This window comes from Oryctolagus cuniculus, chromosome 5 (assembly GCF_964237555.1).
Source record: "Oryctolagus cuniculus chromosome 5, mOryCun1.1, whole genome shotgun sequence".
Taxonomy (NCBI): Eukaryota; Metazoa; Chordata; class Mammalia; order Lagomorpha; family Leporidae; genus Oryctolagus; species Oryctolagus cuniculus.
This window is the reverse complement of record NC_091436.1, coordinates 114,560,462-114,704,640: the sequence shown is the minus strand read 5'-3', so window position 1 is coordinate 114,704,640 and position 144,179 is coordinate 114,560,462. Positions and strand designations below refer to the sequence as shown.

General features: G+C 37.5%; 1 protein-coding gene across 2 annotated transcripts; it reads left to right on the top strand.

Moving 5' to 3' along the window:
* The first annotated feature begins 38,472 nt into the window (after window positions 1-38,472).
* On the top strand, window positions 38,473-128,735 carry FAM83B (family with sequence similarity 83 member B). Of its 2 annotated transcripts, XM_051854627.2 has the most exons (5): window positions 38,473-38,611; window positions 59,437-59,940; window positions 108,574-108,738; window positions 109,708-109,832; window positions 125,952-128,735. In XM_051854627.2, exons 2-5 carry the CDS (start codon window positions 59,485-59,487, stop codon window positions 128,248-128,250), a joined length of 3,045 nt encoding a protein of 1,014 aa, XP_051710587.2. In that variant the 5' UTR covers window positions 38,473-38,611; window positions 59,437-59,484; the 3' UTR covers window positions 128,251-128,735. The 2 variants fall into 2 exon arrangements, with proteins under 2 accessions (XP_051710587.2, XP_051710588.2); XM_051854628.2 differs by lacking the exons at window positions 38,473-38,611; window positions 59,437-59,940 and adding an exon at window positions 65,728-66,723.
* The last annotated feature ends 15,444 nt before the right edge of the window (window positions 128,736-144,179 follow it).

Below are 144,179 nucleotides of genomic sequence, written 5' to 3'. Positions count from 1 at the left end.
TTTCAAAATGTCCATTTAACTCCAAATATATTACATTTTAGGTACTCTATTAGTTACCTCAGATCAGAGAAAACGTATGATATCTGTCTTTTTATTCCATTAAGTATAATGGTTAATTCTATATTATATGGCAACACACAAGTCCTGAAGTTCCTTTATGCGTGTGATAAAAAAATATTTTTCTTGTTTAAGCTGCTCTTAGTATTGGTTTTCTCCCATTTTCAACTTAACCTAAACCTAAAAAAATAAGATTCCTACTTTTGGGAACACATTAAAAAAGACTATTCAGACATTAAGATGAGGTAACCAAATGGAAAGATAACCACAATTTGTTGAGTGTTAAAATCAGATTACAGAATAGCCTTTACAGAATGATCTCATTCTTATAAAAACATTAACTGAAAGCACAGAAATCATTGTATTAGCTATTGACAAAATTACCCGTCAAAATAAGGAAAACCCAAAATTCAGTAGCTTAAACAATAATGAGTTATTCATGTTCCTGTGGCTGTTGGTTTTCTGGAGGTTGGCGAATCTATAATAGACTCTGTAGGACTTGGTTCCAAGACATGGACTGAATCCAGGTCCTCTTTAAGAATGCTTATTCTGGCCGGCGCTGCGGCTCAATAGACTAATCCTCCACCTAGCAGCACCGGCACACCGGGTTCTAGTCCTGGTCCGGGCACCGGATTCTAACCCGGTTGCCCCTCTTCCAGGCCAGCTCTCTGCTGTGGCCAGGGAGTGCAGTGGAGGCTGGCCCAAGTACTTGGGCCCTGCACCTGCATGGGAGACCAGGAGAAGCACCTGGCTTCTGCCTTTGGATCAGCGCAGTGCACCGGCCGCACTGTGCCAGCCGTGGTGGCCATTGGAGGGTGAACCAACAGCAAAGGAAGACCTTTCTGTCTCTCTCTCTCTCACTATTCACTCTGCATGTCAAAAAAAAAAAAAAAAAAAAAAAGAATGCTTATCCTGGGGCTGGCGCTGTGGTTCACTAGGTTAATCCTCCACCTATGGCACCATCATGGACTCCAGTTCTAGTCCCAGCTGCTCCTCTTCCAATCCAGTCTCTGCTATGGCCTGGAAAAGTAGCTTGGGCCCCTGCACCCGTGTGGGAGACCTGGAAGAAGCTCCTGGCTCCTGGCTCCTGGCTCCTGGCTCCTGGCTCCTGGCTTCAGATTGACGCAGTTCCAGCCGTTGCAGCCATTTGGAGAGTGAACCAGCAGACGGAAGACCTTTCTCTCTGTCTCTCCTTCTAACTGTCTGTAACTCTACCTCTAAAATAAATACATAAAATCTTTCAAAAACAAAAAAAGAACGCTTACCCTCTTTGGTTGAGCAATCTTAGCCATACAGCTTGCAAATATCTTCTACCATTTTTTTTTTTTTTTTTTTTTTTGGACAGGCAGAGTTAGACAGTGAGAGAGAGAGAGACAGAGAGAAAGGTCTTCCTTCCCTTGGTTCACCCCCCAAATGGCCGCTAAGGCCGGCACGCTGCGCCAATTGGAATCTAGGAGCCAGGTGATTCCTCCTGGTCTCCTATGGGTGCAGGGCCCAAGGACCTGGGCCATCCTCCACTGCACTCTCTGGCCACAGCAGAGAGCTGGACTGGAAGAGAAGCAACTGGGACAGAATCTGGTTTCCCATCCAGGACTAGAACCCGGTGTGCTGGCGCCGCAGGCGGAGGATTAGCCAAGTGAGCCGCGGTGCCAGCCCTTCTACCATTTCATCAGCTACTTTTTAATTGTGCAGATAATTTTCTTTGTTGTGCATACATTTTTAAAGTTGATCTTGTCCCACTTGTCTATTTTGCTTCTTTTGCCTGTGCTTTTGGTGTCACATCGAAGAATTGGTTTTGACCATCAATGTCATAAAATGTTTCCCATATGTATGCTTCTAGTAGTTTCACAGATTCAGATATTGTGTTCAATTCTTTTAACAATTTTAGGTGTCTTTTTAAAGATATGGGTCTAATTTCATTATTTTCACATTTGGATATCCTAACACCATTTTTTTTGAAGGGACTATTCTTGTCCATATTCTTGACACATTTTTAAAAGATCAGTTGACTTTACATAAATGAGATTTTTTTTTGTTAAGCTGACTATTCTGTTCATTAGTTCTTCATTTCTGTTATTATGTCAATACTAGACAGTTTCAATTACTTTTGCTTTGTAAAACTTTGCAAAATCAGAAAACATGATGTCTCCAGCTTTTTTGTTCTTTCTCAATTGATTTGTATTCAGTCTGTGGTTTCATATAAACTTTAGCATTAATTTTTACATTTATATATAAAAGATGACATTGAAATTTTAATAGAGATTGTATTGAGTAGGTTATTTTAACAGTATTAAATATCTCAATCCATGAACACAGGATGCCTCCTCATTTGTGTCTTCTTTCTTTATCAGTGTATTCTAGCTTTCATTATAGAAGTCTTTGACCTTTTTAAGTTTATTCCTGAGTATTATATTATTTTTGATGCTATGCAAGTGGCATTGTTCTCCTAACTTAATTTTAATATAGTTTTCCATTAACATATAACATTGAAATTGATTTTTGTGTGTTGATTTTTCAATTTTATTTAGTTTATTTATAATTATAAACAGTGTATGTGTGTGCCCATATGTATGTTTGTACACTGAGGTTTTCTTCATATAAGATTGTGTCATCTGCAAACAGATACGTCATCCATTCTGATTTGGATGCTTTTTATTTCTTATTCTTGTGCATTTGATTTATAAAGCTGAATTCAACAGCATGCTTAAAGGATAATACACCATGTCCTAATTTGGATTTATTTCTGGGATCAAATGATGGTTCAATATAGTAAAATCAATTATTATGATATACTACATTAACAGAATGAGGGATAAAAGACAAATGATCATTTCAATTGATGCAGAAAAGGCACTTCACAAAATTCAACACCATCTCATGATTTAAAAAAAAAATGCTCAGGGCTGGGCACTGATGCTTAGCTAGTAAAGCCACTGCCTGCAGTGCCAGCATCCGGTTCAAGTTCTTGATGCTCCACTTCTGATCTGGCTCTCTGCTGTAGCCTGGGAAAGCAGTAGAAGATGGCCCAAGTCCTTGGGCCCCTGCATCCACGTGGGAGACCTGGAAGAAGCTCCTGGCACCTGGCTTCTGATCAGCACAGCTCCAGCTCTTGTGGTCATCTGGGAAGTAAACCAGCGGATAGAAGACCTCTCTCTCTCTGCCTCTCCTTCTCTCTCTGTGTAACTCTTTAAAACAAATAAATAAATCTTTTTTTAAAAAATACTCAAAGAAATCTATCAATTTACCTAAACAGAATAAAGGTCATATGTGAAAAACTACAAGCTAATGTCATACTCAATGATAAAACACTTAAAGTTTTTCTGTTATAATCAGAATAAGATAAGAGTCCACTTCGGACACTTCTGTTCAACAAAGTAGTGAAATTCCTAGTCATTGCAACTAGATAAGACAAAGAAATAAATTTGACACTATTATTGTGGCTGAGTATGATATGATGGGTTAAATGATATCTATTGAACTAAAAATTTGTCCATTTCAGCAGTAATTCAGGATATTTATATTTAATATATTGCCCAGAAATGGTTAAATTTTTATTTAAAAATAGTTCCTAATAACATTGATTTAGAATCAAAATAACAAAACACATAATTAGATTATGATATAGAAATTTTAGCAGTTCAGTTTGGCAATGGAATTTACACCACAGATGTTATAATACGTATTAGAGTAGGATATCTGAGATTTTTGCTTTATAAAAAGCCATTGTGGCTGGTGCCGCGGCTCACTAGGTTAATCCTCCGCCTTGCGGCGCCGGCACACCAGGTTCTAGTCCCGGTCCGGGCACCGGATTCTGTCCCAGTTGCCCCTCTTCCAGGCCAGCTCTCTGCTGTGGCCAGGGCGTGCAGTGGAGGATGGCCCAAGTCCTTGGGCCCTGCACCCCATGGGAGACCAGGAGAAGCACCTGGCTCCTGCCATCGGATCAGCGCGGTACACCGGCGCGCCGGCAGTGGCCGCCATTGGAGGGTAAACCAGCGGCAAAGGAAGATCTTTCTCTCTGTCTCTCTCTCTCACTGTCCACTCTGCCTGTCAAAAAAAAAAAAATGATAAAAATTTAAAAAAAAACATTGTAATCCATAAGCTGTACTTTGGAAATTTATATTCATTAAATAAAAGTTTAAAAAAAAGAAATAATTACTTAATGTCAGGTTGCATCACAATATTCTTATAATGAACTAATTTCTATTCCTTTTATGTTGACATATTATGAAGTTATTGGAAGTAGGACAGATGTAGAGATAGAAAATATTATGTGCCTCACTGAATAAGTGTTTATTTTCAAAGTTTTATGGCTCTGCAAAAATTATATTAAAATCTCCCATTTATTAGTCCCATTGTTGTAGTGGTTTTATATTCCACCCTGCCCTTATCCCCATGAAAGATACTGAAAGTGATTCTTCTTAATTAAAAAAAATACATATCTGTTAATTAGACATTGATCTCTCTTTGCTGTTTAGAATTCATAACACGTGTCTGTCTAAAGTTACAACTTACTGACTTAATTATCAATTTGGTCTAGAAACAGCTTTATGCAGGATCCCTCAAGTCTTAATTATTAGAAATATTTAGATGAAGATTCAATTGCTATAAATAATCCACACATTGTCTACTGCTAGACTTTGGCCAAGCTAATGTGACTAATGACCAAATATTGCATGCCATTTTCTTTTTTAAAAAAAAAACTTTTAATTAATGAATATAAATTTCCAAAGTACAGCTTATGGATTACAATGGCTTCCCCCCATAACGTCCCTCCCAGCCATTTTATCTTTATGATAAGCTTAGGTCTTAGAGCAATAAGCCTAGAAATGTCCCAGACATAAGTAAGCCTCACTATCTCATGCAAAACACAGGCTGTGCTCTCTTGAAATGTTTTTTGAGTTTTAGAACTTGGGATATTGATTGTATTGGAAATGTCTAGTGGTATAAAATAGATGTAAAAATGCTAGGAAGCAGCAAACACAGCCCTGAGAATCTGAGCCATCGGTGGTAATTCATAGATTTTTCTAATCTAGGCAATCCCTTATGTCTTTCTTCTGCTTGTGAAATTGAGATAATGAATCCAACTAATATGTATACGCCGTACTTTGTCATAATCAAATGAAAGATGTTATTTGATTCATGGAATATTTTACAGACCTAACCTAATTAACCAGGCGTACTGTAATTTTCTGGCATAATCTGAATAACTTCACTTCTTGGATGAAGTGTCTCTAAGTATTTCTTTGTGAGTGTGGAATCTAAGAAGCTAAGAGATTAAGTGATGTGTTGAATGTTGTATTTTAAATTGAGAACGGTGCTAGAAATATAGCCTAATGATTATGAACTTACTGGTTTAGATATGAATAGAATCAAAAACTTTCACAGCCTATTTGTTTAAGGTACTTTCATGATTGGTTTGGGAATTTTTAATAAGAAAGTAATATAATAGTTTCCCTTCTGAAGTTCTTATACTTTATATCTACTGTTATAGTTATGTCAATCTATGAAAATTCTAGAGACAGCATGAGCTAATGACCGGAGAATGGAATTAAAATGAAAACACCATAGATGCCAATAATTCCTTTGGTGAGAAATCTTACACTATAAATTTTATAAATACCTAATTGAAACATTTGCTCTCAATTATTTTCAATTCTTAAACTTCTTGTGTGCATAACTACTTTATAAGAGAGAGTAAGAGAGGAAAGAGGAGAAAGGATGGGAGAGTGGGCAGGAGGGAGGGTAGGGTGGGAAATATCACTACGTTCCTACACACGTGAAATACATGAAATTTGGATACCTTAAATATCTTGTACATTTTTTGGAACATCTCTTTTAGATATCCTACTAGTTTTCTATGGCTGCTATAACAAATGGCCACACATTTAGTGGTTTAAAAGAACACAGGTTTAATACCTTACATTTCTGGCACAGGAGTCAAATCTGTCGACTCTGGGGTTCATGGAATGTGTAGGCAAGGTTGTAATCCTCTAGAATCTCTAGAGGAGAATCTTTTCTCGCTTTCTCCAACTTCTAGAGGCTGCCTACATCATTGGGCACATGTACCCCATCTGTCTTCTAATCAAACAATGGTGAATGCCATCTTTTTCACATTAGCATCTCCCTGGTTCGTTCTTTTTTTTTCCTTTTCTTCCCTCTTATACTTATGATAACCTTCGTGACTATATTCTCCTCACCACCCAGGTAATGTAGGATAAGCTCATCTCAAGATCAAATGATATCTAAATGCACTCCATCTACCACCTTATTATTTTTTGCCATGTAACCATGTATTGTGACAGATAGTCAAGTTATTATGATTAGGGCATAGGTGCCCACGAGGAATATTACTGTACTGACCACAGAAGCCAAGAAAGAAAATCCCTCAGATGAATAGTAAGCATATAAAATGCATTTCATACATAATCTTGTTAATCCCAAAAGTTTTAAAATATTTTTATTATGTCTAAATATCATCTTAAAATCTTACACAAGCTTTTTTTTAAAGCTTTTACTTAATGAATGCAAATTTCATAGGTACAACTTTCAGAACATAGTGGTTCTTTCCCCCAGACCCACCCTCCCACCCCCACTCCCATCCCACCTCCTATTCCCTCTGCCATCTCATTCTTCATTAAGGCTCATTTTTAGTTTAACTTTATATACAGAGGACCAACTCTATGCTAAGTAAAGATTTCAACAGTTTGCACCCATACACACACACACACACACATATAAAGTAGAGCTTGAGAACAACTTTTGCAGTTAATTCTCATATACACAAGCTTTTTTTAAAAAAAAATCAATGCTTCTGTATCTTAAAATATTTTTATCATTAATGAACATGAGTATATTCGTGGCTGGCTGGCAATTATTTGAAAACACAAAATGAGTCTTCAATAAGTTCATGGAAATATGAATTATCTTTTAATTCATCACCTAACTCCACATAATAATTTTATGTGATAGTAACAATTTCATTCAGCTAGCATAAATATACGAAATTTTGAATATCCATGGCTGTGAAAATAGCAACTCAATCAAGAGAAATTCTTTCAGACATTCTGAATAGAAAACATACCCTTATAATAAAGGTAAGTAATTTCATTCTTAGAAACATACGTCAAAGTGATCACACAAAGTTTGTACTCTGATGATTTTCTTCTTTTTTTCTATTTTTGACTAATCATCTTCATTAAAGTCAGAAACTGTTTTATAACAAGAATTATTAAGTTATAAATGTAATTTATATCCAAGTATTTTCCAAAATTACTAATTAAAATAAATATATTTTCAAAGGAATTTGTCAATTTAATCTTCTAGAAATGAAGATTATTTTTCCCCATTTTCTCCTTATTAAGAACGATCACTATTCAAGTATTTCAGTGTTTTCATTTAATCTTGTGTTTCCTTTAAACAGATATGAAATTCTGGTATCTCAGATGAATGATTTCTCATTATTGCCTACTCTAAACTCTAATCAATTAGTATCAGGATTACTATAAGAACATATTTTAAGGATTAGTCTAAATTGATTGCTTTAATTTGAAAGATAATCAGAAGAAATCAACACATATTTACTGAACAACTTAGGATATCCTAGTACAATTCCAAGGACTTTATAATTTAAAACTCATTTTGTTCTCATGTTTAGTTTAGTTTAGTGTTATCATATTAATACTCATATTGTTTCACAGATGAGGAGACTGAACTGCAGAGAAGTTAAATAATTTGCACAAGGATCAAACACAAGTAGTGAAGCCAGTATTCAAATCTACCACTGCCTGAATTTACATTTCTCTGATAAGTTTATATCAAACTGCTCTCTATGGTGTTTTTGTTTGTTTGTTTGTTTTTTTGTTGTTGTTGTTGTTGTTGTTTTTTGAAAATTTTATAGGAGGCATAGGAAGTTCATTTGTGTGTTCTGGGGTTTGTGTGGCCCATCACACTAAAGTCCAATAATCTCTCACTCAGACAGTTTCCATAAGGAACTGGATGCGTATCTGATAGGGAGAAGGGGCCACAGAATAAGAAGGAAAGAGGAGGAACAAGTCCTAACACCCTCGAATGGAAACTAGAATAGACCTGTTTCCTGACTCTTGCCTTGTCATCCTTCTTTCAGGTCAGCTAAACAAAGCTGCCAATTTGTCCAGGAGTACCTCTTACATCATGTTTTTCTCCTACCAGAGAACCTCAAGTGACTTTGGAATGCTTGCAGGAGCAAGTTCAAACTGCTCCGTCTGGCACCGAAGGTTCTTTTAATTTGGCTTCATTGTATTTATTTAATTTTCCAATCCTTCCAAACACAAATCTTCGATTCCAAAACCTTGGAGTTATTCTAATGTCTCACAGCCAGTGTGCCAGAAAATCTTACTAACTTCAAACATATCCCAGATCCAACCATTTCTCATCACCTTCACTGCTACCACCCTAGACCATGTAACTGTCACCCCTTTTGTGGGCCATTGATATAGCCGCCTAACTAGTTCAACTGCTTCCACTCTTACTCTTATTTCTTTAAATAAAATGTTTATTTATTTACTTCCATTGTATTTGATAGATAGAAACGAGATCATCCACCTGCTGGTTTACTCCACAAATGTCTGCAACCACCAGAGCTGGGCCAAGATAAATCAAGGGCCAGATTCTCCATCTAAGTTTCCCAGGTGGGTGGCAGGAACCCAAGTCCTCATGCCATTGTCTGCTGCCTGCTGATGAATTAGCACGAAGTTGGATTGGAAGCACTTTGTTTATCCATTCATTAGTCAATGGGCACATGAATTATTTCTGTTTTTTGGCTATCATGAATAATACTTCTGTGAACATTAGTACACAAATGTTTGTAAGAGTCCCTGCTTTTAATTCATTTGTGTGTGCCTAAAAGTGGAATCGTTGGATCATGTGGAATTGAACCAGCTACTCTAGTATGGGATGGCAGTGTCACAAATGCTGTTAACTGCTGCGCCAAACACCCACTCCTGCTTTTACTCTTCTGAAGAATCTTCCAAACTATGCAGGCAAAGCATGGTGTAATATAAATGATTCCTCCTCTAAAATCCCTCGAGAACCTCCCTGTACCAAGCAGATAAAAGTCTAAAAGCCTTACCACAGCCTCAAAAGTATTATATAATTTGACTCCAATGATCTCTCTGATTTTATCTCTTTCCACTCTATATGGCACTTTGTACTAGATATTTTTTATTATTCATACTAATTACATAATCAGGAATAATTTTTAAAATTATAAATGATTTATAATTTTTACAATTTGTAAATTATAAATTATTTCCATATGTCACTGCCTGAAACATTAAGATGGAAACATCAAGTTTTACAAAAAATATTACTTTGAATTCCTAAGAGTAAAGAAAACAGTCATTATGCTTGAAATCATAGTTTCTGTAGAAATGTACTTTTTGATCTACTTTTGCTATTGAACAAAAGTAAGGATTAAAGATCACCTCAAATTCTCTTAAGGGTTCTAAAAAATTAACTTAGGTAAACACAAGAACATAACACTACAGATATCAAAGACCTGATATTTTCTAAGGGATAAGTGCTTATGAACACAAGAATCTCATCTTGACTTATATTTTAATAAGATTATCCAGTATAAATTTTAGCAATAAAAGTGAGCCTGAAAAAAGTAAGTCCTTCCTTTTCCCTCCTTGAAATAAAATCACAATGAAAACTAATAAAAGCTGATTTTAGTTCATCTTCTCTTTAAATATGCACCTTATAAAGGTCTCCATAATGGGTTTTCTTAATCCTTTCAAAAAGTAATTCCGTTTTAATGTTAAACTAACTAACTAATATAAAGCTGAGTAATAAATGTCTTTAGATAAACTTTTCTTATTTAAAATAGGCCCATTTTTGTTTCAGTTAGTCAATGGACCCAATAATGGAATTGATTAAAGAAACTATGAAAGTACTAGATAATATCATGGAATAATTCTGTCATTGTAAAATATGGAAAAATATACATAAATTTATGGTCTTGATTATTTTTATGAGTATAAATCAGTTACATTAAGTACATTCACATGATTGTAAGACCTTTACCACTATCCATCTTCAGAAGTTTTCTTTTTTTAATAGAAAAAAATTTATTTAATAAATATAAATTTCAAAAGTACAACTTTTGGATTATAGCAGTTCTTCCCCCCATAACCACCCTCCCACCCACAAACCATCCCATCTCCTACTCCCTCTCCCATCCCATTCTTCATTAAGATTCATTTTTACTTATCTTTATATACAGAAGATCAACTCTACACTGAGGAAAGATTTCAACAGTTTGCAGCCACACAGACACACAAAGTATAAAGTACTGTTTGAAGATTAGCTTTACCCTTAATTCTCATAGTACAACACATTAAGGACAGAGGTCCTACATGGGGAGCTTTTCAATCACTCCTAACCAAAATTCTGTGCCACTCACTGCTGAATAACTCCTCAGTCCCCATCCAGATAACTCCTGATAAGCCCTGTTCTACTTACTTTCTCTATGACTCTATTCTAGGTTCCTCATTTAAATGGGCTATGCTATATTTTCCTTTGCTTATTTCACTTGGCATAATGTTTTCAAGGCTCATTTATATTGTAACAGAATTTCATTGCTATTTAATATCAATATTCTCTTATGTGCATATACAGCACTGTGTTTATCCATTCATCAGTCAATGGGCACATGAATTATTTCTGTTTTTTGGCTATCATGAATAATACTGCTATGAACATTAGTACACAAATGTCTGTAAGAGTCCCTGTTTTAATTCATTTGTGAGCACACCTAAAAGTGGAATTGTTGGATCCTGTGGGAATTCTGTTTTGGCTTTTGAAGAACTGCCATAGGGTTGCACATTTTTCATCCCCACCAGTAACAGTTAATGGGCCAACTTTTGCTACATTTCTACAATATTTGCTACTTTCTGGTTCTCATTTTGAGAACTCACATATAGTGGATTTTCCTGTGTTCAAGGTTATTGACTGAAGCATTATTTATCATAATAAACACAAATATTTATAAATGGGGGATTACTTAAATAAGTAACAAGAATGTGTTTCACAGATAATGTGATTGTAGATGTGATGAATTGACAGTGATAATGTTGGACATGGGGAAAGTATCAAAAGTAAAAATGAAATTGTTTCTCAAATCATCTTAAACTAATGACAGAAACAAAAAATATACATCAATTATACATCTCTACAGTGATGTATAACAACATCGTCGCACTGATGAGGGCATATTGAGTAAGTCATATGAGTATTTGAGGGAAAGGCATTCCAAGTATAAGAAATTACATGTGCAAAGGCACTGAGATGTGATTTAAGTGCATTAGTAAAGCAAGAGATATGTGTATGTAGAACAGTTAGTGAGTACGGCTTGAAGAGAGGGAAGTTGGGACAAAAAAAATAAGAGAAGTAGGGGGCTGGCGCTGTGGCTCACTTGGTTAATCCTCCATCTGCCGCACCTACATCCCATATGGGTGTGCGGTTCTAGTCTCAGTTGCTCCTCTTCCAGTCCAGCTCTCTGCTGTGGCCCGGGAGGGCAGTGGAAGATGGCCCAGGTGCTTGGGCCCTGCACCCGCATGGGAGTCTAGGAGGAGCACCCGGCTCCTGGCTTCAGATCGGCACAGCACCAGCCAGAGAAGCCATTTGGGGGATGAACCAATGGAGAGAAGACCTTTCTCTCTCTCTCTCTCTCTCTCTCTCTCTCTCTAATTCTGTCAAATAAAAATAAAATAAAATAAAAAAAAAAAAGAGATGTAATCAAAGGCAAATTTTCATAGGACTTTGTAGGCTATCATAAGTACATAAAATGTCACTCTGAGTAGAATGAAATACCTTTAAAGTTTTTATGATGCCAGCAGGGATACCTTCCTACCATATCGCAGTGCCTGCATTCAATGTCTGGCTCCGACTGCTGACTCCATCTTTGTGCTGGTGAGGATCATGGAAGGCAGCAGTGATTGTTCAAGTAATTGTTACAGCTGCTCATGTGGTAGATCCATATTGGGTTCAGGGCTTCTGACTTCAGCCACATGAGGGGTCCATTGCAAGTGTCTTGGAAATAAGCCAGAGGATAGAAGCTCTGTCTCTCTCCCTTTTCTCTCTCTTTCTCTCTTCCCTCCCTGTCTCTCTGTCTCTCAATCTCTCAATAAATAAATAATTTTTTAAAAAAATTTGTGATGACTAATAATATGAGCAGATGTATTTTTTTAGCTTTCACCATTTTTAACTTTTATTTAATAAATAAAATTTCCAAAGTACAGCTTTTGGATTACAGTGGATTTTCCCCCTCATAACCTCCCTCCCACTCACAACCCTCCCATCTCCTGTTCCTCTTCCATTCCATTCACATCAAGATTCATTTTCAATTATCTTTATATACAGAAGATCAATTTAGTATATATTAAGTAAAGATTTCATCAGTTTGTACCCACACAGAAACACAAAGTGTAAAATACTGTTTCAGTACTAGTTATTGCATTAAATCACATTGAACAACATATTAAGGACAGAGATCCTACATGAAGAGTAAGTGCACAGTGACTCCTGTTGTTGACTTAACAAATTGACACTCTTGTTTATGGCATCAGTAATCACCCTAGGTTCTTGTCATGAGTTGCCAAGGCTATGGAAGCCTTTTGAGTTCGCCAACTCCAATCTTATTTAGACAAGGCCATAGTCAAAGTGGAAGTTCTCTCCTCCCTTCAGAGAAAGGTACCTCCTTCTTTGATGGCCCATTCTTTCCACTCACTGGGATCTCACTAGCAGAGATCTTTCATTGAGGGTTGTTTTTTGTTTGTTTGTTTGTTTGTTTTGTTTTATTTTGTTTTTGGCCAGAGTGTCTTGGCTTTCCATGCCTAAAATACTCTCGTGGGCTCTTCAGCCAGATCCAAATGCCTTAAGGGCTGATTCTGAGGCCAGAGGAGCAGATGTATTTTTAAAATTTCTCTCTGGCTGCTCTGTGAATATAGAAAAGAGCAAGTTGACCAGCTAAGAGGATTTACAATAATTAAGGCGTTGATTTCTTTTCATTTATACAGAGAATAGGTTTGCGGATGGTTGTTCTTCCTGAAAACAAATAGACATCCTGAAGAATACACTATAACAAAGTGTGGTAGAAACTGCTACACTCTCTCAATGTCTTCTCTTTCCTTGTTCGCTGGAAACAGAACCCTGACATTTAGCTTGACACATTGCTGGGAAGATTTTCATACTTATTCACTTCACTTATAGTCAGGTATAGTCAAATGACAAGGTTCTGGGCCAAGCAAGATTTAAATAGAAAATTTATACAAGAATTTCTGGAAATATTTCTTTTTTTTTTTTTTTTTTTTTTGGACAGGCAGAGAGGACAGTGAGAGAGAGAGAGACAGAGAGAAAGGTCTTCCTTTTTCCTTTTGTTCACCCCTAAATGGCCGCTGTGGCACGCTGTGGCACGCCCACTGCACCAATTCGAAGCCAGGAGCCAGGTGCTTCTCCTGGTCTCCCATGGGGTGCAGGGCCCAAGCACTTGGGCCATCCTCCACTGCACTCCTGGGCCACAGCAGAGAGCTGGCCTGGAAGCGGAGCAACCGGGACAGAATCCAGCACCCCGACCGGGACTAGAACTTGGGGTGCCGGCTCCACAGGCAGAGGATTAGCCTATTGAGCCGCGGCGCCGGCCATGGAAATATTTCTTATAGGTTGAGGTAACCCTTTTTTTGGATTTTCTTCCCTCTTTGTTCTTCAAAATGCAGATTGGCACTTAGATAAAGTACCCACATTAGTTAGTAAAGCAATTCTCTAACATGATTAAATAATGAAATAGTAGGAAACTTGGTCTCTGAGATATGTGGTTGTTTTGTTTTGAATTTCTGTCTTCTTCATAGCACTACTGTGCATTTTTATTATGTATTATGGTGGAATATGAGCTTCATTTCATATGAACAAATTTGAAGGCAGGCTGACCAATCATTGGCTTTTGCAGTTGTATAAGTGGCCAGGATTTAGAAGTAGCATAATTATTGTTAAGTGATGTGATTCAAGACTTTACTTTGATATGTTAGTTTTACATGCGACTATATTTTCAAGTAGAACTATGATGGAGGCTTGTGACAAATGATTTTTCAGTTCAAGGGCAAGAACTGTTCTGGAAATACAATTACAGACTTGAAACAGATGATTTAGGGAATAGCACAGATAAAGAAGAGGTCAAGACTGAGCTGAGGAACTCTGATGTTTGCAAGTCCAGAGGATGATAAAAATTAGCTACAGAGGCTTGTACGTTATAGGGTCATGTTTCCAAGAGGAACAGAATAGGGTCACCATTGTGGCCACCACTTGTAGCATCGCATATAGGAGTGCTAACTCCAGTCCCAGATGCTCTGTTTCCAACCCAGCTTCATGCTAATGGGTTTGGAAAAACAGCAAAGGGTGGTCCAAGTGCTTGGGCCCCTGCCACTCATGAGTGAGATCCAGCTGATCTCCTGGTTTCAGTCTGGCTCAGCCCTGTTGTTGTGGCTGTTTGGGTAATGACGATTCTCTCTTTCTCTCTCTTTGTTTCTGTCTCTCTCTCTCTCTATCACTGTGCCTTTCAAACAGATAAATAATTTTTTTATAAAAAGAGACTAGATTAATCTAAATGCTACTGATAGATCCAGCTAAGTAAAAATCAGGAGCTGACCATAGGATTTGGCAATATAAATGATATCAATAGGCTTATCAAGATCTGTTATGAAGTGTAGTGTCAAAAGGAGAAGGTTGGAACTAGAGAATTCTGATAAAGACAGTGCTTTTTTTGAAACTTTGTTTGAAATAGGAGGAGTTTCATGAGATAGATTTGTAAATTTTCTTATAGATGAGAAATATTATAACACTTCTAAATGTTCATGTGAGAGATTCAGTAGGGAGGATCTGTTGAAGTGATGTAGCTGGAAATAGAGGAAACCAAATCCTATCTGAGGGATTAAACTGAATGAACATGAGTTGGAGCTGACCTTTGTCATGAGTGAGAACAGTCATGTAAAACATAGAGCGATATTTGTTTAATGTATTTGTTTAGTACTTGTTTCTGATTTCTGGAATGTTGGGCATTTTCTTTTTATATCATTGATCTTTCAGTAAAATAATCACCAAAGTCATCAGCTAAGAATGAAAGAGATACTACTAGAGTTTTAGGGCAAGGTGAAAAGAAGGGAAACAGGAAAAAGTAGGGAGATTAAATTGCACCAAGAAAGTGTAGTGGAGGAAAGTTGTATTAAGAGTTGTTGGAGTTGGCTGGCACCGCGGCTCAATAGGCTAATCCTCTGTCTGTGGCGCTGGCACCCCAGGTTCTAGTCCTGGTCGGGGCACCGGATTCTGTCCCAGTTGCCCTTCTTCCAGTCCAGCTCTCTGCTGTGGCCCGGGAGTGCAGTGGAGGATGGCCCAAGTGCTTGGGTCCTGCACCTGCATGGGAGACCAGGAGGAAGCACGTGGCTCCTGGCTTCGGATCAGCGCGGTGCGCCGGCCACAGCGTGCTAGCCAGAGTGGCCGTTGAGGGGTGAACCAATGGAAAAGAAAGACATTTCTCTCTGTCTCTCTCTCTCACTGTCCACTCTGCCTGTCAAAAAAAAAAAAAAAAAAAAAAAAAAAGAGTTGCTGGAGTTGGTAATCGGGTAATCGTACATGTAAACTGAGACCAGTCCAAATGTGGTAGATTTTTCTCTAGTTGTATTCTCCCCTTGAGTGTAGCTACAGAATAGAGAATTATATTTACCCAGGATTGGGCATTTGGCCAGGAGAATACAATGGAAGAGAGAAGAAATAGAGAGTATATAAAAAGAAAGGATTGTAATAATGGACCTGGGATCTATACAAGATAGGACATTGGTGAGAAATAAGAGAAGGCGTGAAAGAGGAGTGTTAGACTCAATGAAATGAAGGTCTTCTGGGGTTTAAATTTTAGGCATCTGAAGTCTAGTGGGAAGACTCTAATTATAATGAAAATAGTGATTAGAGACCATAATGCTTAGAATTAACACTATGGGGGCCAGAGCTGTGGCATAGTGGGTAAAGCCACCATATGCAGAACCTGCATCCCATATGGGCACCTGTTTATGCCTCAGCTACTCCACTTCTGATCCAGCTCCCTGCTAATGTGCCTGGGAAAGCATCAGAGGATGTAACAAGTTCTTGGGTCCCTGCACACACATGGGAGATCCAGAAGAAGCTCCTGGCTCCTGGCTTTGGATCACCTTAGCTCCAGCTATTGTAGCCATTTGGGGAATGAACCAGCAAATGGATAATCTTTCTATTCTCACTCTCTCTCTGTCTCTGTCTCTCTGTCTCTCTCTCTCTCTCTTTCTCTTTCTGTATCTGTGCCTTTAATAAATAAATCAATCTTTTAAAAAAGAATTAATGTTATGAAGATGGCATCATTATTAGTAATGGCGAAGTATAGGATATGGTCATGGGAGTGGTTATGTGATCATGGGAGGAGTAACCTGGGGTAGGTTGAAGATTATTAGAGAAAAAGTAAAACCAAGCAACAACAAAAAATCCTATTTACCAGGGTCTTGAAAAGATGGTGTATGGATATTGTTCCTCACCAAGAATTAGAGAGCAAACCAGTTGCTAGAACCAAGAGATCTGAGAGAATAATGAAGTCAGTATATGACAACAGGAGTAAGAGACAACAGATGGCCAATGTCTTCATGGCCTTCTTAAAACTGTAGTCTTAGGTATGTGAACACACCAGAAACTTAAGATTATCCTTAGTTTGATATAACATTAATTTACATGTTTTTATGAAGTGCTCACAATATACCAAGTACCAAAGGAAAAATAAAGGTGAATAAGATGTTACAGTTGCTGATACCAGAAAATCAATCTAAAAGAGGAGACAAACATGATCAATCTAGAGAAGACAAACATGAAAAAAAAGGTAATTCATTTTAGCAGTGTGTCAACATTAACAACATGATTGCATATTTGTGATAAATTGTTCAAATGAAAATTTTCTTTTTTTTTCTATTTGACAGGCAGAGTTAGACAATGAGATAGAGAGACAGAGAAAGGTCTTCCTTCCATTGGTTCACCCCCCAAATGGCCGCCACAGCTGGCGTGCTGCACCAATCCGAAGCCAGGAGCCAGGTGCTTCCTCCTGGTCTGCCATGCAGGTGCAGGGTTCAAGCACTTGGGCCATCCTCCACTGCCTTCCCAAGTCACAGCAGAGAGCTGGACTGGAGGAGGAGCAACCGGGACTAGAATCCGGCGCCCATATGGGATGCCGGCACCCCACGCAGAGGATTAGCCAAGTGAGCCACGGTGCCAGCCCAGAAAGTTTTCTGGATCACATATGAGGCACACCAGGTTGAAAATTAAAGTTATACCCCCCTTACATTGATTTCTATCCAAAATATGTAGTCAGTATTACTTAAAAGTGTACAAAGTGCAATGGAAGAGACAATGATTTATTAGATTATAGCCCTATTAAATTACATTATGGTAGGTCATGCCATAGTTAAGATTCTCCAGGGTTAATTTTTTCCCAGACTTTTTATTTAGGCTCTCAAGTGAGTTCTGTTCAGCTAGGGGCAAAGTTGTTCTTTCATGTTACATCAAATTGTCTGAGTCATGTAAGCGTTTGTTTAACGTTTAAAGTCAGAGCGTCAGCTAAAAAAATATCAGGGGAAAACAAAACTACATACTGAAGACAGCATAAACTTTTATCTCTTTGAACATATTTACAAGGTGTTTTCTGAGAACTTAAAAACATGCTCAGCGTAAGCAAGACAATGAATTTTTTTATTTCTGTTGTTTTTTTTTAATCAAATAATAGTACATGTTCGAATAACTCATAATACTACTTGATGGCTGGTATTTACATCCCAGTAACAGCCATGCCATGCTAATGAGTAACTGATTCAAAGAAGAGAATTGTTACCTTCCTGGGATTTTCCTCATCTTTTTGGTTGGAAGTTTATTGTGATATCACAGTTTACTTACAGGAACTCAATATCTATTGATTATTTAATTTGATGTAATAACTTCCCTAAATAAAATTTTCAGATAAATATGAACTATGTTAGTAACAATATTTATCATCTTATATTAGGTGTAGTAATAGTATCTATTTTATAAGGTTATAGTGAATATTAAATGATTCAGAAAAACCTATGAAAGTGTTCACTTACATGTTAGCTAACATTGTTATTATTGCTATGGTAATCATCATTGCAACTATTCAACTGTTTTATTTTGAAATATCTAGTTGCAAGTTTACAGAATCTAAATAGTATTTCAGGCCCAGAATGAAACTTGTTTACATTTACAAAGACAGAGGATGAACATAAGGCCAAGAATGGAATTGTGCCTCAAAAGGCAAGGAAATTGGAACTGGGAAAGCCAGAAAAATTCTACTTCCCTTTCTTGTTTATTTTTGTATACTGTGTCCATTTTTCTATTGCCTAGAATAACTTTCTCTGATTCTCTTCTGTAAGATGGAACTAATGGCACTGCCATGGCTCCTGAATTTCTGTTTTGTGCTTTCTGTCACACGTCATGATCGACCAGTTGATTCTGAATCCCATTTCTATATAGGAGAGAAAATGGTGTCAGTTAAACCTTGTTCAGTAATCCCCTGACCTTCCTAGGACTGAGAAAGGGCTGATATCATTTTAAAATGATGCCAAACTCATTCTTCTGATGTTTGGTATCATTTCCACAGAAAGGAGCATTCTTGTTAATAGTGCAAAGAAGACCTGATACATCCTGCTCTTGATTGCTCAGCATAGAATCCATGCATCATTTTTACATAATATTCACTTTCAATTAACTTTGAAGTATTCTATGTGTTTCTTTCCATATATCCAGTGATAGTCTATTCATAATTCCAATAACTTATGCACAGCAGAAGACTCAATTACTCCATAACTGAATGAACCTGAATTTGTTTTGGTCATAGGCCTACACAGAGTCACTTGTTATATTAAGAAAATGTAATTCTATCTGTGGTCAAGTCTATGCAATGTATTTACCTCTGATGCTGGGGTATATTGAAGGGGACAAAGACATACTCTGTGGCTGACAACCCCAATGGAACCATACAAATCAGGAAAGACTGACTCCACAAAGGTAGAAGTGCTGGGGTGGGCATCAGGGCACTGTGAATTAAGCAGCTGCTTGCAACACCTGCAATGGTTTGAGTCCCATGCCTCCTCATCCAATCCAGCTACCTGGTAATATGTCTGGGAATGCAGTAGATGATAGCTCAAGTGCTTGGATTCCTGCCAGGCAGATGGAGTTCCGGGCTTCTGACTTCAGCCTGAACTAGTATTTGGTGGCATTTCAAGAATGAACTAGTGGATAGATGATCTTTGTCTCTCCCTTTCTCTCTCTCTCTCTCTCTCTCCTTGTCTCTCTCTCTCTCTCTTTTTTTTTTTTTTTTGAAAGGCAGAGTGGGTAGTGAGAGAGAGAGAGACAGAGAGAAAGGTCTTCCTTTGCCGTTGGTTCACCCCTCAATGGCCGCTGCGGCCATCCTCCACTGCACTCCCAGGCCACAGCAGAGAGCTGGACTGGAAGAGGGGCAACCGGGACAGAATCCAGCGCCCCGACCAGGACTAGAACCTGGTGTGCCGGCGCCGTAGGCGGAGGATTAGCCTATTGAGCCGTGGTGCTGGCCTCATTGTTTTTTAATACATAAACAAACAAAACTTTTTAAAATAAAAGATAGAAATACTGATAAAATATTTTGACTCATTGCTATATTCCAATCCCATCTGAACATTATTAATGTTCACCTGAACATTATTAATGTTTCCATCTAGCAAAGCATAATAATTACAATTACTACCAAATTTACAAAAGCCCTTCTCCAAAAAGTTAATAAATTAATAGAAACTCCAGATAACACATCTGTGGATGTGCATTCCCCTTGATTAAGTGCAAATGTGGTTCTCCACGTTGTATCTAACCATCCACCATCTAACAATCCCCCATGAGGATTGCAGGGAAGAAAATGGCAACTGCAACAGCCAGCTATGAGTCTTAGTATAAATCATTTTATAGGAAGGTGTTGTAAGGACCCCAGGCTTGTTCATGGAGAAAATTCTAGTCTGTCTTTGCTTTGACTGTTAGGGAGGTTGTGAGAGTCCGTTTTCTTCCATAGACATATTGGAAAGCAGCATATGGTTGAATTTTTCAATGTACAAATATAATTTCTTTGGCCACCCATTTTTAATTTATGATTATAATGGACTTTGTGTTGAATTAATACTGGAAGAATAACAAATCTCTGTGTTCTGGGTTTGAGGATTCTCTGACTGTTAAATTTTCTAAAATACCAACTCTTTGTTGGTTGATTATTGCTAAAATCTCAACAGTGTATCAATCAGCATTAGAAATCCTGCATTAACAGCAATGAATCTAATCCCACTGATGTATCTTCCAATAACTACCCTTAGTGCTCTACTGGTTTCTTGAGGCCACTGTTTAAAGGTTTCCACTGAGCCCAAAGCTTGTGGTGATTTAGACAAGCCTATCTCTGCCCTATCCTTCTTCTTACTGTTTCCATGGTATATAGTGTTTGATAGAGCTATATAGATGATAGATAGATAGATAGATAGATAGATATAGAATGATAAACAGATAGATATATGATAAAGAGGGATTTAAGAGCAAAGATTAAAGGGTGTAGGAAATACATATTCAATGATTCAAGCTATTCTTGTATACCAAACTTATTTTCCCACCTACTTGCTTTTTCTTCTTCTGCATTTGTGCTTTAACAAGTAATTCATTTAATAATTTGCAATGGACTTGTTTTCTATCTCTTAGCCACACACTGTATTGTACTTTATTGACAAAGCTTAATGGTGTTCACTTTCTGCAGATACCTGGCTTAAAAATCTAACCGTATTTCTTTCTCCCAAGATCTTACTGGAGGTTGCTAAAAGTGAACAATATTTACCAATATTGTTAGCAATTTCTTCTAGGTCATGGGAAAGGCAGAAGATTTCGCTTCATTAAAAAAAAAAAAAGACAACTGAAGCACTTCTACCTTCCTGTCAAAAGGTACAGAAATCATGCTTGCTTACAGTGACATTTGTACTCAGATCCTTTACCACTTCAGATATTTGTTTCCTGAGATATTCCCTCTCAAGATAATCATTTAGGTAGCAGAACTGAGGGTTATAGATACAAAACCCAACTCATTTCAGACTTGGGAACTGGATTGATGGTTTTAGATTTAGCTGTGTCCAGAACTCCACAGATTTAGTAAAATTTCCTCTTTCTCCCTGCTTCTCCCTCCAGTTTATTTTCTATCATAAATTGGCTTCATTTCTTCATGCTTAAAATATCATTCCTCCATGCAGTTAGGAAAGGTGGAGGCCAACACTCCAGGCTATCTTTTCCCAGTTTAACATTACATTATTTCTTACATATTTTAGTATGGTCAAATATTTTATCTATAAAAGTAAAAGTAATTGATATTAATATTGGGATTTGGGTTCCAGACACAATTTCTGATTGGTCTTGTTTGCAAAGTTTGAGTATCCTAGCTTCTTTTAATATATATATATAATATATATAATTATTATATTATATAATTATTATATATAAGTTTGAGTAGCCTAGCTTCTCTTTTATATATATTATATAGAATTATTATTATTGTCATTTTAATTTTAGTATTATTTTATGTATATTATACATACATAAGTTTATTATGTATGTATATATATATTTTAACAACATGTGAGAGGCTTGTCATGTGCTGATCACTGTAACTATGGATAGGGTAAGGAAGTACTTTGGTTCCCAATTACATTGCATTCAAAAGAAATAGAGAGCATATGGCTTTCCAAAGAAAGGGGTATGAACCAGACAGATAAGTGAGTTATGACCATTCCCACTCTACTTTATTCTAACTCTGTCCAGATATAGATTTTCACCATCTTATATAACATATCCTAAAACATCTTATATACCACATCCTAAAAATATAAATTTAACTATGGACAACACACATGAACAACAATAGTGAGAAATAAAAAAATAAATTTTAAGGTAATAAATTGTAATCTTTTCCTTATTCAGTGTTGTTCAATGCCACCAACAAGGGGAGCGTGAGGAAGGTTCCTTGTGTGGGTGTGTGTGCTTGCACGTACCCGTAAGTATGCACTGCTTACTTCCTAGTGATGTTTGGATTTGAGATTCACCCAAGTTGCTAATATCCACCCCATTATGTTTTATGTTGGGTCACAGTCTCTAGAGTTTCGTACTGTCTTGAAAGTCAGGGGCTGGTTTCTGATATTATTTTGAGGGACTTAGTTTGCTAAAACAATTTCTGGGAGACACTACTCGTAAAGACATTCCTCACACCCTATTTTACATAAAAGCTTCCTGCCTATGAAAAATGTCACCCGAGTGCAACAGTCAATTTTTCTCTTCTGATTGAACTCAAGCACAGACCATGAATAGGTAACAGTGGGAGGGGAAGGAGCCTTTCTTACCATGATCCTGCCCTGGCCCTTCCTCTTGACAAGGCAGTGATGTCATGAGCTTTGCAATGTAATGAGGAAATAATTATTACTGAGAATGAATGTTATAAGACTGTTTTAAAGACACTAGGAGAAGAGAGCATGGTCATGTTTGATATACACTCAACATTAAGGTTCTTTAGTGTTTCAAGAAACATCAATCTTATCCATGTGACTTCACCTGCTGTAATTCATTTGATTCATGATTAAATTTTTGCCTGGATCTCAAGTATTTAAAATCAGTGATCCAGTTATTTTTCATTTTTTCTGTAATTTCTTTGCTATTGAGCATAGGCAAGGTGTGTCTGGTGCTAAAATTAAAAATCTCCAGGTACAAACAACACACTCCTACATATGCAGTTATTTGCTATTATTTTCACTAAAGTTTCTTCATTGGTTAGCACTCAATCTAAGTCCAAAAAGACAATAGATAACAGCTTTATCAAATACCTCTCTGTGGTTTGCTACAGAATTTCCCCCCTTGGAATGAGAGGACCCTCCCTGGATCACAACCTTATTGACTTAGCCAGTTCCACATTATTTGAGAATCTGCTGTTCTAGTCCCTACACCTGATACTAAAATAAGTTGCTACTTATAATTCTTTAGGTTACAAATAACAAAAACTAGCTTTGGTTAAAAATGTGGGAATGAGAAATATATTATGAGGGTGTATGCATATCTTCCAGAGCTTATGATAGGATCATGTTCAAGTTCTCAAAAAAATCTGGACCTGGACGTGGAAAACATTTAAGACTCAATGTCAGGTTTGTCTTATTTTGCCAAGTGCCTTTATGTACTCATCTTCTTTGCAGACCAACTTTCTTTGTTTCTCTATTTATATAATGAAATACTGCAACTCCATATGTTGATTTTATAACTCTAGACACATGCTAAAGTTGTCTCTAAATTCAAAGAAAAATATTGTTGTATTGTTCCAATGAAAATGGCTTCCTACAGTTTCTAGGTTCTGCTAGGTAAAAACTTAATTTTTGGTGGAGTGAGGGCCATGTTTTGAAACATTAACTAATAACTTTGGAAAATGATCATCCAAGGTAAAGCACCAGAATGGAATTTTGCCATGTAGAGAATAAAACTCCTTTTCCGTTCTAACTCATCTTAGAGCTTGTCTCAGCTTTGATGTCTGAAATACATATGAAATGTCTGCAGCAATCATAACCATAATAACATCAGACTTTTGTGTGATAATTGCAGGTTTCCTAAGCTGCTCAACATCTCTTTGAGGTCGGTTAGCATTGTTATAATTATACTAGATTTAGGGCCATAGATTTTAAGTCATATGAATTTAAGCTGCTGTGCTAAGGAGTCATGACAAATGCATAATAAACTAGGATTTGAAATAAAACCACTGGTTCTAAAACTTCGGCCCAACTTTAGTAATGTTATTTGGTTTCAAGATCTATTTCATTTGGACTTCTGTTTTCTTTTCATCATTTCTCCTTGCAGATGCTCCAAAGTCCCAACCACTTTTCATAATTTCTTTTATTAAAAAAGTTTGTTGTTCTTTATACAATAACAAATAGCAATGCAATCTGACCATCTACAGCAATAGTATTCCCTATGTCTCTGTAAATATTTTAGGCTAAATATGTTTAATTAGTTTTTTTCAGTTTTTAAATTTCTTTATTATTTTAATTAATTTATAATAGATTCAATCATTTATATACACACGTCTAACAACATAATATTCTTTTCCTTCTGCCTTTTCTTTCTTCTACCTTTCTTTCTGGCTTTTTTTCACTTTTTGAGACAACATATTTAATGATCATAGTGATTATTATGACATTGGACTTTAAAATCACAGTGGTTTTATTTTGCCTGCATTTTTAAGTGGAACTGGTGCTTTATAGAGCATCTGCTTAAATTTAATATTTCAGTGGGGGCTCCTATTTAATCCTCACAAAAAGATTATAGCTATGTTGGGAATATCAGTGACAATGAAGGCAGAAAGGAGCATTGTTCAACAATGTGTCTTGGAGTGAGCATTTTCTCTACACAATTGAGACACCTGGGTTCCATATCAGAGTGCCTGAGTTTGATATCTGTTTTTGTTTCTGACTTCCGTTTCCTGGTAATGTTCACCCTGGAGGCAGTAGGTGATGACTCAAATAGTTGAATCTCTGTTAGAGACTCAGACTGAGTTCCTGGTTCCTAGCTTCAGCCTGATCTGTCTCTGGCTGCCTGGGATATTTGGATTGATGGGAGATCTTGATCTCTGTTTCTCTCTCTGTCTCTTTCTGTGTCTGCCAAATTTTAAAAAGTGGGGCCGGCATTGTGGTGTACTGTGATGCCAGCATCCCACATGGGTGCCAGTTTATGACCAGAGTGTTTCGTGTCCTAGCTGTTCGAATTCTGACCCAGCTCCTGGCTAATAGCCTGGGTAAAGCAGCGGAAGGTGATCCAAGTAGTTGGGCCCCTGCTACCCACACAGGAGATCTGGAAGAAGCTCCTGGCTTTAGCCTGGCCCAGTGCTGTACACAGACCATCTAGGGAGTAAATCAGTGGATGGAAAGATTTCTCTTTCTCTAACTCAAAATTAAAGCCTGTCTGTCTGAGGTTTAAATGTAAATAATTGCATCATAGTCAATAAAGCAATGATTAGGAAGTACATTTTGATATTAGTAGTTTGATATTGAGGAATGTAGATGTTAAATTATTTGAAACTCAGGCTTACATTTAATTTTTAATCATTTTCAATTATCTTTATATACAGAAGATCAATTTAGTATATACTATGTAAAGATATCAACAGTTTGCACCCACACAGAAACACAAAGTATAAAGTACTGTTTGAGTACTAGTTACACCGTTAATTCACATAGTACAACACATTAAGGACAGAGATCCTACATGGGGAGTAAGTGCACAGTGACTCCTGTTGTTGATTTAACAATTGACACTCTTATTTATGACGTCAGTAATCACCCGAGACTCTTGTCAGGAGCTGCCAAGGCTATGGAAGCCTCTTGAGTTCACCAACTCCAATCTTATTTAGACAAGGCCATAGTCAAAGTGGAAGTTTTCTCCTCCCTTCAGAGAAAGGTACCTCCTTCTTTGATGGCCCATTCTTTCCGCTGGAATCTCACTCACAGAAATCTTTCATTTAGGTGTTTTGTTTTTGTTTTTTTTTTTTTTTTTTTTTTTTTTTTTGCCAGAGTGCCTTGGCTTTCATGCCTGAAACACTCACATTGGCTTTTTAGCCAGATCTGAATGCCTTAACGACTGATTCTGAGGCCAGAGTGCTGTTTAGGACATCTGCCATTCTATGAGTCTACTGTGTATCCCGCTTCCCATGTTGGATTGTTCTCTCCTTTTTAATTCTATCAGTTATATTAGCAGACACTAGTCTTGTTTATGTGATCCCTTTGACACTTAATCCTATCATCATGATAAATTATGAACTTAAACTGATCACTTGGACTAGTGAGATGGTATTGATACATGCCACCTTGATGGGACTGAATTAGAATCCCCTGGCACATTTCTAATTCTACCATTAGAGGTAAGTCCGATTGAGCATGTACCAAACTGTACATCTCCTCCCTTATTCCCACTCTTATATTTAACAGGGATAAGTTTTCAGTTATATTTAAACACCTAAGAATAATTGTGTTAATTAAAGCATTCAATCAATGGTATTAAGTAGAACAAAACAAAATACTAAATACTAAATACTAAATACTAAAAGGAATAAAGTAGTAAGTTGTTCCTCCACAGTCAGGACAAGGGCTGATCAAGTCATTGTTTCTCATAGTGTCCGTTTCACTTCAACAGTTTTCCTTTTAGTTTCTCAGTTAGTTGTCATTGATCAGGGAGAACATATGATATTTTTCTCTTTCGGACTGGCTTATTTCACTCAGCATGATGTTTTCCAGATTCCTCCATTTAAATTTTAATTAATTTATTTGATGTTTGTGTGTGTGTGTGTGTGTGTGTGTGTGAAACAGAGAGAGAGAGAGAGAGAAAGAAAGGGAGGGAGGGAGGGAGGGAGGGAAACAGAAAGCTCCCATCCATAGGTTCACTCCCCAGATGCCCCAAAGGTGGGAGCCAGGAACTCATATGGATCGTCCAGGGATCCACACTACTTGACCCATCACCTTTGCCTCCAAGAGTTTGCATTAGCAAGAGGGCAGAGTCAGGAGGCAGAGCAGGAGATCAAATCCAGACACTGATTTATGATTCAGGCTTCCTAACCAGCATCTGAGCTGTTGGGCTAAATGCCTGATTCCCTCTTCTTGGTTTTTAAGCAAATATTTTGTAATGTCCTCATATTACACTCAACCTTAGTGAGATTTATTGATAATATAATTTAACCTACCCCGTATAGTTTTAGAAGTAACATCATGCTCTAATTATAATTTAAATAAAAGCAATTTACAGCAATGCTGTTTATTTTGATATGTAAATATTCACATGCAACTATAAGAGAAGAGATGAAAATTGTCAGACTCTTGGCCTATGGATGCTGAAGGAGACTCATGCATTTTCTTGATGTTCTGAAGTAGTTGTTAGTGTTGCCATTGACAAAATTATGAACAATTCTTTGTTAAATATATAAATTAAGCAAAATGTATTATAATCAGATTCCTTGAATTCAGTGTATATTAAGCTATGCCAAAATTCTCTTGTATTTGTATGTAAAACACAGAGAAGTTGTAGATGTAGGTAATTATCTCTGACAAGATTGTTGTTATTTGCTCAAAACAAACAATTATCTATTGTGTTGAACACTTTAGAGGACAGTCAGTTACTGCCCCCAAATACCAGCAGGACCTTCAATAATTAGTATTTTTCAAATGTCTCCTCTTGACTGGTCTGTTGAGAATTATGGAAGATATGACGCTGGTAAAGTTAAATTATAGCAGAAAAACAACAAAGGGGATATTAAAAAATTATATATTGTTGGTAGAGAAGTGGTAAAGGGATTAAGTATTTTGCATTATACAAAGTCCACACTAGTTAAAGCTAGAATTACATAGGGTAGGAACGGAACGGAAATGAATTTTGAAGAAAGGTAGAGGAGGAATAAGGAGGCAACACAGACGAGAGATACATGGATCAGAGGTGGACAAAAGTGTGATGGGCACCAAAGTTGTGATTGCAAATCCACACTATTTGAGAGCCAGGGATCCAGAGTTGCTGACAATCTCAAATCAGGTCTTCCAGAATTCATACAACACAGGGTAGCAATGGATGTCTGCAATTATGTTAATAACTTTGATGACAATGGCCTTTAGGTTTTGCTATGTTAAAATATCAGTGTGACAATGATAAATAGCCAATGACTTTCACAAATTAGGTTTAATGTCCTAAAAGACATTTAAGGAGGACAGTTTTCATATACCTGAACAAATACTAATAACAAAGGACTAATGGGTATTTTGAAAACAGAAGAATTAAAATAACAGGCATTTCATTTCAAATATCTTTTCTTAGCTCATTCTATGTCCTGCCTCACAACCTAATTGCATTGTTGTGTATTTTCCAGTAAATATGAGCAAGATTTTTTAAATTATTTATGAGTATTAAAAAAACCTCAGCAGCCTAACATTTTCATGAGTTTGATCCCCCCCCCAAAGAAGAGTAAATGCATTCACAAAGGGGTAGGATCTAATGAGATTAGCTATTTAAAAATAAAGGACCATGATTTTCTGCTCTTTTATAATTAAGTCATTTTATTTCTCTCTACCTGAGTCCCCCAAGATAGTTTGTTACAGTTACCTAATCTTTTACAGATGTACAGATTGTAAAGTGCATCATAATTTTGAAGAGTAAAGGAAATACAAAGGATAATATGTTTCCAATCTTTCTTTAGATTCCTTTAGGAGCTTAGTAATTAAAAAAAAAGACAAAATTTTCCTCATCTACACATCTAGCTAATTCTATTAAATTTTTGTTTACACATATCTTTTTTTTAACTTTTATCTAATGAATATAAATTTCCAAACTACGATTTATGGATTACAATGGCTTCCCCCCCATACCGTCCCTCCCACCCACAACCCTCCCCTCTCCCACTCCCTCTCCCCTTCCATTCACATCAAGATTCACTTTCGATTATCTTAATATACAGAAGATCAGCTTAGTATACATTAAGTAAGGATTTCAACAGTTTGCTCCCACACAGAAACATAAAGTGAAAAATAATAGATGATTTTTTTTAAATGATGATGAAATCAGATCAGACCTAATGTCATGTTTAATCCCAGTGAGAGTCAAGTTGGGAGTTGATAATTTCTTTTTTTTCTTTTTTTCTTTTTTACAGAGGATCAGTTTAGTATGCATTAAGTAAAGATTTCAACAGTTTGCACCCCGATAGAAACACAAAGTGAAATATATTGTTTGAGTACTCGTTATAGCATTAAATCTCAATGCACAGCACTTTAAGGACAGAGATCCTACATGAGGAGTAAGTGCACAGTGACTTGGTAAAGTTGTTGACTTTACCAATTGACACTCCTGTCTATGGCATCAGTAATCTCCCTCTGCTCCAGTCATGAGTTTCCAAGGCTATGGAAGCCCTCTGAGTTCTCCGATTCTTATCTTGTTTAGACAAGGTCATAGTCAAAGTGGAGGTTCTCTCCTCCCTTCAGAGAAAGGTACCTCCTTCTTTGAAGACCTGTTCTTTCCACTGGGATCTCACTCACAGAGATCTTTTGCCAGAGTGTCTTGGCTTTCCATGCCTGAAATACTCTCATGGGCTTTTCAGCCAGATCCGAATGCCTTTAGGGCTGATTCTGAGGCCAGAGTGCTATTTAGGACATCTGCCATTCTGAGTCTGCTGAGTATCTCACTTCCCATGTTGGATCACTCTCCCCTTTATTTATTCTATCGGTTAGTGTTAGCAGGTACTAGACTTGTTTATGTGCTCCCTTTGACTCTTAGTCCTTTCATTATGATCAATTGTGAACTGAAATTGATCACTTGGAATAGTGAGATGGCATTGGTACATGCCACCTTGATGGGATTGAATTGGAATCCCCTGGTATGTTTCTAACTCTACCATTTGGGGCAAGTCAGCTTGAGCATGTCCCAAATTATTCATCTCTTCCCTCTCTTATTCCCACTCCCATGTTCAACAGGGATCACATTTCAGTTAATTTTCAACACTTAAGAATAACTGTGTATTAATTACAGAATTAAACCAGTCATATTAAGTAGAACAGACAAAAAAACTACTAAGAGGGATAATGTATTAAGTTGTTCATTAACAGTCAGGGCTATGCTGATCAAGTCACCATTTCCCATAGTGTCCATTTCACTTCAACAGGTTTCCTTTTTGGTGTACAGTCAGTTGTCACCAATCAGGGAGAACATATGGTATTTGTCCCTTTGGGACTGGCTTATTTCACACAGCATGATGTGTTCCAGATTCCTCCATTTTGTTGCAAATGACTGGATTTCGTTGTTTCTTACTGCGGTATAGTATTCTAAAGAGTACATATTCCATAATTTCTTTATCCAGTCTACCGTTGATGGGCATTTAGGTTGGTTCCAGGTCTTGGCTATTGTGAATTGAGCTGCAATAAACATTAGGGTGCAGACCGCTTTTTTATTTGCCAATTTAAATTCCTTTGGGTAAATTCCAAGGAGTGGGATGGCTGGGTCGAACGGTAGGGTTATCTTCAGGTTTCTGAGGAATCTCCAGAGTGACTTCCATAGTGGCTTGACCAGTTTGCATTCCCACCAACAGTGGGTTAGTGTCCCTTTTTCCCCACATCCTCGCCAGCATCTGTTGTTGGTAGATTTCTGCATGTGAGCCATTCTAAGCGGGGTGAGGTGAAACCTCATTGTGGTTTTGATTTGCATTTCCCTGATTGCTAATGACCTTGAACATTTTTTCATGTGCCTGTTGGCCATTTGGATTTCCTCTTTTGAAAAATGTCTATTGAGGTCCTTGGCCCATCTCTTAAGTGGGTTGTTGGTTTTGTTTTTGTGGAGTTTCTTGATCTCTTTGTAGAGTCTGGTTATTAACCCTTTATCTGTTGCATAGTTTGCAAATATTTTTTCCCATTCTGTCGGTTGTCTCTTCACTCTCCTGACTGTTTCTTTTGCAGTACAGAAACTTCTCAATTTGTTGCAATCCCAATAGTTGATTTTGTCTTTGACTGCCTGTGCCTCCCGGGTCTTTTCCAGAAATTCTTTGCCTGTGCCAATATCTTGAAGGGTTTCTCCAATGTTCTCTAGTAACTTGATGGTGTCAGGTCGTAGATTTAGGTCTTTAATCCATGTTGAGTGGATTTTTGTGTAAGGTGTAAGGTAGGGGTCTTGCTTCATGATTCTGCACGTGGAAATCCAATTTTCCCAGCACCATTTAGACTTAGACCCCAATACAATAGTACTGGGGGACTTCAATACTCCACTCTCAGAAAAAGACAGATCAATAGGACAGAAGATCAACAAGGATACAGTAGATTTAAACGACACTATAGCCCAAATGGATCTAACAGATATATACAGAACTTTCAATCCTACAGCTAAAGATTTTACATTCTTCTCAGCAGTACATGGAACCTTCTCTAGGATTGACCACATACTAGGCCATAAAGCAAGTCTCAGCAAATTCAAAAGAATTAGAGTCATACCATGCAGCTTCTCAGACCATAAAGGAATGAAGTTGGAAATTAGCAACTCAGGAATCCCTAGAGCATATGCAAACACATGGAGATTGAACAACAAGCTCCTGAATGAAAAATGGGTCATAAAAGAAATCAAAAGAGAAATAAAAACTTTCTGGAAGTAAATGAGGATAACAGCACAACATACCAAAACTTATGGGACGCAGCAAAAGCAGTGTTAAGAGGAAAGTTTATAGCAATAGGTGCCTACATCAAGAAATTGGAAAGGCACCAAATAGATGAGCTTTCAATTCACCTCAAGGATCTAGAAAATCTACAGCAAACCAGACCCAAATCTAGTAGGAGAAGAGAAATAATTAAAATCAGAGAAGAAATCAACAGGATTGAATCAAGAAAAACATTCCAAAAAATCAGCCAAACGAGGAGCTGGTTTTTTGAAAAAATAAACAAAATTGACACCCCATTGGCCCAACTAACTAAAAAAAGAAGAGAAAAGACCCAAATCAATAAAATCAGAGATGAAAAAGGAAATGTAACAACAGACACCACAGAAATAAAAAGAATCATCAGAAATTACTACAAGGACTTGTATGCCAGCAAACAGGGAAACCTATCAGAAATGGATAGATTCCTGGACACATGCAACCTACCTAAATTGAACCAGGAAGACATAGAAAACCTAAACAGACCCATAACTGAGACAGAAATTGAAACAGTAATAAAGGCCCTCCCAACAAAGAAAAGCCCAGGACCAGATGGATTCACTGCTGAATTCTACCAGACATTTAAAGAAGAACTAACTCCAATTCTTCTCATCAAACTATTCAGAACAATCGAAGAAGAGGGAATCCTCCCAAATTCTTTCTATGAAGCCAGCATCACCTTAATTCCTAAGCTGGAAAAAGATGCAGCACTGAAAGAGAATTACAGACCAATATCCCTGATGAACATAGATGCAAAAATCCTCAATAAAATTCTGGCCAATAGAATGCAACAACAAATCAGAAAGATCATCCACCCAGACCAAGTGGGATTTATCCCTGGTATGCAGGGATGGTTTAATGTGCGCAAGACAATCAATGTGATACACCACATTAACAGACTGCAGAAGAAAAACCATATGATTATCTCAATAGATGCCGAGAAAGCATTTGATAAAATACAACACCCGTTCATGATGAAAACTCTAAGCAAACTGGGTTTGGAAGGAACATTCCTCAATACAATCAAAGCAATCTATGAAAAACCCACAGCCAACATCCCATTGAATGGGGAAAAGTTGGAAGCATTTCCACTGAGATCTGGTACCATACAGGGATGCCCACTCTCACCACTGCTATTCAATATAGTTCTGGAGGTTCTAGCCAGAACTATTAGGCAAGAAAAAGAAATTAAAGGGATACAAATTGGGAAGGAAGAACTCAAAATATCCCTCTTTGCAGATGACATGATTCTTTACTTAGGGGACCCAAAGAACTCTACTAAGAGACTATTGGAACTCATAGAAGATTTTGGCAAAGTAGCAGGGTATAAAATCAATGCACAAAAAACAACAGCCTTTGTATACACAGGCAATGCCATGGCTGAGGAAGAACTTCTAAGATCAGTCCCATTCACAATAGCTACAAAAACAATCAAATACCTTGGAATAAACTTAACCAAGGACGTTAAAGATCTCTATGATGAAAATTACAAAACCTTAAAGAAAGAAATAGAAGAGGATACCAAGAAATGGAAAAATCTTCCATGCTCATGGATTGGAAGAATCAATATCATCAAAATGTCCATTCTCCCAAAAGCAATTTATAAATTCAATGCAATACCAATCAAGATACCGAAGACCTTCTTCTCAGATCTGGAAAAAATGGTGCTGAAATTTATATGGAGGCACAAGAGACCTCGAATAGCTAAAGCAATCTTGTACAACAAAAACAAAGCCGGAGGCATCACAATACCAGATTTCAGGACATACTACAGGGCAGTTGTAATCAAAACAGCATGGTACTGGTACAGAAACAGATGGATAGACCAATGGAACATAATTGAAACACCAGAAATCAACCCAAACATCTACAGCCAACTTATATTTGATCAAGGATCTAAAACTAATTCCTGGAGCAAGGACAGTCTACACATATCTTTTTACAAATTTTCACATTTTCTTTGTGGCCCTAAAATAATATTTATGTTTTTTTCATCTTTACACATATATGTACAAACATAAGGCATAAGGTTGGATAAACAAAGATTCATAGTTACGTTATTTACTATGCTTTAATAATCTTTCCACCCTCTGTCCCAACCGGTGCCTAACTATATTACCCATAGGAAATTTCCAACAAATGTATGCAATGAAAGACGAATGACACATAATAATTTATATAACAATTTAAATATGACAGCTATAAACTGATTATGATATTCATTTCAATAATTTTTAGAGTAGTTTTAGGTGAAATGTCTAAGCCTATTAAACTAATGTGATGATTCATACAGTGGTAGGGGTTTCCAATGCTAATAGGAATTTTGCCTGTTAACTTCTACAAACTACTTTGGGGAAAAAATGCTTTTGGACAAATGCCTCTATTTTCTTGTTAGATGTGGCATTCTTTTGGAATTAATAACTTTGTTAGCCTGGAAGTTATTGTCCTGCATTAAAGCATATCTACTTTAAGGCTCCTGAAGCAATTAGAATCTTAGGGCTCCTTTTGTGTACAAGTAATGACTGAGACTTGATATCCAATTGGAATACCCACTTATCATATTTCTATGAATTTTTGAAGGATCACGTGCTTGTTATTAGCAATATAAAATGATTGAAAAAGAAAAAGGTCATCCAAAATATAATTTAGTGGTTTTTCTCTCTTCAACAATTTCTATTTATTTTTATCTGTATTTTAAATCATTATATCTGTATATTTTAGATATTTTGCATATATTATTCTCAGAATTATTCCGTTTTATATATATTCTATTTCAGTTAATTTATACAAGTACCTTGAGGGCAAGGAAAAAACCCTGATGCAGTTTCAGAAACCTGTTATGTATTTGAACTTAATATAGGAGGTAATCTGATGAATGCAATCTAATATTTCCACTAATTTGTTCTTGGACTTCTGGTTGGATAAGGTGAAGGTGTAATAAAGATTGAATTGTTTTGTCTTGGGAGCATGTTATCATGACTTGTATATTTGTATTTATCTAATTAGTTCCTTTTTAAAAAAGAGATTTATTTATTTGAAAGGCAGAGTTAAAGAGAGGCAGAGGCAGAAGGAGAGAGAGAGAGAGAAAGAGAGGGAGAGAGAGAGAGGTCTTCCATCTGCTGGTTCACTCCCTAGATGGCCACAGTGGCCTAAACTGAGCCAATCCAAAGCCAGGAGCCAGGAGTTTCTTCCAGGTATCCTATGCTGGTATAGGGACCCAAGAACTTGGGTCATCTTCTACTGCTTTCCCAGCCCATGACATAGAGCTAGATCTCAAGTGCAGCAGGTGGGACTCGAGCTCGCGGCCATATGGGCTGCTTGCCCTGCGAGTAGTGGCTTTACCCAGTATGCCACAGCTCCAGCCCCTAATTAATGCCTTTTAAAATATTAATTGTAAAATTCTAGTTTTAACTGCTTCCTTCAATATAACATATGCATTTAAAAACATTATAGAGTTGAGAACTTAATTAAGCATATTTTTTATGTGGAGAGTCTTAAGGTTTTGTTTTGTTTTGTTTTGTTTAAAGATGAATTTTTTTATTTATTTGAAAGGCAGAACGATAGAGGGAAATGGAAAAACAGGGAAGAAAGAGATTTTCCATGTGCTGGTTCACTCTCCAAATACCCATAACAGCCAGTGCTAGGCAAGCCTGAAGCCAGGAGCCAGGAATTTCATCTATGTCTCCCACATGGGTAATAGGACCCAATCACTTGTGCCATCACCTGCTGTCTCCCAGGTGCATTAGTAGGGAGCTGGATCAGAAGCAGAGCAGCTGGGACTTGATAATGGCATTCTGATATAGGATGCAGGTATCCCAAGCTGCAACATGACTTACTGTGCCACATCACCTGCCCCTGAAACTGAGATTTTATGCCTCCCTTTCAGTACCATATGGACCTTGTTTCTGTACCATGTGGACCAAGATGTCAGAAGTCCCGACATCTTGAAAATAACCTTGCACATGCCCCCTCTTCTACCTTTTCCTATTTTTCTCATGCATAGCCATTTTCTATCTTTTCTCTACACCCATTGATTATTTTTAACTGCTTGAAAACCACTGTATGTTTTATTTCTTTCCTTTTAATGGATACTTTCCATCTAACTCAAATTAAATTACTCTTCAATGTCACTGGTTCTCAAATTGATCTCCTCCTTTCCATCTTCACTACTTTCCTCACCATGCTTCTCATGCCAAAGTTAAACATTACTGTTGTTCCTGACTCCATAGTTATACTGAAGGCCATCAACTTTGAGATTAGTTATCATATCCTCATTAACAGACGTTAAGTCCATATTTCTCAGCTTGTAGTCAGTGTTTTTCACAATCTGCTCCCAATTTAATAGTAGGAGTCACTTATTATAAGTAAACTATGTATCAGAAGCTATAAGATTATACATACATAATTTGCAACTCACACGCTTGCAACATTCTTAGATTACAAATAATACTGTGAATGGGAAAATTACTCCAAACTTTATTTCAATTCTTACTTTCCACAACTATGTTATGTTCATGGCCAAATCTGAAAAATGGTTTGTATGAACCTGGAACTGAGTTTCCGTTCTCACCTTTAGCATTTACTCAGCTCTTCCAGCATCTAATCACATACCAACCACCTTTATTCCCCTCTAAGGTCTGCTCTTCAGTTGGGAATCAACTCAGATTGTACCAGTTCCATGAAGTCCTGTAGGCATTCCTTTCCTTCCTTGCAGGTTCCTTAAGGGGTAGGATCAGTTTTCACTCACATTTGCCTCTCATTTACTTGCTTTTAGGAGGCCAAAGCCTTATCCATTAGGCAACTGGGGCTTCTTTACTTGGTTTTAACAATTAACTCTCTAATATATATCCTTCTTATTCATAAGTACATTTATATCTTAAAATTAGACTTCCTAGGGGCCCATTGTGTTTGGTCTAAATAGTCCAGCTTTTAAAAAAAAAAACAGGTTGAATGTATATTTATAAATGCAGTCTCAAAATGCTCATGATACTGTACCTTTAAGAAGCAGCCATGGGCACGCATTGTGACATAGAGGGTAAAGCCGCTACCTGTGATGCCAGCATCCCGTATTGGTGCCTTCTTGTGTCCTGGCTACTCTACTTTTTATCCAGCTCTAGGCTAGTGGCCTGGGAAAAGGAGTGGAGGATGGCACAAATGTTTGGACCCTTGCCACCCTGGATGAATCTTCTGGCACCTGGCTTCGGCCTGACGCAACACTGGCAATTGTGGCCATCGAGGGAATGAACCAGCAGATGAAAGATTCTCTCTCTCTCTCTCTCTCTCTCTCTCTGCGTGTGTGTGTGTGTCTGTGTGTGCCCTTCTCTGTGTGTAATCTTTCAAAATATATATTTAAAAAAAAGAAACATCCAGCTTTAATATTTTTAAAGATTTTATTTACTTATTTGAAAGGCAGAGTAGGGGTGTGTGTGTGGTGGGGAGAATAGTGCTTCTATCCACTGATTCACTGCCTCTGATTCACTGCCTAAATGCCTGCAACAGCTAGGCTAGGCCAGGCTGAAGGTAGAATCCAGGAACTCCATGTGGGTCTTCCATGTGGATGGCAGGAACCCAAGTACTTGGACCATCATCTTGGTGGCTCCAAGTGCATTTGCAGAGATCTGGATTGGAAGCACAGGCACTGAGTTGCAGAGCCTTCCAGGCCCTGATAGGCGATGCAGACCTCTCAAAGCAGCAGCTTAACCTGCTGTGCCACAATGCCCATGCCCAGAACTAATTTTGAAGGCTGTGGAAGCATACCAGTAAATGAGGTACCACACAGAGTACAAAAATTAAATGCGTCAAATAATTGCATGTCAAAAATGAAGGCCAGATTTGTGAGAAAACTGAAAGTGAGATAGGGAGACTAGCAGAAACAGAAGAAAAAAATTAAATGTGTCCAACCAGACAGTGTTCTAAATTCTTTTGAAGAAAACAAACCATAGATCCCAGATTCCTCTGTCTGGAAGCTGAGCTTTGTATTATCTTAACACTCACTTTCACTTCTCTGCCTGTGGCTGTTGCTGCAATGTTTCGGCATCTAGACTTTACGTTTTACTATCCTGTCTAAATCAGCTCATTCCTCAGGCCTAACTCAAATCCCAGCAGCTTAGCATTTCCCCCAAGTGTTTTATTCAGGGCTAAGTAGCCATAAAAGTCATTTTTAAGGGTCAATTCCACTTCATGGTAATTTAAATATCATGCTTGAAGCTTTAAATATTCCATTATCCTAAATTTCATTCTTCTTGTACCAGGCTGCATTTTTAACATTTGCTGAAAATGACCCTATCTCGAAGACTAGTGATTGTACAAGTTACTAAGATGTATGAAAAAAATGAAAAAAATATTTTAATTACTGTGCTTTCTGATAAAACCAAAATATGTCTACTTCCGTAATATTGTTCTACATTCCCGCCTAGACTGAACTACTTTTCCCACTTACATCCCTATTTTAAACAGGGTCTTTTCCTCCCAAATAGACAACTGGTAGCCAATCTTTGGTGATATTTGAAATTCTTCTTTTACGTAAAAATGGTTACTACACAAGCACGTTTTCTTCCATTTTTTTCCACACTCCCGTCTTTTCTAAGCCTGAGAACACTCAGGCTGTTGGGCTGGGATTTGCACTGTGACCTGCTGGTTGAAATGACCTACCCTGGGCTGAATCCGCCCCTCTCCCGAGGGTGGTCCGAGCTTTGTTGTCACCCTCGAGCCCAGAGCCCAGGGAGGACGGCCCCCTGGACCACCACCCCGCTCCGTCTCAGTCCCTCAGCTTCCCAGGTGAGCGTCGCTGTCCTGCGTGTCTCTGCACACCCCAACCCGGGTGCCGGGACTCGAAATTGCCCCGTAGCCCTGTGGTCGGGCAGGAGAGTGTATTTTTTTTTTTTTTGTTGGTGGTGTTTTTTGTGTTTGTTTTTAAAATACACTTCGCTGGGAGAGGCTTAGGGTTTTTGAGTTGAGACAGGTTCCTAGGCGCTTTCCGGCTGCGCGGGCTCCGGAGTGACAAGACTTGAGACTTGCTGCAACTCGTCCCCACGCCCGCCCTCTCCCAGGCCCGCACCTAGTCGCCAGGAGGCGCGGTCCCGACAGGAGTCAGCTTCCCGCCGCGGCCCTGACGCGCCGCAGGTAACTCCCTCCGCGGCCTCGCCCCGCCGCTTCCTGGGAGGCGAACCGTGGGCGCGGGCGCGGCGCAGCGCGGTGCGGTGCGGCGCGGCGCGGCGCGGGACTCCGGCGCTGCTGGCTGTAAGTGGGCTGCGGCTCGCGGGCCGGGGCCGAGGGGCTGGGGAGCTTCCGCCGGGTGGGCGCGGGGTTAGGGCTCTTCTCCGTGGTTTGTACTTTTTTGCTTCGCGTAGGCGCGAGTTGGAAGTTTAAGTTGGGAAGTTTGAAGGAAACTCTTAGGCGGGGCGCGTTCAGATTCCCGAGGACTAGCGCCGCCCACCGAGGACGTTGGATTTGTTTCCGAGAGGGGCGGGAGGAAGCGGGAAGAGAGGGTCTGGGAAGAACCCGTCGGGGAGGAAGTAGGGGGTTGGAAGTGGGTTTGTGCGTGGAGGGGAGGCGAAGAGCAAGGGTGACAGTACGTGGAAGAGACAGGGAAAAAGTGGAGGAGTTTCGGCTGCAGACGGACGTGATTCTTGGGGTCTGGATTGGGGAGCAGAAACTGAAAAACAAAGTTTTTCCACCTCAAACCACTTGTTGAAACAGAATCCTGTTTCTGAGCGGCTCTGTTTCCCCCTCTCTCCAGGAGGTTCTGGCACGGACAACATTTTGAGAATTGGTGTCTCCCCGGGAGGCTGCTCCTGGAGAGGAACCTGGAGACTTTAAAGCCTATTGTATGGGGGTGTTTGGAGGACTTAGTAGCTGCAGCAGGTGGGTGAGGAGGCAGAAGCTGTGCATGCGTTAGTGGCTGGAATCCTGGGAATGAAATGAGACAACAGTGCTTTGTAAAGGAGACTGGGAGGTTGTGGGAACACAGCATCTTGGTTATGCTTGAACAGGTGGGGTAATAGGGGGATAGGGGCTCCTATCTAAAAGTGGAAATAAGAAGTAAGGCAGCCAGAACACTAGGAAGCAGACATGCTGGTGGACAGCAGTTAAGGCTAGATTATAGTGCCCGACAGCTCATGTGCTCATTTCCAAATTCTCCTTGCTAAACTCCTTGCCAGGTTACTGGCAGGCAACTCCCTTCTTTCCCTTTCTCATACCAACAAGTGCAAGAGCCCCAAGGAAACCTGTGAGTGAGGCTGAATCAGTGCTGACTGGCAGTAGGACAGGGATGGTGTTGAAAGGGACTTGGAAGAGAAAGCTTGTCTTTTGGTTTTTCCAGATCACAAAAGAATGGGAATGGTGTGAGAAACAGGATGAAGGAAAAGGTGTAGGTCTTTATTTTGTTTGTCTTTACCTATCTTCTTTTACTTCTCAGAGTGGTAGACATCCCCACACCTTCTAATTGCTTTTGGGGCAAGGGCACACATGGTGTATACACCTATTAAAGGCACTGGCTGCACCCTGCAGAGCCTGCCTGAGGGGCTGGGTGGATCCCGCCTGTAAAACTGGCAGGCAGTAGCCCACAGATGGGCAGAATTTATTGTGGGAAGCCTCCCCAATTGAACAGTTGCTGAAAGGGATTGCGTAGATGAGCCACCACACCTCTGGTGCTGACTCAGTGATGTCTTTGTGATTAGGCTCTTGAGGTTATTATTTTATAACTGATTAAACTACTGAGATGAATTAATTAATTGTATTATTCTTTCCATTATATCCCCTCCTGTTACCACGTCACCTTCACAGATTATAGTGGAAATTCATTCACTGAGTATTTTTTTGACCTTGACTTTTTCAGCACATAGTTTACCTATTCGTTTCTCATTCACTTACATCATATGGTATGGGGCTTCCAAGATGTCATATTGTCGTATTTCCAAATCTGCACAGAGTATCGTGGTAAAACTGATTTCAGTAAAGAAGGCCTCTTCTAAAACCCAAATCTACTTGGAGAAGATCTTTGGAAAAGGCCCCACTTAGTTGAACTGATTATTTATAAAATTACAAGTTGTCCTTGTTTAGCTAGTTGGGTAAGTTTGCATGTCTGTCGCTTTGCAGCTTGCAAAGTCGTGTCCCACGGATGTTTCACAATTCAGTCTGTTAAACACAGTGTATCTGTTACTTCTGAAATGTGCTTTCATTTATTTAATATCTAATCTGGAAGTGAGGTATATTTTAGAACTTTGTTGGTGAATTTTTCCTTTGAAAATCAGAAAATCCCCACCACCCATGGAAACAGTTTTAAATGGTTATTTGTAGCCCATAGATGAAATTTTGTATAAATAGTTGAATTGTATTTAAATTTATATACATAAATATAAATTTGTATAAATTGTTAAATTCAGTCAAGTATCAAAATCACCAACATTTCTCTGTGAAAATATGTTAGAACCTTCAGAAGGAGTTCCTTCCTATTGAGATGGGCAGGGAGGCACGGCCACCATCTTGAGGGCTCCCAGCCCACAAAGGATAAAGCAGGAATCCTAGGGCAGGTGGACACTGCTGTTCCTTGGCAGGGTAAGTGCTGTGGGCTACCGATATAGGAGCTGGGGGAAGGAGTTGGCTCCAGTGTACAGGATCTGTTTGCCATGTCCGGATTTGTTGGGGATGGTGGCAGTGGCAGAAGTCACATTAGGGAGTCAGGGTGCTAACATGTACAGGGCTCAGGAAGCAAACGATGTCTTCAGTGACTGTGTGCTGCTATGAGGAAGATGAACCTGGGTGGGGAGATGATACAAGTGATATTCCTGGGGCACATCTGTGTTGGGAAGTGCTTGCATGACGTGATCATGAGCGATATAGGGAACCTTTCCTTCTGAGGACATCTGATTACTCAGTTTACGTTTTGTGGGGCCAGATGTCTCCTAAAGGCACATGACATTTATCTTTTGAGCTGTGTGTTGAATAATTTGTAGATTACCCATCCTCAGGGAAGGTAGAATGGTAATGGTCAGGTCAGCCTCTCTTGAATACAGGCATAGGCTCAGCTGTCATCACCATATCACTGTCAGGGGCCTGTATTAAAGAGTTTATGCAAAATTTCCATGGTAATGATGATATCTCATGACTGCAGCTTTCACACCATCCACTCATTAAACATATGTTTTTTGAACATTATCCACAAAGCAATGTGTTCTTCTCTGAGGAGAGGAAAAACTACAAGTTACTCTTCCTGGATCTAAAGAGGCTCTTAGTTTACAAACCCAATAAAAAGTATAAATACCAACAGAACTGAAAGAATCAGACCCATTGATTTAGTATTCCCTTCGTATTCTCTGTAAGTACCTGCAGGTACTGTACAAGTTCATTTATCGTTTGTGATTTTGAACGTTAGCTGATCTGGGTTAGTCGTGATTCGGGGCAAGTACTTAAATTCTGTTGGCTTCTCAGATTTTTCACTAACTTTGTGAAAGATAAGGTCTCCCCAGAGTATCACTGAGAAGCTCATTATTTCCACTTCTTTTGTCAAATTTTCATTTTGCAGGGTTTTAGTTCTCCACTTAAAATCAAGTTGCTTCTCTAATTGTATAAACATTACTCACTTGGGGAAGAAAAGACTGTTTTTAAAACAACGTAGCGGCCTCTTCCACCTCCATACCAGGATCATTCAACATGGCATGTTTGGGCTATCATTTATATACATGCACAAGCAATGACAGCTTTAATTCTTCACAGCATGTTGCTCCAAATACTTAATCTCATCTGACTCATTCAACAGCTGTTTCCTCATTTAAAAAATATTTTTCTGCCCTCAAATAAATACAACTTCTGAGTTATTTTTTGGAGGAAGGTGCAACACAGCAGTTATTTTCAGAGTAACTGTTGACTGTGTTCCCCTCATGTTTTTTTTTTTTTTTTCCTAGTCTCAAACCTTTCTTTTGCTTTTCATCTTTTTTTTGTCCCACATACTCCTCTTTGTCTCTACTCTTCCATCTCTCCCTCTGCTTTTTCATGCTTCTCTTTCTTTCCTTTCCTCTATTTGTTTTCCTTTCTCTTCACTTCCTTCCTTTATCATCTCTTCTTTTCTTTTCAACCCTATTTCATCTTGTTCCTTCTGTTCCATTCCCTACTCCAGGGCTTTTTGCCATCTGTACACATATTTATTTTTTATTTATAACTTTTCTATCTGTCATCTCTGATACTGCAGTTTTCTACTTTGGTACATTATATTTCTAAAAATCTACAAAAGTAAAATTATTTGATAATAAAATAATAAATAGGGGCCAGTATTATGGCTAAGCTGCCACTTGTGACACCGGCATTCAATATTGAGTGCTGATTTAAATCTTGGCTGGTTCACTGTGTGTCCAGCTGCCTGCTCATGCATCTGGGAAAGCAGCAGAGGACAATCCAAGTACCTGGGCCCCTGCCACTCATGTGGGAGACAGAGATGGAGTTCCTGACTCTTGGCTTCAGCCTGGCCCAGCCCCGTCTGTTGTGGCCATTTGGGGGAGTGAATCAGCATATGGAATCCATCTCTCTCACGCTCACTCTCTCTGTTTTGGTGTCACCCTCTCTCTCTCATTCTGACTTTTAAATAATTAAATAAATCCTTAAAAATCATACATAATACCCTGGGGATATTGTTCCCTATAGATAAAATACATTATAAATAAAATCAGCAATTAGTTTCAGTGTTGGGTAAGGTATTTAACACTACATTTCTAGCAGTTTATACATTCAAAAAGTTGTTTCTTCACAGTGGAACAAGTGTATACAATGTCATCTGATTACAGCTAAATATTTGCTTTTTCTGGCATGTCCAGTGATTTCTATCTGTGCTTCAATTATACCCAACATGAGATAAACCTCTTATCACTAAAATCAAGAATTTCATTTTTTCCATTTTCAAAGTTCATTGCTTTAAAATATTCAAATACATGTGCAAATAAGACAATAAAATAATGAAAAAAGTGAAAGAAGAGTATTATCAGAATTATATGATATTCTGACAGCCCTACTGTTCGGTAATTTGAAATATTTGATAATTGATGGGTGAAGAATGTTATTATCAAAGGAAGGTTATTTTCAGTGTCAGTGTTGGATGCAGAGAAGTTTAAGCTGTTCAAAGGTCAAAAGAAGTAAGTGGGAAACCAGTGATGAATAGAGTTGAACTTAAAAAAAAATACTCAATAGGAATATGACCCTGAAGAAAGTTAAAATTATAGTGTAAGTCTACAATTTCCATATTAATGTCAGGCAGAAAATAACAGTTCCCATGCATTGAAATAATACAAAAATATTTTATTGATAAAGCACTTATAGTGTGATATTAGTCCAATTCATGCATACCCAGATTAAATATATTCTTTGGGAAATCAGCCACTTTTGATTCCTGCTGAAAGCCATGACTCAGAGTTCTGGTAATAGAGGGACATCAAACAATTTGAAATTCATATTTTGTTTAGAGGGTAGATTCACCCCTTTTCAACATAAGTCTTGTATGTAAAAGAGTTAGATTAAGACATTTTCAAGGAAAAGAGAATAAAACATCCCTAGGAACATTGGAAAGAAGATAATATTTCCCAGCATGTTGAGACAGGAATTCTTAAATATCTCAGGTAGGTGTGTAGGGGTATCGCGCATGGATAAATGACTTGATAAAATCACGAATTATTTGAGTTAAGGAAACTAATCGTTATCTTTGATTTTAATATAGCAACATAGTGATGCTAGTCTCCCCAAAATAATTTAGTTTATTTTGTATACATTTTGTCTGAATAATATCTTGATTTATATAGAGGATGGTTAGAACTGAAGCAAAGACAAGACAGTATTGGATAATGTAATCTGATGATACCATGGTCAGCTACGAGGGTCTTAATACCTGATGATTTAGGAAGTGGTAAAGATCAGCTGCATCTCTTCAGGAAAATGTAAATTGAGATACTAAGAGAGGAGTTCTGCTTTAAAAATCCTGACTTCGAGCTTCAGAGGATTGGAAAAAGCAAGATTTACAGACCTGCATGTATGTGAGTACACACACACACACACACACACACACACGTGTCATGGAGGGAAGCTAACCAGTGATAGTCACAGCACTCTGTGGCCATGCCCCTTATTGTTACACTGGAGTGGGCCTTAAGGACAAATGAAAGTAAAACCAAGGAGCTACCAGGTGTATTTCCGGGTTCAGGTGTGGTGTAAGCAACTGTGACACTGTTCTGTAAACATAGTTTTATGTCACCACTACCACAGTTCAGGCTAGCCTTCTGTCAAAGGAGTTGAACACAGTTATGAAGAGAGACAACACAGACCAAGGTTGCTGTTCAACCTCATTTTCACAAGAACTAGAGAGCCATTTATATAAATCCAGGAGCATTTTATATATTGCAAAGATGGGTCTCTTATTTGTCACTTACTTATTAAACTCAATATGTTCGAGTGCTGCCTAAACAAGTGAGAGGAGCCAGTCAAGAAGGTTATTTAGAAAAGGATAAAAGGATGGGCTCATTTTCTGATCAGATTTTATTGCTAGTTCCAGGGGGAAAAATGAAAAACACGTTATTCCATTGTTAGGTAGATGTCTAGTCAGGCTTGATTAAAAATTAATCCTCTGATATGGGACATAGATATCTTAACTGTTAGAGCAAATACTTGGCCAATGCTTTAACTTTTTATAGCTGTGCCCAACTTTTTTTAAAGATATATTTTATTTATTTGATAGAGTTGCAGAGAGAAGTAGAGACAGAAGGCGGGGGACTGTCTTCATCTGCCAGTCCACTCCCCAAAAGTCTGCAATGGCCGGAACTGAGCCAATCCAAAGCCAGGTCTCCCATGTGAGTTCAGTAGACCAAGGACTTGGGCCATCCTCTGCTGCTTTCCCAGGTGCATCAACAGGGAGCTGGGTTGGAAGTGGAGCAGCCTTGACTTAAACCAGCACTCATATGGGATGCTGGTGCTGCAGGCTGGGGTTTTAACCTGCTGTGCCACAGCACCGGCTCCCCAACATTTTTTAGAAGATATTTTATGTGTAGTGTTTTGCCTTTTGATAGATGAGATACTGCTTTTGTTAACGGTATTTGAGAAGCCATTTTAATAGTTAATAGTTCATATTGGAGCATGTATTTCATTTTAAAATAATTATTTATTTGAAAGGCAGAGAAGCAGAGACAGACAGACAGACAGTGATAGAGATTTTCCATTCACTGGTAAACTCCACCAAATGCCTATTACAGCCTGGGATGGGCCAGGCCAGAACCAGAAGCCATTAACTCAATCCGGGTCTCCCACATGGGTGGCAGGGACCCAAGCAATTGAGCCATCATCTGCTGCTTCCCAGGGGCAACATTAGCAGGAAGCTGGGATAGGAAGCAGAGTTAGGACACGAAACCAGATACTGTGGTATGAGATACTTCCTGAGCCAATCAGTGTCTTAACTATTGTGCCAAATGCCCATGCTGGAGCACATATTTATTATGTTTACCTGAGTCATTCACTCTGTAAATGTCAGTGTACCAAGAATGGCTTTTATTGTCTTAAGTAGAATCAAAAGGTGCAACTAGAGTGTACATGACAAGTTCAGCGTTTCAGTCCATAGGGCTCTTGTTGATGCCAGGGTTTTTCTAGATATATCTTTGTTATAAATGACAGTAGGTACTGAAACTGAGTTTGAAAGGCCTTGATTCCCACCTGCTGTAGAATTAAGGGAATTGGGGATGGATATTGAGTGGTGAGAGAAGGAAAAGCAGGTCAAACAAGCAAGGAGTAGGTTATAGATCCCTATGTATTTTTCTTTTATAATTACATAGTGAGGGAGGAACTGAACACACTTGTACTGTGAGAGAATAGGCTTTTTCTAAGATAGCAATGCTACTAAAAATTTGGAGTCATCAATACAATAGGGTACAAATAAATTAGAATATACCCCTTCAGTGGCCTGTTCTAGGGAGAAGGATGCAGACAATGGCAAGTAAAGAAATAAATGCCTTAATTATTTCACATTGTAATTTCTTGGCAGAGAGGGCTTGTTCTATTTAAAATGGGTGCTCTGGAAAAGCTCTTTAAGGAGATGACATATAAGTAAGGAGTGAAAAAAGGAACATTCCAGGCAAATGGGATAATGAGTATAAAAACACTAGGGTGTAGATTAACTCAGGTTGTTAAGTGGAAAGAAAGAAACTCAGAGCTGTTACATACCAGTTGGATATGGTGTCTAGAGCTTAGGGGAACAGTCAAGTGCAGAGAGGTGTGAGTCATCCTGGTTCTAAGATTGGACCTTAACCTGGGTGGAGAAATGAGATGGAAGATTCAAACAGAGATAAGCAGAGCACCCAAATCTAAACTCTGACAACAGGAAAACAAGTAACTGATGACATTCAGGAGCAGTTCTTAGCTTTTTCTAGAACCCAACATTCAGCATATATCAGCAATGATTTTCATATACCATTGGTGCTAACGATGGACATTATTTAAAAATAATTTCTTCTACTATCTAGTATTTTCAAGAAGAGTTTTTCTTTTTCCTTTTTTTAAAGATTTATTTATTTATTTGAAAGGAAGAGTTAAAGAAAGGCAGAGACTGGCAGAGAGAGAGAGAGAGAGAGAGAGAGAGAAGTCTTCCATCTGCCCTATTCACTCCCCAAATGGCCACAATAGTTGGAGCTGCACCCATCTGAAGTCAGGAGCTAGGAGCTTCCTCCAGGTCTTCCATGCAGATAAAAAAGCTCAAGCACTTGGGCCATCTTCCACTGCTTTCCCAGGCCATAGCAGAGAGCTGGATTGGAAGTGGAGCAGCCAAGTCTTAAACCAGTGACTATATGGGATGCTGGCACTACAGATGATGGCTTTACCAACTATGGCACAGTGCAGACCCCGAGAAGAGATTTTCATGTTGCATGTTTTGTCTTCCTTTTGAGACATATGTCTTTGATAACAAAATCTGTGTTCATATGTGTATGATTTATTTGACAAATAGAAGTCTGATGCTGCTCTGTTGTATCAAGTAATAAAATATAGGTTTTTCAAGTTCCCAGGGGCTTCTCTGGAATAGTGTTTCCTCCATTTCTACTTTAATGATATACCAAGCATTCATAATCATGATTCGTTTAAACACCCAATTAATCATTTCTTCCCACTGAAATAAATTTCTGTAAAAATGAAACTGATATCAGAAACGCAAGAAAAATGAGTCTTGCTTTACGGCTAATTTGTATCACTGTTTGTGTTGAAAAACCCAAGCATTAAAAGTTTCATTATGATTAATTTAAATGCACAGCAAGTAACAGTTTGCAAAATGACTTTAACATAATTAAATGATGAAAAATGCAAACTTTAGGAACAATCCCCAAGACACTTGATATCATATCTATTCTGAAAAAGTACTCATTTGAAATTAATACTTAGGTTTTTTGATATAGACCTATCAGTTTATGTAATTACTTTGACAATAATCAATGGAGTTCTGATTATTATTGGGGCCACCATTGTGACATAGTGCATAAAGCTGCTGTCCTTAATGCCAGCATCCCCTTATGGGCACGGGTTCCAGTCCCAGCTGCCACACTCCCAATCCAGCTTCTTGTTAATATGCCTTGGAAAGCAGTGGAGGATGATCCAAGAACTTGGGCCCCTGCCACCCATGTAGGAGGCCCAGATGAAGCTCCTGCCTGCAGCCTGGCCCTGTCCCAGTCATTGTTGCCATCTGAGGAGTGAATCAGCAGATGGAAAATCTGTTTCTCTCTTTCTTTCTCTCTATAATTCAGACTTTCAAATAAATCTTAAAAAAATATAGTTACATACTGAGCATTAAGAATGGTGCTAATTAGATGCATTATTTCCTCACAGTGCTAGTAATCCAGTGGGAAGGGTAGAGAAAAATTCACTTAAATAATGTTGGAGAAGTGATAACATGTACATAGGATTGCTGTGGGAGCTCCTCGCAGTGGCTCTAGCAATAGCTCTTCGAAGTTTGTAATGATGCTGTGTCAGTGAGTTGCTTGCTGAGCCCTGATTACGTGTATTTGGTTATTTTATTTTTTCCTTTATGATCCCTGTTCTCAAACACCTTTAGTTTTTGACTATTCTGTACTTGTTCATATGTTGCTCTGTAAGAATTATTAAACTGCTTTATATGTAGGGCTTTGTGGCACCAGTTGCAATCTCTTAAGTATATGAATGAGAAGACATGAGGCTATTCTAAAGTCAAAAATAATTGTTGAAATGCATTTATTACATATGGAAAAATGAAAAGAAGTTTTAAAAAATCATCCATAGAGCTACCAAAGAAAACCAACTTTGTTGTGTGTGTTTCCTTTTGTTTTTGTGTTTTCTCATTCATAATTTTACCAATTTAGTTTTATAACCTGTTTGTTATTCACATAACACCATGATAAGAATTTCCACATGCTATAAAAACCACCAGAAGAAACTTTCTATATCCTTGTTTTGTGCACTGGGACACACAGGTATATAATGTTGTCTGGTTAACTTAAAAAAAAATGAAATGAGAACTACTGAGTTGGTGAACATGCTGACTTTTTGCAAGGCTGATATTCCATAGAGAGAGCTTGGAAACTTGCTATTTTCCCTATTCCGTATTCTGTGTCTTATGTGTCTTTTCTGTTTGGCTATTCCTGTGTTATATCCTGATTAAAAAAAAAAAAAAACAAAACAGAAAACACATTGTGAAGCTGAGTCTAAAATGTTTTTGGAAATGAGAAAGGTCTAGAATATCTTAAGCAATGTTGAAAGAGAAGAGCAAAGTAGAGAGCATGTACTATTTCAAGACCAATTATTAAGCTAAAGTAATAAAAACTGTGTAGTATTTGGCTCATGGGATAGATGTAGAGATCCCTGGAACAGAAGAAAGAACCAAGAAATAGGGCCTCAATTATGTAGGGATGTAATGTCGAACAAATGTATGAAGACATTCTACGAGGGAATAGACATTTCATGTGTATGAAAAAACACTCAAATATTACCTCATCCCATACACAGAACTTAATTTGACATGAATCATATACCTTCAGTGTAAAAGCTTCCATCATAAAGGTACTTGAAGAATGTTCTATGAAAACAGAACTGTTCTGAACATGTTTGCTGCATGTCCACTGCAGAACTTCCTGAGCCTCAACTCCTTGCTCTTGTTCTTGACATTCTCTAGGAGTGTGTGAGAATATCATGGTGATTTACATTATTGGGAAATTTTTTGTAAGGTGAGAATTTAATGTTAAATTCACTAAGTTGCTGCAAAATGCCCCAATGTGCAAAAGACCTTATCAAAATATCTATTACTCATAGAATGAAGGACTAGTCTACAATGTGATCCCTTGGGTTCTTTATGGATCTAAATATTATGTGAATTTATAAAACGAGTTATGAATCCCATGTAAAATATTCAAGATTCAGAAGCAAATCTCTCAGAATCTTGTGTGAGGCCATAATTTTGAGAAGGTATGGGCCTATCCAGATTGCATGGCCACCTGGGCTACCGAAAATGGGACACAGGAGAAGGGGAACAATAGGAGGAGGTGTAGCCAAGCAGCTTTGGAATTTTATTGGGGTGAACTAGTACATACTCTGACAACAGTGAGGGAACTGCACCTGCCTTAGAAACTGGGATTGTGGGAAGAATCCTAAGTGACAGTAAACAAACCTGAGTTCTTACTCAGAATGTGTCACTGTGCAATTTGAGTCCATATTCTCCCTGGGCATCCAGCTTCCTCATCTATAAATTCAGGGATCTAAATTGATCAATAATTTTTTTGCTTTTGTTAAGCTTCACATCTTAATTAAATAAATTTTAATAAATGAAGGCAAATGTTGAAGGCTACCTCAGAGGAAGGGACAGTGAGTAGTTTCTGGCACACCAGTGCAGGAAACACTTGACTAAACCTCCTAACCTCACAGCAATGTTCGCACACATCATAGATCCTTTCAGAGGGCAAAGTTAAGTATCGCTGTAGAATTTCAAAGCTAAGAGCATTCAGCTTGTTACCCTATAGGACACCATCTAAAAATTCTGTCCTCTTAATGCATACATAAAGAGGAAGCTTGGTGAAATTAATTTAAACAGTTTATTTTTAAATAAAATCCCATCCCATGTTGCTAACAAAAATTTTCAGCAGTTTTTGTAACAAATACAGACTTGGCAGCTTTCATGTTATTTAGACTTCAGAGAAATCTTTTGAGGTTGCTGCTGTTATTTTGTTTGTTTTGCTGGTGACAAACTGATTTTAGAGCCCTTACCTAATGTGACTGAGGTCTTATAACCTGTAAATGGTAGAGCCAAAGTGAAAACCTGAGCCACTGTACCCACTAAGCAGCGAGCCAAGCTGAGAGTTGACACTTAGTCCTTAGGATTATTTGACTTTCCTGCTTCCCGTAACTGAAGACTACTGTGCATCTTCTTTAGTGTTCTTCCTGGATTGAATATTTTGATTTTTCTGCTGTTCTTCCTGACATGGTAGTCATCAAATCCTGCCCAATTCTGTACTTCAAAATAAACTCACACCTCTGAATTTATTGAATTAATATTACTCATCGTGATTTATTGCTTTACTACTCTTACAGAATTTTGAATGTTCTGGCACATTATATATATATATATATATATATATACACACACACATATGCTAAGTTCTGCAGATTGTGTCAATGTTTCTATTCATTTATCTAAATGATTGTTGCACGTCCTTATCAGAGCCAAACCAAGAATAGCACATCTTCATTAGGACAGCCTTGCTCCATGCATTGGAGCTTCTGGGTTGCTAATATAGTGGTAGGAAGCATTTCAGCAAAGTCTAGGTGTTGGCAAGAGAGTAACTTACCTTGATTTCACTTAGAATTTAAACCATCCTTGGAGTAATTCTCTAGAATCTGACCATTCAGTAGTTGTTCTCTCAGTAAATGCTTTGTTTTTCTCATGAATTTCTCTATAGGAATTACTCAATACATGCTTGCAAATGACAGTGCATCTAAATGTTCTCATATCATTAACATATATTAGAAAACTTTTTCTTTTTTTCCTGATATCTGAAATTACTGTTCTTCAGATTGGTGCTGAAAAATATATTGAATAACAGTTCCAACAAACTCTGGAATTATATTGGTGTGAAAATTATATCATTACCTCCACCTTCCAGTGTAAATAGATTAAGGAAATTAAAAAAAAATTATTAAGTACAGAGCAAATGGATTTTCCACTTAAGATTTATTAAAATGAATGGCAGTTATTTAGGTTTGTCCCTTTCACGAGTTTGATAACATGAGTGATTCTACTGGCAATCCACATATGGAGCTGTTTGTACCCAGCACCCTGTGACTAAGCCATTTGTTCATGTGTTACTTGGCCTGCTGGAAATCATACTGTGTGAATGACTGTAATCTGTGCTAGTGAGCCATTTTGTCAAAAGTGTTATTAAAAAGCACATTAGAATGTTTTAATGAGTCAACTATCAAATTGCACTTGACAGCTTGAGTATTATAGTTAGTTTTTAATTTAATAGTGGCTTCTTTAATTGTCATCTTAAATTTCTGGTAATCAAATTAGAAGAGAAACAATACCAGCAGCCAAAAATTTGGAGGAGGGGGATATCCATGATTTTTCTACTGCTTTGGTCATAGATCATGATTTTATCAGATAACTATTTTCAAATTATTTTTACGAAACATTCCCTAAGATTTTGAGTAGACATTTCAGTGTATATTTTGCAATAATTCAAATATTGAGACAAAATTCTCAAATCAGTATTTCTTTTAAATTAACTGTATGCATATCAAAATGTGTATCCAAAGAATGTGAGGAAATGTCTCATAGAGGATAGTTTGAAAATATCTGTCTGATAAAATGAGTGTATGAACAAAGCAGTTGAAAATCATAGATATCCCCCTCCTCCAAATTCTTAGCTGCCAATATTGTTTCCCTTCTAATTTGACTACCAGAAATTTAAGATGACAATTTGATATACATATAGTTAACTTAAGAAAAAGATTATATTGATAATTTTGTACCAGTATTGAAAATATACATTTAAGTCATATCAGAAAACTAGTTTTATGATATTATATAAAGTAGAAAAAACATTTGAATATTTTCCAGATGATAGATTACTTATTTATTAATCAAGTTCCTTTATTTACAATATTTAAGGTTTAAAAATACTAATAATTTTTGCATGCATTTATATTAGCTTTGCACTGCTGCTATAACAAAATACTGCAAAATTTGGCTTAAAACAAAAAGAAAGTGTTCACAGTCTGAAGGCCAGAAGTCTGGACTCAGATTATCAGCAGATCCATATCTTTGGAGTGCTCTGGTGAGGGGTCTGGGGAGCGGAGAATCTCTCCCATGTCTTTCTGTTATCTCTGGTGTTGCTGGCAGAACAGCATTCCAGTCTGTCTCCCTAGTTATTTGGAGCTCTCCTGCTCCTGTCTGTGTCTCTTCTCTTGTTATAAAGACAGTCATGTTGGATAAGACCTACCTCCAACCATTTTAACTTGATTACATCTACAAAGATCCTATTTCCAAATAAGCTCATCTTTGTGTTAGTGAAGATTAGAACTTCAGCATATCTGGTGGAGGACAAAGCGGAATCTATAGCAGTGTTTAGTAGTTGAAAAGAACCAGCCTTAGACAGGGTTAGGAAGGGAACCATAGCAATATTAACACCTTTGATCTTTTTGCATTTCTTTCAAAGTCTTAATTTTGGGTCATCTACTCACATTTTAGGTAATTATAGCCTCAGATTATCTGTGATTTTAAAAAATTGTAATTTCTCTTTGAAATATTTTCATAATTTCAGAAATCTTTTCAGTGAGTTTGTTCAGATCAGAAACAGTAAACAAATTGCAACTAAGTTTAGTTGTTAGTTTTATATTGTACGTGATGAAATAGTTACAAATTGTGTGACATTGCTAATGGTAAGACAGAAGACATTCCTGTTTTGAGAATATTAAATAAATTGTTATGACCAAATTTATTTTTATCTTTATAGTAATCATACTAACAGATTGTGAAAATGTTGATATAATATAATAAACATAATGTTAAAAACTAAATATTTGAAGTGCAGTTCCCTACTTTCCTTAGAATATCACAATTAGGTAAAGACTGTTGCTACCCTTCTTTCTACACATGTGCAAACTTAGGCTTGTAGGCACCCGTGGCTTGTGCAAGAGGTTCATGGTCACTGATGAAGCAGGATTTTTCTTTGCAGTTTTATTCTACAGATGAGTTCTAGCATTCTGTGTTTTATATATGTGTATGTGTGTGTTTATATATATATATACACATTTGTTGTGATATACATATACGAATATATGTATATATTTGATATTTGTTTTTCTATCTAAGGCTCATGAAACTGCTCATCAATGTGATTTTTAGTTAAATTTTTATTTTGAGATAATTGTAGAATCACGTACAGATGAGAGAAGTAATACAGAAAAATTCTGTTTAGTCCTTACCCAGATTTTCCCAGTGTTATCATTTTGTAAAACTATAGTACTATATCACAATCAGCATATTGATGCCAATGCTAACAAGATACAGAAAATTTCTATCACCATAAAAATCCTTCTTATTGTCCTTTTATAGCCATGCCTACCTTTACCTCCACCTGAGCTCCCCATATACCTTTCTTCTCCCTGGTAATCACTAATCTGACCCCCATATCTATAATTTTATCATTTCATGAATGAAGCATACACCACGTAACATTAAGGGTTCCTGTGTCTTCACTTAGAATAATTCCCTCAGATTCAGTCAGATTGTTCCATATGTCATTTATCCATTCATTCTAGCACTGAATAATGTGCCCAGTTTTGGTGCACAGAGTTGAATTTTCTCTTGCTAAGGGGCATTTGCGCTGTTTCCAGTTTGGGATTGTTATGAATAAAGCTGCTATGAGCATTCAAGTGCATGCTTTTTTGGTATTTTTTTTTCACTTTTTGGAAAAATCCTATGTCTTCAGTTGCTGTATCATGTTAGTTTGTGTTTAGTTTTTTTTTTTTTTCTGAACCTTTTTTATTTTAAGATTTATTTATTTATTTGAAAGAATTACAGAGAGGCAGAGGCAGAGAGAGAGAGAGAGAGAGAGAGAGAGGTCTTCCATCTACTGGTTCACTTCCCAGATGGCAGCAACGGCCAGGGCTGCACCAATCCAAAGCCAGGAGCCAGGAGCTTCTTCCGGGGCTCCTATGCTGGCATAGGGGCCCAAGGATTGGGCCATCTTCTACTGCTTCCCCAGACCAGAGCAGAGAGCTGGAGTGGAAGTGAAGCAGACGGGACTTGAACAGGTGCCCATATGGGATGCCGGCACTGCAGGCAGCAGTTTTACTCACTGTGCCACAGCAGCGGCCCCGGGTGTTTAATTTCATAAATGAAACTGCCAGACTGTTTTCCAGAGTAGGCCATGAATTGAAATACATTTTTCTATGCTTTATTTTATATACTTTGCATTTATAAAGATTAAATTTGGAATTATCACCAGCCAGTAATGACCCTAAATATTCAATATCAAAAGCAAATTGTGATATTTGGAATGAGTCACTTAACTGATAGGTAAGCATAGTGGTCTGCTCAACTTTTAAGTCATGGTGAGAATCTTTTTATCTCTCTACTTATTAACTCTACTGTATGTATTAAAAGAATATATGCTTCCCAGAAGTGTTCTGCAGTTTTTAATAAAAATGATACCTGTTTTTTTTATATGTTGAAAGGCATACCTAAATATTTTATCTCCAATAAAACCTTCCAAATTTTCAGTGAGGCTCTTGGGGGTGCAATACTAAGTCTGGAACTAACTGCAGATGCTGTTGTATTGTAGTAAGCATCTATGCAACTGACTTTACTTTGCTGATCTCTGTTAAAAGTTGTTTGTAGATGTTTGCTTCACAAGCATCCCTTTGTACATTGGTTGTGTGATAAATGAATTGTCAGTAGTTGGTAGCTAGAAGAAAACTTCTCCCACAAGGCAATATCAAATGTTATTTCTTATCCTTACTCTTTCCATAATATCTTACCTCATTGCTTATGGCTGTTATATTATTCCTATAATATGTTTTTCTGCATGGCAGCTAACATTGACTATTTGAATAGTCCTACGTCATTTCACTTTTTTCTCATTTGCAACTGTTTTTTTCTTCCATAATTAATTTTTGTCAGTATCATTTTGGTTTTATTTTGCTTTCAGGGATGGGCATTAGGTATAGTGGTAAAGATGTTACTTGCGACACCTGCATAGCATATTGAAGTACCAGGATTTCAGTCCTGGCTCTACTCCTGATCCCAGCTTCCTGCTAATGTGCACTCTGGGAATGTAGCAGGTGATTGCTCAAGTACTTGGGTGCCTGCTCCACATGTAGGAGACTTGGATTGAATCCTTGGCTCCAGGCTTCAGACTGGCTCATCCCCAGATATTGCAGGCATTAGGGGAGTGAATCAGCGGATGGGAATTCTATTTCTTTCTATCTGCCTCTTACTCTGTGTCTTTGCCTTTCAAATAAATAAATACACAGTCTTTAAAAATGAATTATTTTACATTGGCTGAATGTTTTATTTGCAAAGAAAAATATCCAAAATAATATTTAAAGGACTAAAACTTTAACTTCAAAATGGGTCACAGACATTCACTATTACATGCCCTAGGAATTCAAAAGTTAAATTTAAAAATTTAAAGAAATTAATCTTTTTAATTAGCAACCAATTTAACAATTATGAATAATAGATGTGATTTCTTGTGTAACCATGGATATTCTCCATTTGTGGACTAGAAATAGCAAATCAGAACCACACATCTCTTAAACTTAGGAAATTATGTTTAAGTAAATTGATTGATTCAAGTGAATACAAACTGTTTCTTTGTTAAAAATGAGCATTATCACAAAAGATAACTTTGATGAATGTTGAAAAACGATCAATTAGTAGTATGATGCCTTGCCATCCTAGTCCATTTTCTGTTGCTATCACAAAATACTTGAAGCCGTGTAATTTAAAGATTTTTATTTAGCTAAGAATTCTGAAGGCTCCAGGGCATGGCGCTGGCATCTGCTCAGCATCTGATGGTGGCTTTGTGTTGTGTGAGCTCGCAGCAGAATAGCAGAAACCGGAAATGGTTGTATGTGGAAGCAGCACACGTGAGAAAGAGGAGAGGGAGGCTGAGCATCTTTATGAAAATGCACTCTTGGTAATCAGTCCAGTTGAGCTACACCTGACTGACTCCCAGGAGACCTTATCCAGTCTTGAGAGAACTAACCCAGTCTCTTGATAAAGGCATTAACCCTTTCATGACAGTGGTGCTCATGTAACCTAATCTTCCACTGATCCCAACTTATAAAGGTCTCATCCTCTCTCAATGTTATTACATTACATACCAAGCATTTAGCAAAGGAACCTTTGAGGTGAAACCATATATAAACCATAGCACATGTATATGCAGTGAATGACTTGAGGATTTCTCAATTGTAACATTATTGACATTTTGGGCCAAATAATTCCTGAATGTGTGTGTTGGAATACATTTAGCAGCATCCCTGGTCTTTCTACCCATGAGATGACAATAACAGTACCCATTCCAGAAAGTGGTTACATTTTAAAAATCATAAGATATTGTCACCTGGATGACAGATCTCTCCTGTTGTTAACCACTGATCTTGAATAGAATGTTATTGGGAAAAAATGGCACCTTCTATAATGAAAGAGAAATTTATGGAAGCTTCAGCTTGTTTCTCTGGTACAGGTCAATAAATGAAGTTAATTTTAGTTAGATAATAAAGGCATTTTCCCCCCACGCTTTAGGCTTCACTGTGGCAGACAAGAGTTCCTTCTTTTGTCGTTTGAGGAGAGCATTCTTGTGCAAAGTCCCACCATGGTACTGTTTAGGTCAGGAAGATTGCTTCATCCAGATCCCAGATGCTGCACTGCAGGGCTCAGGATCCAGGGATGGTTCTAGTTGCCTAGGGTTTTTATCAAGCTGTGACTCAAGCTGTGGGCCCTGCAGGTGACAGAAAAGAACACATTTTGCTCTTGTTCTTATATCAGATTCAATCTTTAAACTTTCTATACTGTTAGAATGTTTCTGTAAAAATTCTGAGTCCAGAGATGGAGACTGATTGTCTCTACTAAAATGATACAGTGAACCACCCTTTGATTTCCATACTTTATGGTTCTGTCTCGTCAGATCCTGATTTTCTGATTCTTACTCCTGGGTAAAACTTACGACTCTGTTGTGCATTCCTGCGTGACCATGATATATTATTAACTACTGACTCCTTTTACATATTTTGAGCTCAGGAGTTAACAAATGGTAGTGGCTTTCTGTGTTACACTCTCAAATTAGATGTGATTGTTGAAAGGTCTGAGGCTGAAAAATCTGAATTAAGTGGAAAATTGTTTTAAAAATATTTCTCTTATTTATTTGAGGTAGAGTGACAGATAGACAGAGGGAGAGACAGAGAGACAGGTCTTCTATTCACTGGTTTACTCCCCAAAAGGCTGCCAGAGGCCAGAGCAGGGCCAGTCCGAAGCCAAGAGCCAGGAGCTTCCTTTGGGTCTCCCATGTGGCTGCAGGGGCCCAAGCACTTGGGCCATCTTCCACTACTTTCCAGGCCATAGGCAAAGAGCTGGACAAAGAGCCAGGACACAAACCAGCACCCATTCAGGATATTGGCACTGCAGGCGGAAGCTTAGCCTTACCATGCCACAGGCTGGTTCCCTTGAGTGGAAATTTTAAATCAGGGCAGGACCATGGATAAAGGTGTTTTTTGGTCAAATTAGCTTTTTAGTGCTTTACATGCCTCAGAGAGTTAAATTTTGTGTGAATCTACACAAAGGTGATGAGGATTTCAAAAGACTGGGAATTCTGTTATCTGATTAGGTAAATTCCAGCCTAGTGTCTCCCATGGGGAAGGAGAAAGTCAATACTTGAATGATTAACATTTGGTGGTCATTGTGAACTGCAAGTGTGAACTTGGATTGGTAGATTTCCATCTGATGTCTTAAATGTCTTTATCATCTACAGTCAAGTCCCCAAATCTCAGATGTTCTTTCTTTGAACTATCCCTTGATGGTTCTTATCACCTTCCTCACTGGGTTTTTAAACACTGAAAGACTTTCCTTTAAGCTACTTGTGTGCCCTCTAGTTCCCTGCTGCCGCTAAACTAATTGTCTTAGACACAAATTTTCCTGAATCACAAAAATCTCCTGGTCCCTCCAGCTGGCTCCATTTGTTCAGCTTTATCTCCCACTCAGCAAAAGGACCCTGTTTTCCAGCATACCAAGATCTACTTTTGCTAATTCTGTGCTTTGGTTTATATTATTTCCTTGCTTGGAGTGTGCACACTTCTTTTTGCCATCTTCTTAGGTTTGTACTTATAGCAACAGGTTTAGCTGGAGCCAACTCCCGCACAGGAGTTTCCATAACTCATTTATTCCTCAATGACCCCTACTTGCTTCTGTCCTTAAAGCACTGCATATAGACATTAACTAATGAGTATGGATATATAATACTCGTTTTGTCCGTTAACGGTATATGTCTTGGTTCAAAGAGGCAACTAATAATTTTGTGTGTATTTTTTTCTTTCAATTAATAAATTTCTAGAATACTGTGGTTTTGTGCTGCTTACATTTCATCCAGCATATTAATATATGCATAATAATTACTCAGTAGCAACTTGTATTAATGGCTGAGCAGGCATGGATTGTAGTCTAATTCTATTTTAAAACCAAACCAAAAAGACTTCTAGAAACTGAAACCAGAATGTATAGTCCCAGATTAAACTTAAGAAACTCTGGATGTCCTGGAGAAAGGCATGTTGTTTTAAGTGGGAAACTGACTGGAAGTAGAGATATTTTGGCAAAGGAAATTCAGCCAGCGGTCTGTGAATGAAATCTGTTTAGCTTATTTGTGATAGATATGTGGTCTATGGTTCTATCACTGTCATTTTGTATATGAAATACATGTCATTTTGAGCTTTTAGTAATAGAAATGAGTACATATAAAATTAATAGTTGACATTTGTGGTAAAAGCATTTGATTACAGAGTTATAACTGTTGTTGATTTCTTTCTTTTTAAATACCCAGCTACCTCTCACCACTGCATGAATGGACATTTGAAAGTGCCGTTGTAAAATGCTTGCCAGCATGGAGACCTCATCGATGCTGTCCTCCTTGAATGATGACTGTAAATCTGACAACTACATTGAACCTCATTATAAGGAATGGTATCGAGTAGCCATCGATACACTGATTGAACATGGGTTAGAAGCATATCAAGAATTTCTTGCCAAAGAACGAGTTTCAGACTTTCTAGCTGAAGAAGAAGTTAATTATATTTTGAAAAATGTCCAGAAGGTTGCACAGAATACAGCGCATGGTACTGATAACTCCTGCGATGATACCTCATCATCAGGGACTTACTGGCCTATTGAGTCTGATGTGGAAGCTCCGAATCTTGACCTGGGTTGGCCATATGTGATGCCTGGAATCTTAGGGAATACCCATATAGAACTCCTCTTTCATCCACCAAGAGCACACCTACTTACAATAAAGGAAACTATTAGGAAGATGATAAAGGAAGCAAGAAAGGTAATAACATTTCTATTTTGAAAATTAAAAATTTGAAATAAGTGGGAAAGTACAGAGAGTAGTATAACAGATATGCATGTTAATAAAAAGATCTCTGTATGTGTCAGCATGCCTATTTTCATGAAATATACTTATGGATATATGGGAAGGCTGTTAATTCCCATTGTTTGCATTTATCTGAGTAGGTGGCAGTAGGTCCCTGCGAAAAGTGGAGATTTCCTTCTCTTTATTACATACCCAAGAAACCCATCTTGAAAGGCTAAGAAGTATGGACTGGGAATAAGATGACTAGACACTTTCCTAAGTTTAAAGCAATTATTTTTTTTTCTTAATCTCTGAAAGGAAATATGAGTATCTTTAGGGTCTGGTAAAATTTTGTCTTTTCTCAACAGGTCAAAGTAATAATTCTTGCTGTGGATATAATTTACACTATTAAATAAATGTTCATTTTACTTGTTTCCTAAGTTGTATAGAAGCAATATAAAATTAACATGATAAAGTAAAAATTTCAAGTAAGGTCTTAAAGTAGTTAGTATTATAGGGCTTTAGTGCTCTCTATCTGATATTGATAGTGGTGTTTAAACTTCACAGATCTATTTTAGAGCTTAAGTGAAATTATAGAAATGTTATCAATCATTTAGTAGAAGTTATTGGGGATTTTTAAATTTATATGCTCAGCTCCATGGTAGACACTCTGGAAAATACAACAGAATTTCCCAAGTTCAACTTAGAGTTTTAAAATATGTGATTTTTAACTATTAATTGTCTATTTATTAGTTACAGGAATTATCTGATATAGAAGTTCAGGAAATCTATATGGTTTATAAAATGGACTTTATGATGCACACATATATGGCATTGCTTTCTTCCATGTCAGTAAGACAAACAAATGCTTTAAAAAGCATGTTTTTATGAAGTACAGATATATCAGACCCTTGAACTTTGTAGTAACATGGTCATTTGCAAGACAAAAATCCTAACTAAAATCCTAACAATCATGTACTGGAGAAAGAGTGTACTGAGGCTAGTGTTGAATGTAGGCATTGTGAATGTAAGCTGATTTCCCCCCAAACCCTTTGGAATGCAGTGATCTGATGTTTTAGCTCTAATTTCGTTAGCAGGATATTGTTGAAGGAAGTACTATTCTATTCCAGTTTTTTTAAAAAATTATGGTGCAGCAGGTAGAGCCACTGCCTGGAACTCCCACATTTCTTATTGGAGTGCCTGGTTCAAGTCCTGTATACTCTGCTTCTGATTCAGCTTTACACTGGTGGAAAAAGATGATGGCTCAATTACTTGAATTTCTGCCACCCATATGAGAGAACTGGATGAAGTTCCAGGGCTCCTAACTTCGATCTGGTCCAGCGTTTGGGGAAAGAACCAATAGATGGAAGACCTTTCCCTCCCTCTCTCTCTTGCTCTTGCTCTTGCACTGGCTATTTCTGCCTTTCAAATAAAAACAAATAAATAAACATTTAGAAAGGTGCAAAGTTAGATACAGAATCAACACAGTAGGCAACCAAACTTACTGATGAGCTGAACTGTCAGTTCAGCTTTTTGAACTGAATATTCAAATTTTCTGAATTTGAGTATTCAAAAAAATTGAGTATTCAACTTTTCTAAATTTCAGTCCTCAAAAAAACTCAATAGAATTTTCTGAAATGAGCATTTGAAATTATACTATCCTGTTCTCTGAGCAATTTTAGTGCTGTATAAAACAACAAAACAAAATTCAAGAATATGTATGAGTACTTGTAAAAGCAACAAGTATATTAACATTTGCTAATTTCTGGTTGGGGACTTGATATGCTGTTGGGTAGTGTTAAAGGAAAATTTAGAAATGCATTTGTGGAGATTAGGGTTGCTATTGTGGTGACTCAATAGTTACATAATCATCAGCCTACACCATAGCTAGATTGCATTTCTGTGATACAAAATAGATATAATTCAGGAGATATCATAAATTTGGGGCCTGACACTCACTGGCAACCGAACATTAATTTTATCCCTTGGTGTATTTTTCTTCCTAATATGACAGCTGGGTATCTAATGAGACAAAGTAATATACTCTCCCTGGTCATTGTTGGCTGGAAACTCCCACCTAAATTAACATTCTGAGGAAATTAAAGTCCAAACCATAAAGCAATATAATGTCCTGTTTCCCCTCCATAAAGTCAAAGTGGTATACAGTAAGAAATACAATTTTTCCCTTATTCAAGTTGAACTCAAACAAAGAGTGTTATTTGATCTTATAAAACTGAGTGAATTACAGTTGAGTATAAATCATAGCAGATAACTTTGCTGCCGTTATTTCGAAACCATTGGGGAGTGTTCTAAGTTTTACCCAGGTGCAACAAGTATTGACATCAAATTGGCTATATGTGCATGAAATGTGTATTTAATAAATATTTTGTAAGTTTCTTCATATGTCAGTGTAAAGATTTTTGCAAGATTCAGGAAAAAGCTATTGACTTCATTTAATAGAATTATTTATCCTGTAATTGGACAAGGTCTTGTGAAAAGTTTTAAAAGAATAAGAGCAAATGTTATGAAATAAAAGCCTGTCAGAACACATTGCATTTTAAAGATTAAGTGTGGTTTTCACAACTATCGTTTACTCAAAAGCTAAGTCACTTTCTTATTATTCTGCACAGTCAGTGGAAGCCTATTCGTCATCAGGATAAACTTTCTGTTTTATAAAGTGTTTTAGAGACTAAACCCTCTTAATTGGTAGCTCAGTGAATTGTCATGGTATTATAAAGGGAGTGATCTCTTTTAACATAAAATGTTCGGTAATGGATATTTTAGTGGATAAAATAAAGTTTCTTGTCTCCACATTTCTCAGGGACGTGCTTTTGGTAATCAGCATTGTAAAACTTTGTGCAGATATGAAGCCAAACAGGCAGGACTAGGAACCAGAAAAGCAGGACCCAGAAGGTTTCTCATAAGTGAATTTAAATCTAGTTCACTGTTCTGTGTGCAATTAGATACAGTACTTAGGAAAATAAATGCCATATTATTGAAAAAATCATAAATTAATGAAAAGAATCTAAACACAATCTGCTTGGAGTTCCACGTATTTAGTCTGATCATAATACCAAGCTAACCTTGGAGTCCCTTGAGAAAAGAATTTAAAATGATACTATATCACATCTGTCTTTCCTATAAAATTTTGAAATATTTTTAACTTTACTACTACATGCTTTTGTTTATAGTTTAAGTTATAAAATCCCTGAGTCATTTTGCTTTGTTAGGCAGAATAAGATTTTTATAGTATTTTAAAAATCTAGATTTTTTTTGCACTTTTGTTTGAGAATTTTTCTTTGGTAAAATCCAATTTTAGATTATACTTTTCTTAAGCCCTAAAGGGACATATTTTAATTTACTGGCTCTTTTTCTAACCTCTTGTGTTTTTCACTATGTAGTTGACATAATTACATTTGGGTCAAGTTTGTAAAGTGTGATAGTGTCTGATAAGACTTTTCCCAGGTAATTATTTGTCTCTCAACAAGTGTTCCCAAGGTGATATATGTGTATTTTCCTAATTACTGTGGACTCCTCTTATGAAAACATCTCCTTTAATTACTTAAAAAACATATTTCATTGAAATAACTTTGTTTTAACCACTCAGAGGTACACAAAGTTATAAATTCTGAAGATCTTGAATATGTACATGTTTAACCAGAACATTGTTTGCATCTCTGTTTCCTAATTCTAGGCTAGCCTCTTTTGTGAGATGTGAATCTCACTCTTGCAAAATATGGAATCAAGAAGACACATAAGCAAAAATCTATTGAGAATTAGGGCAGAGTAATTCCTATACCACATCACCATGTTCAGGTCTTGGTTCCTCCCTGAGTCATTATTTCTGGGTGTGTCTGTTATGCCTCAGGAGTTGTTAGTAATGCAGAAAAATATTAACTACTAGCTTGCCCCATGTATGTAAAGGAGAAGGTGAACAAATGATGGGAATGCTAATATTATAAAAGTGATATTGAATTAGGGACTTGGACACCAGGACTCCACATTAACTAGTTGTGGTATTGAACAAATCATTGCTCTTCCCTGGGTGTCTTCATTTAGTTAGTGAAAGACATGAAGGAAAGATTATAAATATAGAACTTAATGCAGACATCCGATACTGTGTAAGAATTCAAGATTGTTTTAATATGTTATGCTCTTGATGAATTCATTCATGGTATGAATGATTTTATATTGTTTTATTATATTGACACATTGAATTGTGTAAGTTTCATCTGCATCATGGTGCAGCCGTGTTTTGCTCAGATAAGTGACATTTACCAGTGGTCTCCTAAAAGTACATGGGAAATGTGTATTGTGTAAAAGTTATGAATGGATTCCAAAAATGCTTGCACCAATATGTTGTAAGTCCATTTTCCACACACTTTGTGAGGTACTCTGTGGTGTGTTTATCAGTGCCTTTATTAGACTAGGATCATCTCTTTCCTAATAATCCAATTTTTATTAAGAATTTCATGTCTATACTATCTTTTCCAAATTCCTTTTTTTTATATCTATGGAATTTTTAATAAATAGTGCTTAACACAAATACAGAAAAAAGGGGCCAGCATGTGGCACAGCAGGTTAATGCCTTGGCCTGAAGTGCTGGCATCCCATATGGGTGCAGATTCTAGTCCCAGCTTCTCCTCTTCTGATCCAGATCTCTGCTGTGGCCTGGGAAAGCAGTAGAAGATGGCCCAAGTCCCTGGGCCCCTGCAGCCACGTGGGAGACCCAGAAGAAGCTCCTGGCTCCCAGTTTTGGAATGGTACAGCTCTGGCCATTGCAGCCATCTGGGGAGTGAACCATCTGATGGAAGACTTCTCTCTCTGCCTCTCTTCTCTCTGTAACTCTGTCTCTCAAATAAGTAAAATCCACAGCAAGGTTCAAGCTGATGCTGCAAGCCTTGCTGGATTCATGGATATGTGTGAGATGGAGCAAACATCAGCATCAAGCCAACAGGTTTATCTTTTCCAAATTCCATCGTGAGTGGTTTCACTCTTTCAATTTGAGTCAAAATTAGTTTCTTGCTGAAGCAAAAATTAGTTTCTTTGCTGAAGCAAAAAAATAAAAAAGCAAAAATATTAAAAAATGCAAGTATTGTATAAGGCCTTCAAACATATTGTACACCAAATCATCAGTAACTTAAGCATTTCACATGTTGTGCCAGGCAGTATATTATCAAGTAATATTTAAAGATCATTTATGACTTTTAATGTTAACAAATGTTCAAATTTGTTTAAAATTTAAAATTAAATTTAAAATGTTAAAAATTGGCAAATTAGAAAAGAATTTAGGTTTATAAAAGTTACTTACACATGACAGTAAACTTATCAGACATTCCCTTGGCAATACTGTCCTGTGTATCCATTAAGAGTGGGAAAGAAGCAATTTAAAAAATGAGTTATTTTGGGGTGCATATGATTTATCTGGTTAAGGAACATGTCTTTCAACCATTTTCCGTACTTCATTACTACTATTTATTGCTCCTAAATTCTCTTCTTGCCAAAGTAGACTGAGAAACAATTCTTTTAGAGGCTGCATATGATGTGTATAATTCTTCTATTGAACTTTGGGAGAATATTACTTATTATAGAGCAGATATAGTATTTTGAGATCCCTGAAGGTTTATCCATATAAATTATTGATATATATTAATATATAGTGTATAAATAATCATTTATATTTAACTCATTTTCTTTCCTGTTCACAGGATTAAGTAAAAGCTAAGCATTTATTTAATTACTTATTGATATGTGTAATATTTTTCTATGACACAACTTTAGTAGTTTGTTGGAATGGCAAAGCTAATTTTCATCATAAAACATTATAAAATACTGAGTTTTCTAATGCCAAATAAAATCAATATTCCACATGGATAGAATTTAGCACTTTTACAAACACAGATATTGCTATGGCTAAGCCAGAAAAATAACTCAACAGACAAGAAGGGGGCAGGTGGTATCCTAACAGGAAATGAAAGGCACATGGGCTAAGAGAGAACTTGACCCTACTGTAAACATACTTATTTAAAGTAATATGTAAATAGCTAGTTTGGCATCTTAAGAAGTATTACTTCCCTTTACCTGTCTGGCCTCTCAATGAGATGTGAAAAGTAACAGATGTTTGCTGTTGGAGCAAGCCCCTTTGAGATCATGAGACTGTGTATCAGACTGGCATTTTGTATTTAAAGGACTCTGCCTGTTCTTCCATAATGATAGATTTATTACATGATATATGTGTTTATATCAATTATCAGTGTCTTTTTACTGGTTATTCACAAATTATCTTGAACAAATGTTTGGCATCAGGGCTTGAACTGGCATCCGGTTTTGAATATGCATCTACATGATGTCATCTAGTAACATTAGCAGGTAATATTTATTAAGCATTTATGCGTCAGGCACTGTGTTAAGCACTTTATGAGCATTACTTTAAATTAACCTTCACAGCATCGCTTTGGAATGTGCAGTTTTATCAACCACATTTTACTGGAGAATGTGCTTCTTTGTGATAAGTCTAGTTCATTCAGCAGAGTATACTAAAATCCTTACTGGAAACTATTCATTAATGGAGCTGTTAGAAGACCTGGTTGAAAGGATCTAGAGTGGATAACCTTGGAGATGTGGGAGCAGTGGTTTCTAAACAGACCAGACAGAAGAGCATCATGGAGTTGTTATTAAAATTAAGAAGTAACTCATCTAGAATGGACAGAAGTTAGAAGTTGATGAGGTGCGACACATCAATGAAGACCTAGTTAGGAGGTAATGAAAGGAAATTTGTTCTTTTGATTCAACTATAGGAGAAATTTAAAGAGGGAATAGGAGGATAGTCACATGATGAAGTTAACCTTTGGGCTGCACTGGGTCCAGCTATAAAGGAGATCAGTCAGTCTTTGGCCAGCTCTACTAGTTAGGAATATGCCAGCCCTTTCACTCATGTAGCAAATATTTATCTAGTGCCTTCTATATATTGGGTACTGTTGTAAGTTCTGGGAATATATGAGAGTGAAATGCCAAAGAATCTCTGCCTGCCTTTAAATAAAACTCAAATACAAATGAGGAGAGGTAAATAATTAGCATAAAAAATGAAGAGTGCTATGGAAAAATAATGAAACACAAACATACTTGAATAAGGGGAATTAGGAGTGATGGTGGTGTAGTTTGCAGTTTTAAATAGGGTGTTCACAGTAGGCCTTAAGGAACTGACTGCGACAAAAATCGAGAAAAGAGAGAATGAAGTATTTATTAATTTGTGCACTGAACAGACCAGACATACGGGAAGCTTTTGGGTAGGCACAAGACTCTTTGTTTGTTTGAGGAATGACAAAGAGGCCAATTGCTAGAGCCAACAGAGCAAAGGAGGTGGGGGCAGAGGAGAAGATGAACTCAGTAGGGTAACATGAAGGCCAGACCTTGTGGTTTCTAATGAAAAATTATAAGGAATTTGACTTGTGTTCCTTGTAAATTGGGAATCCACTGGAGAATTTTGAGCAAAAGAGAAGCATGTTCAATTTCAAATGTTCTATATGTTTAAAGAATACCTATGGCTGCAGTATTAACAGTAGGGGGATAATTGAGCAAATATAAGATGCTATTAAATTATTAGATTTTGATGTGCTTTGAATATAATATAATATAGGCTATTAAATAATCTGAAAAATACAAGACTACTGAGAATTTTTAGCCTGAGCAATTAGAATGAAGACATTGTCATTGGGGAAGTTGGCATCAGAGAGTTGGATCAGGAAGGAGGGACAGAGACCCAGTTACAGAGGCATTTAGGTTGTCACTTTCACTACAGCCTTGAGGTTATTGATTCATAGCCCTAGCCATGGAGACCTAGGCTGCAGATTAGAGTACAGAGTTAGGGTTCACATTGGAACAATGGTCCTGATCCCATGGGACAGAGTTGTAAGATACTTGGAGAAGATTTAGATGCAAAGCAATTGGCTGGTGAAGAGTGGGAAATTAGAACTGGACTGATTGGACCCTGACCTAGAACATAGTAAAACTGTAAACTATGTACCCTGCTGAGAAGCTGAACACAACATCACTTTTGCAAGCAAACTTTACAGGCAGTTATTAAATAATTCTTCTAATGTTGGGTCACGTGAGTGAAAGACATACAGTAAGAAACTGAACAGGTGTGACATAGGTGGTTACATTTTTAACAGGACATTTGATGAATACTTTTTGAGAAGCAGAAGTTATGTCATAGAGATCTTGGCATTTTCTGACCACAGGGAGTGTGGAAGAAGTCTACTGAGGTGGGGAGTAAGGCAAGGGATGTTGAAAGAGGTAGATTGAGGACAGACTGTGGAGGTCTTTTTATCCAACTTTGTGGAACTGGCCAGTGGAAGTCATGAAATGGTTTTGATTAAGACAATGAGCTGTGACAGAGTCATATTTTGCTTTGATTAGTTAAATTGCAGAGAAAATGTGAAAACAATGTAGAAGGCACTGGAATAATGATTAACAAAAGCCGGAGTCAACTAAAGTTCACTCGAAGACTTAATGTCTTCTTGAAGGGAGATAGCTTCAAGTTACTGCAAGACCAAGGGAAAACATAACTACTTAATCCTGTATCATAAGAAGGTCCTTGTTTTGGGGGCATTATACCTATTTTAATGTGTTTCAATTATCTGATTTTAAATTGATAAAGTTTATTTGTATATCTGTAGGCTCAAGTGTGTGTGTGTGTGTGTGTGTGTGCACGTATTATAGGTTTATTTGATACATGTTTATTGAGTGCTTGCTATGTGGTAAGCACTCTGTTAAATCATCAAAATAGAAAAAAGAAACATTTCTATGCATGGGTACTATATAATTAAAATTCTGTAGAAATGTAGGTATTATCTGCATACCCTATGTTTTATAAAAGGTCTGGATTTTCTTTTTACTCTTTAAGTATCAGAAGATGAAAGATATACATTCTCAAGTTTCAAAGTAGAAAAATTATGGTACAGGTTAAATACCTACAAAATTATTATTAGCAAACTTTCTAGTTAGTCCAATTTACCAGCCCACAAATTGTATGTATTAATGGTCTATTATGAGGAATACAGGAAAGGATTAAGGAAATAAAATTTAACCATAATCTCTGAGTAGGAATAATCGCTGTTGCTAATACTGGAAATGTTCTTCGCTGCCATAAATAAATGGATAAATAATATATGCTCACAAGTTTGTATATATCTATGTATTTTAATACCTTAACATAGATTTCTGAATTACAGTGCTAATATGTGATATATTTGAGACTATATTACATATGTTAATAAAATCCTACTGCCTTTCTCATTTATAGTTTGTTTCATAATAAAGTAATTGATTTCCTCTACTGAAATGTGATGACCAAAAGGTGTGGGGGAAGTGGTGGGAGGTATCTTGTCTGTAAAAATTTAAAACAATAATGAGAATGACTAGGAGGAAGTCTGCTTTTTATTACAGCACATGCTGGAAATTGTAAACAGAATTCGTGATAATATACTCCTCCTTATCACTGCAACCTCCACCCATCGGTTACTCATCCCCACCCCTTCCTACACCAGTGCTGGAATAATGACAGCCTCATGGTAATATTCCTTTAGAAATGAAGAAAATTTTGAAACTGTTGTCACATAATTACTAGGCATTAAATAATTAGTTGCCTCTCAAAGCTTTAAAGTAGAAAAATATAGCAACTCTCCATTTTCTTTCTTTCTTTCTTTCTTTCTTTCTTTCTTTCTTTCCTTTTTTTTTTTTTTTTTTTTTTTTTGACAGGCAGAGTGGACAGTGAGAGAGAGAGAGACAGAGAGAAAGGTCTTCCTTTTCTGTTGGTTCATCCCACAATGGCTGCTGCGGCCGGCGCACTGCACTGATCCAAAGCCAGGAGCCAGGCGCTTCTCCTGGTCTCCCATGTGGGTGCAGGGCCCAAGCACTTGGGCCATCCTCCACTGCACTCCCGGGCCACAGCAGAGAGCTGGACTGGAAGTGGGGCAGCCGGGACAGAATCTGGCACCCCGACCGGGACTAGAACCTGGTGTGACAGCACGGCAGGTGGAGGATTAGCCTATTGAGCCGTGGCGCTGGCCCCCATTTTCTTTCATAAACCAAAATTTTCCTTTGGGATGTATTAATTTCTTATTAGTAATCACATCTTAATCCTCCCAGGAATTAGAATACAGGATATATTTTTAAACAAGTAAAGAAATGTGAAAGGCAAATCATTGCTATTTGGCTGAATATCAATATAATATGTGCTGCTAAAAAATCCATATTCATGAAAACAAATTAATCTTTGTCATGATGCTCATATTTAAGTCTGCTGAAATTTTGGAGCAATTACTGAAAAAGAAATAAAGAAAAAAGAATGTGAGATTTATGACCTCATAGTCTTTTTACAAATAGGCAGAGAGAAATTGTCAAAGTCCAAAAGTCCACAGTTACCCAACTGTGTGGTAACCATAGGAACTGATGGTATTCATGTGTCTCAACTTGTATTCTAAGGCTCTATTGTCCCTGTTATACCATGTGACTTCACTAGTGTGAACAAGAATTAAATTCTTGATTATATTAATAATATCTAGTGTTTAGTGAGTGCTACATACCTGGCAGTGTAGTAGACACGTTTTATGAATTAACACATTTACCTTCTCAACAGTACTCTAAGGTAGGTACCTTTATTGCCCCCTTTCAAAGGTGAAGAATGAAAATATTAAATAACTTATTTAGGTTTTAGAAGAAGGAGACGGGAGGTCTGGTATTTGAGCTCTGGTAGTGGGCTCAGACAGAGCCTGGGTTTTAAACCATTATGATGCTTTCCTCTGATAGACCACTCCAGGCTGGCACCATGCAGTCCAGCTGAATTCTCACAACAGTGCTACAATGTAGGTTCTACTACAGTTGGTTCCTGATTGTCTATCAGATAGACTCATGAGCATGACGTATACAAGGCTTTTCATTCTGAGAGTCCTTATCTTTGGGATTTCTTTTCTTCCACCTTCTACTCATTTGCACTCTAGTACTACCAAATTGCCATTCTCCGGGCTGTTCATGGCCGAAGGTATTCCTTCCTGCTCCTTGGAGCATCCTTTGTCATCTTTTTACCTCTCATTTGTCTTTTGAAATCCATGGCAAATCTTCAATCAATTCCCTTTCGAGAATTCCATCATTCATCCTCCATAGTATTGTCACCTTTACACTTCATTTTGTTTTTAGATGCTAATATAGTCTCCATTCTATTTTAAGACCAGATATTCTTTAGTTTCTTTTTTGATAGGTTATTTGTCTTTTTAAGTTGATTTGCAAGGTGGGTATTTGGCACAATGGATAAGATGCCTTTTGGAATGCCCATATCCCATATTAGTTAACTTGGTTCCAGTTCTGCTTCCCTTTCTGCATCCAGCTTCCTACTAATGAGCACCATTGGAGGCAATAGTTATGGCTCAGGTATTTGGGTTCATTTAAAAGGCATCGTCCCCTTTTTATTTAGTTATGTTTCACTTCTTTCTGCAATATAGTATCATTTTGCATAGAGTCTTATGTATCATTTGTTTTATTTGTTTCTGATTATTTTATATTTTGGATATTATTGGAAATGCTATTTTATTTTTTTCTTTCTGTTTTGTTAATTTATACAAATATCATGTATTTTTGTAGATTGCATTGAGTCTATTGACTAGATAATTTATTCCAATAATTTTGTGTGGGTTATTTGGGAATTTTCTAGATATATCATAATCTATAGTAATGATAATGATAGCTTTACTTTGTCTTTTCCAACCCCTGTAACTTTTATCTTTTCGTTATCTTCATACATTGACTAGATGTTCCATTATAATATTGAATGTAATATTAAATGTAAACAATTTCTTGCTATAGAGTTTTTAAAATAAATTGTCATATAAAGGAAATTCTATTCCTATTTTAAGACTTTTTAATTATTCTATCTATATAAATATAGATGAGGACCAGTGTTGTAGTGTATTGGATTAAGCCATCAGTTGCAACATTGACGTCCTATATGGTAATGCAGGTACAAGTCCCAGCTTTTCCACTTCTGATCCAGCCAGCTGCTAATGAACCTGAGAAAGGAGTGGATGATGATCCAAGTACTTGAGCCCCTGCCACCCTTGTGGGAGTCATGAGTAGAGTTCTGTGCTCCTGGATTTGGCCTGGCTCAGCCTTGTCCATTGTGGGCATTTGAGGGGTGAAGATGGAAAATCTCTCTTTCTCTCTTAAGTAAATATGTTAAAATAGTCTACATTTATTAATATTTTATACCTTTTATATTTATATTGAAGCAAAAATACTGGCTTATAATTTTTATTTCTTGTACATGTCAGTTTTATTAGGGTTATTTTGCCTTCATAGAATAAAAAATTTTTAAAACATCATTCTGTGGAAGAATTTGCCTATATTTAATGTTATATCTACCAAATACCTGGAAAGATTTGCCAATAAAGCCAGTTGGGCTTGAAATATTCTCTCTTGCTCCTTTTTTTTTTTTTTTTAATATTTCTGTATTTATTTGAAGGCAGAGTGACAGAGAGGGAGATCTGTCTCTTGGTTCATTCCAGGTGGCACCATGGCACCAGCCCCAAATTTATTATTAAACTCACATATTCAGTTCTTAATGGTTGTGTTTTTCAGTTCTAAGATTCCCATTAGTTTATATATTGAATTCTATGTTGAAATTTTCCTTCTTGGCATCTATTTTTTTGAATGCCTCAATAAAAAGAATGCTTATTTCAAAGCTTGTTTCTGATAACATCCAATGTTTGGATCACACAAAGGCCTGTTTCTAGTGTTCTACTGTGTTCTGGTGGTTTTTGGTCATTTGGTTCTGTCCGCTCATGTGCCTAGAAAGTTTCTATTGAAAGCTGTTACAGCATTTAGTTTCCTTGGATTGGCAGTTATTCCAGGCACGATCTGAGATTTTATGTGGCTGAGATTTAGTCCTTGAATAGTAATCTGTACTTAGTTTTTGCTTACTCTTCGTGTCATCCTTCTGAGGTCTCATTTAAAAACCTAATGTCTTTATATGGCTCCTCTTTCTCAGAAGAATGTGAACTTTAGTTTTTTTTTTTTTTTTTTATCTTCCTGGTGTAATTATCATAAGCTTTCATAAGCTTTTCCTGCTCTTAAAAACTTCCTTCTTTTTGGTTTCTCATCATTTTTTGCAGTTTATGATTTGGAAAATGTCTTCAGGGCCCTTCAGAGTGGACCTTGTGCCACTCTGTTGTGATCCCATTTGCTCCGTGATCCAAGGTCTTCAAGTCCTTTCTGCTTTGCCAGTACTAAATGCTAGATTTTTGTTCTCTTCCTTCTACAGAGATCGATGGAAACTTTAATACAGTTTAAAATTTGCCCTCCAGTGAAATAGGATCAGAAAAAAAATTGAGCTTACCTAAATGATCCTACTTATCTGTCATTTTGGCCCCACAATTCCTTATTGTTTTCAATAGGAGAATATGTTTTATACGAGCTAGCGTAGTCTGAAGCAGGAGTTATTTTTATTTTAGTTTGAATGAATTAGTATAATAAAATATTATGAAAGTGCATGTGGATTTAAGAAAGAATATGTGTACATTAGAAATGTATGAAAAGAGTTTAAAATACAAAAAATGATAAGCTGTCACTATTTTAACCTTTGGAAAAATGCTTACATTTATTTTAATTACTAAAATATAGATATTCCTCATTCAGCAAATCAGTTAAGAACTGTTTATATCTCACTCTTATTCTGAGAATTTCTAAAATTCTTAAGGCAAAAAAAAAATCCTGCATTTTATTTTCCTTCTCCCTACATGTCTCCATGTAGGGCACATTATGAAGCTTATCATTTTAACTACTATCCCAGTGGAATTTTGTTTGTCTAAGCTATTTCTCATTTTAAAACAGTATTAAAACAGTATGGGTGAACACATGTGTATGTATGGCTAACCCTCTGCATGTAAGGGTAGATGCACATGTCTATGTAGAGAACATAAAGCCATTTGTGGTGTCTGTGGAGCATGTGTTCCAGAGCCTCTGTAGACACCAGCGCCTATGGATGCTCCAGTCCCTTTGGCACAATGGTGTAGTGTCTGCATGTGGCCCGCACCGCCTCCTGCGTGCCTCACATCACTCTCAGACCACTTACAAGTGGTCTTCAGAAAGTTCATGGAAAGTATGCACCTTGAAAAAACTGTACATTCCCCGTAAATAAACTTATCTATCTTCAATTCCATTTTCCATGGTTTTTAAATAATCCCTAATATCATGCCTAATACACCATAAATGCTGCATCAATAAGTATTATACAGTATTGTTTATGGAATCTTGACAAGGAAAAGCACCTATAACGTGTTTAGTGGAGGCACAAATATTTCCCCCAAACATTTTTGACTTGTTGGTTGAACTCACAGGTACAGAACTCATGGATAGGGAGGAGGACTGTTTTATATACAAGTACTAAATTTTTGTTCCTCACCTTTCAAATTTTAGAGGAAAAACTCCCAAGTTCTTGATTTATACATATAAATGCTTAACTCTATGGAAAGCTTAATAGGGTTGAACTTATCTTGGTTTTAAAGTGTTAAATAATTAATTCTATGTGTGTGTATTATTAAAATGGTACTATAAGTACCACACCGACATATATAATTCAGTCCTAAGGTCTTTAGTTATATATGTATCTTTTATATATTAACTATGTATATTAAACTTAATTGTTTAAACAAAAGTACAGAATGTGTAATCCATTCAAAAATGAAGATGAAAATGAACAACCATAACGGAAACCAACTACATGAATTTTATAGCATCATGATCTTTACAGCTATTCAAGAAAGTAATTTTATCCTAGAAAACAGTTTGAGAAAGTACATTAAAAATTCTTCAAGCTTGTGTTCACTGAGCCTTTTTGTCGTATCACTTGCCACACTGAAAGCAAAGTGTATTCATTGAGCCAAATAGGCCAACCTGTTTCTCTCTCAGTTATACATTCAAATACTTTTTTCAGTTGTTAACTTGATTGTGGGGCTTGTTCCTAAAATAAAAGATAGCTTAATCAACTGACTGTATTTTATATAAAAGTAGACCAGTCTGATTCAATCAACTGAATTTTGAAGATTTATTTACAGAATTTCCAGTAGGAAAATCCCTGGAGCCAGAGTCATAGATTTTCCAGAGCTTAGTTTTACTTTAATGTGTATGACCACAGTTTTAAGAGTCAGATCAAAGAAACTGGGAACCCAATTTGTAAAATATATTACTACAGGAAATATAACCAAAAGAATTCAGTCACCAATCACATTTGTGATAACCCTCCCAATTTCAGAGGTAGAAATTGTCCAGTATTTTTATCCTAATCACTACTGAAGAGACTATTACATTACCATAACCAGTGTTTCAATGCATCCATTTTATATAATCAGTAAGAAGAAGCAAGTGATAAGAGCAGTTTAATAAATGGCATAAGTATCCTATATTTTAACATGTAAGACTGCACTGAATGTCTTCATTCTCCTTTGCTCCAAAAAAGTATCATGCTTCATTCCTGACTGGGAATTTCCATTAAAATTCCTTTATGCTTCCCAGTTTTCTTCTAATGCCTGAATTCAGTACCTTCTTTCTTCCAGGCTACTTTTTCAGAAAGGAGATAAAACAAAACAAAACAAAACAAAACAAACAAACAAAAAAACTGTGTTCTTGAGCCCTTTGCCAATTCCGTGACTTTACTTTTCATTTTCTTCATGTGGTTACTTTTCCTCTGCTTTTGCACACGACCTCCCTTTTTCAGAGGGTGGCTTGTCTCCCTCCTGCTGTTAGCTTATGAATCCAATCTTCCTTTCTTACTGTTTAACCATTGTATGTCTCTAAGAAATGGTTTTTATCAAGTCTCTCCACTTCCCTATGTCTCTTTCCTCCCAGCCCTGCAGTCTGAATTTCTCCTGGATTCCTCTCCTGGCCCCTGTTGTACGTGTGGTTAAGGCTCACCAACAGCATTTTAATATCTCTTAGTTGCATCCACTTCCTTCTATGTAGGGTTCGGCTTTAATTCTCTTACTATTTCTTTCTATGATATTTCTCTCTTCATCCTTTTCCTGTCTCTGCTGCTGATGTTGCTTTACTCTTTGCTAGCTCATCTCTTCAAAGTGAATGTTTCAAAGCTCTGTATCCTTAGGTCTGTTATGTTAATGCCACTTTTACTTCCGTGTATCAGACAGGAATGCTGTTTACCACCATGGTGTAGCCTATCTTCTGAGTGCCAGCCTGAAATTCTAGCTGACAGTCCAACTACATTAGCTGCATTGCCAACAGCTTAGCTCCTTTGCCCCCTGGGCTCTCAGGTACAGCATGTTCAAAATAGTAGAGAGAAGTTTAGAACGTTCACTAAACCTTTTCACCTGCCTGCTCTTTGTGTTGAAGGCATCCTCACATTCATAGCTACCAGGGCCATCAGACTTTGCAATCACATGATTCATCCCTCTTTCACAACCAGTTTTGTCATCACCTCTAGGGTTTTGGACTTTTGCTATGTGCACGTCCTCCTGATGCTCTCCATTGCTGTCACCCACCTTCTGCCCTCTATTCATGTTTAATTTTAAAGGTCCTCTTAACTCATCTTGCTACATAGAAGTTTTACTTTCTCCAGTATTCCTACAGTCACTGGCTTGAATGATCACCAGCCATGCCTTCTGAAAGCCACAGAAGCACTGTACTCATCCCACGCCTGCCTTTTTTAATCTGATATACTTTTCTCAACCTCTGAATATTTGCCTTTGCCCTTTCTTGTTCCAGGAATACTAGTCTCCACTTACTAATACTAACTGCATATTTAATGTGACATACAATAATGTTAAGATATACCCACAATTCTTCCCTTTTAACAGGTGGATCTTGTCCTCTCCCCTTTAAGTGTGGACTGGGCTAAGTGACTCCCTTCTGATGGGAAGAAAGTGGCAGAAGTGACGGCATGATTGGGTTAGAGAAAGCATCATGCTTCTTACTGGTTCTCTTTTGGATTACCAGTTGTGGGGCAACAGCAGCTGTGCCAGAGGTCACTTAGCAGCTTGCATAGAGGCCCTTGGGGCAAGGAGCTGAGATCTCCCAACAGTAACCATGAGACTGCACTACCCTGGACATAGTTGATACCTCTTCCTAGCCTGCTTCAGATGATGGCAACTTTGATTCTGAAGAGACTCAGAGATGGTACCACCCAGCCAAGCTTCTCTCATATTCCTCATTCACATAAACACATAAAATATTTATTGTGTTAAACCACTCAATTTTAGGAGTAATTTTTATGCAACAATAGATGGCTCATACAGCACATTTTCTAAGTCTTATCTCCACTTGTGAGATGATATTACTCTTGAGAATTATTAATATATAAAACATATTCCTTATCACAGTCTGTTTGTCTTATGGTTATTTGATAATACATTATATAATTTGGTGTATTAGAGCGAATTTTTACATCTAAACTGTTTAGTAAATAATGTGAATACACCCAAGCTTAAAATAGGAACCATTTTAATAGTTTAATTCTTCATTGTTTGAACAAATAATTTTTAAAAATTTATTTTGAAAGAGAAAGAGAGAGAGGTGAAAGGAGAAATTCAGGGAGAGGGAGAAGGAAGGGGAGAGGGGAAGGGGAAAGGTCTCCCAACCACTGGTCACTCCAACAGCAGGGGTGAAGCCAGGAGCTAGGAACTCAGTCTGGGTCTCATGCATGGATTACAGGGACACAACTACTTAGGCCATTATCTGCTGCCTCCAAGGGTGTGTGTCAGCAGAGAGCTTGAATTGTGAAAAATGCAGCTGGGTTTCCAACACAGTCACTGTGATGTGGGATGCAGGCATCTTAAGTGGTTTATTAACAACTATGGCAAACACCCACCCCTGAGCCAAATTTCTACTATAAATTTAATATTCTAGTATTTTATGTTTTGGGATATTTCTACATACACATACACACACGCAGAGATATGTTTACAATCTGTTTCTTTTTCAGCATCTTAAATTTCATGTATCTCATGATATATGTCCAGTAAACGTGAAAAAGTTAAGGCATTAAGAATCTTCTAAATCTGGGACCAGCATTTTGGCATAGTCGGTAAAGCCACCACATGAGACTCTGGCATCCTGTGTGGTCCATGTTCTGGCTGTTCCACTTCCTATCCAGTGTCCTGCTAATGACCTGGAAAAAGCAGCAGAAGATGGACCAAATGTTTGAGCCCCTGCCATCCATATGGGAGACTCAAATGAAGCTCCTGGCTTCTACATTTGGCTTGGCCCACTGCTGACAGTTGTGGCTATTCGGGGGGGTGAGGAGTGGGGGCGTAGGGGGTGAACCAGCAGATGGAAGATCTTTCTTTCTCTCTCTCTTGCCATCTCTCTGTGCCTCTCCTTCTCTCTCTGTAACTCTGATTTAAAAAAAAAGAAGTCTTGAAATCAAACTGCATACAGAGCCAGATTCTAAATTAAATCTAAGGTTGAATATGGATCAGCAAAGTAATATAGAGGGAAAGGGATTCTTTTTTATAGGAAACTTCTAATATTTGGCTTCAAGGAGTGTCCTTTGATGGTATTTATGTGCAGAGAAATATAAAAGGGGCCTCAAAGAGTACTTTATAGCACAGATGTGTGCATGTATGAAGCTTCAATATTTATCACTTAGCCATCCTCCTCCTTTCCATTTTGGAAGTGTTTTGACATTATAATTACTTTAAGTATTATGAGTCTTATAAAATCTTTACGTTTTATAAGTGCTAAAAGATAATTGATTTCTTCTCACTTTAATGTAAATCGTTATGTTTGGATGGGGGTCAAAGAATAGTACTTTAATTGTCACAAAACTCTTCTTTTCCATTTGGTCTTTTACATTTGTCTCTAGAGAGAAAAGAGTTCTTTCAGGGCATATATCCATATTAACAGTGTGCATCTTTCACGCTTTGATCACATAAATGTGGTATATTTGTGGCATGCTTTTCAGTGGCTATAAGGTCTATTGATTTACATTTTCCATATCTGAACCCAGAATACAATGGACTTCCTGAGAGTTTGCAAACAAATTATTATAGGACTTTTTTCTTTTTTACATGATAGAATATACTCACATAGTACAGGTAGTCTATTTAAATTTTGATGAATCTGTTGATTTTGTTTAGGATGAGAGTCTCATATATAAGTTGGGAAGATATGATCTACTTTCTGTAATTCAACATGTATGTTTTGTCTGCCAAGAAAATGCACAAGTATGTACAATGTACAAGTATAAACTAGTTTTTGCAGGTGTCTTAAATTGGAGAGAACATACTTGAATAGAGTTTAATTAAAAATATGTGTCCTCTTAAGGAACCCAAGGATCAGAACTCCACAGGGGTTTGTCACTGACCATCTGGTGTTTACATTAATATTTTCCCCCTATTTGAACTAATTGAATAGAATAAAAAGCCTTTCCAAAAGTTTGTCATTTTGTAGATATGTTGAAAAGGGTATCAGGGTCTTTGAATTTAAGATTCAAATTCAGAATGCCCTTATTTGGAAAAATAAAGTGTTATGAATAGTAAATCTGCTATTGTGCCTTTTCTAGAAGGAAACTGAAGAATACGCAGATGTATGAGGGAGGGTGAGGCAGTGTTTCTGAATGTGAACTGTGGACTGTGGATGCAGATACCTGCCTTTGAATCTCAGCTCTCCTGCTTAGCTTTCCCTATTTAATATGCTGCTGCCTGCTGAACAGTGTATTTCACTTGATCCTTAAAACCAGCTTGGGGTAGGCGTTATTTTCCTTTTTTTTTTTTTTTTTTTTTTTTTTTTGACAAGGAAACCGAGGTTCCAAAAAAATTAAGTAATGTGAACAGGATCAGCAGCTGGTACATGATGGATCCTAGTCTCTGACTTCAAATCCTAGGTCTTAATTCATATTTTGCCAGGGCCTTTAAAAATGCTTTATTGCGTAGACTCTGTAACTCTCAGTGGATTAAGAAAGCAACAAGAATAATGTCCAAAACCTGGAGCAGTGAGGAAGAACATTATGAAGAAATATTGAGGAATTTATGAACTGTTGAGTCCAGAGAGAACAAGTGTGTGCCTTAGCTGCAGTGGCCATGTTTCGGGGACTGTGGGAGCAAAGATTCAATACCATTTCAAGGTCTCTTCAGTCCTTATCATTTCAGCCTGTAAACAATTCTATTGTCCTGCCCTGGACTCCTTGAGAATTATTCATTTCTTTTTGTAATATCTGTATCTTTTTTATATCTTCACTTACATATGGCAATTTGGTTCTGACTTATGCTACATTTAAAAATGTTTATTTACTTTTATAAGCAATGTATATTCCAATACAGTTGTTGTATTGGAGAGTTTTAGCACATACATATCAATGCATAATATAAATTGAAAATAAACATGGGGAGTCATGTTCATAGTTTTTTTTTTTTTTTTCTGTGTATACAAGGGATATGCTCTTTATGATGACTGTTTTTGTTACAAAGAGCTTCAGGTGAAGTAGAGAAAACTGAGTTTTGAAACAAATAATCATTAGCATGACACAGGTTAAAATACATTGTTTCAATTACTTCCTCAATTATTTACATGAAAAGTCTGATCCTAATATGATATGATTATGTATATGGCTGCCTGGTTGTAGTATCCCTATAGAATGTTGCAGACAACCAAAAATAAGTCAACCCTAGAGGAGCCAAAATGGAGAGCAAAACTAGTGCTTATTTAGCTAGCAACTTCTTCGACCTATCCTAGAGCCCACTTACCCTTATTTTAGATCCAATTCAAATAAGATCCCTAAGTCTTCTTTGCAAATACATAACAGATAACAAGTGTTAAATTAGAACATAAGAAGCTATGTAGACCAGAGAAGGAAGTCTAAAATCCAAGAGAAAACTCTATGAAGCACACACAAAAAAATACCTTAATCATAGAGGAATGTGGCCCAAGAAAATGGCAACTGCCACAGTCAACAACCTTTATAATTATCATTACTTTAGAGTATAGTTAAATAAAACAAAATTTAAGTCATATTCTGTGTACTGTTTTTGTAAAGCCAGGAAAGAATATTCTATAGTTAACAATGTTTCCAATTGAAATTGACAGAAGGAAAATAGCGAAGATATTTTGGTGCTTTGCCATTACATTTCTAAAACTGTCAGGAAAACTGACTTTGACTTTGAACATTTTAGCCAAAATCCTTAGAAGGAACATTTTTTTTATACCCATTAATTATACTTGTTGAAAATTAAGTTTGGGTACTGTAGTCAAGTCTAGATTCTTAGAGGTCATACTGAAACAGCGCAGATGCACAACAGTGTGAAAATACATTTGATTCTATCCTGTTAATATTTATCCAGAAGTGATATCTGTATTTCCTTCCCTGGCCTCTTGTTTTTTTTAATTGTTGTTACCTTTGTTGTTGTTATCACTGCCACACTCCTTTCCTTTCTCTCTCTCTCTGATATCCTTTAGGCTACTCAGTACTCTCTGATGAGTCTGGTCTAGTTTTGCCAGCCAATGCTGCTCCTTTGGTGGTATAACAGCAACCCATGATGTTACTACATAAGATAAAGAATATACCATCTGGCTATTAAGGAAACCACAGATGGGAAACAGTCATGGGTAAAATGATTATTTTAAAGTAATATTTATGATCATCTAACTGAGAATGAAAATCTTGATAGCATTATTATGTATTCTTAGTAGTTTAAGTGCTACACAGAGGAAATCTCTAAACTGAGGCTAGAATTTTCAACTTTTGCTTATATATTATTTTATCTCCTACAAGTAAAATAATGAGAGAAAGGGCTCAGAAATTTTCTTGGAACTTTTGACACACTCCTAACAATTTCTATCTGAAAAGTTCTGAGTATGTCTGGGAAAAGGGAAAACAACACAAAACTCTGACTGTTAAGTTAACTGTCAAAAGTCAAAGCATTTCATCTTTTATTTGGTAGATTTATATTATGGAATTTCCTGGTCACGTTCTCTTTGCCTGGACCAGTAGGCTAATGAGTCAATAGAAATGAAAGATAAGCAACACTAAGTTGTCTAGCACAAAGAAGAGTGAAACTAGCTGTATTGGTCAGACTTTTCTTACTGTAGCTAAATACCTGAGGAAATTAATAAGGAGAAAAAATTATTCAGTTGGCAGTTTAGGAGGTTGAAGTCCAAGACTGGGCAATCTCATTGGTTTGGCCTTTTGTGGGTGGCAGTGGTGGAGCATGTCTAGAAGAATGACCACATGGCGACCCACGAAACAGAAAGAGAGACAGGCTGCATGCCACGCAGACTTTATAGGCAACCCTCTCAGGAGAATTACCTCTGGAGGGCATGTTTCCCCTGACCGAAGGATCTCCTGTAAGACCCACCTCCTACACACTGTATTTGGATTGTTTCCACCCTGTAAATATCATTAACTTATGACTTGAGAGTTTAATTATGTGCCCATGTTCAGGAGCCACATCATGTTCAAACTATAGCACTGGTTACTCACCAGTTTATAAGCAGTAATGCTTTTGGCAAACAGGTAGGACTAGACAAGTATAAAATAAAGTAAGTCCCTGAACTATTTTCTTATCAACAACTCTAAGACTTAAGGAACTTTATTGTTGTAATTATAGCATAACCAGGTGAACCAATGACTTTGTTCAAATATGCAACCTGGGTAAATAAGGAAACTATCTGAATTATTGCTCTATTTACTAGAATTATCAGAATTTCCAAAGGTTGTGATATGATTTTTACTCTTTGGTTGTATGGAACTAACATATTTCTTCTTTCTCCAACCAAGGCTGACCATCCTTGGAGTGGCTACCAAAATACTTTTCCTCCCTTTTTGTGTGTTTATCTAAAATTTCTGGTTCACATTGAGTCTCCTAAGATCCACTATAGCTTTTTGTATTTCTCTTAAAATTAATACCTGAGAGGAATAAGGACCTTCTGGCACACTTGGATCTGCCAGTTGCTGCTTTCTGATGCTCTTCTTCCAAGTTGTCTCTAACTCAGAAAGGAATACTCTTCTGATCCTTGTAGCTCTAGGGGAATAATCAGATTCCTGGGGAGACTCATCACTAACTCTGTTCAGGTTTGGCTGGCATAGGCAGTCTCACTTTTCTGAAACTCAGAAATGAAAGTGGCTGGTTTTAACAAGCCACTTGTCACGTGCTGAGAATTGGAACCAGAAAGAATGGAATGCTGCCTTTTATCACGAGTTCATGACTTCTGGTTATCACTAGCTGGGTGTCCCATAGACGCAAACTTGGTGCTTGCTACCTTGCCTGATCTCTGTATCTACTCAGCTTCCAAAGTGGATGTTGCATTTATATTTTCTAACAAAGATAATGCTATCACTATGTAACCATTTTTTTAAAAGTAGCAAACATGAAGTAGTTTTTAAAATTCTCTTTTCTCCCCATACCTTCCTCTGATCCCATCCACATATTTTTCAAAACTTGTTGAGTCTAAAGTAACATGTAGTTGCTTGCTTCTGTCTTCTCTGTCCCCAGCATCATATGCTCTGCGTCAAACTTGCATGACCTCAACTCTGCTCTGATTGAGGAAACTGTTAACTTACCTGTTGTTCTCTTGCAATGTTCTGTTGTTTACTTCTTAAATTTTAAGTGAAATTTCTTTTCCTTTAAGCATTCCCAGTCTTCTCGTGTAGTTCTATGTTACCTACCATGATGCTATTCACATTATCTGTAGCACTTAATCATGCAGTGATTCAGATCTGTGACTTTGAGGATCTTTTTGTGTCTTAAAATTCCTAGCACATAGTAAATATATGGCATAGTTCTTAAATAAAAATAAGGAATAGGAAAGTGGCTTCTGATTTGTTGTAAAATCCAAAATCAGTGGTATTAATTCAATAAAATGGAAATTGAGAAACTTTTATTATTCTTTTCAAAAGAGATGTTTCTGTAACACCATGTGAATAGGAAAATAGATTCAAGACTTTCCCAAACTTTTAGTTGTTTGAAAAATCTCAAGCAAGGGTTAATTTTAGGATTCTTGAGTTGTTGTAAATCCAGCAGCAACTCTGTGCCTTACACAAAATGCACAGTTTATCTTTTATCTAGGCTTTTTCCTCATGACCTAGTCACCACACAAATGCCCTATGTCCTGATACCATCATTTTAAAGGTTAGCAATTCAACATGTGTATCAGGGGTTATGTGACCATAGCGGTCAAAGGTTTTTGTGTTCTGTTTTTTTCCAATAGCTAGTGAGAGTGGACCAAACTGAATGATGTTCAGTTGTTTATCCTTGGATTTTAGTGACTGAAGCTTAAGGTGAGTTCTGGATTCAAATCATATTCAGAACATAGTTTGTTTTTTTTTGTTTTTTTTTTTTTTTTTTAGATTTATTTTATTTATTTGAAAGAGTTACAGAGAGAGGTAGAGCCAGAGAGGGGAAAGAGGTCTTCCATTCCATTGGTTCATTCCTCAAGTGACTCCCCAAGTGAGCTGATCTGAATCCAGGAGCCAGGAGCTTCCTCTGGGTCTCGCACACGGGTGCAGGGGCCCAAGGACTTGCATCATCTTCTGCTGCTTTCTCAGGCCATAGCAAAGACCTGGTTCGTAAGTAGCACAGCTGGCACTCAAACCAGCACCCATGTGGGATGCTGGCACTGCAGGCTGGGGCTTTAACCCACTGCATTACAGTCCTGGCCCCAGAACAGGATCTTAGTGATCATAAAATTTAACTATTCAGGTTAAAATATAAAACCTAATATATATAAGCAAGTTAAAATAACCTGACTGATGATATGTAGTTTGCATGTGATTAAAAAACAAAATATTGCATTCAGAATGTCAAAATGGACATTTGTCATTCAAAATACAGTTTTGTGTATGGAGTGATTGTTACAATCATTATTATAGCACATTTAAATTTGATAGTAGAACTTTACAGTATCTTCTTATAAGTACAAGGCACATGGTAAAAGCAAGAACAAAGTGCCAATCTATTCTTAGATCATTTCATTTAAGTGGGATGGAGTGATGAGAAAAGAATGAAGCGGTCCCAGCCTCATCCTACCCCCTGCTAGCATGTCAGAATCCTTGGAGGGCCTTTTCATACTGTGCATTCTCCTTGGCCCCAGTAGGAAACACCAGGTGTAATGAGAGGTCTTACTTGATGGCACTGTGCTATTCCTGAAGAATACTGAGGCAGAAAAAGATGAGAGCATTGTGGAAGACAGAAACCAATAGTTAATCTTATTTCTATTTCATATCTGAAAAATAGAATAATAAAATGATGTATTTTTAAAAACTCAAAATATTACCAACAGTTATGCTGTTGCTACCAATCAAACAAGTTTTGGTGATTCAGGGTAAAAAAGGAAGACCAAAGGTAGTTGTAAGTATGTGAAAGTGACAACATAGATATATGTGAGTATACACAAAGTGTACATAGAAAACCCAGTTCTTCACTTAGGAAGGCTGAACTGATACCATATCTGTCAGCTACGAGATAGTGTATCTCAGCTGGCGCCGCGGCTCACTAGGCTAATCCTCCGCTTTGCGGTGCCGGCATACCGGGTTCTAGTCCTGGTCGGGGCGCCGGATTCTGTCCCGGTTGCCCCTCTTCCAGGCCAGCTCTCTGCTGTGGCCCGGGAGTGCAGTGGAGGATGGCCCAAGTGCTTGGGCCCTGCACCCGCATGGGAGACCAGGAGAAGCACCTGGCTCCTGCCGTCGGAGCAGCGTATTGTGCTGGCCACAGCGTGCTGGCCGTGACGGCCATTGGAGGGTGAACCAACGGCCAAAAGGAAGACCTTTCTGTCTGTTTCTCTCTCTCACTGTCCACTCTGCCTGTCAAAAAAAAAAAAAAAAAAAAAAAAAAGAAAGAAAAAGAGATAGTGTATCTCAAATAAGTTCCTCTAACAAGAAGGTGAAGAATATCACAACCTATGGGTGTAATAGACTATCTCATTCTGGTAATAAAGATTAGGACATGCAGGGATAGAACTACACCAGCAATAGCTGTATGTGAAACCACTTAGTAGCTGGCATTGGTGTGCTCAAAATTCAAAGCAACTGTCAGACATTCAAGAGTGACCATAGGTCAAAATTAATTTTTTTCAGTAGAACATGACTGCTATTGAGACTGTAAACCTTTGCAGAGGTGCTGGCCAAAAGAAAAGCTGTTGTTGACACAACACATGTGTTGAAATAGCTAGAAATCTGTCCTTTATTTAGCCAGACCAGAATTCTTGAGTAGTCTAAAGAGGCTCATGGATCTGTCTCAGTCTACAGTTTATATTTTTACTAATCTTCAGGCTGTCATCCCTGAGGACTGCTGCCCTACTCCTTTGCTTTTTTAAGATTTATTTATTTGAAAGGCACAATCACAGAGAGAAAGAGAGATCCATCCACTAATTCACTCTCCAAATGGCTGCAATGACCAGGGCTGAGCCAGGCCGAAGCCAGGAGCCAGGAGCTTTTTCCAGGTCTCCCACATGGGTGCAGGGGCCCAAGGACTTGGAACATCTTCCACTGCTTTCTCAAGCGCATTTGCAGAGACCTGGATCAGAAGTGGAGCAGCCAGGACTCAAACTGAGCCCAAATAGGATGCTGGTGCTGCAGGAGGGAGCTTTAACCCAGTATTCCACAGCTCGGGCCCCTGTTGCCCTACTCTTACATCCAACATGCTTTCCTACACTGTAAGCACTAATGGGAAATTTGATAGACATCTAGCTAAGTATAGAATATCAGTAAGTAAAATTGTATCAAGTATATAATGCTTTTTATGTTTATAAAAATTTTTATATTGTTATCTTCTTGTATAAATGTAGTAACAACCTGTCACAATAAGGCAAATAGAGGTGTTACTGTCATCCACTGAAACCACTGTTAAATAATTCCCTGTCACATGAAAGATGATGTAACATATCACGTATTTACTGAGACTTTTTAAAAATTCCAGTTTCACAACATCGCTATGACATCCAAAATTAACAAAAGCAATTTATGTAAGTTCTTATTAAAAAGAGCATTGCTTCATTTATCCATCCCTTTATTATAGAAATGTAAGGAAAACAAGCAGTAATTACTGGCTGAAGTTATGCTGTCAGCTAAGATACAAAGTTCTTACTTGGGATGACCTTGTGGAGAATTTAGTATTTTACATTCAGATCATTTTATTAAGTGGATTTATAAAGAAGTAATTTCAGGTAATTAGCACTTTAATTTTGACAAGTTGATGCTATTTAGTGACAGGTGTATCATTGTGTGACAAGTTGCTAATTTTAAGACTATATTCCCATCCAGTACTGACCTTCCTTGTTCTCCCTTTGAAGCCTTTAGATCTAGCCAGCTATCTTCCCAACCCTGGGTCGTTTTTATGTAGGGATCATGTGAGACTGATTTATTTTCATTCATAATTAGCACAGTTATATGTTATTTCATCTAACGTGTAGCAGAGCTATTGAATTATTGAATCAAGCATTATTTCCTACATTTCAGTGTTTTGTTTCTTTTATTTTATTTATTTATTTTTTGACAGGCAGAGTGGACAGTAAGAGAGAGAGACAGAGAGAAAGGTCTTCCTTTGCCGTTGGTTCACCCTCCAATGGCTGCCGAGGCCGGTGCACTGCGGCCGGCGCACCGCGCTGATCCGAAGGCAGGAGCCAGGTACTTATCCTGGTCTCCCATGGGGTGCAGGGCCCAAGCACTTGGGCCATCCTCCACTGCACTCCCTGGCCACAGCAGAGAGCTGGCCTGGAAGAGGGGCAACCGGGACAGAATCCAGGGCCCCGACAGGGACTAGAACCTGGTGTGCCGGCACCAAAAGGTGGAGGATTAACCTAGTGAGCCGCGGCGCCGGCCTGTTTTGTTTCTGACACTGACATCAAGCTGCCTCTTTTGGGATTCCAGATTGATTGTGTTCTATATGTGAATTCCAAAAAGTAAGGTCATGCCCCTGAATGCCCCCAAATTCCATTTCTGAGGCGTTTGCAAATCTATAAATTATCAATTCATTTTTAATAATTCTTGGTCATATTTCTATTTTTTGACTTTACCAACTCCACAGGTAGAAACTTCAGAGATTCAGTATCACCTGTGTGAAAATTCTTCCTGAGGCTATGTTATTGCTAATTGTCCAGGACTCATAATTTCCATTTTCAGTTCTACTGTGATCATGGACTTTCTAAGAGTTCTAATCAGTTTGTCTTGTTTTGGGGGGAGGCTATACATGCCTTCCTTGATTATTATATTATTTTTGTTTTATCTTATTTTTCATATCTAATCACATCTTTGTGTTTTCCATAAGATAGAAGACCCATAGAATTTCAGGAAAAATCTTCTTCTATATTGTATAAAAGTCAAATTCTCCTTATTTTATTTCTAGCACTCCTTTAATAATGCCCAACATTTTATGTACCTGTAACCTGTAACTCACTCAGACATAAGAAAGTCTTATTAAGATAGAATTTTTAAAGGAATACAGATTATTGTGTTTGTGGTCAATCTGAACAAGAATATTGAGGGGTTCTTTCAAGAATTTCGTGAATAAGAAAAAATGAAATTTTCAGAATGACAGTCCCTGATGTGTAACATGAGAGTTACAGTTTGTTGCATCCAATCAGCAAATTCACAAGAGAATTTTGCATAACTGCTTTCCTTCTCTCATCAGTGGCCATACTTATGTTGCCCTTGATCAGTTCAATAAGAAAAGCTAAAGATTAGATTTTTTTATTGAACTGCTTCACATGTAAATAATTGGTTAAATTTCCCTTTCCTATGACTACCTGGATGTTTCAGTGCCCATCTGATAAAATTTTCTCTGGCAATTTGTGTGTTTTCAAAAGTGAAGCCTTAAGAAACCAAATTAATACATTCTTAGATTGTCTTGAAAAGATATCTCTCGCCCATACTGAAATTCCAACTTGAATTTTGCGTGCTATAATGAAAGTACCTTTTTAATTCTGTTTCCTTTTTATGAAAAATGAGATTATTCAGTTTTAGAAATACCTGAAACTTGGGCCTGCAATACCAGCATCCCATGTAGGCGTTGGTTTGATTCCCTATTGCTCCACTTCTGATTCAGCTTCTGCTAATGTGCCTGGGAAAGAAATGGGAAATGGCCCAAGCACTTGGGTCCCTGCACCCATATGGGAGACCCAAAGGCTTCTGGTTTTGGCCTGGCGCAACTCTGACTATTGCGGCCATTTGGAGAGTGAACCAGAAAATGGAAGATTCTCTTTCTCTCTCTGTAACTCTTCCTTTCAAATAAAATACATGAATATTTTTTTAAAAAGCCCTTAAATCTATGTAAGTTTTACATTTTGATACAATCAACTAATTTAATGTATTACTCTAAGACAATATTTTAAAGATTTATATATTTATTATTTAAAATGCAGACTTAGAGGGAGGGAGGTGAAGAGAAGAGCTTCCATTAGTTGGTTCATTCTCCAAAAGTGTGCAACTGGTGAGTTTGGGTTGGGCTGAAGCCAGCAGCCCAGAATGCCATCTGGGTCTCCCATTTGGGTAGCAGAGGTCCAAGCACTTGGGCCTCCTTCTGTTGCTTTCCCAGATGGATTAGCAGAGAGCTGGATTGGAAGTGGAACAGTAGGGACTCTAACCAGTTCTCACATGGGATGTCAGCATTGCAGTAGGTGGCTTAACCCACCACTCCACAGTGCTAGCCCCTCCTAAAGAATGTTTAAGGGCACAAATAAACTTTTAAAAATGTTTATTTATTTTTCAAAACATTTATATATTCATTTGAAAAGCAGAATGACAGAGAGGAAGAGACACAGAGAGAAAGAGTTCTTCCATCTGCCTGATTCTCTTCCCAAATGCTACGCTGGCCTATATTTATTTATTATATTTAATATTTATTAGAGAGAGATGGGGGGAAGAGAGAGAGGATCTTCCATTTCTCTGGTTTACTCTCCAAATGCCTGCAGTAGGTGGGACTAGACGAGGCTGAAGCCATAAAACCAGAACTCAATCCTGTCTCTTATGTGAATGGCAAGGATCCAACTATTTGAGCCATCATCCGCTGCCTTCCTGGGTGTGCTTTAGCAGGAATCTGGAATAGGAAACAGAGCTGAGACATTAACCTAGGTACTCCAGTATGGGAGGCAGGTGTCCCGATTGGTATCTTCACTACTGGGCCAAATGCTTGCCCCTTCATGAGAGTTCTCTGTGGCTTTTCTCCTCCATTGTGTCCTCTTAATGTCTTCCTCTTCTTTAATCATAAACTTTTCATTTTGCTGTATTTATAGCTTGATAGAAAGCTGCTTGAGGGTATATTTATATGGAACTTATTTTTTCAAATGACATATCTACTCAGAACATCAATCACGGGTGATGCATAAGGACATGAAAGTTCCTTAATTTTATACATAAAATGATTTGATATAATATAATGAGAATGTCTGGAATATATATGGCTATTTGAGCTTTTCAAATAGGTAATTAAAATTTAGATAAAATATCCATTTTTTGACATAAAGTGTGTCATAACTAGAAATAGCTTTTCAATCCAGAACATTTCTGTTTCTTTTTATGAACTTGCTTTAGGAAAGTAAATAAATTTTATTTTATATTTTCCCAGCAGAAAAACTGATTTTAACAATGATATATTAAACAGATTTTGAGGACTTGAAATTATAAGCTGCTAATAAGATATAAAATCTGTATCTTTTAGCCTAACTGAAAAACATTTGTTATGTTTTATGTATTTGCTATGTTTACATGTACAGCATGACTGTACTAGGGGTTAAAAACACCTGAGAAACCTGAAGTGTGTGTTTCGAGGGAGGGGATTGTTCAGTTAGTATTGTAAGTAACATGTTTAAATTTGTTCAACTTTGCTAGAGGGTCCCTGAAAATTATTGTCCATATTTCTTAGCTTTCAGGACAATTGTTTCTTACTGCCAAAGGTATGCCCTCTTTCAACCTAAATTCTTCAACGTAAAAAGTAGGGACCAGCACTGTGGTATAGCAGATAAAGCTGCCGCATGTGTTGTGAACATCCCATATAGGTGGCAGTGCAATTCCTGGCTGCTCCACTTCCAATCCAACTCCGTGCTAATGCACCTGAGAAGGCAACTAAAGATGGCCCAAGTGCTTGGACCTCTGCACTGACATGGAAGACCTGGAGGAAGCTCCTGCCTCCTGGCTTCAGATCAGCCTTGCTCCGGCAATTGCAGCCTTTTGGGGAGTGAACCAGCAGATGGAAGATGTCTCTCCCTCCTTCTCTACTTCTCTTTCTTTTTCTCTCTCTGTCTCTCTTTAACTGTGTCTTTAAAAAATTAAAACAGCAACAACAAAGTAAAAAATCATACACAATTTATCGAAGCTAATGGTGTGAAAATAATCCAAGAAGAGAAGCAGGAGTAGCAGAATGAAATGAAGGATTAAGTACATATGAGCTGACTCTTGGGTATAGACACCAGAACATATTATATTAAGTATAAAACTTCTACTTTAATATTTGTAAGTTTAATGTAAGCCCTTTATTTTTAAGTTCCTTGTTAAAATAGAAATTACTACAGAATGAATAGAACTCTTATTTTTTTCCATATAGCATATCAATTTCTTTTATGCTGGGTTAAAATATTTATAATTGTTGTCAAAGTAAAGCAACTATCATCCAAGTGAGGATGCACACTCTTAATATCAAAATAGGAAGTTTTCTTTTGTTGTATTTGTTGTTGTTTGGTTAAGACCACCATCTTTTTTTTTTTTTTTTTAACAATAGTGACTTGAGAAGTGTGAACACTTTACTCATCTTCTCTTTGCTTCTGAGGATATGAAGTTCTGGTCAAATGTAACAAAAGTACTCTTCAAGATATGTTATTATTAATAATTTCATTAATAATATAAAATATTTAATGCTCCCTTCACGTGCCAAACGAGATCTAACAACTTGATCTTGATCATCTCCATCTTCCCAAATATCCCATGTGCTGGGGTTTGGTATTGATTTTATAGAAAAGGAAATTGAAGATTAATGATACTTGCTGTCAGTTCACCCATCCATGTAGTGGCAGTCCAGAATTCAAATAGAGATGCAGAAAAAGGCAATTATGAAAGAAAAAGAAACACTGAAAAGTGACAGAAAGAATGAGGATAAAAATAGAGATGGAAAATGTAGAAAGGTTATATGAATTAAAAAGAGATAACAATAGAAAAATGAGAAGGAATAAGGTGTATGGAGTGAAAGTATAAAAAGCTATTTTGATGATTATTACCTTGTTATAGAAGTTTTCAAGCATGTAAAAGGAAGAGAGACTAACATAGTGTACTCTCTTCTATGCCTTATCCAGCTTCAGTAATTAGACATTTGTCAATTTTGTTTCTTCTTTACCTTTCAAACTTGCTCAAATATGTTAAAGCCAATTTTATGTATCAAATAATTACATGTCAACAATATTGTTTCAATATGATTGTCTCTAAAGATGTAAGGACTTTTTTGAAAAAAATCACTGACATGTAATTATCAAACTGAAAGAACAACAAAAATTAATATTATCAAATAACCAGTCACTGTTGAAATTTTCCTGATTGTTATAGAACTTGTTATTATGGTTGTTTCATTGATATCTGAACATCAGGTCCTGATATTGCAGCTGGTTGATGCGTTTCTTACTTTTCTTTTAGTCTGTTTCTCCCATTTTTTGGTAGTGTAGCATCTTAGTTATTGAACATTATGTATGTTGAAGCAGGAGAAACCAATTGATGTGTTCCTATTAATTTTAATCAAGTAATGTTAAAATTGGTAGTTATTGATGTAGTGTGAGTTATCTAATACTGCTGTTGGAAGGGACAAAACCTTAAGTTTATTTTACATATCAAAAAGACCAAGTCACGTAACATAATAAAAATAACTAGTTAATTTCTATATCCAACCGAGCATTGACTTTTCTGTATCATTTGTGAAGATCACATTTCATTAAACTACCTGGAGTTGATTTTTGCCTTTTTGCTGATTCTTGTCTTCTCTGTGTTCTTCTGATCAACCCATCAGTCTCTTCGGGTGACACAACCCAACTCCCTGACAGCCTAAAGAACCCCTTCTGCTGCTTCAACCCCACCATCTGCTTCCTCTTCTATGACTCCAAGCATTTCTGGAAAATGTCTCAAAAACTGGTTAACATGTCAACTTCGAGTTACATTTTTTAAACTCAAGCTGTCAGTGTTAGCTGCTGAATTCTTAATTTGTTATTAAGTTGTTAGTGTATTCCTCAGAGCAACTATTCTGAATCATTTCATTCCCATGCAACGTCACTCTCTGAACCCTCACTGACTATGCACCCGGAAGGATACTTCATCTGCAACCTTAAAGTTGAAGTTGAGAGCATCAAAGAATAAACACCTGAATCTGTTTCCTTTTCCTTATTTCACTGTATCTTAAACACCACCGAAAGGTTTCTTCCCATTGTCACCCTTTCTACTTTTACCTGTGGTCTTAGCATATTTGTATGTAAGTCTGAAGCAAACTCTACCTCCTGTGCTTATTTATATCTCATTTGACATCACTGAATTCTTTTTTTTTTAAAGAAAGATTCCTTCCCAATTTGTATCCCTTTAATTTCTTTTTCTTGCCTAATGGCTCTGGCTAAAACTTATATGTATGTCCAAAATGGTGCCTGCTCTTTGTCTTGCTTGCCTTTGAGAGGTGAGCAGAGAGAAACTCGTGTCCCTACCGTTTTTTTTTTTTTTTTTTTTTTTTTTGCCTCTCTCCTCTAGTTAGCCTGGTGAACTTTCCCCCACGGGGCTTCAAGCCTCGTTCCCTCTAGGCTCCTCCTTTCTCTTTCCCACCGGTGTCTCGGGCTACTGAGGTTTGGCTTACCTTGAGTTCCAGCGCTGGTGTGTAAATTCCGCTGCTGGTGTCCCGAGCTGTGGGCTCCCACTCCCTCCACGCAGGTCCACCATGAATCACTAGTTCTGGAAGAGTTTCCTCTGCTGTTTCTTCCCCAACTCTTCCTGGAACCTGCAGTATCTCCACTTTTACTAAACTGTCTCTTCCCGGACTATCAGTGCGCTCCCTTCCTATTCCGCCATCTTGCCGCTTCCCGCAAGAAAGGTTTTATTTAATGAATCATATGTCATAGGTACAGCTTTAGGAATATAGTGGTTCTTCTCCCTGTACCCCACTTCCCACCCCAACTCCCATCTTACACCATCAACTGGATCACCTCTTTCCCATTTTTTTTCTTTTGGTGTTTACACACCTTTTCCTGCATGCCTAAATATCCTTAAATTTCAGTAGTGAAAAAGGGACATAGATAGATGACTGGCTGGGAGGACAGGTAAACAGGAAGAAGAAACAAAGAACACTTCTTATCAATGTTTGGAATTAGTCTGATGACTTTCCTTAAAAACAAAGTATTCCTTCTGAATTTTAAGATTTCTTATGCTGGAACAGTAATATTCCATGTAATTGTCTCTAAACGCTGCAGATCCCTGTCTGTCATTTCTCTGTGTTCCTCCACAGTTAGCGAGTGAATCTTGTCAAATTGTTCATTACACTTTACCTCCTTCTTTTATATTCCTGCTACCACCATCCATACTGGGATTTTTTGATAAAGACTGAAACATCCTCCATCCTCTATCTGCTGGTATAGATTTACATTTTAGGGCTTCTCTGTACAATCTGAACCAAATTTACCTTTGTCATTGTTTGCAATGCTGCTGTGCCTCTATGTCTTTCCATTCCTTCAGGTCCTATTGCCTCTCCCCTTGTCCTGTTCATGTATTATTCCCCTAACATCTGGATTCTCACTTTGATCCTCTTTCTTCCTCCTTCTGACTTAGTGCCCTTTATTCATAACAGACATTGTTTTGAACAAGATAATAGCTATCCATGCCTACACAGGATTATGCTATCAAGAAATGACCAGCTTCCAACCAGTGTCAGAAAAAAACAAGGTCCCTTCATCAGTTTGACAAGATCTGGATTCTGGAGCCTAGACTATAAATTAAAAGCCTGATCCGTAAACTTAGATTGAATAAGCTTGGGACATTTTTGTCTGACAACTAGATGCCATTTTACAATCCCAGTTGTGAGGCTCAGTGTTCTAACAGGTTTGAATTGTCTGGCTAGGACATTCTCTTTACAGCAATATACACAGTAAGACCCCATACATTTAAAGGCCATAAAAGAAAGACTAGAGACACTCACGTTTATAATGCATTTGACTCAGATGCCATTTTTAAGCCAAGTGTACCCACCAATCTCACAGAACGATCAAGTTCATGCCTTTGGGTAACCACCTTCCCTTTTGGACAGTACTAAGAAGAACGTGGACAATGTTTTGTGCCTTTGACTTCTCTTTATTTTGGTGGCTTACCAATCAACAACGATAGTCTTCTACTGATATATCTACTTTTGTATGTGATACGATCATTCATCTGGCAATGGTCATGTCTTGCAGGCCTCTCTCTGCTAAGAGAATTCGTGTGCCAGGGCTTTAATTCACTGTCTATTGGTATTTAATTCTTAGATGTCAGTCTCATTTCCCTTATTAACAAAATCAAAGAAGATGTCTCACTCCCTGTAGGCTCCAGGTGCTGATGACACATAATTCTTAGTCAGAAGCAATTGTTCTCTTACAGTAGTTTAACAATGATTTTTTTATAACAAGCACCACAGTGAGTTATAGTGCTATGAGGGAATCTGTAACAAAAAGAGTATTGACATTAAGAAACATGTAGAAACTGCCTTCCAACAAAAATTTATTTGACCCTTGATATATGTCAGCTATACCCACCTTGGAATCAGGTGTAATAGAGGAAATACACTCAAGTTATATGAATTAGATAATGGAAATATGTAACCCAGTAATTGGAAAACCCAAATTCAGAAAGGTCAAATATTTTATAGTCTAACACAGTGGTTTTACATAGAACTAAAGTCTACAAATTACTTTTAAAATGATATTTTTAAAATGTCTACTCTATAACAACAACAAAAAAATAAAAAATAAAAATGTCTACTCTACACATTTCCTTCCCAATGACTGTTTCCCATGTTTTAATTATTCTTTAATCATTTCTCATTTTAATACCATGCTTGTTTTCATGATTAATGAAAATTAAAAATCCAGAGAAAATTTAAAAAACAGTGATGATCTACCTTTTGTCATATTTTTACCTCCTTGATCAGAAATTTAAGTATATTTCCTTGGTTCAAACAAATGGTTTTAAAAATATTTCATGATTTATAAATTAATTCATTTTCTCCAAAGTAAGTTTTCTTTTAAATAGCACCAGGGTAAAAAAACAATTACACATACAATTATAATGCAAATGTGCAATGTTAAGAGTAAGCTATTAAGAAATGAAGTAGAAGAGTGGGTGCTTGACTAGGCAGCTAACAACTTCCATGCCCCATGTCTGAATGCCTGGTTCTGATAACTGGCTCTGGCTCCAGACTGCAGCTTCCAGCTAACTATGGGAAGCAGTGGTGCTGGCTCAGGCAGCTGTATTCTTGCCACCCATGTGGGAGACCTGGGTTGACTTCCTGACTCCAGGCTTCAGCCTGGCCAAGGTTTGGCCATTGTGGGCATTTGGGGAGTGAACCAGTAGATGTGGCTTCTCTGTCTTTCTCTCTTCTGTCAAATTTTTTTTTTAAAAAGTTAAAAATGAAAATGAAATTAAATAGAGAAATGTGTGTAACTTTTTATTTTGACCTCTGGAAAAAAATCTTTTTGTTTTAGCAAGATGCATTATACATGCTCAAATTATCCTTTGATTTTTTGTATCATTTTTGAAAATTTTAATAATAAAATTGAGAAAAAATTGAAAAACTCATACATAATTATAACGTTTTGGCACTCAAATTCATTCACAGTGAGGTAATGCTACTATATGCCTCACATTTAAAGCACTATAGCGTTGTCTTTGAAAAATTATGAATGCTACATAGTTTCCTAGAAAATTCTAGGATTACTTTGAATGAATATGTAAATTTAACTTTGTCTTTCAGTTTTACAGTTTTTGCCAGAATATGTCTAAAACATGGCCCTGGATCTTCAATATTAGCAATTTTAAAAAGATTAGCATTATGGTCTGATATGATACAACATAAATCTTTGTTTCAAAGAGCATCCCTCTAACACACCTTGGATCAGGCTGTGCACAGGGTTTAGGGGCAACATAGCTGTTTACTGGTTGAATAGAATCTGCTTTAGTTCTCCTTCCTGTGTCTTCCAGTCCTTCAAAAGTGTAGCTCTCATAGAGTTTGTGTGATCACATCCTGCATATATACTAGTCTGGGAGAGGTGGGGGATATTGTGTTCATTTGGGGGATCCTGTGCTAGGGAAATATGACACACCGAGTTTCAGAAAAAGTCACTTTCAGGGAAGTCTTGGGGAAGTGGGAACACGTGATGGTATTGACTCCCTGAATTCAGTAGGAGGACAATGGCTTTTCTTTGCAAAACTTTCAGTCCTGCTCTTTGTTCTTTCTTTCCATCTAATTTCTGTTTTGATTCTTCACTAGAGTAAAAGTTATTAGGTGGATATTTGGCCTAGTGGTTAAGAGTACAGTTAAAACTCCCACATCGTGTGTTGGGATACTCGAGTTCAGTTCTAGGCTGCGGCTCCCAATTCCAGCTTCCTGCTTATGCAGACCCTTGGAAGCAGCAGTTGATGGCTCCGAAAGTCGGGTCCCTGACATCTATCTGGGAGGACGGATAAAATTTCTTTTTCTCAGGTTCAGCCCATTCCAGACGGGTTGTGGACATTTGAGAAATCAGTCAGTGGTTGTGAGCTCTCTCTAACTCTATCTTTCTCTCTCTCTCCGTCTCTCAGTCACCCTTCGTCTTAAATAAAGAAAAAGCAAATAAATAAAAGAAAATATCTTTTTCTACAAAAGCAAAGATGACTACTTGCACAGAATTGAGACAAAGATTTGCTTAAGTAGGAAAAGGTAAAAGCATATTCATTTTTGTGATATTCAGTCATATTGTCATGCAAGGAATGCAAAGAAAAATTGTTGTAATTTCTCTGTTGAGTTGTCATACATAATTAATTCTCAATTAATACTGTTGCCAAATAGAGCCCAAACATTTCCCTTTATATCACCTATTGGGCTTTATTGTAAGACAGTAATTTTTTCCCGCTTTCACCAAGTTGTGTTTGGCCAGATTTTTGTATGCTGTGTGCACCATACCTTTAGTCTAGTTGAACACTCATGTGATACAGTTACTTGCATATCCTAGATAATTTGAATTATAGGTATTAAATCTGATGGATCTCTCTAATAACAAAAGTGCACGAATTAATTTTGAATAAGAAGCTCCCAATATGCATGATATGACTTAGTTATCTTGTTTTATTATGTGAGAATGAAGCTCCTTGGCATTCTTTTATGATAGAGGTTGAAATCCATATCTATTAATATTATTCTAGCCATTATCAAGAGTGAATGAATGGTTAGTGCCACGAAGAATTTTAGGACTCAGTACATGCAAAATGTTCACTGGTTTAGTTTACTTATATTTATTATATGAAGAATCATTTGAGTAACTTCCCCAAGATCTCTTAATTTGTGGCAGACCAAGCCAACTGATAGCACAGATATAGCTGTTAGTTCTTACTTAAGCTGAAGAAAGATTAGTATCAAAGACACGTATTCTTCATGTCAGCCTTTTTTTTTTAAATCCATTTAGCACATTGCTTTTGACAGATTTTATGGCCTTAGAAATATATACCCTGTAAGTGATCATTTCCCTTTATTTCTATTACTCAATTCTTAAAAGTTTTCCAGTTGTGCTGAATTTTATTATAAATGCAGTTATTATAGAGCTCCATTAATCTTTTTTCTCAAATTTGAGCATTTTATTAGTTTTTCTGTTGGAAAAAATAAATCCTCCTGTCTCTACTCAGGCAATTACCAAGGAAGTCTGAATTCCTTCAAATGAAGCATAAAAGGTATAATATACCATTTTGAGAGTAATATTGACAGTTGTTTGACTGTAGAACATTAACCCAAGGTACGCCCATATTTCATTAGTTATCTAGGTCATACAAAAGCAGATTGCTAGAACTTTGTATCCTGATAGATTACAAGTAGGAAAACAATGGGGCTCAAAATAAGATACTGAAGACGGTGAAGCATATTTCTAAGGAATTTCAAGTATTCACTCTATATTGTGTTGCACATTTTCTAGCAGATCTGTCATCAGGCTTCAGTTCCTTGCTCTTCATTTGTCTTATTACTGGTTTCTACTGAACTTTTTTGGTATTTCAGTGGATTTATAAATATGAACAGTACAATAAAAGTTATAAAGAAGGTTCCAGAATCTTCTTCAATAATATGACCCAATAGAATTAAACCTACATTCAGAATGCATAGTACTATCAGATATATTTTCCCAAGACTGTTTGACCAAATATCTTCTTTTTTAGAATTTATTTTGTTCTCAAGATCAAATAAAAACATATATCATAGTCTCAGGATCTTTCCTAATCTATATAAATTTATCTAAGTAAATTCATTCCATATTTGTAAGCATAGTGACTCTTGTGTTTAATTCAATAAACATTTGTTAAAATATTACTATCATTTACATGCTCATCTTTGCCTCTGAGTCTTGCAATATTCACCATCCAGCTTCAATGGCTAAATAATATTTTTATTATTATTATTTAGGACTTATCCCATGAGCTCCCAGTATCTATCGCATTCTGTGTACTGACCTCTAACAACTATATACATACAGTGTGATTTTTTTCTCTTTCTCTGAATTCTTTTACAGATTACTTAATACCTGAATATGTGCTCCTCTAAATGTCCTTAATTGTACTTTTATTTTTATTTTTAAAGATTTATTTATTTATTTGAAAGTCAGAGTTGCACAGAGAGAGAAGGAGAGGCAGAGAAAGGTCTTCCAACTGCTGGTTCACTCCCCAATTGGTCGCAACAGCTGGAACTGTGCCTATCCGAAGCCAGGAACCAGGAGCTTCTTCCAGGTCTCCCACATGGGTGCAGGGGCCCAAGGACTTGAGCCATCTTCTGCTGCTTTCCCATACCATAACAGAGAGCTGGATTGAAAGTGGAGCAGCTGGCTTTCAAATCGGTGCCCACATGGGATGTTGGCACTGCAGGCAGCAGCTTTACCTGCTACACCACAGCACCAGCCCCATAATTGTATCTTTTAAAAACAGATATATTTAAGGACTGGTGCTGTGACATAGTAGATTAAGCTTTATGTGCCAGCACCCAATATGGGCAATGGTTCATGTCTGGCTGCTCCACTTCCAATCCAGCTCTCTGCTGATAGCCTGGGAAAGCAGTGGATCACAGCTCAAGTGCTTAGGCCCCTGCACCCTCGTGGGAGACCAAGAAGAAACTCCTGGCTCCTGGCTTCTGACTGGCCCAGCTCCAGAGGTTGCAGCCATTCGGGGAGTGAACCAGTGAATGGAAGACCTTTCTATGTCTCTCTCCCCCACCTCTCCCTGTGACTCTGCCTCTGAAATAAATAAATACATCTTTTTTAAGATGTATTTATTTATTTGAAAGGCAGAGGTAGAGAGAAAGAGAAAGATCTTCCATCTGCTTGTTCACTCCCCAAGTGGCCACCAATGGCCAGGACTAAGTCAGGCTGAAGCCAGGAGCCAGGAGCTTCATCAGATTTCCCACCTGGATACAGTGTCTCAAACACTTGGGCCATCTTCTGCTGCCCTTCCAGGCCATTAGCAGGGAGCTGGATTGGAAGTAGAGCAGCCAGACGTGAACTAGCATCCATATTGGTGCCAGTGTCACAGGTGGTGGCCTTACCTGCTATGTTGCAATGCCACTTAAATTGTATCTTGCATATGAATTTATCAAAGTCCATCTGTGGTATTTATATTATTTTAATTCAGCATAATCTCCAATGTCTAGGCCAGTTTATGAAAATTTAGTAGTGTACCATAGGAAAGATAAATGAAGATCAATATCCTTGAGTAGTTCTTTGAAACTATTAAGATACATGAACTTTCACTCAAATCTTAAAAAGGACCTGGGGCATCTTCTTATTTTTTTTCTGTGTCTCGAGTATCTGATGTATGTATTTATTTATTGATTTTTCAGTTTAGAATGCAAGAATGTAAAAATAATGAAGACTTAGGAGTAGAATATAAGTAGTATATACTATCATGGCAGTTTAAAGAATGCCATTTAATGTAACTGGTATCTGTATTAACATATAATCAATTTGCATACCTTTTGAAAGGCTGCATACTAATCAGTATGTGACTTTTCTTTGATTATATATCTCCGTTGTCATTTCTGGAGCATGGTGGGATTTAGATAAGTAACTGGACATGTGATAATTTCATCTCAAGTTTTACTTACCTCCTTTCTAATTCTTTTTTTCCTGGAATGTATGTAACCATCCATTAAAAATAAAAAGGGGGTTATTTTGCCTTTCTTGGTCCAGCTGAAATTTTCTGTATGTTTTATGTGATTTCAACACATTGGGTGAGGGTTTAGGGGAATGGAAGCCATGAGAAGCAGACTGACTTGGTTGACATCAGGTAAGCTTGTCAGAGTTGTACAATTTAGTGACATATTTCCTGATATAGCGTTTTGTTATTCATGCAAGAAAGACTGTCATTTGTTCTGCCTTTGCTGATAGAATCATTCATTGGCTGAATGACTTCAATTACTTTTTGCAAACAAAAACCTTTATGTATCCTGATAATGTGTGTTTGTTCATTTACAGCATCCAAAATAATTTGTTACATGAGACCGTCACCATGTTGTGTAATGTGTATTTTAAAAAATCATTTCTAGCTTAAAAAATAAATACCAGGCTGCACCAGACATTTATTTTTAGTAATTATTTTGTAAAATAAATTTATAAAATCAATAATGTATTTCCTTTATTGTAGTATCCATATATCATTACATCAGTCATAATACATGGTGCATGCATTCAATTAATGATTGTGGATACTTTTACACATATTCAATGTTATGAGGAATATTTTCAAGGCACAAGCGAGGTTATTACTAGTTTCTCTCTTATACTGGCACTTAATGACATTTATAAATTAGAAAAGGAATGTATTAGGTCACTAGAATGATTTATGATTTCTACAGATGGTTTTTAAATTTTATTTATTAAGAAATTTATCTATATAAAGGGAGAAAATTTTGTATATTTCATATTCACAATTTTAAGAGCATTATGATACTTCCCAGCCTACCCTCCATCCCTCCCGCCCTCCTCCCTTTCTTATTTTTGTTTTAATTTTTAATGGCATACTTCCAGTTGACATTAAAATCATATTTAACCCTTCGCTAAATAAAGAATTCAACAAGTGGTAAGTAGAAAAACCGCTGTTCTTCAGGAATTTAGATAAGGCCTACACTCATACGTATTAATTTTTTTGTACTCTGTATATTCGTTACCACAAATGAGGGAAAACAGATGACATTTCTCTTTTTGGGACTGGTTTATTTCATTTAGCATACTGATTTCCAGTTCATCTATTTTGTTGCAAAAGACAGGATTTCATTCTTTTTTATTTTATTCTTTTTCATTCTATTTTTTCATCATATATTTCTTTATTCATCAGTTGTTGGCCATCTGGTTTCGGTGAATTTCCTTTGGGTAAATTTCCAGGAGTGGAATGGCTGGGTCATATGGTAGATCTATTTTCAGATTTCTGAGGAATCTCCATACTGACTTCCATAACGGTTGTACTAGTTTACAATCCCACCTACAGTGTATTGGGGTACCTTTTCCACACATCCTTGCCAGCATTTATTTTTATTTTATTTTTTTTTGGATGATAAACATTCTGACTGGGATGAAGTGAAATCTCATTGCGATTTTCATTTGTATTTCCCTAATGGCTAGTGATCCTGAGCATCTTTTCAGGTAACTGTTGGCTATTTGTATTTCATCCTTTGAAAAATGCCTGTTCATGTTATTAGCACATTTCTTAACTGGATTGTCTGTTTTACTGTAGAGTTTCTTGGGCCCCTTATATATCCTGGGTATCAATCCTTTATCAGATATATGGTTTGTGAATATTTTTCTTCCATTCTGTCAATTGCATCTTTACTTTTTTGAGTGTTTCCTTCATTATGGAGAAAGCTTTTTAGCTTGATATAACCCATTTGACTGTTTTTGCCAATATTGCCTGGGATTCTGGAGTCTTATACAAGAAATCTTTGCCTATATTAATCTCTTGCAGTGTTTCCCCTGCTTTCCTCCAGTAATTTGATGGTTTCAGGTCTTACGTTTAGATCCGTGATCTATTGTGAGTTCCTTTGTTCCACAGGTGGTTTTAAGAATGTCATCAACTGATTTCATTTGAGCATATTCAACTATTTTGTTTAGACTATTTTGTTTAAAATTTAAATACAAATTTCATATATTATCCATGACTTTGCCCATCTTCTAATTTATTTGCACTGTATTCATTACATTATCCTAATGTTTTTTTCAGGTGCTTCTTCTGAGGTCATTCTATTCCCACTTTATTTCTGTACAATTTCTATTTATTTATTTATTTATTGGAAAGGCAGAGTTACAGGGGTGTGGGGGAGAGCTAGAGAGAGAAGTTTAAGTATGCAGACCATCTTCTGCTGCTTTCCCAGGCTCATTACTATGGAGCTGGATCTGAAGTGGGGCAGTCAGGATTTCAACTACCATCCATAAGGGATGCCGCATCATAGATGACAGCTAACCCTCTGCACCACAATGCCAGCCCCTCTGTCATCTTTCTGACACTGTTCTTGTCTGAATTTATGGCTGTTTAAGTATACATGTAAGAAACCTTTCCAAGGATCATTTCCTAGCTATTCTTTCCTCTCATGATTTTGTTTTTGATGTACGTAGGGCACTGACTCCCAATCATATCTATCATTAGCATTAGTATCATTAGCCTATAACATGCAGATCCTGCATTAAGATAACTTAATTCATATATCCCTATCTGACTTCCACTTTCATTTACGTTTCTAGCTTTCTGTCTCTGGTATCTCTCACTAACAAATAAACTTTTTTTAAAATTTTTTAACACTACCCTTACATATAGTCAACCAACTTTAACAATGACCAGTAATGGCCAATTTTGTTTCCTATATTATAAAATAAATACAGGGGAAGTTTTTTTTTAAATATTTATTTTATTTATTTGAAAGGCAGAGATACAAAGAGAGAAGGAGAGACAGGACTTCCATATGCTGGTTCACTCCCCACGTGACCACAATAGCCAGAGCTAGGCCAGCTAAAGCCAAGAGTCAGGAGCCAGGAGCCTTATCTCAGACTCCCATATTGGAGCAGGGGCCCAAGTATTTGAGCCATCTTCTGGTACTTTCCCAGGAACATGAGCAGGGAGCTGAACTGGAAGTGGAGTAGCCAGGGCTTGAACCAGTGCCCATACGGAATGCTGGTGTCACAGACACTGGCTTTACCTCCCATTTTACAATGCCAACTCTAGGGCAAGGTGTTTTTTTTTTTTTTTTAATTAATTTATTTATTTGAAACTCAGAGTTACACAGAGAGAGGAGAGGCACAGAGAGAGGTTTTCCATCTGCTGGTTCACTCCCCAGATGGCCACAACGGCTGGAGCTGCACCAATCCAAAGCCAGGAGACAGAAGCTTCTTCCAGGTCTCCCAAGCGGGTGCAGGGGCCCAAGGACTCACGCCATCTTCTACTGCTTTCCCAGGCCATAGCAGAGAGCTGGATCGGAAAAGAAGCAGCCAGGACTAGAACCGGCGCCCATTTGGGATGCTGGTGCTTCAGGCCAGAGCGTTAACCTGCTGTGCCACAGTACCGGCCCCAAGGTGTTTTAATCTGTAACTATATTAATGTGTACATAAAAGAAAAGATATCTATTAAACATTTTTTATTTGAAAATCAGAATTAGAGAGAGAGGGAGAGACATGCAGAAAGAGAGAGCGAGAAAGAGAGAGAGATCTTCCATATTCCGATTCACTCCCCAGATAGCCGCAATGGCTAGGGCTGGGCCACGCCTAAGCCAGGAGCCAGGAGCTTTTTCCAGGTCTCCCCATGGGTACAAGGGTTCAAGCACTTGGGCTATCCTCTTCTGCTTTCCCCAGGCCATCAGCAGGGAGCTGGATGGGAAGTGGAGTAGCTGGGATGCCAGCACTGCAGGCAGCAGCTTTACTGCTATCCCTCAGTGCCAGTCCCATAAACTCAAAAGTTTAGCAACAGTTCTCTAATATCTATCATTTAATCCCAGCAGGACCTCATTTCACTTCCTCTCACATTCATGACAGCCTCTCTCCTCTATATAGCTTAAAACCGAGTGACCCAACATTTCAGCCTCTCCTTCTTACATATACCCTCAATTCCCCTGCTCTCTCTCTCAGGATGCTAAACTTTGGTGTCAGAACTACAACCAAGGGGCCAGTCCTGTGTTGCAGCAGGTTGAAGCCCTGGCCTGAAGCACCGGCATCCCATATGGGCGCCAGTTCTAGTCCTGGCTACTCCACTTCCAATCCAGCTCTCTGCTGTGGCCTGGGAAAGCAGTAGAAGATGGCCCAGGTCCTTGGCCCCTGCACCCACATGGGAGACCTGGAAGAAGCTCCTGGCTCCTGGCTTTGGATCTGCTCAGCTCAGGCTGTTGCGGCCATCTGGGGAGTGAACCAACGGATGGAAGACCTCTCTCTGGGTCTCTACCTCTCTCTGTAACTCTGTCTTTCAAATAAATAAAATAAATTAAAAAAAAAAAAAAAACTACAACCATGTTTAAATACAGTTGTCAGCCTACTCCATGCCTGCACCTCTGAAGCTGAACTAGGTTGACGAAAAATTCACAACCATATTAACTGGTCCAATATTAAATTTATAACATGGCAATAATAAGTAAATAAATATATAACCTGGTGATGTCTAAATGCTAAACAGCAATCTTGCTTATTTCCTTAATTTATTTCCTTTCCTGCCTTTCTACGTAACTATGTTAAATACTGCTTTCCTCAAATTTCTAGGTATTCAGTCTCAATTGAAGACTTTGCTTCCAACCACACTCAGAAAATCAAAACATTCAGAAGAGAACTTCCACGGCCATTCTTCTAATAGCATCTACACTTCTACACATGACCTCCGATCTCATATTACAGATGGTCATTTATTGGGCTTTTCTCTCCGTGCTACAGTTCCTTTATATTTGCACTACATTCTGTTCCTCTTTGTTGACTCAAAGGCATTGCTCTCCAATCCCCCCTTCTTACCTCCTACCTTCTCTTGCATCATTTTCACTTTTCACTTGAGCCTTTCATTAACACAAAGATGTGTGGTTATTTCTCTCATCCAAAACCAGAACAAAAATACAGCTTCTCTTGACTTACACTGACCTATAGTCACTGCTCCACTGCTCTTTGGTGTAGCCAAATTATACACAAATAGTTTTCTCCATACCTGCTATACGCAGTGTCTTTCCTCCCGTTCTGTCCGTAACACCTTCCAGTAATGCTTGTGGTGTTACTACCCCACTGAAGAACTGCACTTGGTCCAGCAGTATGAGCTGATCCTTTTGAGCTCACCCTCCTCCTTGATACACTGCCTTTACTTGACTTTGGGATGCTGTCCACTTTTATTTCCTCAGTTTCCTTTGCTAGTGCTTTGTCTTCTTTTAGATCTTTCCACTATGGAGTGTCGCAACACGTGGTCTTTGGTCTTTTTCCCCTCTCTCACTTGATGATTTAGATTTAATTATCATCTTTGTACCACTGACACCTGATTTAACCTCTGGCCCAGACTTTTCTACTCTGTATTCCAAGTGGACATCTAGGCCCTTTACACTCACTCAATGTTTCTTTTTTAACATTGTACCTAAAATATACTGCAGCTGTTGACAATTCTGCCCTCCGTGTAGGTGAGGCTAAACATCTTACATTCATCATCTTTTCTCCCTTTTCCTCTCTTACCTCACATTCAGACCTTCTGCAAGCTCTTTTGGCTCACAGGTAATCCACTAGCTATCCATTTCCCTCCATTTCTCACTTTCCCATCCTGGTCCTAGCCATTGCCTCCCACTTGAAATGCTGCGATAGTTCTTAACACAATAGCTTGAACAATTCTTTTCAAACATAATTGGGTCATGTTAATACTTCAGCTTAGAACCCTCTCACAATAGCTTGAAAAATTCCTTTCAAACATAATCGGATCACGTTAATACTTCAACTTAGAACCTTCTCGTAGCTTACAGTTTTACTCGGAATGAAGACAATGAAGGCTTTATAATGCTTCCAAGGCCTTGTGAAAATCCTTGCTTGTTGGTGTCTTTCCCACCTTCTTCAGTGTGCCACAGCAGAACTGTGGTTTGCTCTACTAAGAATACTCTTCCCCAGGATATTGATGTGGTTATCTTCATTTCTTTACGTCTTCACTCAGAGGACACTCTTGCACGCCAGTTCTAAGAAGCCCAACTCTTTATTCTCAGTTTTTAAGAACCCTGATCCTCCTCTATTTTTCCCACAAATCTTAGCATCTTGTAAGTTATACACCGTTTAATTTTTTTATTATGTTTATTCTTCCTGGAGGAGAATGTAAGCTTAACAAGGACAGGGTTTCTGGTTTCTTGTCTGATACATAAGAAGTGGTCAACAAACATGCCTGGCACATAGTAGGTATTCAGTAAATTAGGCAATTTTTTTCTTCTTCTGGCATTATTTCACCCTTACAGAGTCATTAATGAGCTGTTTCCAACAATTAGCATGGATTCTTTCCATCTTAGGGACCTGTTCCTTAGCACATTTTCTCTTGCATTTCTCTTTTCAATCATACACCTTTTTCAGTCCATTTTTTTTCTTTTGATGATTGTGTCTGCTAAGCTGTTTATAGGCTCATAGATTTAATTTTCTCATCTTCAAGTTCCCTTGTTGCCTTTCTCCTTCTTTTGTCCTTCCTAGATATTTCTATTTCTGGATTTGTTTTTTCCATCCCAGTTTTCCAAGACCATTTTCTCTTTAAAAATAGTTTCAGAAATCCCACTTTCCAATGGAGAGGTCTCCCGAGAAAAAAATGGCATGCTGATTTCCTCCCTGTCCTTTCTGTCAATCAAAGAAGCAACCTTGTAAACCATAGTTTGGATAGTCTTTTTACTGAAAATCACACTGAAATGCAGATTCTCCCTAAAATAAAGCTAATCTGAAAAATTACTTAGTGTTAAAAAGTTGTATATAGACACTTGTTTGTTTTAAAAAAATTTTATAAGATTTATTTTATTTGAAAAGCAGAGTTGCAGACATAGAGGGAAAAACAGAATTCTTCCATCCACTGGTTCACTGCCCAAATGGCCATAGTGTCCAGCGCTGGACCAGGCAGAAGTCAGACGCTTAAGACTTCATCTTGGTCTGACATGTGGCTGGCCAAAGCACTGAAGCCATCTTCTGCTGCTTTCCCAAGCACATTAGCAGGAGCTGGATCAGAAGTGGAGCAGCCAGGACTAGAACTGGCACGATGCAGGCATCAAAGGCGGTGGCTTAACCTGCTACACCAAAACACTGACCCCTTTCACAATATTTTTGCCTTCTATTTTAGAAGCCTGTAATAACATTTTTGTAAAGATTTATATTTATGTATTCATGTATTTAGTTTTTTTCTGTGGTGTCCAAATTTTACTGAAGTTAAACAATTTTTTAATCTTTCTCTCTTTAGATATTTAAAATTATTTTATATTCTTTTAACAGGTCATTGCTTTAGTAATGGATATATTCACAGATGTGGATATTTTCAAAGAAATACTGGAGGCATCGACTCGTGGGATATCTATATACATTCTGCTTGATGAGTCCAATTTTAATCATTTTTTAGATATGACTGAAAAACAGGGATGTCAAATACAGCGTCTCAGGGTAAGAATTCTTTTTTTCTTCCATTTTTTTTTTGTGTGCCATTTTTATCTCAGTCAAGGAAGATTACTGCAAAAAGAAAATGTATTTTGATGATTGTTTTGTAATTCTGCTCCTTAAGTTTGAGTTAACTTTGCTTGCCTTTATTTTATTTTATTTTATTTTATTTTATTTTATTTTATTTATTGGGAAACACAGAGGTAGACAGACAGATAGGACTTTCATCTTCTGGTTCACACCCCGCATGTCTGCAATGGCTGAGGCTAAGGCTGAGACAGACCAAAGCCGGGTGCCATGAACTCAATTCAGATCTCCCATGTGTGTGGGCAGGGACCACATGTTTGTGCTGTCACCTGCTGCTTCCCAAGGTATACATTAACAAGATGCTAGAATTGGAAGCAGAACTGGAACTGGAGCTCAGGTACTGTGATGTGTCATATGGGCATCCCAACTGAAATTTTAACCACAAAATCAAATCCCCCCTGCCTACCCATCATTCTTAATGTTCCAGTTTTGCATGCATAAGTTTGAAACCACTGACTCAGGTGATCTTGTGATATAACAATGTTGCTTATTAAAACCAAATGACATAGTATTGATTTTAGTTCTGTTTGACTTTTCAGAAGAAAAATAGATTTTTATTTCAGATATCTTGTCATCAGGATACTGTACTCTAAAAGGATTTTTTTAATAGTGGGATCCTAAGTGACTTATGAAACCATTCTGTATAAATGTAAAATGCTACCCTTTATTTAAATTATGTTAAAATGTATGTTAAGTAATTATTTTCATTGACATATTTGGGATAAATGTTTTTAAATTTTCTTTCACTTAATTTTTTTCAAGTAAAAATGTATTTTTCTATAAGGTTTTGATATTAAGGTTTTATATTATATAAAAGTGTATATTTTTCTTCTCAAAATGCCTCTTTCTATCCATAATTTTTTATGAACTTTATATTTTATGCACTAGAATGTTCGAGTACGGACAGTGAAAGGACAAGATTATCTTTCAAAAACAGGAGCTAAATTCCATGGAAAAATGGAACAGAAATTTTTATTAGTTGACTGCCAGAAAGTAATGTATGGCTCTTACAGGTAAGATCTTTGTGTGTATATTGCCAGTCATTTAAATAACTTATTAGTTATAAATTTTAATATAATTGATTTTTTTCTTTAAACAATTTATTGATTTACTTGAAAGGCAGAATTTCAGAGAGAGTGAGAGCTTCCATCCTCTGGTTCACCTCCCAAAAGGCCACAACGGCCAGGGCTGGGCCAAGCTGAAGTCAGGATCCAGGAACTTCATCCAGGTCTCCAATGTGGATGCAGGGTCCCAAAGAATTTAGCCATGTTTCACTGCTTTCCCAGGTGCGTTAGCAGAGAGCTGGATCAGAAGTGGAGCAGCCAGGACTCAAACTGGTGCCAACATGGGATACTAGCATTGCTGGCAGAAACAACCCACCGTGTCACCATGCCCACCCTCGCTCATTTTGTTTTTTAAGATTTGTTTTATTTGAAAGGCAAAGTTACAGAGAAAAAAGGAGAGAGATAAGCGTATCTGCAGTTTGCTCCTTCACTCCTTAAATGTCTGCAACAGGCAGGACTGGGCCAGGCTAAAGCCAGGAGCCTTGAACTCCATTTGGGTATCCCATGTACTTGAGCCATCATCTGCTGCTTTCCCAGGCACATTAGCAGGGAGCTCTGCTCAGAAGCAGAACTCTAATACCAGATGCTGGCATACCAGACACCAACTTAAACTGCTGTTCCAAAACACCAGCCCCTGTCTCTTTCTTAAAAATATGAAAAAAGAACACTTACACACCGGCCTGGAGCCCTAGGTCTTAGTTAAGGCTCTGAGTTGGAAGAACCTTAAGACATTAAGTAAATCACGTAACTTCCTTCATTTTCGGTTCTTCATCTGGCTTTAGAATATGAAAAGTGCTTGTGCTCCTTATGAAAGCACTACATACTGTGGATTTAATAATAATTACACATAAAAATAAAAGCTTTTTATCACTTTGAAGAACATGTGAAATGAATTTTTCGTATTTTACTTTTATTGAGAATGAATAAACCAGAACAGGCAGCCCAATCCAAGTCAGACTGTTTGAGAGTATAGATACTATCGCCATGCTCCCTAATAACTCCCCACGTCGGTTCTGAATGAGACCCATAGTGAGACCATGTGAATAGCAGATCAAAACACCAGGAGACACCTGTGAGTGAACCGCTAGGCTCATAAGGCAGGGTGGGTTCATTATGAAAGACCGAGCGGGGAATCCAAGAGAGCTACGGATGTACTCCAGACAGTGTGAGGGGAAACCTTTGTCTCTTTTCCTAACACCTAAAAATGTCCATGAGAAAGAGGTGACGCATGGTAATGGATGTCCTTGAGCAAATTACTCAATTTGGTTACACTTTAGTTTGCTCAGCTGCAAAATGAGAATAATCATAGAACCTACCTCATGGCATTGTTATGAGGACTAAATGAGTTAATGCACCCCAAACCCCTAATGTTAGCTATTACTTTAGGCCTCATTTTAACAGTTATTTTCTGTTCACTTCCTCTTTAAGCTAAGGGAGTTTTTTTTTTTTTTCAATAAAATATTGTTTGGCGTTCCAAATGGAAACTTGTTAAGATCTGAAGTTGCAACTAGTGCTTAAAATTAATTAGTCCTTTTAAAGACTAACTTTATGTGTATGTATTGTTCGGAACCTTCTTGATTTTACAGAGTTTTCAATTAATATTTTAGTTAAAATTGAAACTTTAATTGACTTACAGAATGGTGTTTCTTATTTAAGCTCATCATAATTCATGCTTTTTATTTCTGTAACTTTAATTTTCAGATTCTTTTTGGTCATAAATACACCTAAATTAGTTTTGCTGTCACTATGTATTAATAGGTAGAATTTTTTTAATTTTAAAACCTGGAACATAGGCAGGAGGGACAGTAGGGGGAAAGTACCACTATGTTCTTAAATCTGTATATATGAAACTCATGAAGCTTGTATAACTTTCATAAAAATTTTAAAAATCTATTTATTTGAGAGAGAGAAAAGATCACTCTCAATATCTGGTTCAGGGCCAGTGTTGTGGTGTAGTGGATAGGGTCCCCGCCTGCAGTGTGGGCATCCCATGGTGGCGCCGGTTTGGGTCCCGGCTGCTCCACCTCCATGCCACTCTCTGCTATGGTCTGGGAAAGAGTAGAAGATGCCCTCAAGTCCTTGTGCCCCTGCACGCACGTGGGAGACCGGGAGGAGGCTCCTGGCTCCTGGATTCAATTGCTCAGCTCCAGCCATTGCAGCCAGTTGGGGGGTCAATCAACAGATGGAGGACTTCTTCCTTCCTTGCCTCTCCTTCTCTCTCTGTGTAACCCTGACTTTCAAATAAATAAATAAGTCTTTAAAAAAAATATGGTTCACTCCACAAATGCCCTCAACACTAGGCCTGGCAAGGCAGAAGTTGAGAGCGGAGAACTCAATCCAGGTCTTCTATGTCAGTGGCAGGAATGCAATTAACTTTGGCCACCACCCTTACCTCCCAGGGTCTGCATTAGGAGGAAGTTAGAAATGGGAGCTTCTCTCTGTCTCTCTCTCTCTCTGTCTAACTTTGCCTGTCAAAAAAAAAAAATAACAAAAAAAAAAAAAATAAAAAATAAAAGAAATAGGAGCTGGAACCAAGGTATCCAGTGAGGGACTTGAGTGTCCTAACCAGTGAAATAATTCAAGTGCTTTGGTGCTATGCTTTGAGATGACTGCAATTGGTTTACTTTTTTTTTTTTTAAGATTTATTTATTTATTTGAAAGGCAGAGTTACAGAGAGGCAGAGGCAGAGAGAGAGAGAGAGAGAGAGAGAGATGTCCTCCATCCACTGGTTTACTCCCGATATGGCCGCAATTGCTGGAGCTGAGCCGATACAAAGCCAGTAGCCAGGAGCTTCTTCCCAGTCTCCCACATGGGTGCAGGGGCCCAAGGACTTGGGCCATCTTCTACTGCTTTCCCAGGCCATGGCAGAGAGCTGGATCGGAAGTGGAGCAGCTGGGAATAGAACTGTTGCCCATATGGGATACCAGCACTGCAGGTGGCTACACCACAGTGCTGGCCTCTTGAATTACTTTTGATTTATGGAGGAGTGTGGAGGGGGAAACAACAATGACCAAAAAATTTTTTGTAAACTTTTATTTAATGAATATAAATTTCCAAAGTACGGCTTATGGATTACAATGGCTTCCCCCCCATATCGTCTCTCCCCCGCATCCCTCCCCTTTCCCACTCCCTCTCCCCTTCCATTCACATGAGGATTCATTTTCGATTCTCTTTATATACAGAAGATCAGTTTAGCATACATTAAGTAAAGATTTCAACAGTTTGCTCCCACACAAACATAAAGTGAAAAATAATAGATGATTTTTTTTTAAATGATGATGAAATCAGAGCAGACCTATTGTCATGTTTAATCCCAGTGAGAGTCAAGTTGGGAATTGATAATTTCTTTTTTTTTTTTTTTTACAGAAGATCAGTTTAGTATGCATTAAGTAAAGATTTCAACAGTTTGCACCCCCATAGAAACACAAAGTGAAATATACTGTTTGAGTACTCATTATAGCATTAAGTCTCAATGTACAGCACATTAAGGACAGAGATCCTACATGAGGAGTAAGCACACAGTGACTCCTGTTGTTGACTTTACAAATTGACACTCCTGTTTATGGCATCAGTAATCTCCCTATGCACCAGTCATGAGTTTCCAAGGCTATGGAAGCCTTTTGAGTTCACCGACTCTTATCTTGTTTAGACAAGGTCATAGTCAAACTGGAGGTTCTCTCCTCCCTTCAGAGAAAGGTACCTCCTTCTTTGAAGACCTGTTCTTTCCACTGGGATCTCACTCGCAGAGATCTTTTGCCAGAGTGTCTTGGCTTTCCATGCCTGAAATACTCTCATGGGCTTTTCAGCCAGATCGGAATGCCTTTAGGGCTGATTCTGAGGCCAGAGTGCTGTTTAGGACATCACCATTCTATGAGTCTGCTGAGTATCTCGCTTCCCATGTTGGATCACTCTCCCCTTTATTTATTCTATCGGTTAGTGTTAGCAGGTACTAGACTTGTTTATGTGCTCCCTTTGACTCTTAGTCCTTTCATTATGATCAATTGTGAACTGAAATTGATCACTTGGAATAGTGAGATGGCATTGGTACATGCCACCTTGATGGGATTAAATTGGAGTCCCCTTGTATGTTTTTAACTCTACCATTTGGGGCAAGTCAGCTTGAGCATGTCCCAAATTGTACATCTCTTCCCTCTCTTATTCCTACTCTTATGTTTAACAGGGATCACATTTCAGTTAAACTTCAACACTTAAGAATAACTGTGTATTAATTACAAAAATTTTTATCTTTTTATTATCATAAACCAGAAGCTGAAATAATTTATTATTTACAGAAGTGAGTATGGAATTCTCAGGCCATAGATATATTTAAGAATCTTTTTCTGGCAACTGTGTTCTCTGTATTGTTTCAAGTTCTTTTAAAAGATCAGTGGTTGTCAGTCACTTTCAATTTTGTTTTTCTTGGTGAATTATCATGGACCTTTCCTATTTCTACCAATATTCTTTTTTTTTTTAAAGATTTATTTATTTATTTGAAGTCAGAGTTACACAGAGTGAGGAGGTTGGGCAGAAAGAGAGAGAGAGGTCTTCCATCCGATGGTTCACTCCCCAATTGGCTGCAATGGCTGGAGCTACGCCAGTCCGAAGCCAGGAGCTTCTTCCGGGTCTCCCTTGTGGGTGTAGGGGCCCAGCGACTTGAGACATCTTCCAATGCCTTCCCAGGCCAGGAGAGCTGGATTGAATGAGGAGCAGCTGGGACTAGAACCGGTGCCCATATGGGATGCTTCAGGCCAGGGCGTTAACCCACTGCACCACAGCGCCGGCCCCGTATACCAAATTTCTAACGACCTCTAGTACAATAGTTATCAATCTATCTGGGTAAAAATGTATTGCCTTTGTTTAGCTATAGCTTTAGTTCTTCATTTACTAGTTTTGTCATTTTCCTCTTTGTGAAATCGAAAATGCCTTCTCTTTTAATTCAAAATTCTTTGCCATGGGATATCAGTGGGTTCTAAAGTCTCAGAATTCCTAGACAGGCCTGGAATCTGTATTCACTGCACTCACGTATTGTGTGACAACTCCCTCATCATTTTGACGGTTGTATAAGGAAAACACAAAAGGAATTTTGCCATAACATGAAACTACCATTGATGACATCACAAAATAACTCTTTAAACTTTTTAATCAGTGTATCTAAATGATGTTATGAATTTGATAATCTCATCTGAAACCATTACCTGTAAGTCCAGAAGATATTTTGTAAAGTATAGCCCATTATTGGACTAAGATAATGTCATAAACTTTTATTTTTTATATCTTATGATAACTGTAAAAGTTACTTGGAAAAACCAAGTTTCTCTCAAGTTGATTCTTCCCAGGTGCCATTTTTGATAATGCATTAAGATTGTCACATTTGAAAACTGTACTGTGTAGTCAGTGTACTGCCATTGGTTATGTGTTATGGTCTTTACTCCTTAACCAATCAGAAACTCAAGAGTTATTAAGTGCGTGTTTATTCAAGGTGCTAAAATAAGTTATGCAAGTAAATGCAGTTATTTTTATTTTTATTTTTTATTTTTTATTTTTATCTTTTTTTATTTTTTATTTTTTTTTGACAGGCAGAGTGGACAGTGAGAGACAGAGACAGAGAGAAAGGTCTTCCTTTGCCGTTGGTTCACCCTCCAATGGCCGCCGCGGCCGGCGCGCCGCAGCCGGCGCACCGCGCTGATCCGATGGCAGGAGCCAGGAGCCAGGTGCTTTTCCTGGTCTCCCATGGGGTGCAGGGCCCAAGCACCTGGGCCATCCTCCACTGCACTCCCTGGCCACAGCAGAGAGCTGGCCTGGAAGAGGGGCAACCGGGACAGCATCCGGCGCCCCAACCGAGACTAGAACCCGGTGTGCCGGCGCCGCTAGGCGGAGGATTAGCCTAGTGAGCCGCGGCGCCGGCCCAAATGCAGTTATTTTTAAAAATTAAGTATTACTTGATATACAACTCAAAACATCAGTTCTTGTTCTCTGTCTCTAGCTATTCTTGTCCTGACATCCTGAAGCTGTTATCCACTTTTCTTTTCACAAGTTCTAATACTTATTACATTTACTTAAAATTGTGATCAAATGATTATTTCACAATTTAGCATACTCAGATTTTATCTCCTGGCTTTTCATATCATTATTAAGAAGTTATATTTCCTACCCATCCATATCCACTTTTCCTTCTCGTCCTATTCTCCCAATATAATTTTATCACAAGTTTGTGTAAGTGAAAAGTCCAGATTTGCATTTTTGAAACTGTGTCAGAATTCATCTTTGATGAGCCGTAGAGTGATTTATGATGCCTCCTTCTTTATAGTAAAGATAATAGTGGCTATTTTGGCTTTGTTTTTATTCATTGTCTTTGTTTTCTACTTAGTTATTGCTATTTTTTTCTAGTTGACCACACAGATTTGAAGCACATGGATGACTTTCCCAAATGTTCAGTTACCACCAAAAATCTGTGATGTACAATCTGGACTAGCACGTTCTAAAAGAGGGAACACAGATGGGGCCCTAAAATGTCCCAGGTTCCTGGGTGATTTGACTCATTGTTTCCTAAATTCTCCTTTTCATTGTTTCTGTTTCCAAGTTTCAGTTTTTCTCCCAAGTTTCTTAAGTTCACATTAAGCTTAAAATTTCATAGTTCTAGGTGATTTGTGGTTTAACTTGGGATGGACTTTAAGCTCAATCATTTCCCTATGATACCTAATACTTCCCTGCGGGAGATATTACCTTCTAATAAAAATTATTATTAAGAAGGCACAATCATTATTTTCATTCTTTTTGTGTAATCATTGCTTCTTTCTCTAAAGTAGGATTTCTTACCTCTTTTTTATTAATAGGTTTTCTTTAGTTTATTGAGATGTACATTTCGATTGCTGATTTGAGATCTTTCTATTTTTAATGTATAAATGTCCTTCTTAGCAGTGTTTTTATTACATTCTGTAAATCTGGTATGTTATTCATTTTCATTTTTCTCAAAGAATTTTCTTATTTCCTTCATAGTTTCTCCTTTGATCCATTGATTGTTCAAAACAGTGTTTTTAATTTCCATATATCTGTAAATTTTCCAGTTTTCCTTCCTTGTGTTACTGATTTGTGCTTTCAATCCATTTTGATAAGAAAAAATACTTTACATAATTTAGATCATCCTCAATTTGTTAAGATTCTGGTTTTTGTTCCAGATGCACTGGAAAAGAATGTTTATTCTGTATTTGTCGAGTGTTTGGTTGATCTCTATTAATTCCTATTGGTCTATGGTGGTGTTCAAATTACTCATTTTTATTGATTTTCACTTTTAGTGTTTTATCCATTATTGAAAGAAGTATATTGACGTTTCTTACTAATAAGTACTGCTATCAATTTCTGCTTAAACTCTGTCACATTCTTTCTTTGTATATTTAGGAACAATAAGGTTTGGTATAAATATTTATAATTGTGTCTTCTTGGTGAATCAGTCATTTTATCATTATATGTCAGTACTTCAAAGGTATTTGAAAATGGACTTAAATGTTTATTTTAATGCAAAAATGTTGAAATCCATGCAAAGTTCATGAAAATGTATGGTATGAAAAATTTCATGCATTTTAAAACTTTACACCAAAAATCAATTTTATTAAATTTGTTTTTCACAATTTTTTTTTCCTGGTGTTGCACTGCTTTATTTCCTAATCCATGTTTTGTTGAACAGGTTATGCCCTTTGCTAGACGCACACTTGTTGGGATTTCAGAAATGGCACTATGTTCAGCAATGCAGTCCCAATTGTTTTCGCATACACATGTGTTTCTTTTGTTATGGGCCCTTTATAGTGTTGACTTGCACAGACCACACTTGAGTGGAACATTGAAATGACACAGTGCATATTGGTCAAATGACTTCTGTCAGTAAGTGATTTGATTTCTGTTGTCATTATGGAAAATACATAAATTATCCACAAACTTTTTGAAGTACTGTCATAGAATGTTCTTTGTCTTTTGCCCGATATTTTTATAGCACCTATTCTTTTGGGTACCATTTACCAGACACATCTTTTTCCATCCCTTCCTTTCTGCCTTTGTATGTACTTAGATCTAAAGTGAATATCTAGCAAAGAGCAGATACTTGGATCTTGTTTATTATCTATTCAGTGCATAAACATCATTTGATTTGGATAAGTTTAATCTGTTTACCTTTAAAATAATTTCTTTTAGGGAAGGACTTATTATTGGTATTATTTTTGTGTATCTTGTAACTTGTGTGTCCCTCCTTTCATCTCTTATTGCCTTCATTTGTGTTCAGTTGAAATTTTTGGTGATGTGCTTTGATTCCCATCTAATATACTTCTGAATATTCTGTAGATCTGTATCTTTTTTATTACCATTAAAATTAAAGAGCACCTTAAAGTTGTAGTGTTCTCTTTTAAACTAGCAACATCCTAACTTCAGTCATGTATGAGACTATTCCTTTGCAATTCTAGCCCACTTTTTATTGAACAGTGCAATGATTAATTAAATCCTCCAGCATAATTATCTAGGAAAATCCTAATTTCTCCTTCATTTAAGAAAATATTTATTTTATTTGAAAGGTAAAGTTACAGATAGAGGGTGAAAGACAGAGAGAGAGAGAGATCTTCCATCCGCTGGTTCATGCCCCAGATAGCCACAATGGCTAGGGCTGAGCGAGTCGGAAGCCAGACGCCAAAAGCTTCATCTGGGTCTCCCACGTGAGTGCAGGGGCCCAAGCACTTCAGCCACCTCTACCTGCTTTTCCAGGCTCATTAGCAGGGAGCTGTATCAGAAGTAAAGCAGCCGGGACTGGAACTGGCATCCATATGAGATGTATGCAGTGGCTTTACCCACTACACCACAACACCAGCCCCACTCCTTTATTCTTGGAAGACAATTTTGCCATCTATTAATCCTTTCTTATAGCTCTTTAACTGTATAATCTTACTCCCTTCTGCCCAGCAAAGTTTCTGCAGTTAAAGTCACTGCTGATCTTATGGAAGCTCTCTTATATGTGACAAATCACTTTTCTTTTTATCCTTTCAACATTCTTTTCCTCTAGATAGTCTTATTATCTTATTCATGGTATGGTAATTTTTAAGTTTATTCTGGCTGGAGTTATTTGAGCTTCTAGAATCTGCATATCAATTTATTTCCCAGATTTGAGAAATTTTAGGCCATTATTCCTCAGACAGTCTCTCTTCTCTTTCTGATATCCCCATACTGCATTTAATCTATCTGCTTGGTAATCCCATGAGTTATTTAGTCTCTCTTTGATTTTCTTCATTACTTTTCCTATTTTTGCATCTCTGGCTCGATGACTTAAAAAGACTTATTTTCAAGTTTACTGATTATTTCTTTGCCTGATCTAGTCTGAAATTGGACCTTTGTAATTAATTGTTGTTTGGTTATCTTTTTATTTTTTTCATTTCTGCAAGTTACTTTTGGTTCTTTATAGTTTCTCTTTGTTGGTATTCTTATTTTTGTTGATGCATCGTTTTCCTTTATTTTCTTGAGCTGTTTGTGTCATTTTTTAATTCTTTGAGCATTTTCATAACTCTTACTTGAAATTTTTTGTCATGCAGCTCATAGCTCTACATTTGTTGCTGAACAGCATTCCAAACTAGTTGCAGGTGTTGCTATAGAATCCCCCACCCCCAAACTGGGTTTGTTCATGCTATGTATAGAAAGCCATTCCTTGACATCGGGGTGGTAGAAGAGAATAGATATTTACTGCAAAGTGGAGAATAAGGAGCCGGGAAGCTATTGCTTAGTTCCTGTGCTTCCAGAAGAATTAGCAGTGAAGGTTTTTATAGATTGAAAGTGAGGCTGAGAGGTGTGTGATCAGCTTATGTCCAAGTTCCTAGTTGTTCATTGGTACTCCTTATCTTTCTTTTATTGGTCAGTGAAGCAGTGCTCTTTAGGGAATTTATGTTGACCAGATGGCCATCAGTTGGTCTGGGGTTACATGAAGGTGACTGCTACATTGAGCTTGGACCTGGAATTCCCCTACACAAACTCCTCCGGATAATACTGGCCATCAAGTTTCTTATGTATTGGAGAAACAAATGACTCCTGATGAGAACCTTGTAGGGTCAGCTGTATGACTCCCTCAAGTCAATGAATTCTTTTTGATAAAGGACAGGTAAGGACATCTTGGGCTATGGGAGATAGACAAGAGGCTGGGTCCTTGCTTTAACATTATAGGGGCTCTGTTTCACATTTATTTGCAACAGCTTCTGAATTTATTTTGTTAACCTCATTGTGCATACTTTCCTTGCTTCTGCATATATGTTGTAATTTTTGGCTAGTATGTGAGCACTTGCAAAACAGTCGTCTCTCACAGCCTTTGTATGTTGTCTTCATTCAGGGGGCAACCTTCCACCAGTCAGCCCAGTTGGAATTTCTAGGACTGCCCAAATCTCTTATTTGCTTGCTACCTTGGTGTCATCCTGTGGAAATGCAGCTCTAACATACTGAACATCTGTTTTCAGTGGTTTCCAAACTCTGATGCCAATCCTGTCAGCATTCAACCAGTCAAGACAGATGCTAGTTTCTTTTGGAGCCCTTTAGGCAAGCCAGAATGTTGGATGCATTGTCTGTTTTATTTCCATCTGAAGGGAGGAGCCCTGGTGTAGAGAAGATTCTCTCCTGTTGCTCTATGCTACAGCCTATATGGATACTGTCTCCGTGATAAGTATCACTCTTAGTCCCTAGGAAGAGAGCAATAAAGAATATATGCTAGATCCCTGAGGTGCAATGATTTTTATATTAACAGGCAAAGAAAACAGATGATTAATAAAAGGAATGTAGGAATCAGATTAGGAATATATGATAAAGCATGTTCAGGTGGATATTTTGAAAGGAATAGTCATAATTGTCCTCTAAAAGGATGTCCGTCAGGGACTATCAGAGGGTAGCAAAATATTGCAGAGGGAACAGCAAGTGCAAAGATCTTTGGGCAGGCAGCTGAAGAAAAGAAAAAAGGCCAGTGTTCTAGGAGCCTATTAGGCAAAGGAAGAGCTTTCCACAGTAAAACTAACTGAAGAGCAGGCAAGAAGGAATTCTCTTAGTCCAGGTAAGGGCTTTTATTTTAAGCGAAATGGAAAATTCTGTGTAGGAGTATGACATTACTCAACTTTTTTTACAGGCAGAGTGGACAGTGAGAGAGAGAGACAGAGAGAAAGGTCTTCCTTTGCTGTTGGTTCACCCTCCAATGGCCGCCGCGGCCGGCGCACTGCGGCCGGTGCACCGCGCCTATCCGAAGGCAGGAGCCAGGTGCTTCTCCTGGTCTCCCATGTGGGTGCAGGGCCCAAGGACTTGGGCCATCCTCCACTGCCTTCCCGGGCCACAGCAGAGAGCTGGCCTGGAAGAGAGGCAAACGGGACAGAATCCGGCGACCCGACCGGGACTAGAACCCGGTGTGCCGGTGCCGTAAGGCGGAGGATTAGCCTACTGAGCCGCGGCGCCAGCCATTACTCAATTTGTATTTTTAAAAGACCATACCTGCTGCTATGTTGATTGAAAAATGAGCACATAAAAAATCTAGGAGTCAGATTAGGTGATGATGTATCAGACTGTGGTGGTAAAAGGGTAGAGAGATTTGTGAGAGGTTTTGGAATCTGAATCAACAGACCTGTTGAATCTAAGAAAGAGCATTCAGAGGAGACTCCTCATTTCCATAGTGATCTCCTGAAAATGTAGTTAAGTCACTGACTTCAATAAGTAAAACCGGGGAAGGAACAGGTTAGGGGAAGGGGGTGTTGGAGGAAGTCTTGGTATTAGGTTTGTGAGGCCCATTAGAATTCCAAGTAGAGATTGGAATGGATTCCAGGAATAAGGAAGAGGTCAGCACTGATAATCCAGACTCAGGCTGTTGGCCTAAAGCACCTGGAATGACAGAGGAGCACAGTTATTTACCCCAAACCCCAAGGGATGTCTGCAGGCTTTCAGATTTCCTTAGCGAACATTTTATTTAGTGTCTTCCTGTCACCTGAACTTGTATTATAATATTCTGATTTACCAAAGCAGGAAACTGTTTCCAATTGTCACACATTCACCAGTACCAGTATCTTCTGAGTTTCCTGAACTCAGTACCTGGGGGATTATTTTTATTTCATAAACTGTGAATAGCCTCTTTGAGATCAGATATTCTAATTTCTTCTTGCTACTGGATCAACAGTTTCACTCATTATCCAAATTTTTACTAAGGTTTCTCTTCTAATCTTATTCTAACTACACTATTCTTTGTAGTAAGTGTAATTCCTTATCTTTCAGATCTGACAAATAGCTACTAGAAAAATAATTTCTCAAACATATCTTTCTAGTGTAATTTACCCAAACATGCAGACAAATCCTACACAATCAAACTTTGTGATTTGCATTCAATATTCTCTGCCACTATTTCATAAATCACTTATATAGCTTCTTTACTAGCGCTAAATATAACCTTTTTATTTCTGTGTTCAACAAAAACTCAGCCGTTATTGCTTACTTCCCTTTTCCATATATTTCTTCTTCTACACAAATTATCCTCCCACATCTTTTGTGTGTGCATTTCTGAGTATCTAGTCTATGTCAAAATACTGCTAAGCTACCACCTTCCCTGGGGATTTCCACACACTTACTGTCTGACTACTTATTCCACTATTTGATATTTCTAACATACTTTATATTTGTATCTTCAGTCAGTTTGAAATTTCTCTACTTACTCACTTTTATAGCACTTATTTTAATTCAGCCTAGTGATCCATATGGGTTCACATAAAGAAAACCTAATAACTATTCTTCTGTATTGTGCATTCAGTGGACGTACTAGATAAAACTGAACATATCCAAACAATTATAGTCTCAAATTACACACTAATGTGTATTTTTAAAGACTTATTTGTTTGAACATCAGAGTGACAGATGACAGAGAATTCCTGCATCCACTGGTTCACTTCCTAAATGGCTGAAACAGCTGAACTGAGATGGGCTAAAAAAGGAGCCAGGAACTCCATCTGGGTCTCCTACATGAGTGTCAAAAAATAAAGTACTTGAGCATCAATGACTGCTTCCAAGTTGTGTTAATAAGGAGCTTCATTAGAAACAGAGTAGCAGGAAATAGAACCAGCATTCCAATATGGAGTGCAGGCATCCCAAGTGGACTTAACCTGCTATGCCACAATGTCCACCAGTTCTACAAATTTTATGTATTTTAAAGTATTAGTCTATAAATTATTTTAATCTTTTCACCTGCATTTACTATTGTCTCATCTGTATAAACAGGAAAATCCTTCAGTATGTAGAGTATGTCTCATTCTCCTTCTGTATTTATCTTCATTGTATCATAAATATTATTATCCATATAGCACATATGGATAATAGCATATAGCATATTAGCAGGGACTTTCTTTTTAAGTTCAGATTCATCATATAAGTTTTCAAAAATAACTTTCAAATTTAATATCAAATTTCAAGATAGCTCTCACTTCTAAACTCTAGGAAAGGAATCAGAAATACCAGCAAGTACTGTAAAGTCATTGAAAACTTCAAGTTCTGGAGACTGTGTTCAATATAAAAAGACCCTGATTGGCCAGCGCCACGGCTCAATAGGCTGATCCTCCACCTGCAGCACACCAGGTTCTAGTCCCGGTCGGGGCGCCGGATTCTGTCCTGGTTGCACCTCTTCCAGTCCAGCTCTCTGCTCTGACCTGGGAGTGCAGTGGAGGATGGCCCAAGTGCTTGGGCCCTACACCCACATGGGAGACCAGGAGAAGCACCTGGCTCCTGGCTCCGGATCAGCGCTGTGCGCCGGCCGCAGCGGCCATTGGGGGGTGAACCAATAGAAAAGGAAGACCTTTCTCTCTGTCTCTCTCTCTCACTGTCCACTCTGCCTGTCAAAAAAAAAAAAAAAAAAAAAAAAAAAAGACCCTGATTGGCATTTGACTGACTTGATTTATGAGGACTATATTTATCAATCCTTTGTACATTAAGTACAGTGAAGTCCACCCATTAGTGATTGAGGCAGCTTCCCTCAAACCCTCTGTTTATAGTTTTTGTTTGTTTGTTTGTTTGTTTGTTTGTTTTGACAGGCAGAGTGGACAGTGAGAGAGAGAGAGACAGAGAGAAAGGTCTTCCTTTTGCCATTGGTTCACCCTCCAATGGCCGCCATGGCTGGCGCGCTGCAGCCAGCACACCGAGCTGATCCAAAGGCAGGAGCCAGGTGCTTCTGGTCTCCCATGGGGTGCAGGGCCCAAGCACTTGGGCCATCCTCCACTGCCTTCCCGGGCCACAGCAGAGAGCTGGCCTGGATTAGGGGCAACCAGGACAGAATCTGGCGCCCCGACCAGGACTAGAACCCGGTGTGCCGGCGCTGCAAGGTGGAGGATTAGCCTAGTGAGCCGCGGCGCCGGCCCTGTTTATAGTTCTTGACATACTAAATTACAGTTACTGAGTAAGCCGTAGAGAGAACAGTTTCAAGGCATGGAGACTTAAAATATGTGTATTAGGACAGAGCCGCGGCTCACTTGGCTAATCCTCTGCCTGTGGCTCCAGTACCCCGGGTTCTAGTCCCGGTTGGGGTGCTGGTTCTGTCCCGGTTGTTCCTCTTCCAGTCCAGCTCTCTGCTGTGGCCCGGGAAGGCAGTGGAGGATGGCCTAAGTGCTTGGGCCCTGCACCCGCCCCGTATGGGAGACCAGGAGGAAGCACCTGGCTCCTGACTCCAGATCTGCGCAGCCATTTGGGGGGTGAACCAACGAAAGGAAGACCTTTCTCTTTGTCTCTCTCTCTCTGTCCAACTCTGCCTGTCAAAAAAAAATGTGTATTAGCACAGCGTTAGCTTGCATTGTAACATGTTTGAACCATATTTTTTTAATATTTTATTTATTTATTTGAGAAACAGGGTTAGAAAGATAGGGAGACACAGAGAGAAAGGTCTTCCAAATGCTGGTGACTCTCCAGATGGACATAATGGCCAGAGGTGAGCCAATCTGAAGCCAGGAGCCAGGAACTTCTTCCAGGTCTCCCACACAGGTGCAGGTGCCCAAGCACTTGGGCCATCTTCTGATGCTTTCCCAGGCTATAGCAGAGAGACGGATCAAAGAGGAGCAGCTGGGACATGAACCGGTGCCCATATGGGATGCCGGCAGCCACAGGTGGAGGCCTAGCCTACTATACCATAGCGCCGACCCATCATAAGGTTTTACAGCTATTATGCTGTCCATGTCTTCGTTTTAGGCAGAGGATTGTGAAGCCAAAACTCTTAAGACTACAGCCAGTCTCCTAACTTGTCCTCCAATACTGACTTTCCTACTCCTGGCCAGGTGGTTTATGTGAAGCATAATATCAGTTTCTACTCTGTAGAATCCTGGTAGGCACAGATGGAAAACGCACTACAAGCTTTTCTTGGAACCTCTGGGAAGGACTGTATGAAAGGAGATAGATTCAAAGTCATAATTTGTTATTATTTAAAATACAAATAAAGAATAAAGAATTTTTTCTTTGCTTTTTTGTAAATTTTATTTAAGTTGTACAAGTTTCATGTATTTCATATATACAGATTTAGGAACATAGTGGCACTTCCCCCACCACCACCTTCCCTCCCATCCACATTCCAACCCTTCCTCCCCCTCCCTCTCACATTCTCACACTTAATTTTACAAAGATCTATTTTCAGTTAACTTAAGGATCCTATAGTTAACATACTCTTAAGTGAAAGAGTTCAACAGATAGTATGAAGAGAAAAAAAATTGTTCTTCAACATAAGAGGCAAGGGCTGTAAACAATCATTGAGTCTCAAAATGTCTGCTTCACTCCAATCCATTACTTTTCAGGTACTCTATTAATTACGTCCGATCAGGGAAAACTGATGATAGCTGTCTTTTTGGGCCTGGTTTATTTCACTAAGTATAATGGTGTCCAGTTACATGGTATATATATACACACACACACTATGAAGTACTGTTCAGCTGTAAAAAAATGAAATCCTGTTTTTTGCAATAAGGATATTTTTGTGCACATTAATGACATACTTTAAATAGAAGTATGTGTTACCACTAATCTTTTAACTTTGTGAAATTAAAGTTTTCCAATTTTCATTTTTTTTTTCAGCTATATGTGGTCATTTGAAAAAGCTCACCTCAGTATGGTTCAGATAATTACAGGACAACTTGTTGAGTCTTTTGATGAAGAATTTAGAACTCTCTATGCCAGATCCTGTGTTCCCAGTTCATTTGCTCCAGATGAATCAGCAAGGGTGAAGCATGGCAAAACACTCTGGGAGAATGGCGCTTACCAGCGTTCACTGTCCTCATTAGCTTCCGTTTCCAGCCAGCGCAACCTTTTTGGTAGGCAAGACACCATACATAAACTAGATTCTAGTTACTTGAAAAACAGAGGGATATATGCTTTAAACGAGCATGACAAGTATAACGTAAGAAATCTCGGGTACAAACCTCATTTTATTCCAAACTTTAATGGTCCAAACACAATCCGTCAGTTTCAACCCAGTCAGCTAAATGAAAATTGGAAAAGGCATAGTTATGCTGGGGAGCAACCAGAAACAACACCGTATTTGCTGCTTAATAGGACTCTGAATCGAACCAATCATCCACCTGGTAATTGGAAAAGGCCATCAGATAGTCTCAGTGTGGCATCTTCATCACGGGGAGGCTACACAGGCCACCATAACACTCCTGCTCAAAGTTTTGCTGATCGACTTGCTCAAAGAAAAACAAATCTTCCAGAAAGAAATTCAAATGTGCGAAGGTCTTTTAATGGAACTGATAATCATATTCGGTTTTTGCAACAACGAATGCCAACCCTTGAGCATACCACAAAATCGTTCCTACGTAACTGGAGAATTGAATCTTATTTAAATGATCAATCAGAAGCTCCCCCTGATTCCAGCGGATCGGCCTTGGGTGACCGGTTTGAGGGCTATGATAGTCCTGAGAATTTGAAAGCCAATGCTCTTTACACTCATTCTCGGCTTCGTTCCTCTTTTGTGTTTAAACCAACTTTACCTGAGCAACAGGAAGTTAACAGTTGTACAACTGACTCCTCCAATTCAACTATCACTGGTTCCCAGGGAAGTGATACACCTAAAAAGATCCCAGACATCCCTACAAGTGTAGAGCATTCAACAGACAAGCCTATGCCAGAATCAATCCCCAAGCTGCAGCCACAATCAGAGACATCAAAAATGCATACCTTGCAGATTCCTGAAATTCACTCAACAGTTTCAAACCAAACTACAGATGGCCGTACAGAGTCCAATAACTATATATATACAACCTTGTGTTTGAATAAGCAGACAGAAAATCTAAAGAATGAACACAATGAGAACCTGCTTAAAAGGCGAAGTTTCCCATCCTTCGATCACTCTAAAGCTAATTTAGCTCATGGAAATAGTAAGCATTATGTATACAGCACACTTACCAGGAATCGAGTTAGACAACCAGAAAAACCCAAAGAAGATATGTTGAAAAGTTCTAAAAGCATGCACAATGTGACCCGTAATACAGAGGAAGACGAGGAGGTAGACAGTAGAGCCCCTCCCAATAGCACTGCTACCAAATCCATCTCCATTGCTGCTTTACTTGATGTGAATAAAGAGGAACCCAACAAAGAACTCACTTCGAAGAAGGAAGGTAAGGGTTCCCCAAGTTTTTTGAAGAAGGGATCTCAAAAATTGAGGTCCTTACTTAGCCTTACCCCAGAAAAGAAAGAGACGCTATCAAAGAATAAAGCACCTGCCTTCTACAGAATGTGTAGTAGTTCTGACACTTTAGTTTCTGAGGGTGAAGAGAATCAAAAGCCAAAGAAATCAGAACACAAAATTGATTCATCTCCTAGAAGAAAGCGTTCTTCCTCATCAAATTCTCAAGGCAGCGTTCACAAAAGTAAGGAAGATGTAGCAGTTAGCTCATCTATGGGAATAAATTCTCCATCAGATGAAAATAATAAAATAATTACTTCTGCAGCTCCAGTTGAAAGGAAGTTCTTAGAAAGGGCAGGAGATGCCTCTGCCCCAAGGTTTAACACAGAACAGATCCAATACCGAGATCCAAAGGAGATTCATGCAGTTGTTGTTCCTGAAAGGAGGTCAACTTCTTCTCCAAGGCCAAAGCCCAATGAAATCTTAAGAACTCATTCAACTGACCGGCGTGTTTACAGTCGTTTTGAGCCTTTTTGTAAAATTGAGAGCTCCATTCAGCCAACAAGCAACATGCCAAGTCCTAGTATAAACCGCCGAGAAATTAAACCCACAACTATGGGTAACAGTTACGGCAGGTCCAGCCCAATGCTTAATTACAACCCTGGTGTTTACCACTCGTATCAACCAAATGAAAATAAGTTCCGAGGATTTATGCAAAAGTTTGGAAATTTTATAAACAAAACTAAATAAAATGCTGTAATGTCAAATGTCTAATAAAAATTAAAAAGCAGCTATAAAATTTCATTAAAAACCTGTAGTTTCTTTAACATGCCAGTAAGCTTCTGTAGGGGCAGAATTATAGTTGTGATGTATATGTTCACTAGTGTGCTAGTGTACAGTAAAGTTATTGTTCTGACAAAGTTAATTGTACTTAATTACACTGTAGATGGACTGTCTCTGTAAAGACAGTATTTCTCAATAATAATGGCAAAAAAATGGATCCAATTAAATTGTTTTCTTTAGACTAAAAATTTTAAGCCTTAAAATTAGTAGCTTTAGTGGAGAGATTCTGTATGGATTTTAAGTATTCATTCCAAAGTCTTTCCTTTAAAGAAAGAATGTACTTCTATCAATGAACCTTTATAATATGTCTTTATGGTGTTTTCATATCTTCAAAAATGTAAGAAACTGGGACAAAACCTTGCTGTTTTTAATTAAATTTATACTTAACAAGATATCTTATTGTATTTTATTAATGTCTTATTAATTTTCCTCTAGAGCATTTTGCAAATATTTGGGCCAAACAATACCCTTTAAACTACATAGCTCAGCATAATTTCTATTTTGTCTAAAGGATCTGCAAATTAAGAGTCTCATGTACTACAGTTACATTTGTAGGAATTTATTTCCCTAATCATCTGAAAATCCCCTGGGATGTGCTTCTGTTGATACAGGGAACCTCTACTCCAATCTTTCTTTAGTTTCCCATTTTTTTAAAAGATTTATTTTATTTATATCAAAGGCAGAGTTACAGAAAAATAAGGAGACAGAGGTCTTCCTTCCGCTGGTTCACTCCCTAAATGACTGCAATGGCCAGGGATGGACTAGGCCAGAGTCGGGAGCCTGGAACTCCATCTGGCTCTCCCATATAATGGCAGTGGCCGAAGCATTTGGACCATCTTGTATGCTCCCAGGTGTATTAGCAGGGGGCTAGATTGGAAGTGGTGCCCATATGTGATGCCAGTGGTACAGGTGGTGGTTTAACATTAACCCTGGGTACCTATATTTGACAGTCACTTCTTAAATGTGTATGGAGATAACACAAATGTAGAAAACCAGAACCATTTCTCTCTACTTTCTAATATTGATACTTTTAGAATTGTAAATTTCAACTAACATTTTTATATTGAGATAACATTTCAGTCCAAGATGTTTTGCTTGCAAAATTTGCTGCTCTTCTTAAAGTTGGAAAATATGGTGTGACTGCATAATGTTTCCATAAAAGTACAATAGTGACAATGAGAAGTGATAATTGACCTAGTTCTTCCATGACCATATGGCCTGGTTGAAGGTTTTAAATTTCAGTGATACCCAGGTTATACAACAAGTTTTGCTTTTCTTAGAGTAATAAAAAATTCCATATCCTTCAGAGACTTTAATTTGGCTTTCTGCATTAACAAAGAACAGAATTCAAGAAATATTTAATCATGAAAAATGTGAAATGATTTTTAGACTTTAAATGTATTACTTAGTATCTAAACTACTGGGAGGGGCAGTGTAGTGTTTTAAAATGCAAGATTCAGGCAAATATTAATATTTATCTCATTAAAACAGGATAATGGCATTGAAATATATATGTCTTTAAAATAATTTTTCATATGAATTGTGGTAACAATCAGAAAACAAACATTACAGGAGAAAATAGACAATAGATAAAAAGCAAACCTAACATTTATTGAATAGTTAATTCTAAGCCATCATGTCGTAATCTTGAGTTGCCACAATATTTTGTGAGTAGCATTATCTCTGCTGTTTTCAAATTAAGACTGAGATGATGATCAAGACTCAGAAACATAATATCCTGTCATTTAACCAATAAATGATGATTCTAAAATGTCTGTAATATCATATCACATTTCCTGGCACACATTGATTCACTGCATTCCTCATCCAATCTGATGAGAATTAGTGTTTATTTCCTGATTCAATAGCAATCAACCAGGAAAGGTTTATTGGAAGTTCATCACACAACAAGGACACATGGGGCTTAAACTAATCATAGTAGGTGAGATTAAAGGATTACATTGAGATTAGTTTCTGAATGCAATCTAGTAGTGCCAGTGTTAATTGTTACCAGTCATATTGATGTCCTTCCGGTTGTCCTGCCCCATGAGATCAAGGAAAAGGGAACAAGAAGTGAGTTGTGACTTCTGAGCTTTTGTGGTAGAGAAAGGAGTTCATTAGCTCAAGAAGCTATGTAGGGAGTGGATCTCAATGTTAAATATATTATCTCATTAAATATTTACAATAACGTTGAGAAATAAATGCATCCTTGTTCCAAAAGAAAAAAATCAAGCTTCAAAGGAGTTAGCTAGTTTTCCAAAACTTACACAGCATTGAATTGTCAGAACTGGAGTTTGAACACAAAGCTTATATTTTTAATACTCATACACATCATGCCTCCTGGCTTCTCTGGTATACTTGACAGTATTTGTTTGACAGTAGTTGTTTCTCATGCTCCCTTCATTTTACAAACTGCAGAAATATCCAAGTAACTGTGCAGCAATCACATTTTATAAATAGAAATCAATAGAATATTACTCAGTTTTACATCATTCACAAAAGGTTTTTAAACCTCTGGGTTATCACAAAGAAAATTCCCAAGTACTGCTATATGGAATTGTATTGGTTTTGGAAAGCTGAACATGATTGATATGAAATTTTTCACATTCCCTAATAAGTTACTAGCACAAAAATAAAACTTTGAGGGCATATTTATTTATCACAGGAAAGGTAGGCAATTCACAGCATATTTTACTTTCAAAAAATATAACCTTAGGAATATGTATTGCTTTATAATCAAAGAATTCAGTTGTGATACAAAAATGTTAATTATTATTGTATTAATTTTTAGAGTTATATAGACATTGTATGATCTTCTTAACTTACTGCTAAGTTATTTAAAAAGCATTCGAATTGGGACTCTGTGGAAAGAAGAGATTATTCATTTGACTCTTAACAAAATTCACTCCATGTTCCAAAGTCCAGAGCCCACAGTTAACCAAACTAGATTGACTTTAATATTACTCATTCTTTGTTAACATTGGATGGGGACTATGTCAGAGCTAAGAGGATAATGAGTTAATTGTCACTAGGCAACTCTGAAATGGAAAGCCCTTAAGTGTGGTGCAATGTAACTTTAAAACTGACATGATACCACTACTAAAATTTATAATCATGTTTAGTTACTAGCAAAAGTCTGTTGCTTATTTTATTTTATTTGAGAAGCATAGAGACAGTCGGCATTCGCTGATGCTATGGCTCACTCCCCAAATGTCTGCAACAGGCAGAGCTCAGCCAGGCTGAAGACAAGAGCCAGGAACTCAATCCAGGTTTCCCACATGCATTTCAGAGACAAAACTAACTGCTACCTCCATGAGTACACATTAGTAGGAAACAAATTGGCAGTTGCACTCCAACATGGAATACAAGGGTTCTAAATGGCATCTTAACCATGGAGTCAAAGGCCTGCCCCACCAGTTGTCATTATGTACAACTTCAATAATTTCTGGAAACTTGGACTGCTTATTGCAACACCATTTAATTCGTTGTTGAGCTCTTTATCTTAAGTGGAATTGGTGAGTACAGATGCTTTATTTAAGGAAATTTAGACTTTTGCGTTGCATATTCATTCTTTACTGCTTTGTTTCCTTGATTAGGTTTCTCCAGAAATACCTGTTATGTCATAATCCATAGAGAATTTCTTTCCAGAATTTCTAAGAAATTCCAGAGGCTTAAAACTTAGGAAGCACCTAACTTTTTTTTTAAAGCTAAACGGCATTTTAGTTTTAAACAGATTACCAAAGTTCATGGATGTGATAGCTTCAAGAAAATTATTTTCTCTCATTTTGTCCTCAAATTAATATTAGTGAAAAGATGGTCACTTAGGTGTACTTGGATATCAGAAGTTTCACGATGCAGTCTTACTCTCTATGTATACATAGCTTTGTAAGGAAAATAAATATGATTTCAAAGTAATTTTTGGTAGATGATTTCAGAAGTATGAGTGATCTTGTGTCCTGCACACACTGATGACCTTTTATTATAATGACTGGAATTAACTACAATTCTGACATGGTATGTTGAAGTGTGGGTGTACATCTGTACTCATGGAAGCAAATACCTTGTTTCACCGAGATGTCTAGTATGATCTGACAGACCATGTAAAAATGGTTGAATTTTGATTTCATTCTATTTTATTTCAAGATCTACCCAGTAATTAAGCTACCATTCCACAAATAATTATTTTCTGTTGGTATCTGTTGATTTCTAATGTGCTATGAATTAGGGATACAAAGTAGATTCATGGTTTCATGTTAACCATGTTGATGGATATGTGTGATAATATGTAACAGACATTTTATTATATTATTTAGTTGTAGAGCATTTAAAAAAAGGATCAAATGAAAAATCAAAGCTTCAATTTCTTAACTTTTATATACATATTACAAATATGTATATATATTATAAAGAAATAGTCTTCCAAATTAACTCTTATTTTAGGTTAACAAATTAATATTAAATAATTTTTACAAACATCAATAAATTATAAATTTTTCAAAATCTTCATTCTGTAGATTTCTCCATTTAAAAGTCAGCCTTCTGTTTAATTATCATAATAATTTAAGATTATTACAAATTTTGGGGGCTGGCAGTGTGGCATAGTGGTTTAAGGCTCTGCCTGCAATGCCAACATTACTTATGAGCACTGGTTGCTCCACTTCTGATCCAGCTCCCTGCTAATGCACCTGGGGAGGCAGCAGAAGATGGCCCAAGTGCTTGGACCTTGGCCACCCACATGGGAGATCAGGATGGTGCTCCAGGTTTCTGGGTTTCATCTGGCCCAGCCCTAGCTGTTGTGGCTATTTGGAAAGTGAACCAGCAGATGAAAGAGTTTCTCTCTCTCTCTCTCTCTCTCTGTCTCTCTCCCTTTGTAACACTGATAAACAGACAATTGTACATTTAAAAATATTTTTCATGAAATTTGAACTCAAAACAGTTGTTTTGATTTGCATTACATATCATCTAATAATTTACCCATATTTGATATTAAATAATAAATCTTCTCCCTTAATATCATAAACATTCACATACTGCTTGAAGACTAACATACATATGACAGTGATCCCATAAGGTTTCAATAAATTTCTATGAGTAGCTTTGCTCTTCTTTCTTATGTTTGGGTGTATCTGGATATTCAGCTACTGACTATTGTTTTACAGTTGTCTATAGCAGTCAATGCAGTAACAAGTATGACAGGTCTATAGTCTAGGAGCAATCAGTTATAGCAGATGGCCTAGGTGTGTAGAAGCTATACCATGTACGCTTGCGTAAATGCACTCTTTGATGTTCACACAATGATGAAATTGCCTAACGGCATTCCTCAGAATGTATCCCTGTCATTAAGCAGTACATGACTATACCTACATTCTCTTTAATTATATCTCTTGAATTATAGTAGTTATTTAAAATAATTTCTATAGAATATTCCTTTGCATAACATGGTAGTATTTGATTTTGAGAAAAATATTCTAAAGATGCATCTGTATTAATGATCTTAAGTAACCCACCATTTGAAAGTTATTTGAAGTCCTTGAGGCCAGGGGATATCACTGATTATGAAGTAGCTGAAATTGTGTTAGCATTTAAAAACGGTGTCTTTTTAAGGTTAAATGTGATTTTTGACTAGTTAAGTATAATAATACAGAAAATTAATCATAAATGCTAGTGTTTAAGAAAAAAAAATCTGGGATCCAGTGTGGCATAGCAGATAAAGCAGCCACCTGTAACACCAGCATCCCACATGAACAAAGGCTTGTGTTGCAGCTGCTGCACTTTCAATTCAGCTCCCAGCTAAAAAGCAGTGAGAGATGGCCAAAGTACTTGGGCCCCTGCCACCTGCAACCCGCTACCCACGTGGGAGACCTGGAAGAATCTCCTGGCTCCTGGCTTCAGCTTAGCTCAGCCGCAACCATTGCGGCTTGAGAGTAAACCAAAAGATGGAAGATATCTCACTCTTACTCTCAATCTCTCTCTGTCTTTCCCTCTCTATATCTTCCAAAAATAAATAAATAAATACATCTTTAAAAAAAGAAAAGATACAAAGGAACTATGTAAACTTTCACTTTCAAAGGTGCCCTAAAGGAAATTTATGAGTGGATTCTATTGGTTTAAACAGCAAAGACCATTCCGAGGTCAGTGAATCTGAGAGATGGAAGGGCATTAAAAGGAATTGTGTGTACATCTTCTCTGGGAAAATGATCACAGAGGGGAAATCATCTGAGCTGATAGCCATGAAAAGCAAAAGCAAAAGATATTTAGAGGAATACATTTGAGTTAACAAAGATAAGGATACTGTGTTAGGTTTGACATTTCTCCCATAAAAATTTGTTTGTACAGTGTAGCTTATTTAGTTAACACTTGTACTGATAACCTGGTTTGTTTCAAGAACATAGTTATGGTACATTTTGATGTAAGAATTAAGAGGAATGTCTGGATAATCAGAGGCTGCCAGCAAGTTTCCATGGTTATTTTTAAAATGGCCTCACAGCAAAACCCCATGTGCTACTTGAAGGCTATTTATCTTAACTTGTGTCGTTGAGGTTCTGCTACAGTCTATCCAAGGGTACACATAAGAGATGCCTGATGGATATTTCATATGTGAATCCAGATATTTTCTTGGCTGCTGTTGTAAAAGATACAGTCCATTAATATCCATACACTGAGTGGACATTTCATAATTAGCTGAACAGATATTTGTGTTAAAAGTCATAGGTAGGTTAATGCAGCAGGTGTCTCAGTTTAAATGTCAACCACACTAAGCCTAGAATCTGGGCATCATTAAAGATCAAGCAGTGCTATTCTTCCCAGGATAGTTCTTGTGAAGAAAAGAAAACATAATGAATTCATCACAAAGGGAAAGGGAATAAAGCCACACAATAGGAGGGAGGGGCAATTTTGTGTTGGTCATTTAGATCGCCAAACACCACGAGTCTATAGTGTGAGAATGCAAGTGAAGAATGTCTTCTCTTCAATTGACATGGTGCACGGAGATAGTCAGTTGTGGGACAGACAGCAGCAAGCACCTTCCCTCTGGATTTTAAAAACCTCAGCCTCCTGCCTTCAATATTAATCTCTCTAATATTGAAAAGTTATGGCAAGAATTGTAGACTCTAGGCATATATTAATGTATTTGACCTCTACATTTCTCTTTTCTAGTTCTAGGCATAAAGATTTCAACAGGTTGTTGGGTCTTATCTCAATCTTCAAGCAGATTCTCTTAGACTCAATAGCCTATATTGAAGAAACAAAGTAGTTTTTACTGCTTTGAATTTTTGTTTAGTTGTGTGTTTTAAAAACTATCAATAATTTTAGCTAAATGCTAAGCCTAAATCAGATATTAATTAAAATAAACATTCTAGTTAATGAGCATATACCATAAAAGCTCGTATTTATAAATGTTTCCATAAATGGACAACCTAAAATACTTGAAGTTTGATTTTTCATTTTTCTCCTCCACTTGTTCAGTCCTAAATGCCTGCAATAGCCAGGGTTAGGCCAAGCTAACCTAGGAGATAAGAGCTCAATCAAGTTCTCTTATCTGAGTGGTGGAGACTCAACTTCTTGAATCACTACCTTCCACAACCCAGGGTGCAGATTAGCAGGAATCTGGAAGTGGGAGTGGAGCTGGTATTCAAACCCAGGCACCCTGGAAGGAATCCTGATGGTATCTTAAGTGCAATGGCAAAAGCCTTCCCTGAAAAACATTTTTTAAACATTTATTTATTCATTTACCTGAAAGACAGAGTGACAGAAAGAGAGGCAGAAAGAGAAATGTTCCATGTGCTGGTTCACTCTCTAATTGTCTGAAACAGAGCTGGCCAGGATGACAGGTTCTAGCAACTCCCTTTGGGTCTCCCGCAGGGGTGGCATCTGCTGCCTTCCAAGGAGCATTGGAAAGAATTTGGACTGGAAGTAGAACAGCTAGGACTCAACTCAGCATTCTTTTTTTTTAAGATTTATTTATGTATTCAAAAGTCAGAGTTACACAGAGAGAGAAGAGGCAGAGAGAGAGAGAGAGAGAGAGAGATATCTTCCATCTGATGGTTCACTCTCCAGTTGACTGCAACAGCCAGAGTTGCACCAGTCTGAAGCAAGAAGCCAAGAGCTTCTTCTGGGTCTCCCACGCAGGTGCAAGGGCCAAAGAACTTGGGCCATCCTCTACTGCTTTCCCAGGCCATAGCAGAGAGCTGGATCAGAAGTGGAACAGCTGGGACTTGAACCAGCACCCATATGAGATGCTGGCACTGCAGGCCAAGGCGTTAACCCACTGCACCACAGTGCCAGCCCCATCAACCCAGCATTCCGAAATGGGATGCTGTTGGCACAATTGACCTTGTAACCTGCTGTACCACAATGCTGGCCCACAGAAAAACATTTTTTAAAATGTGTTTCATATAACAAAAGAATCTTTGATGTGGTGAAGGTATTGGGTGAATGTTAATTTAATCTGATTTCCAGAAGAAAAATTTGAGATATATATATTTACATTCTAATCAGGATAAGGTGAGAAGTGTTGTTTTTAAATTAAGATTAAATGAAATAGAAGGAAAAGTACAGATGAATGGAAAGTTAAACATTTTCCTTCATGACAAACCGTTTTTTTTTTTATGCTGAATTTTATTATGCCTGGTTTCATTCCTATTGAATATAAATATAATATTTTTTCCACAGGAGTATACAAATACTAAAGATTTCTACCTTGCAATTTGGGTCCTCTTGGAAAAATAGAATGAAATGTGTGTTTCCTTACTACTTTCATCATCCCCTCCTACCATCCACTCTGGAGACCTGTATTGAGTTCTTGGTTCCCTATCTGGCCTCTGGCTATTGTGTGCATTTTCATCAGTCACCTCTCTCTCTCTCTCTCTCTCTCTCTCAATCCCTCTCTCTGTCAATCTCTCCTCTCCCTGCCTCTCAAATAAAAATCTTTTTTAAAAAGCTTTTGTTCAATTTTTAAAGCATCTACCCAATAATTATATTTTTCTACACTTAGAAATGTTCTTGTCCTTATTTCTCCCTATGTAAGAGTAAAAAAAATTAGAACTATAATAGGTTGTGGTTTTAATTTAATATGCTGACATGAAATTACCCAACATACATCAAAGTCTTCAACATTATAATGCATGGGCCTCAGAGACCATAAAATACATGCATGGACATAATATAAACACATAAGAACAATTACAGATGGCTAGCAATTATAAAATAATGTATAAATTTGTGTATTCATTTTAATAAGACTTCTGATTCTTAAATGTAGTAGTGTTGATGACTATTAGATACATAGATGTCTATATAGCTTAATAATTTCAAGAACATAGATGTATACAGTTTTTCATTGTTTAATATAATATTTGATTGTTTCACATAAGTAGGAAGTTTGAAAATAAGCTTGCAGTAATGCATATATTTGATAAGTTAAAATAGTTTTGAGGCTCCAGCTAAGTTGAAGGTGACAATAAAACATGGTTTAATAAGAATGTATAATTTTCAACTTTATCATTAAACTGTTTGCTACATTATAAAAAGTGTTTATTATTTGTGAATATCACCCTCTTGAGGGGCCTACCTTGTGCTATAAAAAATAAAATGACCTGGTGAATGGAAACATATTTAGAGATGCAAATGATATTCAGTAAAAATTCTTGGGAAAAAATAGTAAATAAATGTACAAATAAAAGCTAAGGAGTGACTTGTGGATGCCTGGAGAAATCTATGAAACTGGAAGTGTTCCTGTAATTTTAAGACTGAGGAATAATCAGAATGTGATACTAAAAAGACCATTCAAATAAAGGCAATTGCTATTGATTATATACAGAACAGAATGTAAAAGAGAGCATTCGTTTAAAAAGATTCTCCTTTCTTCGTGGTTCAGTTTTTTTAAAAAGGATTCAACTCAATCACCTAGAACAACATTGTTTTATTCAAAGAATGTATTTAGTCAGGAAAACAATTTTATGATGTCAATTCTAACATTTAGAGAAGCACTAGATGATAGAAAAGAAGTTTCAGAGCCAAATGATAAGGTTTCATATGTACCAAACTGAAGTGTAGACTTTATCTTGGAAGAAATGAAGCATATTTGAAGGTTCCTGAATATGGAATGACCTTTAAATTAAATCTCAGGGAGTGATACAATGATGGGTTAGAAGAAAACATAGTTACTTGGAGACTAACGAGGAAGCTATTTTAGTAATCCAAGAGATTTTGATAGATGATGAACTATGTAGTAGCACTGGGAGATAAACTGGGGGAGATGAGAAGTATTTTGGGATTAGAATGAAACCTTAACAAACCAATATACTATTTTACTGAAGAAATGGGATGAGTTTATAAATTCTGAGGTTATTATCTTAGGAAACTGCATTGTCTCCATAACTGACATATGGCTTATTAGAAGGAGGAGTAGTCTTGGTGTGTTTGTGTGGAGGCGAAGGAGGGGTAAATGTATAATGGTTTCCAGGTGCTACCATCTTGTTGCAAAATACAGGATATCATTTTTTTTACAGCTGAGTAGTATTCCATAGTGTATACATAGCATAATTTCTTTATTTAGTCAACAGCAGATGGACATCTAGGTTGATGCCATATCTTTACTATTGTGAATTGTGCTTCAATAAACATGAGATACAGCTCACTCTTTCATATACTGACTGAGTTCTTTAGGTTTGGGTAAACTCCCAGGAGTGGGATGGCTGAATCATATAGCAGGTCTAAATTCAGATTTCTGAGGTATCCCCATACTGTCTTCCACAGTGGCTGCACCAGTTTACATTTCCGCCAACAGCTGATCAGGATACATTTTCCCCTACATCCTCACCAGTGTTTGTCATTTGTCGATTTCTGTAGGCAAGCCATTCTAACTAGAGTGAGGTTAAACCTCCTTGTGGTTTTGATACCACAATGTCATGGTGGAAATATAAACTGATGCAGCCACTGTGGAAGATAGTATGGAGATTTAATCAAAACAAAAGTACTCAGTATATGAAAGAGTGGGCTGTACCCTCATGTTCATTGCAGCCCAATTCACAATAGCAAAGATACAGGATCAACCCCGACGTCCATCAACCTTTGAGTGGACAAAGAAATTATGGCATGTATACACTATTTATTTCCCTGGTGGCTAGTGATCCTGAGCATTTTCTCAAGTGCCTGATTGTTTTCTGGAGTTTCTAGTCTGTTCCGTTGGTCTACAAGTCTGTTTCTGTGCCAGTGCCATGTTGTTTTGATTATAAATGCCCTGTAGTATGTCTTGAAATCAGGTATTGTGATGCCCCGATTTTGTTTTTGTTGTATAAGATTGCTTTAGCTATTTGAGGTCTCTGTGTTTACATATGAATCTGAGCATAGTTTTCTTGACATCCTTGGTTAAATTTATTCCAAGGTATTTGATTGTTTTTGGAGCTATTGTGAATGGACTGATCTTAAAAGCTCTTTCTCAGCTGTGACTTGGTGTAGACAAAGGCTATTGACTTTTCTGTGTTGATTATATTTCCTGCCCCTTTAGCAAACTCTTATAAGATCCAATAGTCTTTTGGATCCTCTATATATAGGATCCTGTCATCTGCAAATGGGGATAGATTGATTTCCTCATTTCCAATTTGTATCACTTAAATTTCTTTTTCTTGACTAATAGCTCTGATGAAAACTTCCAAGATTATATTAAATAGCAAAGGTGAGCATGGGCATCCTTGTCTGGTTATGGATCTTAGGGGGAATGCTTCTAGCATTTCCCCATTCAGTAGGATGCTGGCCATGGGTTTGTCATATATTGCCTTGATTGTGTTGAGGAATGCTCCTTCTATACCTATTTTGCTTAAGATTTTCATCATGAAAGGATGTTGTATTGTATCAAATGCTTTCTCTGCATCTATTGAGATAATCACATGGTTTTTGTTCTTCAGTTTGTTAATGTGATGTATCACATTGATTTGCAAATGTTGAATCATCCCTGCACATTGACGATAAATCCCACTTGGTCTGGGTAAATGATTTTTGCGATGTGCTGTTAGATTCAATTAGCTAATATTTTGTTGAGGATTTTTTGCATCTATGTTCCTCAGGGATATTGGTCTATAGTTTTCTTTGTTGCATCTTTTTCAGCTTTAGGTATTACGTTGATGCAGGTTTCATAGAAAGACTTTGAGAGGATTCCCTCCATTTTGATTGTTTTGAAATCTTTTTTTTTTAACTTTTATTTAATGAATATAAATTTCCAAAGTACGATTTATGGGTTACAATGGCTTCCCCCCCCATACCGTCCCTCCCACCCACAGCCCTCCCCTTTCCCACTCCCTCTCCCCTTCCATTCACATCAAGATTCATTTTCGATTATCTTAATATACAGAAGATCAGCTTAGTATACATTAAGTAAGTATTTCAACAGTTTGCTCCCACACAGAAACATAAAGTGAGGAATAATAGATGATCTTTTTTTTTAATGATGATGAAATCAGATCAGACCTATTGTCATGTTTAATCCCAGTGAGAGTCAAGTTGGGAGTTGATAATTTTTTTTTTTTTTTACAGAGGATCAGTTTAGTATGCATTAAGTAAAGATTTCAACAGTTTGCACCCCCACAGAAACACAAAGTGAAATATATTGTTTGAGTACTCGTTATAGCATTAAATCTCAATGCACAGCACATTAAGGACAGAGATCCTACATGAGGAGTAAGTGCACAGTGACTCCTGTTGTTGACTTTACCAATTGACACTCCTGTCTATAGCATCAGTAATCTCCCTATGCTCCAGTCATGAGTTCCCAAGGCTATGGAAGCCCTCTGAGTTCTCCGATTCTTATCATGTTTAGACAAGGTCATAGTCAAAGTGGAGGTTCTCTCCTCCCTTCAGAGAAAGGTACCTCCTTCTTTGAAGACCTGTTCTTTCCACTGAGATCTCACTCACAGAGATCTTTTGCCAGAGTGTCTTGGCTTTCCATGCCTGAAATACTCTGATGGGCTTTTCAGCCAGATCCGAATGCCTTTAGGGCTGATTCTGAGGCCAGAGTGCTATTTAGGACATCTGCCATTCTATGAGTCTGCTGAGTATCTCACTTCCCATATTGGATCACTCTCCCCTTTATTTATTCTAACGGTTAGTGTTAGCAGGTACTAGACTTGTTTTTGTGCTCCCTTTGACTCTTAGTCCTTTCATTATGATCAATTGTGAACTGAAATTGATCACTTGGACTGGTGAGATGGCATTGGTACATGCCACCTTGATGGGATTAAATTGGAGTCCCCTGGTATGTTTCTAACTCTACCATTTGGGGCAAGTCAGCTTGAGCATGTCCCAAATTATATATCTCTTCCCTCTCTTATTCCTACTCTTATGTTTAACAGGGATCACATTTCAGTTAAATTTCAACACTTAAGAATAACTGTGTATTAATTACAGAATTAAACCAGTCATATCATCAACGGTAGACTGGATAAAGAAATTATGGGATATGTACTCTTTAGAATACTATACCGCAGTAAGAAACAACGAAATCCAGTCATTTGCAACAAAATGGAGGAATCTGGAACACATCATGCTGAGTGAAATAAGCCAGTCCCAAAGGGACAAATACCATATGTTCTCCCTGATCGGTGACAACTGACTGAACACCAAAAAGGAAACCTGTTGAAATCTTGAGAAGAATTACAATTAGTTCTTCTTTAAATGTATGGTAGATCTCAGCAGTGAACCCATCCAGTCCTGCGTCTTCCTTTGTTAGGAGGGTCTTCATTACTGATTCAACTTCTCTCTTGGTTATTGGTCTGTTTAGGCTTTTCTTTTATCTTCATGACTCAATTTTCATAGGTTGTATGTTTCTTGGAATTTATCCATTTCTTATAGGCTTCCTAATTTATTGGCATACAGCCCTTTGTAGTAATTTCTGATGATGTTCTGTGGTATCTGTTGTTGCATTTCCTTTTTCATCTTTGATTCTATTTATTTCCAGTCCATTCTTTCTTTCTACAACTTCTGTAGCTACTAAGACTCATATGTTGGGTCCTTTGATAGTTTCCCATAGATCTCGAACACTGTTTTTAAGTTTTCTATTTTCTTCTTTTTTTATCTGACTGTAAGATTTCCAGATTGTCTTCTAACTCAGATATTTTTTTCTTGTACCTCACAAAGTCTGTTGTTAAGGCTTTCCACTGCATTTTTATTTGGTCTATTGAATTCTTCATTTTTAATGTTTCATTTTGATTTCTCTTTAAAATCTAAATTTAATGGGAAAATTTTCATTCATGTCATGTATGGTTTTCTTTAGTTTGTGGATTTGTTTCTGATTGCTTTTGAGTAGTCCTAAGATTAATTTCTTGAATTCCATTCTGGCATTTCCTCAATCTTTCCATCTTCATGTTCTAATATTGAAATGCTCTGATCCTTTGGGGGGTCATGATTTCTTCCTTATTCTTGGTTCTTTAATTTCTGCTCTTATTTTTAGGCATCTATGGAGCTTTTTCTTTTTCTTTTTCTTCTTCTTTGATGGCTTTTATCTTTGGACTATGCTTCTGTGGCTTCCTGGAATGTCTGCAGTTTCAGTGAATAACAGAGGTGTGTGGTGGGTGAGACCAGGGAGCTCTGGTCAATGATCTAAGGTGGGTCGAGTTTCCAGAGTAACACCCAACTTGAGTGTGGTAGATTTCAATACCCAGCTTTGCCTTGCACCTTTTTATGTAACCACTGAGTCCCTGATGTCTCAGCATACAAGGCTCCAACAGTTGCTGGGTCCAGAGGTTTCTTTCTACCCTGTTAGTCTGTCCACCAATGGAAAGGCAAATGTTTCCAGAGGCTGCTCTGCCTAGTTGTTTTGACACTGGGAGGCTGTGGGTGTGGACACCCCACCATCCCACGTAGCTGCCCAGCCACCTCCCAGCCAGGCTCAAAGTCAGTGGGGACTGCAGACCCGTTCCCTCCACAAGAATCTCTGGATCACGTGCACTTGCTAGAGCCACAGGCTGAATGTTGCTGCCTGTTCACCTCTGCTGCTGGCCCAGCCCTGGCTGGTGCAGCCATTTGAGGAGTGGATCAGTAGATGAAAGTTCTCTCTCTCTCCTTTTCTCTCTCTCTCTCCTTCTCTCTGGACCTCCACCTTTCAAAAAATAAATAAATAAATCTTTTTTGAAGGAAGAAGCACCCTTCATCAATAAAGAAACACAGAGACTGAAAAAGTGAAAAGATGGGAAAAGATATTCCATGCAAATGGAAATCAAAAGTGAGCAGGGGTAGTAATACACATATCAGGCAAAATAGACTTGAAGACAAAAAAGTGTGAAAAGAGAAAAAGAAAGTCACTATGTAATGATAAGCCATCAAATTAACAATAAAAAATGACTGTAGGAAATATGCATGCACCCAAGATTTGGACACCCAGTTGTAGATCTAAAAGAAAATGTACACTCCAAGACAATAATAATGGGGATTTCAACACCCCATTATCATCAGTGGACAAATTAGCCAGACCAAAAACTCAACAGAGAGACAACATAACTCATCTACATTATAGACCAAATGGACCTAACAGATATCTATAGAACATTCCACGCTATAGCTGCAGAAGATCAGTCCATCAGTCATTCTCTAGAATAGACCATAGAGTAGGCCATAAAACAACAAATTCAAAAAAATTAAAATCATATCATGTATCTTTTCTGACCACATAGAATGAATCTGGAAATTAATAAGAACAGAAACTCTAGAAAATAGGCAAATGCAAGGAGACTGAACAACAAGCACCTGAATGAATACTGGGTCAAAGAAGAAATCAAGAGAAAAAATTCCTTCAAATGAATGAAAATGAAAACACAACTTATCAAAACGTATGGAATACAGCAAAAGCA

Coding starts and splice junctions, on each gene's coding strand:
- FAM83B (XM_051854627.2), top strand. CDS start 59,485: ATGCTTGCCAGCATGGAGACCTCATCGATGCTGTCCTCCTTGAATGAT. Junction 108,739..109,707: donor GTCAAATACAGCGTCTCAGG/GTAAGAATTCTT, acceptor TTTATGCACTAG/AATGTTCGAGTACGGACAGT. Junction 109,833..125,951: donor GTAATGTATGGCTCTTACAG/GTAAGATCTTTG, acceptor TTTTTTTTTCAG/CTATATGTGGTCATTTGAAA.